Raw genomic sequence first — 144,179 nt, forward strand, 5'->3', positions numbered from 1 at the left:
CTCACGTAGAGTCCTTGGGGGTCCCCTGCAGGGGAAGGGCACACTTGAGCCAAATACAAGGAAAGTGAGGAAATGAGCCAAAACATCTGAGAGGAGATCACTCCAGGCAGAGTGTGCAAAAATGTAGCCCCTGAGGAAGGGGTATTCTCATGTCAAGGGAAAGAGTAGACATAGGGTTGGGGTCTTAACTCCATAGAAGAGCAACTTTTATGTTCCTTCTTCAGCCCAGTCAAGACATGCATTTATGATGGGAGGGAAAAGAATAGTTGACGTGACCAATCTACTGCAGATTAACATGGGACTACAGATGGGGATCAGGAAATCTTAAAGAACCCGGAAAAAAGAAAAACTGCTGAGACAAGCAAGGTAAAATAGTGTGGCTTGCCATCTCTAGCTAAAGATGTAATTTAGTGAAAAGTTATTAAATACATGACTAACATGCATTTACATTTGAAAGCATTGGCCCAAGTTCTCTGCTTAATAAGTGGTGTATGCACTGTACAGAGTATCAGTCTTTGAGGAATTAAATAATTCTCAACTGACTTTGTGTTTTATTTACAAGTTTTATCAAAGATAGAAACTTTTAGAGACAAACATTCAATTATAAATATTTATTTATAAGTTTAAAATACTTATAGCTAGAACAAAATAAAACCTGTCAATAGTCTCTGATGCTGTTTTAAAGAATGTGCAATATTTTTATATATCCAATTTGGAATAACTCTCTTGATGTGGAGCCATACTCATTTATTTAACAAATATTTCATTTGTACCCATTATGTGCAAGGCTCTATTCTAGGTGCTAGGGATGTAACGGTGAACCACATTACATCCCTACCACATGTGCTAATGGACAAAGCAAGACATAGGTACTAAATACTGTAAAGAAAAAGCTGGGTAAGTGGATTGAGGGTTTCCATGGGAAAGTTCTTTGGGAAGGCATATGAATCAGAATACACTAAAGTAACAAATCCCCAACATTTAGTGGCTTTAAAAACATAGCTTTCCTGCTCATGTTATACATATATTGTGGTTTGGCACCAGGTTCTGTTTACTGAAATCATTTCATGATCCAGGCTGAAGAATCAGATACCATCTTGCATGTTTCTCATCATTGAGTTAAAGGGAAAAGAGTTCTGGAGAGACTTATACCAGAATGATGTAGTGTGATACTTCTCTCATTTAACTCATAGGCCAGAACCAATCTCATGACTCACCCAGCCACAGAGTAGCCAAAAAGTGAGAAGTCCTATCTTTGTTAAGTAGTACTAATGACCACCAAGAAGGAATGTCAGATAATGGACGTTTTGAGAAAATGACATTTGAACTGAACCTGAAGGAAATAAGGAAGTGAATACAAGTTATACAACATTCCTAGCAAAAAGGAGAGTAAGGAAGTTAAAGCCTATTTGGTTTGTTCAAAAAGGAGTTAAGCCTTCGTTGAAATAAAATACAAACTAATAAAATGTAATAAAATAGAAAGAGAGGCTACAGAATGTAAGAAAATAATTGCAGATTATACATCTAATAAAAGATATGTATCTAGTATATATAAAGAACACATATAAGTTAATAAAAATGCAACCCAATTTTTAAAAAATGGGCAACATATTTGGGATTCTTCACCAAAGAAGATATAGGAATGGCTAGTGAATACATAAAAGGACTTTAAACATAATTAGTCATTAAAAAATGCAAATTAAACTATAACAAGATATTATACACACAGACTGGCTGTAATAAAAATGACTGACAATACCAAGTATTGTGATGTGGTGGAGAAACCAAACATTTAAATATTGCTATGTCAGATATAACATGTCAGATGGTAGTAAGTGATGAACTTACTGGAGTTTATACATGCAGGAATGGAGAAGGGAGAAATAAAGAAATATCCCTAGGTAGATAGTAATGAACTACTGTTACATGCTACAACAAAGTTATACCTCAAAAACATTATGCTAAATGAATGAAGGCAGACACAAAGGATGATATATGATTCTATTTATACTCAGTGACCAGAAGGACCAAAACTATACATACAGAAAGCAAATCAATAGTGTCTTAGAACTGTGGGTAGGAGTAGGAATTGACTGGAAATGGGCAAAAGATAACTTTTGGGATGAAGAAAATGTTCTAAGACTAGGCTGTGTTGAAGGCTGCATAATAGTGTACATTTAATAAAACTTGTTAAGAGACCATTGTGTTTTAATTAAAGGGAAGAGAGTTTTATAAAGCAGGAAAAGAGCCGTAAGGGATGTGGTCAGAGATGTATAGCCAGTGGCCCTATGACATAATCATTGAAGCCTTGGTATTAGAGTTTGCACTTCTTTATAAGTTTATGGGATATCAATGGATATTTTGAGTATTACAGAGACTGGAATTAATTTGTTTATAAAATATGCTATATGTTGACTTTATGAGATAAGATTGAAGTAATATAACAAATTAAGATGTATTTACAGTATTTCAGGCAAGAAATTATGGACACTAGATCTAGAATGGTGCAGTAGGGCTGGTGAAATGTTTGGGGATATGTTTGAAAAGCAGAGCTTCCTAGTTAAGGAATCTGTTTGAACCACAAAATTTTTGGCATTTTTATTACCATGTAATGTGAGTAAATAACTTCCCATTCCTGATCCTTAGGCCAATGCTAAACACAACCCTAAATCAATATTTAAGTCTCAACTTTAAGACTCAGGGTTAAAGGAAGAGTCATGAATGGGAGCAGATCTGAGAAGTTTGATGCATATACATTTTAATGATTAAAAATAATAATTTGGGGATTTTACATGGCTATTTTTTTTTAAGCATCAGTAAAGCTGCATTGAAATTATATTTCCTTATTCACTCTTAAAATAATGTGTTCTTATTTGGGACTGCAAAATTTTATCCCATACCTTCATGATAACCATCCTAAACACTTGAGCAGAATCAGGAAAATGGTCCTCAATTTTTATAATATATGATGTATAATTTGGATAAATAGGTTAGTACTTAAATAAATAATACATAGTATAGAAATTCAAGGAAAATTTCTCTTCTCAAATTTGAGGTATGATGTTCTATTGCAATAAGGTATTTTATTTTTGAAAGACAAGTTCAGGGTAATTTTAAGTAATTAAAATATTGCATGGCAATTTTGAAAATTGTATGAAGGAAATAGTTATAGCTATTTGTCTTTGCTTTATATAGATTGAACTTAAGAAACTAAAATAAAATATTTAAATTTTGAGGGAACAAATAATTTAGGAAGAAACAAATTATAAAACTACTTCAAGTGGCGGGACGGCCCCTGGCTGAGTGGCACGGCGGGGTTTTGGCCAAATTGGGCGAGGGAACAAAGTAACCACTTACCCCTTCTCACCGAGGAAGAATGGGAGAAAGGCCTTCTTTGAATCCTGGGGGGAGCCAATCATCTGATGTGGTGCTTTTGAACCACTGGAAAGTGAGGAATTTTGAAGTACAATGTGGTGACATTGTGTCATTGGTAGACCAGAGGACACACGAAAACATCCAGACCACATCCACACTTGCGAGAACCCAGTGCATCGTGAAGGGGGTAAGATACAAGCCCTGGCCGGGCGGAACCCAAGCACCCCTCCCCCCAGCTCCTGGCGGGAGGAGAGGAGTCAGCAGGGAGGGAGAGGGAGCCCAGGACTGCTGAACACCTAGCACCAGCCACCCGGACCAGAGCGCAGACACAGTGTATGCGTGGGGTCCTGGATACTAGGAAAACAGGGCAGCAGGACCGGTGAGTGGGTGCCTGAGGCCGACGCTGCAGAACAAAGAAATGGGAGCGGCCATTTCTTTTTTTTTTGTGAGTGCTTTTTGGAAGTCTTAAAGGGACAGGGACCCCAATACTAGGGAAACAGGGCAGCAAGACTGGTGAGCGGGTGCCTAAGACCGGTGCCTGAGAACAAAGAAAATCGTGCGTCTTTCTTTTTTTTTTTAATTATTTATTTAATTACTATTTTTTATTTATTTATTGTTTTGTTGCTGTTGTTGTTTTAGATTGGTTTGGAGAGTGCTTTTTGGAAATCTTAAAGGGACAGAGCAGGACACTTAGTCCAGAGGCAGGGAATCTGGGGATCTCTGGACACTCTAACCCCCTGGGCAGCAGGGAGCATGGAGGCCCCTTACAGAGATAAATAGCCTCTAGGCTGCTCCCCCTCTAACGGGGCTCCACCATTTTGGAGCAGCAGCCTGAGCCAGGCCACGCCAATGGCAAAAGCGGAGATAAACTCCATAGCAGCAGGGCAGGAAGCAGAAGTCCTGTCTGCACACAGGTGCCCAGCACAAGCCACTAGAGGTCGCTATTCTCACAGGAGAGGAAGGACACAAACCAACAAGAAGGAAAGCTCTTCCAGCTGTCACTTGTACCAGCTCTGCAAACTATCTCTATCACCATGAAAAGGCAGAATTACAGGCACACAAAGATTACAGAGTCAACACCTGAGAAGGAGACAGACCTAACCAGTCTTCCTGAAAAAGAATTCAAAATAAAAATCATGAATATGCTGACGGAGATGCAGACAAAATGCAAGAGCAAAGGGATGAAGTCCAGAGGGAGATCACAGATATCAGGAAGGAGATCACAGAAGTGAAACAAACCCTGGAAGGATTTATAAGCAGAATGGATAAGATTCAAGAGGCCACTGAAGGAATAGAAACCAGAGAACAGGAACGTATAGAAGCTGACATAGAGAGAGATAAAAGGATCTCCAGGAATGAAAAAATACTAAGAGAACTATGTGACCAATCCAAAAGGAACAATATCCATATTATAGGGGTACCAGAAGAAGAAGAGAGAGGAAAAGGGATAGAAAGTGTCTTTGAAGAAATAATTACTGAAAACTTCCCCAAACTGGGGGAGAAAATAATCAAACAGACCATGGAAATACACAGAATGCCCAATAGAAAGGATCCAAGGAGGACAACACCAAGACACATAATAATTAAAATGGCAAGGATCAAGGACAAGGACAGAGTTTTAAAGGCAGCTAGAGAGAAAAAGGTCACCTATAAAGGAAAACCCATCAGGCTATCATCAGACTTCTCGACAGAAACCCTACAGGCCAGAAGAGAATGGCATGATATATTTAATACAATGAAACAGAAGGGCCTTGAACCAAGGATACTGTATCCAGCACAACTATCATTTAAATATGATGGTGGGATTAAACAATTCCCAGACAAGCAAAAGCTGAGGGAATTTGCTTCCCACAAACAACGTCTACAGGGCATCCAATAGGGACTGCTCTAGATGGGAGCACTCCTAAAAAGAGCACAGAACAAAACGCCCAACATATGAAGAATGGGGGAGGAGGAATAAGAAGGGAGAGAAGAAAAGAATCTCCAGACAGGGTATATAATAGCTCAATAAGTGAGCTAAGTTAGGCAGTAAGATACTAAAGAGGCTTACCTTGAACCTTGGGTAACCACAAATTTAAAGCCTGCAATGGCAATAAGTACATATCTCTCAATAGTCACCCTAAATGTAAATGGACTGAATGCACCAATCAAAAGACACAGAGTAATAGAATGGATAAAAAAGCAAGACCCATCTATATGCTGCTTACAAGAAACTCACCTCAAACCCAAAGACATGCACAGACTAAAAGTCAAGGGATGGAAAAACATATTTCAGGCAAACAACAGTGAGAAGAAAGCAGGGGTTGCAGTACTAATATCAGACAAAATAGAATTCAAAACAAAGAAAGTAACAAGAGATAAAGAAGGACACTACATAATGATAAAGGTCTCAGTCCAACAAGAGGATATAACCATTCTAAATATATATGCACCCAACACAGGAGCACCAGCATATGTGAAACAAATACTAACAGAACTAAAGGGGGAAATAGACTGCAATGCATTCATTTTAGGAGACTTCAACACACCACTCACCTCAAATGATAGATCCACTGGGCAGAAAATAAGTAAGGACACAGAGGCACTGAACGACACACTAGAACAGATGGACCTAATAGACATCTGTAGAACTCTACATCCAAAAGCAACAGGATATACATTCTTCGCAAGTGCACATGGAACATTCTCCAGAATAGAATACACAGTAGCCCACAAAAAGAGCCTCAGTAAATTCCAAAATATTGAAATTCTACCAACCAATTTTTCAGACCACAAAGGCATAAAACTAGAAATAAATTCTACAAAGAAAGCAAAAAGGTTCACAAACACATGGAGGCTTAACAACATGCTTCTAAATAATCAATGGATCAACGAACAAATCAAAATAGAGATCAAGGAATATATAGAAACAAATGACAACAACAACACAAAGTCCCAACTTCTGTGGAATGCAGAGAAAGCAGTCTTAAGAGGAAAGTATATAGCAATCCAATCACACTTGAAGAAGGAAGAAGAATCCCAAATGAATAGTCTAACATCACAATTATTGAAACTGGAAAAAGAAGAACAAATGAGGCCTAAAGTCAGCAGAAGGGGGGACATAATAAAGATCAGAGAAGATATAAACAAAATTGAGAAGAATAAAACAAGAGAAAAAAATCAAAGAAACCAAGAGCTGGTTCTTTGAGAAAATAAACAAAATAGATAAGCTTCTAGCCAAACTTATTAAGAGAAAAAGAGAATCAAAACAAATCAACAGAATCAGAAATGAGAATGGAAAAATCACGACAGACTCCACAGAAATACAAAGAATTATTAAAGACTACTATGAAAACCTATATGCCAACAAACTGGAAAACCTAGAAGAAATGGACAACTTCCTAGAGAAATACAACCTCCCAAGACTGACCAAGGAAGAAACACAAAAGTTAAACAAACCAATTTCGAGCAAAGAAATTGAAACAGTAATCAAAAAATTACCCAAGAAGAAAACCCCGGGGCCAGACAGATTTACCTCAGAATTTTATCAGACACACAGAGAAGACATAATACCCATTCTCCTTAAAGTGTTCCAAAAAATAAAAGAGGAGGAAATACTCCCAAACTCATTCTATGAAGCCAACATCACCCTAATACCAAAACCAGGCAAAGACCCTACCAAAAAAGAAAATTACAGATGATGAATGTAGATGCAAAAATACTCAATACAATGTTAGCAAACAGAATTCAAAAGCATATCAAAGGGATCATACACCATGACCAAGTGGGATTCATCCCAGGGATGCAAGGATGGTACAACATTCAAAAATCCATCAACATCATCCACCACATCAACAAAAAGAAAGACAAAAACCACATGATCATCTCCATAGATGCTGAAAAAGCACTTGACAAAATTCAACATCCATTCATGATAAAAACTCTCAGCAAAATGGGAATAGAGGGCAAGTACCTTAACATAATAAAGGCCATATATGATAAACCCACAGCCAACATTATACTGAACAGCGACTGAAAGCTATTCCTCTGAGATCGGGAACTAGACAGGTATGCCCACTTTCCCCACTGTTATTTAACATAGTACTAGAGGTCCCAGCCACGGCAATCAGACAAAACAAAGAAATACAAGGAATCCAGATTGGTAAAGAAGAAGTTAAACTGTCACTATTTGCAGATGATATGATACTGTACATAAAAAATCCTAAAAACTCCACCCCAAAACTACTAGAACTGATATCAGAATACAGCAAAGTTGCAGGATACAAAATTAACACACAGAAATCTGTAGCTTTCCTATACACTAACAATGAACCTATAGAAGGAGAAATCAGGAAAACAATTCCATTCACAATTGCATCAAAAATAATAAAATACCTAAGAATAAACCTAACCAAAGAAGTGAAAGACCTATACCCTGAAAACTACAAGTCACTCTTAAGAGAAATTAAAGGGTACACTAACAAATGGAAACTCATACCATGCTCATGGCTAGGAAGAATTAATATCATCAAAATGGCCATCCTGCCCAAAGCAATATACAGATTTGGTGCAATCCCTATCAAATTACCAGCAACATTCTTCAATGAACTGGAACAAATAATTCAAAAATTCATATGGAAACACCAAAGACCCCGAATAGCCAAAGCAATCCTGAGAAAGAAGAATGAAGTAGGGGGGATCTCACTCCCCAACTTCAAGCTTTACTACAAAGCCATAATAATCAAGACTATTTGGTACTGACACAAGAACAGAGCCACAGACCAGTGGAACAGATTAGAGACTCCAGACATTAACCCAAACATATATAGTCGATTAATATTTGATAAAGGAGCCATGGACATACAATCGCAAAATGACAGTCTCTTCAACAGATGGTGGTGGCAAAATTGGACAGCTACATGTAGGAGAATGAAACTGGACCATTGTCTAACCCCATACACAAAAGTAAATTCAAAATGGATCAAAGACCTGAATGTAAGTCATGAAACCATAAAACTCTTAGAAAAAAACTTAGGCAAAAACCTTTTAGACATAAACATGAGTGACCTCTTCTTGAACATATCTCCCTGGGCAAGGAAAACAACAGCAAAAATGAACAAGTGGGACTATATTAAGCTGAAAAACTTCTGTACAGCAAAAGACACCATCAATAGAACAAAAAGGAACCCAACAGTATGGGAGAATATATTTGTAAATGACAGATCTGATAAGGCTTGATGTCCAAAATATATAAAGAGCTCACATGCCTCAACAAACAAAAAACAAATAATCCAATTAAAAAATGGGCAGAGGAACTGAACAGACAGTTCTCCAAAAAAGAAATACAGATGGCCAACAGACACATGAAAAGATGCTCCACATCGCTAATTATCAGAGAAATGCAAATTAAAACTACAATGAGGTATCTACTCACACCAGTAAGGATGGCTGCCATCCAAAAGACAAACAACAACAAATGTTGGCGAGGCTGTGGAGAAAGGGGAACCCTTCTACACTGCTGGTGGGAAGGTAAACTAGTTCAACCATTGTGGATAACAGTATGGAGGTTCATCAAAATCCTCAAAACAGACTTACCAGGAATTCCACTCCTAGGAATTTACCCTAAGAACGCAGCAATCAAGTTTCAGAAAGACAGATGCCCCCCTATGTTTATCGCAGCACTATTTACAATAGCCAAGAAGTGGAAGCAACCTAAATGTCCATCGGTAGATGAATGGGAAAAGAAGATGTAGTACATATACACAATGGAATACTACTCAGCCATAAGAAGAGGGCAAATCCTACCATTTGCAGCAACATGGATGGAGCTGGAGGGTATTATGCTCAGTGAAATAAGCCAAGCGGAGAAAGAGAAATACCAAATGATTTCACTCATCTGTGGAGTATAAGAACAAAGGAAAAACTGAAGGATCAAAACAGCAGCAGAATTATAGAACCCAAAAATGGACTAACAGGTACCAAAGGGAAAGGGACTGGGGAGGATGGGTGGGTAGGGAGGGATACGGGGGGGAAGAAGAAAGGAGGTATTAAGATTTGCATGCATGTCAGGGGAGGGAGAAAGGGGAGGGCTGTGCAACACAGAGAGGACAAGTAGTGATTCTACAACATTTTGCTATGCTGATGGACAGTGACTGTAAAGTGGTTTATAGGGGGGACCTGGTGTAGGGGAGAGCCTAGTAAACATAATATTCTTCATCTAAGTGTAGATTAAAGATAAAAAAAAAGAGGAAAACAAGAAAAGGAGGATTACTCCTTGATAGGATAAAACTAACTGTAAATCAATGATTAATGTATGCTTTAAATATCCTTAATTTTGATCACTTAAAGGGTGTCAGATGATCATCTATGGAGGTACACTTTTCTGATAATATTCGTTTCTCTTAGAAAAAAAAAAAAAGCAGTTCCTGTGTGGTGACCTCCACTGAGTTCTACACAATGGTATAAAGGGCATATCAAAGTGTGGGCATAGGGTCTGTTTGTGTTTATACAGAGGATCAAAGCCTAATTTGGCTACCCAGAAAATGTACTAAGATACGATATGAAGAAGAACTTCCAACATCAGCACTCTCTGGAAGAGTCATACCAGAAGATGATCATCAAAAAACCTCAACAAAGATCCAGGCGATGCTGCAGTTGTAGCTGCATCCATCCCACCAGTTCCTTGACTTGCCATTGGAATGAAGAAGGAGATACCTAAGCTGGCCTGTGCTTTCAGTAAAACAACAAATTTGACTGGATCTATACTGTTGGACCTCAACCAAGAATTAGGAGAAGTGCAAGTTGTAGCACTCCAAAATCTTACAACTACAGACTATCTACTGTTAAAAGAACATATGGGATGTGAACAGTTCCCAGGAATGAGTTGTTTTAATTTGTCTGATTTCTCTCAGACTGTTCAAGTAGAGTTGGACAATATCCATCATATCATAGACAAATTTTCACAAATGCCTAGGGTGCCTACCTGGTTTTCTTGGCTTCACTGGAGATGGCTGGTAATTATAGGTCTGCTTTGGTTATGTAACTGTATTCCTATTATGTTAATGTGTGTGTGCAATTTAATTAGTAGTTTAAAGCCCATACATTCTTAAGTTACTCTACAAGAAGATATGTCAATGAAATAATCAATCCTCCCATGTTTTCTTCCGTCTGCCACCTCTATAGCTCTTCTTCTTCCTTCCTAATGACAACCCTTAAATAGAATTCATGCCTCATATCGAATTTACCGAGTATCATAATTCCTCCAAGTGGTAAGATACCTCAAGACAAATGCTGGGCATAGAAGCCACAGGGCATAAATCTGCAAAGAAGTAAAAAGCTAACCTTTTCAAATAATATGGCTTCTCTCTCACTTACCAACTTTACATCTCCCTGTATGGCCCCGGAAGATGACTGGTTAGCCAGAGACGGGTAAGATTCCTCAAGGGAGGAACAACCTAAGACAGGCACAGTCGCAGGGGGACCATCAGGTGAGAAATTGGGGATAAACAGTGGTGAGGCTTAGAACCTCACCCCCCCTGTTTTGAGAGAAATCTTCTGCATCCGTGGATGTTTTAATGCCCTTGTCTAGCTTGGATTAACACTTAGTCTACAGGCACACACCTGATCATCTACATTTGCTCTCTTACAACACTAAAGTATGTTTTCTACCTTTATCTTGCATCTACCTACCACTTCAGCATTTTATTAAAAATAAAAATATTAATAATAATAAAGGGAGAAATGTAGGATCCACATATAAATCAAGTATAAAAATCAAACGAATATTCATATTTGAGACCTGATTGTTTATAGCTCATAATGTGTGATCAAAACCAAAAGTTTCTGTGATGACTGCCCTTGTACTGTTCACCATGTAAGAACTCATTCACTATGTAAGAATTTGTTCACCATGTAAGAACTTGTTCGTTATGCTTCAGAAGATTGGAGACTGAAGAGAATTAGGCTTGGGGTGGATTAATTATTGTGCATTGAGCATTGATTCCCCTATACAGAATTTTATTGTTGTTAACAACCACTTGATCAGTAAATATGAGAAATGCCTTCTCAGAAAAAAAAAAGTTATATTCAATAAGAAAAAAAAACTACTTCAAGTGTTTTCACATTAGAATTTTTAGAATTTCTCCTATTCAGGACATTAAGGTAATATGAAAGTTTATATTACTATGAATTATTGCATGTGAGAAACCTTATTTTAAAAGTTTTTTTCCAAGAAGTTTCAATTATAAGCTTCATATCTAAATATATAATTATTTTTGTTCATACAGTGAATGCTAGGTGACACTTTTATGACTATCCAAGAGTCAGTTTTGATTTTGTCCTGTATTCATCAACTTTAGTTCTCATTAACTCATTAATTCTAATTGTGTGTGTGAATATGTATATTCCTTAGAAATTTCCATATACAAGATTTTGTTAGTTTCAATTAGAGATCATTTTACTTCTGTTTTTCCTATCTGAATGCATTTTATTTATTTTTCTTTTTGGTTAGACCCACCAGTGAAACGTTGACTAGAAGTGGTAAGAGCAGGCATCTTTTTTTCTGTCCCAATGTTAGACGAAGCTATTCAGCTGTTCACCATTAACTGTGATGTTAACTGTGGGTATTCCATAGATGACCTTTATTGAATTGGGTGCATTCCTTCTACTTTCAGATTCTTGAGAGTTTTCTTCCTATTCTTATATTTTAGTTATTTTGATTGGAGACATCAGAAAAGTTTTGTGAAAGGCACAGTTTGTTGAGCTCTAAAAGGAAGTTAAACTTTTGGTTCATTAAAAAAAAATATGTATGTTAATTTACAGTGCCGTGTGGATGAGCCACATTCCTATGATAATGCTCACTCCCCAGTTACTGTGCCAAATTGTGTTCTTAATTCAAAATGTCACAACGTGCTAAACACTGTACTGTTAAGAAAACATCGTGGTAATTAAGAATTATTAACTGATGGTTATCTAGGATACTTGTATGGGATGGGAATAGTGTAATTTATCCTTTAATTCTAAGAAGAAAATCATTAAACTTTGCTTAAATAACAGAAAACTGTAAGAGGTAAGATCAAAATTCAATCTAGATGCTTAGTTGACATCACATAACAATTTTAAAATGCTTGTTTTAAAAAAAGGTATTCTGCATGTCTTGTTCTGTATACCAATAGGAAAGAGTTGTGTATGATTAAGACAAAAGAATCTGGTATTTCACTAAGGATACTATACATCTAGTTTTCTACAAGAAATAATTTTAGAGTATCAATTGAGGTATACTTACACTTTATGATTAAATTATATCCAAATAAGTATTTAATAATTTAATAAATGTGTAAATATGTAACATTGGATCATTATGCTTTATGAATCTAAAGAATTAAGGTATTTCAACAACATTATTACTACTGCTTTCCATAGCACAGAGGCTTATCTGTGATCATCAGGAAGGATGGGGATACCAATATTTTTATCAGACTTGCCATCAGAAAAATATCTACTGTAAAACATCTACTATATATTAGGTAAATAAATAGGTTGAAAACTAGCTTATACATCATCATTCCACTAAAATTTGTAAATAAGTAATAACATTTTTAAATTAAAGTATCATTGATATACAATCTTATGATGGTTTCACATTAACGATACAGTGGTTTCAACATTCACCCATATTATCAAGTCCTCACGCCATCCACTGCAGTCACTGTCTATCAACATAATAGGATGTTATGGAGTCATTAATTGATTTCTCCATGCTGTGTTGCCTTCCTTGTGATGATAAAACTATATTATAATTCTGAATTATAGTGCCCATTGATGCCCTTTTCCCTCCCCATGCACCCTTCCTAAACCCTCCCCCTTAGGTAACCACCAGCTCCTTCTCAGTGCCCGTGAGCCTTTTGCTATTTTGTGTATTCTGTTTTGCTTTGTTCTTATACTCCACAAATGAATGAAATCATTCAGTATTTGTCTTTCTCTGCCTGGCTTTTTTCACTGAGCATAGTACCCTCTAGATCGATCCATGTTGTTGCAAATGGCTGGATTTCTTTTCTTTTAATGGCTGATAATATTCCATTGTGTATATGTACCACTTCTTCTTTATCCATTCATCTATTGATGGACACTTAGGCAGCTTCCATATCTTGGCTATTGTAAATAGTGCTCCAGTAAACATAGGGGTGCATATGTCTTTCTGAATCAGGGGTCTTGTTTCCTTCAGGTAAATTTCTAGGATTGGAACTATTGGGTCCAATAGTATTTCCATTTTTATTTTTTGAGGAACATTTGTATTGCTTTGCACAATGGTTGAACTAATTTACATTCCCACCAACAGTGTAGGAGGGTTCCCCTTTCTTCATATCCTCAGAAGCATTTTTTATTTCTTTTTTTGGATATTGGCCATCCTAACTGGTTTGAGGTGATATCTCATTGTGCTTTTAATTTGCATTTTCCTGATGATAAGCAATTTGGAGCATCGTTTCATGTGTTTCCTGGCCATCCATATTTCTTCTTTGGAAAAGTGTCTGTTCATATCTGCTGCCCACTTTTTAATCAGGTTACTTGCTTTTTGGGTGGTGAGGCATGTGAGTTCTTTATATATTTTGGATGTTAACCCCTTATTAGATATGTCATCTATGAATATATTCTTCCATACTGTAGGATGCCTTTTTGTTCTACTGATGGTGTTCTTTGCTGTACAGAAACTTCTTAGCTTGACGTAGTCCTATTTGCTCTTTTTGGTTTTTGTTTCCCTTGCCCAAGGAGATGCATTCAGGAAAAAGTTGCTCATGTTTGTTTTCAAGAGATTTTTGCCTATGTTTTTACCTAAGAGTTTTATGGTTTCATGACTTATATTCAGGTCTTTGATCCATTTCGAGTTTACTTTTATTTATGGAGTTAGACAATAATTCAGTTTCATTATCATACATGTAGCTGTCCATTTTTGCCAGCATCAGTTGTTGAAGAGACTGTCATTTCCCTATTGTAGATTCATGGCTTCTTTATCATATATTAATTGTCCATATACATGTGGATTTATATCTGCCACTCTCTATTCTGTCCCATGGATCTATAGATCTGTTCTTGTGCCAGTACCAAATTGTTTTGATTACTGTGGCTTTGTAGTAGAGCCTGAAGTTGGGGAGCATAATCCCCCCTGCTTTATTCTTCCTTCTCAGGATTGCTTTGGCTATTCAGGGTCTTTTGTGGTTCCATATTAATTTTAGAACTATTAGCTCTAGTTCATTGAAGAATGCTGTTGGTATTTTGATAGGGATTGCATTGAATCTGTAGATTGCTTTAGGCAGAATGGCCATTTTGATGATTGTAATTCTTCCTATCCATGAGCATGGGATTTATTTCTATTTATTGGTGCCTTTAATTTTTCTCATGAGTGCCTTGTAGTTTTCAGAGTATAGGTCTTTCACCTCCTTGGTTAGGCTTATTCCTAGGTATTATATTCTTTTTGATGCAGTTTTAAATTGAATTCTTTTCCTGATTTCTCTTTCTGCTAGTTCATTGTTAGTATATAGGAATACCACATACTTCTGTGTATTAATTTTGTATCCTCCAACTTTGCTGAATTCAGTTACTAGTTCTAGTAGTTTTGGGGTGGATTCTTTAGGGTTTTTTATGTACAATATTATGTCATCTACAAACAGTGACAGTTTAACTTCTTCCTTACCAATCTGGGTGCCTTTTATTTATTTGTGTTGTCTGATTGCCATGGCTAGGACCTCCAGTACTATGTTGAGTAAAAGTGGTGAGAGTGGACACCTTTGTCTTGTTCCCAATTGTAGAAGAAAAGCTTTCAGCTTCTCACTGTGAAGTATGATGTTGGCTGTGGGTTTGTCATATTTGGCCTTTATTATGTTGAGGTTCTTGCCCTCTATACCCATTTTGTTGAGAATTTTTATCATGAATGGATGTTAAATTTTGTCAAATGCTTTTTCAGTGTCTATTGAGATGATCATGTGATTTTTGTCCTTTTTGTTGATGTGGTGGATGATGTTGATGAGTTTTCAAATGTTTTACCATCCTTGCATTTCTGAAATAAACCCCACTTGGTCATGATGGATGATCTTTTTGACATATTTTAAAATTTGATTTGCTAATATTTTGTTGTGGATTTTAGCATCTATGTTCATCAGGTATATTGTTCTGTAATTTTCTTCTTTTGTGTTGTCTGGTTTGGTATTAGAGTGATGTTGCTCTTATAGAATGAGTTTGAAAGTATTCCTTCCTCTTCTACTTTTTGGAATACTATAAGAAGGATGGATATTAACTCTTTAAATGTTTCATATAAATTAGGCATTAAGCAATCTTAGCCAGGGCTTTTGTTCTTAAGAATTTTTTAAATACCAATTCAATTTCATTGCTGGTTATTGGTCTGTTCAGATTTTCTGTTTCTTCCTGGATCAGTCTTGGAAGGTTGATTTTTCTTCAAAGTTGTCTATTTCTTCTAGATTGTCCAATTTATTGGCATATAATTTTTCGTAGTATTCTCTAATAATTCTTTGTATTTCTATGATGATTGTTGTGATTATTCCTTTTTTGTTTCTGATTCTGTTTATGTGTGTAACCTATCTTTTTTTCTTGATATGTCTGCTTAGGGCTTTATTGGTTTTGTTTATTTTCTTGAACCATAGCCTGATTTCATTGGTTCTTTCTATTGTTTTATTCTTCTCTATTTTATTTATTTCTTCTCTGATCTTTATTGTGTCTCCCCTCCTACTGACTTTGGGCATCATTTGTTCTTCTCTTTCTAGTTTCTTTAATTGTGAGTTTAGACTCTTCATTTGGGATTGTTCTTCTTTCTTAATGTAGGCCTGTATTGCTGTGTATTTTCCTTTTAGAGCTACCTTTGCTGCATTGCACAGGTTTTGGGCTTTTGTGTGGTTGTTTACATTTGTCTCCATATATTGCTTGATGTCTGTTTTAATTTGATCATTGATTCACTGACTACTTCGGAGCAAGAAATAACTTATTTTTAAGATGGTATTATTTGATTTTATTTTATACTAGGAGGTAGGTGAAATAACTCTTTAAAAAAATAGACCTTGAAAATCTAAGCTTGATTTCATCTCTTATCTTCAGATACAACTTGTATATGTATTGGTTAGTGACAATAATTCATTAGAGTTCATTTGTTACAGGTGAAAAAATTTAAATATTTTTACCTTAAACAAATACAGTAAATTTACTGGTTCACATATTTGGAAAGTTTGTACCAATGATACTGGCTTTGGCATAGCTTTAGCAGAAGTTCATATAACAGGAATTTATCATTCAATGAATGAAGGTTTTGTTTTGACCAATGTAAGGCTTTATTTACCTCTTTGCTGATAATCATTCTTAGGTAGGCCTCATCAAGTGATAGCACTATATATTTATACACATAATCTATATTTTTATATCTATATCTGTCTATGTATAATTTTTTAAACTATTAATTCTGGTAGGAAAAGGAAGATCTTTCCCTCAGTTGCCTCAGTTTGGGTTATTTACCAATCTTTTAACCAAATGATATAGTCAGGGGATTGGAGAAATTTCATTAACCAAACTTGAACCACATAATTCCCATAGAAAATACATTCAGTCTTGACCTAAAAGGGGACTGAGAATAAGAGAGTAGTTCCCCAAAATAAATGTTCTAGCATAGAAGAAAAAAGTAAAGAATACATATAACCATCATTCTGTGGAAAGAAAGGAATCATTGCAATGTTTTTATTGTTTTTTTAAAGTCTTCAGATTCTGAAAATGGAGCACCATGTAATTCAATAGTAGTCTTATTGAGATCACCTAGAAAATTAGACCAAATAATGAAAAATGTTAAGTCCTGCTCTCAGAAATGACAAAGTAAACCCTTCTGGAAGACCTTCCTTTGCAGAAAACAGTAACCTAGACATAATATAAAAAGCAGCCAACTGAAAGTACTGGGAATGAAAAGAAGTTGTTGGGCTCTGGTGGGGAGTTTGCGCTAGTTTTGAAGAATTGACATAGGGAGTTGGTAAGAAAGAAAATCTGGTGATAGCCATCTGCACAATAAGAAATTCTAAAGGAAGTTCATCAGGATGAAAGAAATTATACTAGATGAAAAATTAGTTCTTCTAGGAAGAATGAAATACATCAGAAATAGAAAATATCTGGATCAAGACTAGGTTCATGGTCATGAGACCAATGTAGTTGCATAGAATCCTACTCTCAAAAGAGGGTCCTATGTTTGGGAGTTAATACTCTGTGGTCACCATGTTGAAATTCCTAATAATTTTATTTTCAGTTTTTTCTTTTGTAGGTAAAGTCCAAAGGGACTAAGCATTTCCTGGGGACTTGGAGCTTCAGCACTCACATGGTGCCACCTCTAACACCAACTGCAGAGGGGTTCTCAGCTGCTTGTTCCTATATGCACACCCAGAAACCACTGCTTGTCCTTTGCGCCCAGCATAGGCCTGGCTGGAGGGGCAGGTGTGTGTGCCCTGTGCACTAGGTTGTGTGGGAGCTGGGCATCTGTGAACCACCCCATGAATATCCCCAGAGAGAATATAACATTGAATAGCAAATGATTACAATATGACAGGTTAGGAGAAAGAGAGAGAGATTGTGGTAGAAAGGAAAAGTTTTTCCTACTTTTTGAAAAACATTATCCTGCACTTCCATTTTTCTGTGAACTTACAAATTAGGTAGTTGGTCCTGATCCAGGTAAATGCAAAAACCTATTCATAGTTGCTTTTATTCTCTCAATTTATTTGTAAAGCACAGAACTGTTGAAAAGCTAAAATGTAATATTATCTTGTGTAGCTTATGACATAAGCATGTAAGAAAAAGTTAAACTAGACCAGAGCTTTTGTCCTGCATACATGAGCACATGAACAAAGGCATGTGGGTGGGGAGTGCCCATTCACTTGGAGGAATTGAAGCAGGGCTGTTTTAAGTTCTCTTCCCAATATTAAACTGGCGATAATTGCATTCTTTACAACATGAAGAACAAGAGGGGTGGTGGGGGAGAGATGAGGGTGAGAGGCATACCTGAAAATCCTTGCTATATGTCTGTCTGGGAAATCAGGAGAGTAAAGTCACAAAACCATATATACTGAAGAGTATAGAAATTCCAGAATAGAATCCCCAAATCTATCTACATATCTGACTGACTCCCAAAATGTGCATGTGCAGAACAGACTCAAGCCCAATTTAAAAAGAAAAAAAAACATCAGAACAAAACCCAGAGCTGTTGCACACTAAGCAAAGTATTTCAGTTCAAGGTCAGCCAAGAAAATTATCTCTTAAAACAAACAAAAATACTCAGTGAGTAAAATAACAAAATCCTGAACCTTCACAATTTAATATTGATAATATCCAGGATAAAGTTCAAAATTATCTGACATAGGAATAAGCAAGAAAATGAAACACAATTTCCTTAAAAAAGGAAACCAATTGTTCTGGCTTTGAGATGAACTGTTTGAACTTGGAGACATAAATTTTAAAGAAGTTATTACTATCATCAATAGTATAGAGGTTAGAGCTGTCATCAGTGAAGTAGAAACAAAACATGTTTCCAATGCATGAGTATAATAGTAGAGAAATAGGTACAATAAAAATGAACCAAATGGAATTTTAGAACTAAAAAAATACAATACCCAGAATAGAAAATTCAGTTGGTGGACTTAATAACCAAAAGTGCATTATATTAAAATATTAATATAGAATCACTACACATTTTCAAGATGGAGAGCATTCAGAAAATAATATTTAAAAACTGAACAGCATTTCCTAAACCTGTTAGCTGATAATAGTAGCTGAATGTGTAATTGAACTATCAGAAAGAAGAGGGAAAATAGGGCAGAAAAAATGAGGATAGAGTGAATAAAAATTTTCCAGAGTTGATTAAAGTCAGATACTTGCAGATAGAAGATTCTAAACTAAGTGAACACTAAACAGAAAAAACTAAAAAAAAAAAAAAATTCCCATATTGAGGTACATCACAGTTAAACTCTTAAAAGCCAAAGATAAAGAGCAGTCTTCAAAGCAGCAGGAGAAAAAAATTCTGTATAGGGAAACAATGATCCAATTTATGGCTGCAACATCAGACAGTATGAACACCACCCCATCCCCAAATAAAAAGAATGGAAAACTAAGGTACTGAATGAAAAAGATCTGTTAAGCTCAGATTACTATCTGGCTAAAATTTCTTTCAAAATGCAGACAAATATTTTTTCAGATAAAATAAAATTTTGTTGCTAGCAGACCTGTATTGTAAGAACTGTTATGATTCTCTGAAGTTGAGGGGAAATGATAACAGGTGAAAACTTGGATCTTTAGGGAAATGAAGAAATGGGAAATAAATTACTATTTCTTTTTGTTTTTTTCTCCTAACTTTGTAATAAAACATATAGCTATTAACAAATGCAATTACAGCATTGCCTTATGGGATTTATAACATATATAATTGTATTATATAAAAACCAGAGTAAGAACTTGTTCGTTATGCTTCAGAAGATTGGAGACTGTTGAGAATTAAGCTTGGGGTTGATTAATGATTGTACATTGAGTCCCCTATGCAGAATTTTATTGTTGTTAACAACCATATGATCAATAAATATGAGAGATGCCCTCTCAAAAAAAATAAAAATAAAAAAAACTATAGCGTAAAGGAGGGAGTAGATACAGATATGTAAGTATAACATTATATTTTACATGTAGTAGACTTTGTTAAGGATCACATGTATATATGACAAACACTATGAAAATAATGTACAAAAGAATAGCCAAAAGTAGCAGGAAAATTAAAATGAAATAGAATTCTGAAAATATTTAAGTAATATTTTTAAAAGTTAGGAAAGATGAGGATAAAAAAATATGAGACAAGTAGAAAAAAAAAGCAAAATGGTGGACCTGTATTATATTAAATTTGGATTGACTAAACACTTCAGTTAGAAGACAGAGACTATCTAAATGGGGAAAAAACAAAAAACAAGATGCATCTGCATGCTGTTTCTATGAGAAAGATTTTAAATATAAAGACATAGAATGAAAGTAAATGGATGAGAAAAAGATAGCATGCAAATAGTTATCTTAAAAAGGCTGGAGACACTATATTAATATTATTAGAAAAAATAGACTTTAATGTAAAATTTATAAGCAGACATAGGGACATCTAATAATGACAAAAGTTCAATAGAACCAGAAGATATAAATCATAAATGTGTATATTTTCAGTAATAAAATGTCAAAATACATGGAACAATTTTGACAGAATTAAAGGGAGAAAGAAGTAATTCCACAATCATATTGCTTTCTCAGCAAGGTGAAGAACTAGTCAAAATATAAGGGAAGACTAAGAAGGTTTGAAGAGTGCTATCAAGCATATTGATTTAATTGATATTTATATTTAAAAATGCACTCTACAACAACAGAATGAAAACTGTCCTTAAGTGCATATTGTATGCTACCCAAGATATAAACATTAATTAATTCATTTCAATAAATTTCAAAAGCTTGAAATCATACCGAAAATGTTTACAACAATGGAATTTAACTAGAAATAATAATAAGAAAAGAAGAAGACCCTCAAGTATTTGGAAACTAACCACATACTTCTGACTATAGGGTCAACAAAGAAATCAGAACCTAAATTTAGAAATATCAGAAGTAGAAGGAGTAACTAGAGTATTATGAAATGAATAATAATGAAAATACAATATGTTAAAATTTGTGGGATACAGATAAAGCAGTGCTTTGAAAGAAGTTAATGCTTTTAAATGCCATTACTAGAAAGAACAACCTCAAATCAGTGATTTAATTTTCTACCTTAAGAAACTGGAAACAAAATAGCAAATGAAATCCTAATCAAACAGAGGAAAATAAATAATGAAAAAAAAAGCAAAAATCAAAGACATAGAAAACAGAAAACTACAGGAGAAAATCGATGAAACCATATTCTGCTTCTTTAAATAATCAATATAATCAATAAACCTCTTGTTACATTGATTAAATAAAAGAGAGAGAAGCCACAAATTACTAATACAGGAAAGAAAGAGGGGACATTACTACAGACTCTTCACACTTTAAAATGATAAGGGAATATTATTAACAGCTTTATGCCAATAAATTTGAAACTCTGTATTAAGTATAAATTTCTGGAAGGAAAAAAATTGAGAATACTGGCCTATGAATAAACAGAAAATTTGAACATTATTAAGTAAATGAAATAAATTGAGTTTGTAGCTAAAAATCAGCCCTGAAGACAACTCTAGAACAATATGGCTTCACTGGTGAATTCTATCCAAAATGTAAAGAAGAAATAAAACCAATTTCAAACTCTTTAATAAATTAGAGTAGGAAAGAACACATCTCAACTCATTTTATGAGGTCAGTATTACCCTCATTTCAAAATTGGACAGAGATAACACAATAAAAGAGAATAATAAACCAATATCCCTCAAAGCACAGATGCAAAAACCCTTAAACATATGTACAGATTGAATGCCACAGCAGTATTTTCAAAGGAAAATTCATCATCACCAAGTGGAATCTCTTCAAAAATGTCAAGTTTGGTTTAATATGTAAAAATTAATGACCAAACTCACCACATTAATAGAATAAAAGAGAAAACCATATGTTTATTTTGATAGATGCAAAAAATTGACCAAGTTCAAAACATTAATAATACAAACTCTAAGTACACTAGGGAAAAAAGTAGAATTCTTCACATGATTAAAAGCATCTATGAAAAACTTACAGTTAGTCTCATAGTCAACTGTGAAAGACTCGATGCTTTCTAATTGAGGTCAGGAACAAGACAAGAATTTCTGCTCTTACCACTTTAACTTAACATCGTTCTGGAGGTCAAATGCAGTGATAAAGGGCAAGAAAAAGAAATAAAAGGCATATAGATTAGAAAACATTCATGTAATGCTTAATCTAATATGTGGAAGACTCTAAAAGGAAATCAGAATAAAGCTATTAGAACTATTAAATGACTTTATCAAGGTTCCAAGACACAAGGTCAATATATAAAAGTCAATTCTATTTCTATGTTCTAGTAATGAAAACTGAAAAAAAATAAATAAAATTTTTCATTCATGATAGCATCAAAATATTACTTAAGAATAAAGATTGATACTTTGAAAATGATTAAACACTGAAAATGAAAAATTAAGTAGACTTAAATACACAGTGATGTGTTTATCATGGATTGAAAGACACAAAACTGTTAAAATGGTGGTTCTTTCCCAATTCATCTATGTATTCATGCAATTCCAATCAAAACCTGAAACTTTTTTAAAGAACTTGAAAAGCTGATTAAAATATATATGAGGTGGCAAAATGATTTAGACTAAATAAATCACTTTTGAAAAAGATGAACATATTTAGGAAACTTTTACTACCCAATTTAAAGATTTACAAATCCACACTAATCAAGAGAAGACATAAATATAGATTAATTAAACAGAATAGTTAGCCCAGTAATAGACACATACAGGGTCATTAATTTTAGACAAAAGTGACATATTAAATCAATGGGAAAAGGATAGTCTTTTCAACAAATGGTGCTACACAATTTGATATCTGTATACAAAACAATGAGCCTCAATCCTTACTTCACATGATATATTAGCTCAAAAAATAAAGTCATAGCCCTAGCTAGATTTAAAATAAAACTGTTAGAAGAAAATACCAGCAAAATACATATAGTATCGAATTAGGCAATGAATTTTTTAACAAGAAACAAAAAAGACCTATGAATATAAGAAAAGAAACAAAAGTATGTAAGATGTGGGACAAACTGTAATATGGTAGATTTAAACTCAAGTATATTAATCAAGTATGTCAGTAAGTATAACTCAAGTATATCAGCAAACACAGCATATGTTGCAGGTTATATCAGTGAGATTAAAATTATAAATATTTGAAACATACAAGTTCTGTGAATATTTAGATAATATGATTTTATATATAGAAACTCCAAAGGAATATATGGATAAATTATTGGAATGAATAACAGTTTTACAAGGCTGCTGGATACTAATACAATACACAAAAAACAACTATTCTATGAGCAGCAGAAAAGAGAAAATGAAATGTAAATATACCACCTAACAGCATAAACTATTGTACACCTGTAAATTATTCTAACCAAAGGTATTCAAGATCTCCATGTAGAAAAATTTTATTTTAATATAACTATATCATAGAGAATAATTAAATAAAAACCTTGCCAAATGAAGAGCTATATACCATATTTATAGATTTGAGTGATCAATCCTATAAGAAGTCACTTATTCCAAACTTGATCTAAGTTGCAAAGCAATCCTTATTGTTTTTGTGTGTAAATGTGCATGTGAGTTGTGTACATGTCTGTAGAACTGTATAAACTTGTGCTAAAATTCATATGAAAGTTCCAAAAATAAGCAAGACATGCTTAAAGGAACATAAACAGGAGGAAGAATTTGCTCTACCAGATTTCAGGATTTGTTTTAAAACTATAATAACAGTGTAGCACTGGTTCCAGACTAGACTAATAGAAGAACACAAGACAATATTGATTTTATATGCAGACCCAAAACACTTAGACACTTGATGTATGATAAAGAGGTTAAAGAATAGTCTTTTCAACAAATGACCTGTAGAAAATTGTAAAATTCATGTTTTAAAAAGTGAAATGTAACTTCTATATCATCTCATACACAAAAATCAATTTCAGATGGTATCAGAAAACATCTTCATGCCTTCAGGGCAACATAATATTTCCTCAACATGTGATAAAAAGAACTAATCATAAAGGAAGTGATTGGCAAAGTGAACTCTATATAACTTCTTTTGCTGAATCCCGCAAGGTAGGAGATGATTTCTGAAAAATGTGTAACGGAAGGCTGATATAAGGAATATATAAAGAACTCCTACAAATTATGAGAAAAAATATACAGACAACCTAATGAAGAAATGTGCAAGAGACTTGAACAGACACTTCATAAAAGACAATTTCCAAATGGAATACATGAAAATATATTCAACACAATGACAAATCAGGAAAATGGAAAATAAAACTACAATAAAATAGGTCAAGATATCCTCTAAAATGACCAACAGTAGACTGACAATACCAAAAGTGGGAAGCGATGTAAAACTATAATGAACCATACATTATTGGTAGGGGTGTAAATCTTTTGAACCACTTTGGAAAAGTTTGGTATCATACATTAAAAATGAAGAGATTATTCATATGTATAACCTAGAAATTTTATTACTGCGTATAGCACAGAAGAAATATATACAATTGGGCAGCAAGAGACACGTATAATAATTTTCATTGCAAAATTTTCCCTGCTAGCTACAAACTGGAAACAATCCAAATGTTCATTATCACTGAAATGGTTATATAAACTTTGTTATATTTATATAATGGAATTCTGTGTGGTGATGGATGAACCACTACACATAAATCATGATATTACAAAAGTAAAATTGAGCAAAGGATGCCAAATACACAAAAAATACATAATGCTTAATACCATTTGTAAAAACTCGAAAGACAGGTATAATAAAACAGTAGTGTTTAGAGATGTTAGGGTTGTATACTTGATAATTAAAGAAAATGAATAAAACATACAAGTTGTTAACATTTAAATCAGAATAATGCTTTACTTTGAAAGAAACAGGATAGTATTTGAGAGGAGGCAGAGGCAGGCTTTTTGGTGATGCTCAATTTCCTGGCCAGGGTGACAGTGCCACAATTAGGGTAATCCTTTGAGCTTATGTATATTTCAACAGTTTAAAAGTCTGTATTTTATTAGAGTTGGGAAATATGAATAATAATTCCTTAACTCTGCCAGGGTATGTGGCAGTGTGCCAGGAGGGTATTTGAAGTCCCGATAAATGTGAAATACCACTTTTACTTGAAGTCTGGATATGGAAAGGTAGAATTTTCACAAGAGAAACTGCATGGTTTTATATTGAAAATTACAGATATAGCACAGAATGTGAGGTTGCATGGCTTTTAAGACTAACCTTGATATCTGTATACAAAATACAGAATTATTAAATATTTTTCACTTTTAAGAAATTTCTTAGTTTCCATGTGTCACTTGAAGATATAGTCCCTCAGACCCACTAAAGTATCCCAGCCATACAAACACAAATACACACAAAAAAACAGAGTAGCCCAATCTGTCTTGGCTTGTCTGGAATATTCTTGGGTACACTGCTACAAATCACTGCTGAAAAAATCCTTCAATCCCTGACAAACTGAGAAGGTTGGTCAAAGGTACCTCAAGAGCAAAGTTTTAAAATCTCTTTTTTACACCACTGTTTAGTGTTTTGAGCAGAAAAATTACACAGCAAAGAAAGAAAATTATAATTAAAAAATATAGAATTGTGCTAACAAGGAAATATTTTGACCTTAAATTATGTTATTTGATAAAGTAAACTTGAGTATTTTCTGCCAAATGAAGTTTCCGCTCACACTCAGTAGTATTGGTGGACCTTACTCACCAGGTGTAATTTACCTCATCTTCGGTGAGAGAAGGCTGAGCTAATTTAGCCAGAGGTAATTCTGAAGCAGGTTTAGGAAATGACTGAGGTTTGAAAGGTATATAACCATAAAATAAGAGAGAACAAGATATCTAAGAAAGGATGATAGAATAAGTTATTAGAAGAATATGTGATTTACAGCCAAAACGTAAGGACTAGAATATATGGGAGGTAATAATTGTGGCATTAAAACTTTTAATACATAACATTTTTATATGAGATGAGATGAGAAGATAAGATGTTAATGCATTACATTTTGAATCACTGACTCATTTGAAGAGCTTTTATTCACCTTTATTTCTAGATACCTTAAAATTCATTTTTATTATTCTCATGTCTCTGTCTTAGATCCCTCTATATTTTGGCATGAGCCACTATGATCACTAAGAAAGTCATTCCGATTTGGAAATCGTAACTCTATTTCCTGCTTTTCTAATTTGAACACTCATAATTTAATGTCTCTTTTTTATTGTAGTGTAGCATAAAGAAATTAATTCCACAGAGACTGAAATGACTATGAAATTGGTAAGGCACAGAATATAGCCAAAAATGACTAATATTAAATTACTGTATAAGGAATCTGTATGTCCTGTAGATATTGATGAATTCCCATGGACTGTATGTCCTTGCAATTTACTTCTGTGTGCAAAGGTCAATTTGGCTTTTGGTGAAACAAAACCAAGTAAATGGAATTCTGTTTAATTGAGTGATACACTCCATTAAATCTGCCCTTAGGACTGTTAAAAAAGTTCATTTTAGGAACTGGCAGTGTGAAGGAGAGGTGGCCAGAGCCCCTACGGTATGCTTTAAAGTATACTTAAAATCTGTGAATACCTATTTTATCCCTTTACCTTTCCAAGAAACAATATTTCCATGAAGTGTTGAAGTTTCATGCCACTAAATCTTGCCTCTTTCTATAGTACAGCCTTCAACCCCATAGCTAAGAATGTCATTCTAGATAGTAAGGGTTTTCTGAGCCTTCCTGTGTGACTAACTTTGTTAGCTGCCAAAACAGACAATCCACCCTGTTTTCAACCCGATAAGGGCAGAAAGGTGGAAACATGTTTTATAACACTCTTAGCCCTTTTTAACTTGGAGGCATGTTGACTTTCTGGCCTTGTGCCCACAGAAAGAAACAAATGAGACCAAAGCCTGCTTTTCCTCCTGTTCCCAATGCTCCCCCATCTAAAATGACAAAAAAGTAAACTCTCCCGTTGGAAAAAGTCCCTACTTCCTTCACCAGGTCAGAAGTTTAAAGGAACATAATTGGACACAGTCCTTAAACTGAGCAATTTGCTTAAACAACTTGACTGCTATTGTTGGTTTATAATAAGGAAACAAAGAATTTGTGGAGAGTTTGACAAATTGAAGTAAAGAAAGGTACTTCTGAAAGAAATGTCCTATGGTTTACTTTCCTGTATCACCAATACATGATAGTACAAACAGTAAACCAAAGAGGAAAATGTTTTCACCCTATATTTGTTTAGAATATTTAGCATGGATCTCCCTGATTTCTGCTGGTCTCCAAAAAAATATTCTTCAGTTTCAAAAATTATAGGAAATTAGATACATGGCAGAGTGAGTGTTATGAAGTATGGAATGTGGAATAGGATGTCCTAAAACCAGGTTATATGAAAACATTTGTGAGAAGTTCTCCTTTTACTCTCTCAAAAGGAATGATCTTAGATTTCAAAATTGTCATGCACGATAGAAAAAGGTAAAGTCAGGTAGAAATGCTTAATTTATTGGTGCCTCTTCAGTAGAACCTACTTATGATCTTTCCAGAATTAATTTAATCTTGCACATTGGAGTAAAAGTTGGAGTGAACAGAGAGGGACTGTTCATGTTGGAGGAAGGAAACTAGTTTTTACTGGTTTATTCCCATTTGAAAGACTTCTGAATAATTTTTTTTTAATACTGAGATTTATTTTTTTTAAAGCAATTTAAGGTTCACAGCAAAATGAAAGGGAAGGTACAGAAATTTCCCATATAGACCCTACCACACATTCATAGTCCCCCCATTATTAACATTCCCCCAAGAATGGTACATTTATTAGAATTGATGGACCTATACTGACACAACATAATCACTGATGGTCCATAGTCTACATTACAGTTTACTCTTGGTTTTGTTCATTGTGTGGTTCTAGACAAAAGTATAATCTCTACCCCTATGTTTATTGCTGCACTATTTACAATAGCCAAGATATGGAAGTAACCTAAATGTCCATTAGTAGATGAATGGATAAAGAAGATGTGGTACTATACACAATGGAATATTACTCAACCATAAGAAAAAAACAAATCCTACCATTCACAAAAACATGGATGGAGCTAGAGGGTATTATGCTCAGTGAAATAAGCCAGGCGGAGAAAGAGAAGTACCAAATGATTTCACTCATATGTGGAGTATAAGAACAAAAGAAAACTGAGGGAACAAAACAGCAGCAGAAGCACAGAACCCAAGAATGGACTAATAGTTACCAAAAGGAAAGGGACTGGGGAGGACGGGTGGGAAGGGAGGGATAAGGGAGGGAAGAAAAGAAAGGGGGCATTACGATTAGCATGTATAGAGTGGGAAGGGCATGGGGAGGGCTGTGAAACACAGAGAAGACAAGTAGTGATTTTACAGCATCTTACTATGTTGATGGACAGTGACTGTGAAAAGAGATGTTGGGGGGACTTGGTGAAGGGGGAAGCCTAGTAAACATAATGTCCTTCATGTAATTGTAGATTAATGATACCAAAATAAAATTTAAAAAAAAAGTATAGTCTCTTTCTGTCATTATAGTATCATACAGAGTATTTTCATTGCCCTAAAAATTCTCTGTGTGCCACCTGTTTTCATCCCCACACCACCTCTAACTGCAATAGGCTCTTTTTTAAGAGCTAATTTTGATTTTGTTAGAAGAGACTAAAAAAATCTCTAGGAAACTACTGACTCTCCACAACAGGCAGAGCTGTGTGGGTCTCCAAAAGTATAAAACAACCTCAGTATGACTTGGCTTAGATGGTAGTCTTTCTGCACACTCCCAAGTAAAGAGACCTTTCATTCATTCAGTCTCCACTATGCTTGTGACTCCCAATGATCCATCTCCCATCTCTTCTGGAATTTTTCACTTGAACATCAAATATATTATGCCTAAACTCACTTCCTTTTTTAGCTTGTTGGAAAAAGGCAGTGATGATCTATATATAATATTAAGTAATTTTTGGAATTCCGTAATGATATTACTTCATTCAGGGGAATAAATGTTGCAAAAGTTTCAGAAAATTTGATTATGAAAGTACATTTTTGAAATGTAATTTATAAGAAGATGAAATGCATACTTTTTAATATCACCTTTCAGTTTTGTTATTATGATTTTATTAGTTTGATATTAGTTTGATATCTACAAATGCAGTTCATATGCTCAGAACACTTATATAATAGTGTTGATTAATAAATTCACTTAAATTTTGAATAATTAAAAATGGAAAAATAAATTCTTGGAAGATTTGTCCCCTTCCATTGATTTTGTGGAGATGAAATCAAATAGTTCAAGAAACGAAAATCATCTACATCTCTCTATACCAAGGAGGAAGAAGGAGTGAGACTTTGTCATTTTTGCCTTACAAATGTATTTACTTGCTAAAATAATTATTCTAGATATTTTGACATAATTAGCTGGTTACTGGTTTTCTTTTTCTTTTTCTTTGTGGGAGAGCTTAAATTGAAGTATCATTAATATATAGTCTTGCATTGGTTTCAAATACACAACACAGTGGTTCAGCAGTTACCCATATCATTAAATCATCACCCCTAGTAGTGTGGTTACTATTTGCAACATAGGAAAATGTTACAGATTCATTGGTTACATTCTCCATGTTGTACTACTATCCCTGTGACTGACTTATATTATGATTGAGAATTTTGTGCCCTTTTATCCCCCTCACCCACTACTCCTCTACCTCAAACCCTCCCCCTTGGTAACTACCAGTTACCTCTCAGTGTCTATGAGTCTACTGCTATTATGTTCATTTTGTTTTGCTTTGTTTTTAAATTCCCAAAATAAGTGAAATCATGTAGTATTTTTCTTTCTCCACCTGGCTTATTTCACTGAGTGTAATACCCTCTAGGTCCATGCATGTTGTCACAAATGGCAGGATTTCTGTCTTTTTTATAGCAGAATAATATTCCATTGTGTATATGTGCCACCTCTTCTTTATCCATTCATCTATTGATGGATACTCTGGTTGCTTCCACATCTTGGCTATTGTAAATAAAGTGGCAATAAACATAGGGGTGCATATATCTTTTCAAATCAGGGATTTTGTTTTCTTCAGCTAAATTCCTAAAAGTAGGATTACTGGGTGGAATGGTATTTCTTTTTTTTGAAGAACCTCCATTATTGCTTTTCACAGTGGCTGCACCAATTTATATTCCCACGAACAGTGTAGGAGGGTTCCCTTGTTATTTCTTGTTTTCTGGATAGTGGCCATTCTGTCTGTTTTGAGGTGATATCTCATTGGGCTTTTGATTTGTATTTCCCTGATGATTAGCAATGTGGAGCATCTTTTCATGTGCCTGTTGGCCTGTATTTCTTCTTTGGAATAATGTCTGTTCTGGTCATCTGCACATTTTTTAATCAGGTTATTTGTTTTTTGGTGTTGAGGCTTATGAGTTCTTCATGTATTTTGGATGTTTAACCCTTATCAGATAAATTATTTATGAATATATTCTCCCATACTATAGTTAGCCTTTTTGTTCTGCTGATGGTGTCCTTTGTTGTACAGATGACTGGTTATCTTATAAGAGTGATTGCCTACTGAGCCTGTGGTATAACTACTGACCGTGGATCCCAGAGTAGAGTTTATAGAATGATGCTATAACTCTACTGGCAACAGCAAGGATTAATTTAGCTACATACAATTACTTAATATTACTAAAACAAATTATTACTAAATGACACTTTTAAGCTTGAAATCACAAGAGAAAGAATGACAATATAATAAGCAATTATTTTATGTCTTCAGCTCAAACACAACATGGTCTGTGAAACAGAAATGATCTTTGTTAGGAAGTTTTAAATAACTTCTGCATTTTATATTTTCAAATGTAAATACTTTTGCTGAATAATACTTTTTAAGCATTGTGCCCTATAGTTGCTATTTATTTTAACATTAAAAAATAATCATCTGGTTTAATAACATGATTGTATTTTATTTACTACATCAGTAAGGGTCTAGATGAATTGAAACAGAATGACATAATAGTTAAGAATGTGCTTTATTGAAGTATAATTGATAAATTTTAAAAAGCTGGAAAAATAGTTAAGAATATGAATCTGGAGTCAGACTAACTGAATGTCAGTCCTGGCTCCATCACTTCTACCTGTGTGCACTGGGAAGTTTTACATGACCTCTGAGACCCAGTTGCTATCTGTGAAGAATGGCTAATAATCTGTACTTCACAGAGGTATGTATAATGCTGAAAGCCAGGAACCACACCTGAGTCATCAGAATTACTACATAAATGTTTAACTAATAAAATCTAAAAAAATTGGAGTTTTCATAAGTAAAATCAACAGAGAGAAAATTGACATTCATTGAGAATTATAAGAATTTTGCCATAATATAGATGACTTGACTTCATTTATATAATAATGTACAATTACTATTGCATTGCTAATGATTTAGTAAGTCATTTGAAGTTTTTATTTGCATTGTGGCCTTTTAAAAGTTGTATTCTTCTATTTTAAGTATCTGTGTTAGTATTCAAATATCAAATAAATCAGCAAGTTTACTTTGCTCTTGAAATTCTGATAGGTTAAATGATGAAAAATGATGAACTGTAAGCCTTTTCTCTAATCAGCAACCAAAGACCAGAGCTGTGATATCACTTATCAAGAAGCTTTATCAATGAGCTTTCAAATATGGAACATGTTTAGAATAGTTCTTACAAATTTGATTGTGATAAAAATATCCAAATAGATATTCTTCAATCATTTTTATCACTCAGACATGTCAACAAAAAATTTTGGTTTTCAATATGGTGTACAATATTACAAATACTAAAATGAGAAAAATATGAACCCTGCCTTACATAGATTAGGGAATGTTGTAGGTGTGTTAACAGTTACTTGACAATATGGCAAAGACTATCATAAAGGTTTGTAGGATATGTTATAGGAATTCACTGGAAGGAAGACTTAAATAATGTTCATATTACATAGAAGGCAGGGAAACAAAAAAGAGGTGCAAAGGGTTGAGTGACAAAGGCATTCTACACAGAAGGAGCAATATTTTGAACTGGATGATTTATTTGGAGCTTAACTGATTTGATATGACCATAATATAGTGTGATGGGATTAGAAAAATTGAATGAAGGGAAATAAAGAAGGGTCTTATATATTTTATTATGGAACGTATTTTTAGTTTACCTTGCAGGCTATGGTGAAAAGTGAATAATATTTGTGTTTAAAATATGAACTACTTCACCAATTAATTGGAATTCTGTGATATACTGGAAGTAGTTCATGTAGACAGTGGATCAGATTCTTGTTGGAAATCATGTTTTCGCTATACTTTTTAATTTTTATTTGTACGTTCTATTTTATTTTGTTTTGCCTCAATTTCTCTCATGTTACATAGTTCCTGATCCCTCTTTTTCTCTGTTCATGTGTGTCCGGGTTTAACCTCACATGGAAAGAACACTCTATATATATATATATAAATATAGAGATATATATATAAAGATATATATATATCTCTCTTTCTCAGACAGATATCATACACATCACTCTTTCAGGTACCGATATTCTTGGTAAAGGCTGTACTTAGAATCTCAGAGCTGTACTGATCCGTGGACCTTGCTCCCTGGACCACCACATTCTTGCATGACCTGATGACCCATGTGATTCTCCTCAGTTTTTTTTGGTCCAATTTTACATGGTCACAATGCCTATCTTTGTTACTCTAGATTTGGATCTGTGAAACTATAAAGACTTCCTTATTTTATAGTAGTGACAGAGTGAGAGGTTAAGGTGAAAGAGAACCAGTCACCAAATAAATGATTCATTTATGTTTGTTATCTTACTGAACTTCCCTCAGTTTATTCAAATCCTTAGCTTGGTGTTTTCTAGGGGAAGAAGTGGCTGCCACCTTGATGAGAACATTCCCTGGGGTTGGACTGAGGTGAATAGTGGTAAAAGGAGCTGTTCCAGAAACTTTGTTTGCTTTGTTAGGTAAAAAGTGCATAGCAAACAGAGAACATCAGTTATAAACTATGCGCTTTTTAAAAAAGTGCTAATCATAAAAGAGGGGGAAGGGAGAGCTGAACAGAATAGTAACTGACAATGAGGCCAGTGTGGTTTTGATAAGGATTATTGTATTATAAACACATTTATATCCAATGAAATATGCTTTGGTAAGAAGATTGCTTTGTTTTGTGGGGAGATAAATGTTCTTCATGTTTGAATTATGAGTATTAAATATGACTTCTGAGACTGCTGAGCTCTACAGTTTGGACAACTTAAACTCAACAAGTAAGTTTTTTTTTTTTTTCAAGAAAAAAAATAGATAAAATATGTCCCCAAATGTAAACCCCCCAAAATGTGTGGATAGCAACTGAGAACATAAATAATCTAACTTCAAAAGTAAATTCCTTTTCACTCAGGATATTATTATTAATAATTGAAACTATGCATCTCCCCTGTGGGTATTATTATAACTTACTTAGAAAGTACATGTGAAATAGATGTTTGCACTTTACAAGTAAGAAGCAATAACTAAGATTAAAGACTACATTGTGCCTGATGGGGCCAATGGGCAATGTATCCACTTCTGAAAGGCAGTGAACAACAAAAAATGATACAAATGAGAAAAGGTTTTGTTTTTTATTCCCCTGGCTCATAAATGATTACAAAAAATATCCTGGAAAGGCAGAGGGTTTAACTTTTAACAACCTGTACCTAGAACAGAGCATTTAAGGATCCACTGACCTGATAGAATTACAGGGATAATATTTTCTCAAGAACAAGTTTCAGTAGAACAAAGTAGCTGACACAAGTAGATGCTTCAGGAGGCTGTAACTGTGCTCTTGAGCAGAAATGCTTGCATGTAGTCAGTTTGTGGAAACACACTCAGCTGGTATTCAAATTTTTTTTTTACTTGTCAGAAATGTCCAAGGAGATACACAGAGTATAGGATCTTGTTTCTCTCCTGCTGAGCTTATTTGATACATGGGGAAATACTTTCAACGCTCCAATGTGGGTGGCGGTTAGGAGTGACCTCCTTCATAGCCGCCTTTCAGAATTAGAAAGAAAAGAGACTTTAGCTTTGATGTCAAAAAGCATTTGTTTTATCATAGTAGTTTACAGGAAAAAGAGCAGGGTATACATATGCTGCAAAGAAGGAAAATCACTTTGTTTCTTGAATTTTAAACAAAAACCGTATTTACTGTAAAATCAAACAAAGGTAACCTGACCCAACTACTTAACTTTTGCTGGAATTCCAAGCATTCTGAACCACTATTACACCTCTAGTTAAAATTAACATTTAAGTCTTAAGTTTGGAGCTACTTGTAAACAGTTAAAAAAAAAAAAATATATATATATATATATATATATATTAATGTGTTTTTCTCTTACATTTGCAAAAGCATGATTATCATAATGAGGAAAAGCTTAGAAAAATGAAAAATATAGACAAATCACCCATGATTCCACTACCCTCACCCAACAATCTTCATAGACTTCATAGTTAAATCCTCAATTTATCTTTTATATCTTAAGGACTTCAATCACTGATTTATTTTTATTTTTACCTTGTCTCAAAGGCTCTTACATTGACATGAAAACACACACACAGATATTTTTAATGAAACTCGACTTTCTTAGCTTCAAAAACATTTCTACATTCTCTATGTATAAAGTTGGCATTGTGCATCTTGTTTTAGAAATACAGATCTTTAATAAGAATTTTAAAAGCAGAATTAGTTCTTCATTTGCTAAAGTAAGTCAATTACTTTATCTGTGAAATTCTCCACTTAACTAAATAAAATAAATTATCATGCTAGAGGAACCCCTTTCCAAAACGAAGAATGAAAGTAAAATTCTAATTCTCTGTATACAGAATAATGACACTAAACTTAATGAATGTGCAATGTGACATAATTACCTCTAATTCATTCAAAGGGCAATGTTATCCTACGAAAGCTATAAACATCGATGTAATTTTTCCTTTCTAATTTATCAAAATTATAAATGTGTTTCCAATAGTTTTGTTGCTTTAAAAATTACATGAGAGAATTTACTGTCTAGGATATGTAAGACATTTAAAAATAAATTGCAAAACATTTTGAATGTCATGTTAACCAAGAGCAAAGTGCACAGAATGAGGAAAACAGAACATCTGTTGATTTTTTAAATGTTTAAAACAATACACAAAATGTTCCTGAAGCGTGACTGTTTCAAGCAGCCACACAATCTAAAGCATCTTTAACAACTATAATGCAATCACAATCCAGTTTTGGAAGTACGTTTAATGAGGCCAATAGACATCTCAAAACAAGAAGGGCTTCATTTGTGGTGTTTCTCATATTCTAAGATATTCACAGAGAGACTGATGTCTGTTTTATTTTGTATGATATTATTATTACCTTTTTCCTCTTCATTTTCATCATCCTCTACTTCATGAGTGGCTTTTGGTTGCTCTCTTAGGATATTTCAAATTTTCTTTAGACTTCAGTTGCAACACCTTTCACACTATTCTCAATTTCCTACCTTACTATTTACAGACTGCTTCTGAATTTCACTCAGATTGCTCCAAATTTAAGCACATTTCTCCTTCTCCTAATAGATATGCCTGGATGGGTAGATTTGCTGTGAGGCAGAGATTATGAACCCAATAGGAAGAATCGAAGATAGTTTCAGGCATGAGATCCCTTTTCTTCAGCAATCTTTCAGCTGGTTCATAATTCTTCATATTTTGTCTCTTTAAAGCTTATCAGCCTTTGACATTTTAGCAAAATGGGGATTCTCCTCCCTCTTTTTTTTCCTTGATAAAGTCTACCTTATTTCTGGAAACCTCTTATAAATTTTTGCATAGCTCTTAAGAACCCTCAGATCCCTTTTCATTTTCCTCATGTTACTATCTCTACAATGAAGGTGTTTGCATTCATCTTGTTAGGTCTTTTTTATAATACATTTTGACATGAGTTCCCTACGTTTATATTTATAGATGTAGTTCTGTTTATTTCCTGAGTTTCTATTTGGTCTGTATATTCTTTTAAAACAAGTAGTTTGTGTATATTAACTTTCTGTATGTGTGTTTGTATCTGTTTCTTTGTTCCTTTCTTCCCCCCACCACACACACCCCTCCTTCCCATTAACATCCAATTCTTTTAGTGATGTGGGGAAATAGAACACTTGATGACATCAATGTATTTATTTATTTTTAAGGAAAGTGATATTGGACTTTGTAGGAGGGCATTAAAAGAACAGAGTGCATCATTTTCACCATTCTATTTTGTATAACTGTTGCCTGAATCATTTTTAGTGGTAAAATTTATGTTTTATCATCTTCTTACACTCCCATCTTGTAATGGAATATAGGCAAACTAATTAACATTTAAATTTTTCTATCTATTTTTCACATATACATTTTTGTTATTTGCTGGTCGATAACAATAACATGCGATTTGATCATTTTGAAGCCAGCATGACTGTTATTCATGAGAAGATTCACATTATTTCTTTCTTTAAAAATTGCAGATCGACTCTACTTATATTGCATTTTTAACCTCATTGCATCAAGAAAAAATATAGCTTAAACCTATTGTCTGGCTTGTGGTGGATACCTATCATTTCTTAAAATTTTCACAAAATTGTTCATCAGAATTGAATGAAGCTTCTATATAACATTAATTAAATAACCAATATATTAGAATCAGAATTAAAGCAGATGAGAGTGTGATGAAAACTATGAGAATATTCTCATTTTTAGGTTATGATAAACCATGTATGCTTTTGACAGTGCTAATTAACAGATATAAATTAAATACTGGAGATCAACTTAGGACTCTCTTTTTATGAATTAAAAATCACTGTATTATTTTAGATCCTTTATCATTTACACGATGCCCTTCCTCTTCCCTTCCCTCCCTCCTTTTCTAGCAAAACCAAACCTCATTATTAAATTTCCTGATGTAGTGATAAAATAAGTCATAAACATCAACATAAAATTTTTTTCTAAATATTTACCCTATATCTCTCATTTAATTAAGAATAGATGTCAATCAGCACTTTTAAAAAAAAAGTTAAATTCTTTTTTTATGATTAAATTGTTATAAATGATTAAATATGCTTTAACTAATAAGTATGTCCAATACTAAAAATGTAATATCTGTTAATATTTTCACTGATTTAATTATTATAACAGTTTTATGTGTTATAAAATTAAACTGATAACATATTTCAAAGTATCAGTGATGCTAGTCAATGCTAGTGCCATTAGAATTGCAAATTTGTAATAGAGTCCTTCGGATTTTCTGCTTGGTCTAAGATATTTGGTAATTCACTTAACATAGATATATAACTTATATTCATAAAAATATAGTGACTAGTACCTTTTCCAGTGAGTCTCTTTTTGAAACCAACTTTATCATTTAAGGCAATGATGCATTTTATATGTGACTCAGGAATTACGCTTTCAGAATTTGTTGATCATTCAGATACTACTACTTAGGCTTATTATGAAGTTTTCAACATACTTAAGTTTTGCAGTAAAATCTTGCAAATGCTATTAATTTTAAGTCACTTAATAGAAGGATTCATAGCTCTTTGGTGTGACCCTGGCATCTCTTGCTAAGGCATCTTTTATTTTTCCTTGCTAACTCTTTTTTTGCTCTCCTCTGCCTATCTTCATCATAAATCTCTCTTGTAGTTAACACATTTGTTAAAGTTAGTTTATGATGCCAGAAATTTAGTTTTTCACATGACTCTATATATTGACTCTGAAGAATGGGTTTGAGCACATATCGTCATCTCCTCTCATTTACTGCTGCCCTTTCATTCCTGCGAGGGGCTTGAGGATGGAACTCTTTGCAGATCTGCCTCCATCTGCCTTCTCCATTTGTCTTTTGAGAGTCTGCAACTTGAGAACTTTTGAACATTTGGTTGTATCATCTCTTGTAACAAGAATTGTTGGAGATAAGAAGGAAGAATCCTAAAAACTCAGTAGTATTGAGTTGAGTGTATTTATACTTCACTGCTACCAACAAGCATTTGAAGCCAAGCCCTCAAAGAAGCTTCTCTCTGAAGAGCTAATTCCCAAAATTGGAGGAACAAACATCTCTGTGTTCAGAGATGAATGATGGAGAGATCTATTTAGGTGACTCTGAGAAAACAAATTTGTACAAGAAACATGACTTAGGGAGAAGTATATAAAAGATAAAATGCATATGCTAGTTTCATAAAATTGAGCCTGAATGAGTTAGTGAAGAATTTCTTCAAAACTCTATTAAAATTGAATGGAAAGGGATTACTAAAATTGGCTATTGTAATACCAGTCAATCCCGATCTTCTCATTTTCTGAAATATAGAACTTTGGCAGATTTTTTTTGTCTATTATGCATTGGGGAAAAAACACTAAATCATAATATTGAACACATGTGACCTGAATTATTGTCTTGGATTTTCACCAGTGTGGACCCTGGTTGAACTATAGATATCTATGGGAGACACAGAACGTGGAATGATTACAATCTCTGATAAATAAATTTAGCAGAGGAACTAGCTGGTTCCTCAACATATGACTGTGGAACATATACAGTTTAATACAGGGTGGTCACTTGGGCTATACCTGGAGCCAAGACATGGCTGCATCTGGCACAAGAATCTGGAGAGTATGCACACCAACAGAAAGGAGGCTTGTGGCAGGGGAATTTGGTCACTGAGTCCTGGCATTTGAACTTCCTCTTACTGCTATATATGCTTCTTCATCACAGCTGTCACCACTGTTATTATCTTGCATTTGCATCATTACTGAGAATCCTTACTTGTTATTCGGGTCCTAGTCTTACTTCCTTCCAAAACCCCATCTCTGACATTTCCAGAATGCTCTTTCTAAAACACAGATCTTATTACACATAACATGTGAGTTTTTTAGTTTGGCAGAGAATCTTCATAGTCCAGCCTCTCCCCCCTACTCTGTCTTGCCAATCTTTGCTTCAGTTACTTGAGATTCTTCAAACAGAATGTCCTCCTTGCTGCCTCTATGCCTTTGTACATGGTAGTACATGGTTGCCTGTATTACTTACTCTTCCTACCCTTTTCTACTTTATGAACAGTTTACTAATTCTTGCAGTCACAGCCAAATTCTCTTTTTGAGGATTTCTTGGATTCACCAAAACAGAATAATCACTTTGCTTTTTTCTTTATCTGATACATACCTCTATTGGTTTGCCTTGATGGCTATTCCTTGATGGCAGAGCTTATGCCATATTTGTCTTAACATCCCTGGTTCTTTGCATTATATGGGGCATAGAGTGGAGACTCAATAAATCTTTGCCTAATACTAAATAATTAGGTTCTGAAACTAGTCTTTAACTTTCAATGATTAGAAAACTTATAATTCTTAGTTTAATGCTGAGGAATCATTGATTAGGAACTTAAATTCCTCACTTAATCACTTTTTTAAATCAATTGATCTTTAAAATATGATTAAAAATTCAGACACTCTAGTATATTCATAAGGTTCTGAAGTTGGCCATTCAAACAACTGTTATATCCGTCCAACTGTGTGCCATAGACTGGATTCCATGGGAAACCAACTCTGAGGTAGGAATTTGTAGACAGAATATTTATTGGAGAATGCTACTGGAACAATTCCTGGGAGGAATGAGAGGAGCAGGACTATGTAGAGAGAGAATTTGAATTTCCACTCAATAGCATCAAAGGCTTTACCAAGTCGCCAGGGAAGTTCTAGAGCTTGTATGAACATTCAAAGATGTCTCAACTTGAGGCAAGGGAGCTAAGCCTCCACAAAGACCAGTCCTTTATATGCAATGTTCTAGAGAAAGGATGTAATCCTGGTGAGACAGCACCCTTACTCTAAAGGCAATTCCTAGAAAGGTCTCAGTTGTGACCTCTCAGCAGCCAACACTCCCAGCAGCTGGAGAAATTGGGTGCTTTGATTGTGGAGGTGAGTCTGTATAGTAAACCACAGTGTCCCCTACTCTAATTAATGAATTAGACCTAATGAATGAATGTTTAGGCTAGCCCATTATGTGGGCCTCAGGTTCTGATGACGTTGATGGTTTGGTAGGTGGAAAAGCTCTTTTCATTTCCCCCTACAATGTAATTCTATGTTTTTCTTAATGTACCCTTCAGCTCTTCGCTGCTGTAGCCACTGGCTTTTATCTTATTTTTATGAGCAGCAGCTCCACAAAAATAATTGGAAAAGGTAATCATTTAGAACCACCCTAAAACAGATAGCTCACAAATAAGTACAATTAAGCTATTGTGTTTATTTACAGGGCTGCTGTTAAGATAATTAAAGAGAGAAAGTAATATTGTGTTTAGACAGAAACAGTGGGAGGAAGAAGTTGGGCTTGTAGAACAAATTAAGACACAAGAATATGCTTTTCTGAAAAATATGACTCTTATGAACATATGTTTTCACTTAACTGCACTGTCTAAAGCAATTGTCAGTGATGGTGACTTTTTCTGGCTCTTCATATCCATCATCATCTTGTTCTCACTGCAGCATTCTTAACCAGCAGATTCTGCTGGATGATGACTTTAGGAAAGCGTCCTGTGGAAGCCAAGGCAAACAACAAACTGAGGTGAAGAAAATCATCCCAAAGTGACTAAAATTATGAGTTTTGGATTATAATTTATTGTAAATGGTACATTCGGGGCCTCAGGAGTTTTTCACATGAAGGGTCAAATTGGTAGCCAGAGAGACATAAAAGAGAAAATTTCCCATATGAATACTCCCCTCTTTCAAGAGGAGAAATAAGATTAAAGGCAAGTTTTATGATATTGTCATAGGAGCTGGGGTTTTTTATGATTTAGTTTATTTATTTTGCTCAAGGCAGTATTTGTTCCATTTAACCCTTCTGTTTCATTAAAAACACTACTATAGCAGCCCCGGACTTTTCGGTACTGAACTCTGACTGGAGTATAAGAGACCTCAGTGGACTTAAGATGTATTGTGCGTAAAGTTGCTTTTTAAATGTAAGTCAGTTTTTGCCCCCATGACATAACTTTCCACTGTTAACAAACTTTGTATGTAATTGTGTATGAGTATATGCAGTAACATAATTGAGGTATCTCTGCAGATATATCTCTCTGTTTATCTCATCTGTACTGCTTCATGACCTATCTTAGCAGTGTCATCTATAAAAGAAAATGCAAGTCAAACATTAAAAATAAAAGGCTTGAAAGGAGAAATATGTCTTACATGAAAGAGAAAAAAATAGGGAAATGTTTTGCATGACATAGTAAGATATCCTACTTTCTCCCTTCTCATCTATGTCCCTAGGACCTTGTCACTGGAGCTGCTTCTCAAGTAAATGTCAATCCCCCTTTTCCAATGTCTCCCATTCTAGTCCCTCCTGGCTCCCCTGTCTCTTCCCATTCTTCCCTCGTAAGTGTGCATTCTCTTCTGTTCTGACATACACATGCCACGTAGTCCAACTTGGCCTCTCTCTTCTTGTTGTAACTCTTTCCATCAAACAGTACCATAAAAGGCAAAGAAGCCTGCTAATGAAGTCCACAGTCCACCACAAAGGCCGTGCACAGGATAGGGTTTTGAATACCCAGATTCCATCCTGTCGATGTCTGTTACACATACTTTTGCCTATCATTAGCATCACAATTTTACATTAACTAGGCATCCAGGATAAAGGCCAAAAAGGAGGTTGATACTTCCAAAATATCTGCTAGAAGAAAGATGATGTGTGAAGACACCTTATTGTTTGGCTACAGGGGATAATACTACATTTCCGGTAGGCACCATGTTAAGGAGGATTTCTAAGAGTACATCTGGATGGTTGAGTTAATGTAGAAGAGAGGGACACAGTGCTTCCCCATCTGCAAAGATGGTCCTCCTAATGTATTCTGCTTCCTCTAGAACTGGCTTTATTGGCTGACTAGTTAGATGTATATGTTTAAAACTCACAAAATCCTCACAAAAACTTGTATAATTACTTTGACAATACTGGAATAGACTTCTGCATTTTTTAAATCTTAACTGATGACATCTGTCCTATTTAAATATGCCTCTTCTCTCTGTCATAAAAATCATTTAATTTTTGTCTGTCTCAGTGGTCCTTGAACTGTTATCCCATCTCATAGATGAGAACAATGAGGCTGAAAAAAGCTAAGGGACACATTGAAGAATACACATTAGGCTAGCTGAACAAGGTTGTTAAATCCCTTCCTTTATCTGCAAATTTAATGCTGCATTCATTATGTCCCAGAATCCCACTCAAAAATACATAACTGGGACATATGCTATGAGAATAGGCTGTGGCTAAATGTTCTACACAAAGAAAGTATAGCAGCTGATGGACTAGATAAGAGAGGTGGAGATGCTGCATTAAGAGCCCTATCTAACTAACAAACAACATATATTACATCCCTGCAGCAGGGATGGTCTTTGAGGTGTGGACTGCCTTTAACATAAAAACAAAAGAAAGTTTATGTAACAGACTTTTTTCTAATGCATCAAATATGGGTTTGAGAACAGATGGGTGGAGGGAGAGAGCTCATTGAATCCAGTACTGTTTGTCCAGTTATCACTGTGAAGCAGATATGGTCTCATATTTCCTGCTTTGAGAACTGTGTCTCATTCTATTGTAGGAGTTTTGGAGCCGTATACATATACTATCACATGATTTTTGTATCTCAAAATATTTTATACCCCATGTTCTCTAAAATTTTGTATCTGCTTATAGCTAGGAAATATATTCCAAGAAGTATCTCTCTCTATTCCATCCCAGTCCCTCAGTTCTCTGTCATTAATTCTCCACTTCCTTCCATGGTGCTTTTCTATGACATAGGATCAAAAGCCTTTTCCTTTATTGTTCCTGGCATCTGGAAGAAACTTCTTGCATTTCTCCACATCATTGACTATATCTCTTCTTCTTTTCATATAGTTCTTGAAAGTCTCTTCTCTCTTGCCTAAAGCTCTCTTAATTTTATTTTCTCTTTGAGGTTATTTAACTGTGTAATTATATTATTTAACTTCATAAATCATTTTGAGACTCTGTGTAAGTCATGGTGTAAATAAAGTACTCCTTGAATTGGGTGAGTTCCATGGAAAGTTCTGCTTAGACAGCAGTTGCAATCTGTTGGATTTCTTTCCTGATCTTCACTGTTTGCAATTTAAACTGATATAATACAGGAAAGGAAAAATTGCTCCTACACTATCAACTTTAGCTTCTTTCCTTTGCAGATATAACTGATTCTTCATCAAATATGTCAACCACTCCCCTCCCAGTTTTTGGGAGTTCTCTGAAAACTATAATACATTTTTTGTTATTTGGAAACTGGTTATTATTTTATTACCTAAGTAGGAAAGATAATATTTTCAAGTTTCAAACTTACTGAGTCATATGTATTCCATAGTAACAATGATACATAATCTTATTGCTTATTTTGTTTTTGCTTTTAGGTTACTCTTCTATTTTAGAGATGCTACTAGTTACCTACCCATTATCTGTTTTCTCTGGTTTCCCGACTGACACAACCTCGATTTGTGTGAGGGAACAAGGCAACCGGCTGTTCCCTAGGCTTTCTGGCAGTGACGTGCGCCACAGGAACTTCTGGTTAATGAGAAAGAACCAGAAATTGCTTGGGAGAGATGCTTGGAAAACATTTTAAAGAGGACAGAACCATTAGAATTCTGCCTGTTACAGTTTTCCCTTTGACCTTTCCAATTCTTAATCTCTTATTCTTCCTGTGGAGAAAGAAAACCAATGCCTAAAAATTCAGCAATTATGTAGTGATCCTGAGGAATACAGTCACATACCAAGGATGGTAGAGTGACATGGAGAAAAGAAGCTAAATCACCAGTGACATTCTGGGTCTGCCACACCAGCTTTGGACTCCCTGACAACTTCTTGAGAGATGAGAAGAAATATCCCCTTGTTCTTTTAAGCTAACATAGTTGGGTTTCAGTTACATATATTTGCATGTAAAATTTCACCGTTACATTATTGGAACTGGGGTGGGTTAAGTGCTGCATTCCAGCTGGGTGTGGTGACAGACAGATAATACTACCTACTGGAGATGGCTGTCCTGACGCCTCCTCTTAGCATCTCCATGACCTGTGAGGTCTGGGTTGAATGCTCTCCCTATGCTTTAGGGGAAGTATTTATTGTCATATCTTTTATTGTACAGATTTGTAGTTGCTTGTTTGACTTTCACCATTTTTTAGGTCAGATTGCCCAGGAAAAAAACACTGACACAATGATTTTCTTGGAGAATGTTTGCTGTGATATGCCCTCCAGACCAGCACTTACCGGGGGGACTAAAGGAAGAGGGAATAAGGAGAGGGAAGATTTAGTCTGAGAGTGTCACAGAAATGTTCTCAGACAATTCCCAGAGGGCTTTGCTGTTTAGGTACTGTTTCACAGTAGGTACTTCTGAGGCACAAAGACTGGACTATTATTGCATCCCTTCCCCCAGAGACAAAAGCTCAGTCTTTGGATATGAGTTTTACCTAGTGAGGAAGCATGAATCTGGGTGAGGAGGCTTTCTTTGGTGGAGGGCAGTTCTCAAAGGGACTCTCAGCTGAACGCCATCAGTGCGCAGTCCTTGAAGGGGGGGGAATGAGCGCCACAGCCCTGAAGAGGAGGTGTGCGCTGTGGCAGAAGATGTGGAGAAGCTCTGCTTAGTGTCCCCTTTAAGGAAGGACTTGCTGTCCAGCTGCTGGGAATGTAGTCAGCAGATAGTCATCATTAATCATCCTCTTCGGGGACTGCCTCAGCTGCAAAGAGCTGCCTACGCCAAATTCTAAGGGGCCCTACCCAGTAACTGATTAAGGTGAGATACAAAGTCCTGTCCATTTTGACCCAAAGCATGAGAACTCCTGTAGGATACTTCAGCTGCAGAGATCCCCCTGGAGTAGACTGAGCCACCCAGGCCTACATCACAACTTGACTCCTGCACTTGCCCATATCTGCTTCCTCCTTCTGCCTTCCACTACTTTTGATCCTCGGGATACTCTCTAATAAACATCCTACCGTTCTAAACTCAGTTTCAGAGTGTACTCTCTGGAGAGCAAAACCTGCAAACTCAATTGACTTCCAAGCTGAAAATCATTTTTTTACATTTCTTCCCAACCCCATGCCTGGTGATAACACTTAGGTAGCTCTAAATTAGCCACGGTGAGAGTATTTACATTATAACATCTATAACAGTCCAATATTTGTGCAGGTTGGATCCACTTGCTCTATGTAAAGAGTTATGGAAATAACTTCTCTAGAATTCTAGCAATCACTTTTATTGGAGAAACTTAACAACAAAAAAATTTTAGTGGGATAGCAGCAGCCTCATTGCTGCATTTGATTTTGAGGCTGCAACTGATTCTTACCTTCTGTCTGATCACCTACACATTCTAGTCTCCTTTCACCCAACAATCAATTCTGCTGGCTTAGGCAGCTTACCTGCTAGGTGACCCAGACCCACGTGTGCTAGCAAACTGGCTCTCTAAATCCATAAATAAATACTCTGATGTCTAGCATTTGCCACCTTCTGTGGTATAAATATTATTATCGTGGCTCCTTTCAAGGTACCAATGTAATACCACTGAGCATGGGGTTGGGAAAAGAAGTAAAAAAATGATTCTCAGCTTGAAAGTCGACATGAACTGGCCCCAGTGCACCACTGATATGGACCCTTACCCCTGGGTAGTCTGAGAACCTGACAGTCAGGCTTTTCTTTGGCCACAGCTGTTTCACTCTCCCATTTATCTTCAAAATTAAGAAAGCAAATACTGAAAGTCATTTCAGTGAACCAGGAAGTTGTAAACATTCTTCCTGCCCTTTCTGTGTAACAGTAGCCCAACTTTCTGCAGGTGACTAGAGTTCAGTTACCATTACCCAGGACGGTGGCTCCTTTCTTTGACTGTTTCCTGATATAAGTCCAAAGAGATTGGGTGGCAGGTGTACCTGAAAATTTAAAGGAACTCTTGCCTTGTGGGTATAATTGTTTTCCATTTGTTAATCAGGTCTCTTAACTGGCAGAACTAAAAGTCATGGGGATGGGAAGTGCATAACCTACACCATCACTGGATAATAAGCAGATCCATTTCCATACCCTCTCTTGGTTCCTTAATTCATGCGTTCTCCCTGTTGTACATAGCTCTACATCGCAGTTACTGGTTTGATTTAAGAGATATACTACTTCCAGGATGATGTTGCTCTGTTCTTACAGAGTATCATCTTTAGCTAGTGCCTCTTTGCAGTTTTAAAGTGCCATTCCATTTTTGTGGTGGCTTCTGGGTGGGACAGTATGTGATAGAACCAGTGGATCCCATAGTCATACGGGCCCTCTGATATACCTTCTTTGCTCTATGGTGAGTTCTTGATGCTTTGTTACGTGGCATTACATGTCAGCAGCTCCAATCACTCATGAGCACTTAGGGAGTGGCACTGGCCAGGACCTTGTCAGCAGAAAAGGCCTCAGACCTGAAATACAGATCAGTTTGAATTAAGATGAATTGCTGCCCCTTCCAGTATAACAGGGGCTCACTGTAACCGGCTTGACCCCAAATAGCTGTTGGATGTGCTTTAGGAAGAACGCCTTATCGTGTGCTCAGTGTTCGTCTCCATTGCTGGATGGTTAGACAATTGATGGAGTCATTAGTAATAGTTACGTTGGCCCTGGTTTTTGCATCCCATGTACTTGGGCCCACATAACTTTTCATACTGTTTGTATGGCCTTATTTGGCTAACACTGGGCTAGATGGTGAGTCAAGCTTGATGGTGCCAGTGAGCTGAGTCACTCTGCCTACTTGATAGTCTGTTGCCTCTCCATGGTGGATGCTCTCTAGTATTCACTAACTTGCAATATGATTGGTACCCTTTGTTCTTACTCTGAAAGATCCATTGATATTCCTCTTCCCTAGTAGTCTCAGTTGTATAATCTTTCTATATATATATAGAGAGAGAGAGAGAGAGAAATATACATTTCTATAAATATATATAATACTACATATACTATATATACTAAAGTATATTTTTTCTTCCTTTAAGCCATTTTATTACATTAAAAAAATGCATGAGCAGGTGTATTGCCTGTCCATTGGGACGTGTTCCTTCATGTATGTCTTTCACAAATCTCAGTGAGAATATAATATTTTAAAAAAGAGTACATTATATTTTGGGGTCACACTTACATACTGAGCCAGTCTTCTTATGAACCAAGTTTGACTATGTTTGTTCTCCATCAGCATGACATAAAATTCTCCCCTTCCCACTATGACTATAGCTGTGAGTTGAGAAAGAGATCTCAATAAAACAGAAATGGATGATACAGGGGATCAGGTCATTTAGTTATGCAATTTACTTGGGACCTCCAGTGTACCACTTTCATCAGACACTGGATTGCTCTTGAACTTGACTTCATGTATCTACAGACCTTGGCTCTAAATGGGCAGTTCTGGTCACATCTCTCATGATGAGGTGTTTTATTACCAGGGCACAGTAGCAGAGCATCTGCTCTGTATGGCATGGCTTTGATCCAGAACCATAGGAGTATAAATAGGCTGTGGTTTTCCTATTGCAGTTTGTCATAAACTCTACACAGCACTGTCTCCATCTCCAGAACCCCTGTACCCTTGGCTCTGTAGCAGCGAGGCTGTTTGCCTTGTACCCTGAACCTGCTGCAGAGACTTTTTCTCCAGACCATACTCAAAACTGGCAGCCTTTTGTGTCACTTAGTAATTGGGCTGGAGCAATACATTCCCAAATTGGAATACACTGCCTACAGAACCCAAAGAGGCCTAAGAGTCATTACGTCCTTTTTTTAGTAATGGAAGGGGCAAATGGCAGTAATTTATCTTTTCCCTTTGTCCTGTCATATGCAGGAGTGCTGAACTCCTAAAAATTATACTCTTCTCCTTCAATCAGTGAATCATGGGTCTGAAAATTGGTTCACTATCAGAAACTGGGCAAGAGATATGGCTTTTTGGGGAGTGGCTACCTTTAACTTCCTAATCATATGTTCTTCATTTCTTTGATTTTATACATTGTCCTTTTACCTATCTCCACAGTTTTCTTGGATCTGAGCTCCTATATGTGCCTGTCCAGAGAGTTTAAGGTATTCTAGGGCTCCTGTGCTTTGAATGCCTTATGCTAGGCACACTCAATTGCAGATTTCAGGGCCCACCTCCTCGCCCTGATCTTAGCATAGCATACATGCCAGGGCAGGGATTTCAGCTTTCACAAGCTCTGCAACTCTTGCGATTAAATCCTGGGCCCAACCCTCAGCTTTTTTAGCCTTTAGTTGCAGGAGATAAGAGTTGCATTATACTGCCAAAGAGGTTCTCTGATTTTCACACTTTACCTTTACTTGGTGATTCAATAACCTAAACCCTTCAGTCTTTCTCAGTGTACCCAGGTCACTCAACAAGGGCTACCAGGTTCCTATGACCTCTTTAATTAATATTTTGTGTACCTTCTTAAAAGCCCAAGATATTATATTTTCCCTTTTTCCATTGCATTCCCTTTTACCAGTATCCCATTGATGCCGGGTCTTGTTCACAAAACCGAAGAATGAACTTCACAAACACTCAAGGTAGGAGAGCAAGGTATAGGCTTTTATTTAGAAATAAAGTGAGAGGAAAAGAGCTCCTGGCTCATGCCAGTAGGGGACAAGAGAGCCCCTAGTGGTGTGTTGTCTAGGGGGTTTATAGGCAGTTGAGGATTTTTGAGAATTGAGGGCTTAGGGTGTGGACTTGTACCACCTCCCCTGCCCTCAAGGTGGACTGGATTGTTGTCTGTCTGCTCGGGCTGTTTACAGTGGAGTCACAGGTTATGCTGAGATACCCTTGCAGAACACTCAAACATTCCAGGCCAAGTTGCTCCTGGCCTTTTGACCTTTAACTGATCTCACTAAAGATGTTTATATTCCTAGTCTAGTATCTTTACCCTAGAGAATTAGTGTGACCTTGACTTTGCATAATGCTGAACACAGTTTCCATATGGACTTTACATTGATTGTTACATTGTTTGGACTGTAAATAACTTGCCTTGCTTTTTCCGGAGGCCCTCACCCTGCTCTGTCTAAGCCAGTGGTCCCTGTCTCACCATCCCAGTTTACCATTCATGAAACCTGATGACTGCTCTCCTATAGCATTTCAAGGGCAATTAGCTCTCCACTTAACATTAGTGGTGGCATCTTCATTACCCTACAGCTGGCTCCAAATCCCATTTTTCTCAGACCTGACAAACTCCTGGCATCAACTCTTTTAGTTTATGTTTTCCACAAAACAGATTCAGATGGAGATTTTTGTGCAGAAATTTACCCAAGAAGCCCTAGGAAGCAGCACCCACAGCAGAATAGGGTGTACGGGTTTTGGCAAAGGGAGGAGTCGCAGGGCAAAACCAGCTGCAACACAGGCTTCCACCAAATCCGCAGGCATCTCTGAACTTCCTCGGGTGGCACTGCATGGCTGTTCTCCATAAGTCAAGGGAGCCAGGATTTTATTCGCTCACAGAAACTGGTCATTGGATCTGGATTGCCTCTGGGAAAGGTATTAGATATAAAGCTGTGATAGTAAAGCAAACAGGTCTCTTCAACTAAGGGAATCACTAGAGAGGGACACAGTTAAGAGTATCAGTCATTAACCTTCCCTGCTGCAGGAATGAGCGACTGGTGCATGAAGGACAGATCTGGGCAAGGCGTTCCTTGTACTCAGCCTGGACTCTGAGTCTAAGTCAGAGAACATGATTTATTCATCTTTGCACCTTCAGAGCCTAAAATAATGCCTGGAATTTTGTAGATCAACAACTTCCCACTGAATAAATAAAATACTAGCATTTATTAACAGACTAGTACATTGTTAATCAAAGATTTGAAACAATTATTTACCATTTTTACTTAAATAGCTGAAAACAGGAAATTTTTCCTTTAAGTTTGAGTTTATTTTTACTAAAGCCTATCCACTCCCTCATTATTCATTTATCTCAACACACAGTTGCTGAGGGCTGTAACATGTGGTAGGCATTATGTAACACATTAGGGCAATTTATTTCTCTTAATGGCACATACATTTTAGCCTTCTCACTTTGTTAAGGAAAAAAACAACTAGCCATCCCTTTTCTTTTTTTTTAAAGCTTTGCTTGAAAAGGCAAAATGGAATTTGATGTTATCTCCATGACCTTTGGGGTTTCCACTAGCCATTGTAATGATAATCTATTCTGCTCTTGAATGGCTAACATTTCACTGTGTAGGGAAAATAATGATAATAAGAGCCACTCCCCTTACATCAGTGTGTTAACAGCCTTCTTTCTTTTTGGAGTAGAACACAGACTAGAGATAAGAACAACAGCAATCTAAAATAGACAATCATTTAAATTCAGACTTTTCAATTAGAAATCCTCAGCTATGGCATTTGCTGACATAAGTATGTAAACAGTGTGCTTCTTCACAGAAATGAGAACTCCTTTTCATAACCCTTTTTCTAGAAGTAACAACCAAACTATTGCAGTAGAGGCTACCTGTTCACCTGTGCCTGCTGCAGAGCTCAGTGGCACAACAATGTCCTGACAGCTGGCTAGAAATATCACTTTCATTAGTCACCTTGTATTTCTCATTCAGACTATCTAGATTTAAAAATATGCCATGCAGCTACTCAAATATACAAATTGTATAAAATGTACTCTTTTCCACAAATGGTTATAGCTTCAGTAAACAGATAGTAGGTGTTTTCTAAAGTAAATTCAAGTAAATACAAACAAAGCTGTGACCATCTTAACACATCTCTTTCACCAAATACCCATCCTTCTCAAACATGTGAAAAGAATTACCACTTGGACCCATCACAAATACCCCCATCAAATCAAAGATAAATAGTGTAACTCCTGGAGAATATCCCAAGGCAAAACACCTTTGAAACCAAAATCAGTCAAAGGGGGAAATAAAGTGCGAGAAGCCCATTCATTGGTAACTGAAGGGCCCCCACCAGTAAGATGGCAAACTTCTGGCTTCTCTTTGGGGTCCTCGGTTCCCGCCGGCGCCACCTGAAGCCCAATCACCTCTCGCTCCCCTCCCAATCCCAGCACCTAGCCAACAGCCACCAGCCCCGTAGAAGTGACACCTCAATCAATTCATGCCCCTTCCTATATAACCCAGCACCTTTCCCTAATAAAGCGGAACTCTCCGGTGAATTGCTGCTATGTGTCGCTCCTTTCCTTTCATTGGTGCCGAAACCTGGGAGACGGGACACCCCAACTGGGCCCCGTCTTCCCCCGACACCAGCAGCAGCTTGCCCTCGTCCTCTTTTTCTGGCGCTGGCTCATCACACTCACCACTCCTCTCTGGCCTTTAGGTAAGTTTTCCCCCCGGAGTGGGCCACTCTTCCCCGAGCTATCGCAGTGCCATTGACCGTGATCATCTGGCAAGGCCCTGACGCTCGGGGATGAGGAGGGAACTCTCCCTGCCTCAGGCCTTCACGGCTGTGGCGGACCCTCAGGCCCCTCATCCAACAGCCATAAATCCCTGCCTCAAGCCTTTACGGCTGCGGCGGACGCTCAGGCCCCTCGTCCGACAGCCATAAATGCATTCACTGTCCCTTCCATCAGTGCTGAAACTTTTTAAGCAAAATTTCCCCAGGGTGGGCCACTCTTCTCCGAGCTATCGCAGTGCTATTGACCGTGATCGTCCGGCAAGGCCCTGATGCTTGGGGATGAGGAGGGAACTCTCCCCGCCTCAGGCCTTCACGGCTGCGGCGGACCCTCAGGCCCCTCCTCCGAAAGCCATAAATCCCCGCCTCAGGCCTTCACGGCTGCGGCAGACTCTCAGGCACCCCCTCCAACAGCCATAAACGAGGTGACTCCTTTGTGGATGAGAACGCTCCCTTTTCCCCCCCTCCTCCTTCTGCTCCGTCCGCCGAAAACTCCTAGCGCTAGGTACCTCGAGACTCCAGCAAACTGCCTTCTTAGGGAAGTCTGGGTGACGACCCACACTTCCTAAGAAATTCCGACTCGTATACGAGTTTCCGCAGACCACCAAGGATCATCGGGGACGCCCTTTGTCTCCTTGTAGTCTGCTTCCAGTCCGAGGATCTCTGTTCGTCTTCCCCTGTTTGTCTCCTTCTCTGTCCTTTAGCCATGGGAGCCTCCTCATCTCTCCCTGAAAGTTCACTCTTGAATGCCTGCTTAAGCATCTGGCTGCCCTCTCCCTGACGCCTGATATAAAACCAAAACTTCTCCGTAAATATTGCTCCCAAGATTGGCCGACATACCCCCTAGACAATCACAACCAATGGCCCGCAGGGGGAACTCTTGATCCTAACATCACTCGCGATCTTTTTAACTACTGCCAGCACCTGAAAAAATGGAAGGATATTCCCTATATCGAAGCTTTCCGCCTCCTCCTACCCCCCACCCCCTCCCAAGTTCTCCTAGCCTGCAAACCGCTGCCCCCACAGAAGCCTCCCGTTCACTCCCTTCCCCTTCTTCTCCTGCAACAGCCTTTCTCCCTTCCTTCCCCACTATATCCTCCCCCATCTCACCTCCTCCGCCTTCGTCCCCCGCAGATTAAGCCTGAGCCTTTCAGCCCCCCCTTTAACTAGGTCCCAGGGGCCTCCTCCATCTTTGCCCTCATCACCTGTTTCTCCCCTGTTAGGGACCGCCTTTGTCTTCTCTCATGTTTGTAGGGAGAATGGGAAAGCACCTTCCCCCATGTCTGAATGCAGCATGGGAAAGCACAAGCTAGAGAACAACCGGTGCAGTCCTTAGAAGTCATCTGTCCACAAAAACATATCTTGTCCTTGAAGATGAGCCAAGACTTCTCACTCTGAAAATAGAGAGACCTTGAAGATGTGTAGAAACACCGCCCCTGCTTCTAGCTATGCCCTTCCCCCACTTGCCATGTGGCAGGAATGGAGAACAAAGAACATTCTGTTTACGCATTCCATAAGCAATTAACTAGAGCCCTGCTGTAGCTCAGTTAGTAGAGCATGGGACTCTTAACTCAGAGTTGTGAGTTCAAGCCCAACTAGAGTGGCAAAGGCAAGCAGCTGGGCTGCTAGCTGGTGACACGTGGGTCTGATTCTATCTTTATTTTCTTTGCCCCCTTCTGCACTTCAGGACATGCTTGAATAGGCGCAGCTAGACCACGTCACTCCCCCATAGACTGAGCCAGAACCCTTCAGTCCCTCTCAGACTTAGTCCCGAGAACCTCCCAAAATTATCGCCCCCCTCCTGGAGGTAGCAGGATCCAAAGGCATTTAAGAGATGTAGCCCAACTAGAGAAATGCCTAAGTTCCTTTTCCACTAATCCCACGACATACATCAGGGAGTTTCAATGGACCCTCCAGTTTTACAGCCTCATGCATCATGACATTTTCATGCTCCTGGCCAATACTCTCCTCCCTGAAGAGCGTAGACGAGTTTGAGACTTTGCCCAAACGCAGGCTACCGAAACCCACAAGACTGACCCCACCTATCCCCCTGGCCCCACTGCTCTCCCCGAACAAGACCCACACTGAGATTATAACACCGCCATGAGTCTCTGCTCTTGAAATATTTTTGCCTCATGCTTAATAGCAGGTCTGAAAAAGGCAGCTCGTAAAGTAGTCAATTTTCAAAAGCTCCAAGACATAATTCAAAAGAGAGATGAAACCCCCTCCGAGTTCTTAGACAGACTCACTCAAGCCCTATTACAGTATACCAGCCTAGACCCAGAAACACCTAAAAGAAGACATGTCCTTATGACATACTTCCTAGCTCAAAGCTACCCCGACATTAAAGCTAAACTCAAAAAGTTAGAACAGGGCCCCGCTACCCCACAGACTGAGATCCTAACAGTAGCCTTTAAAGTCTTCCATAACCGGGAGGAAGAGAAAGAACGCGGTAAACAAAAGGCTGATCAGGCCAATTTCCAGATGTTGGCCCAGCTGATAAAACCACAACCTGGGCGCCCCTCTACAAACAAGCCCCCCCACCAGGAGCTTGTTTCAAGTGCAGAAAAGAGGGACATTGGTCAAGGGCATGCCCCTCCCCCAAATCTCCTACCACCCCATGCCCCAGATGCCACAAAAAGGGCCACTGGGGGTCTGATTGCCCAACTACCTGAAGGGGAGGCTGGACGAACAACCCCCATCCTAAGCCCGCCGTAGTGGGGCTGGCAGAAGAAGATTAACAGGGCCCGGGGGCTTCTCGCCCGACCATTTCCATCACCAAACAGGAGCCAAGGGTTAATTTAACAGTAGACGGTCGCCCCATCTCCTTCCTCCTAGACACAAGAGCCACCTTTTCAGTCTTGCGAGAATACCGGGGCCCTACCACGCCAGCCATTACTCCTATAGTCAGGGTAGGAGGTAAACAGATTTTCCCATTAAACCCCCCACCCACCCTTTTATGCACAATCCAAGACAATCCCATACCTTTCTCCCACTCTTCCTGGTTATGCCCCAGTGTCCCATCCCTTTACTAGGACGGGACATCCTTTCTTTCCTCCATGTTTCCATAACTATATCCACTCCCACAGCCCCCAGTGCTCCCTTGACACTGCCTCCCTACTTAACCTTCTAGCTTCCAGAAGTTACCGAGTATCCCCCGTCAAAGCTCAAATCTCTTCCCCTCCTATCACTTACCTCAGATTCCTTCTATCTCAACAAAGAAAGTCCATTACCTTAGACAGAAAATAGCTCCTCTCTGACCTGCCCATTCCCAAAACCAAGACAGAAATCCTTTCCTTTCTAAGCCTGGCTAGATATTTTAGAGCGTGGATCCCTAACTTCTCCCTGCACCCTGTTGGCAAGACCCCTATACAACCTCAGCAAAAGCCCCCCTAAAAAACCATTATCCTCCTCACCCCGACACTCCTTCATTAAGCTCCGTCAAGCCCTTGTGGAAGCCCCAGCTCTCCATCTTCCTGATTTGTCGAAGCCCTTCTCATTATACATTCATGAGAGGTCCAGTCAAGCTCTAGGAGTCCTAGGCCAATATTATGGCCCATCCTTTGCCCCAGTAGCTTATCTCTCCAAGCAATTAGACCCCACAGTTCGGGGATGGGCCCCCTGCCTACGAGCATTAGCTACTAGACAGCTCTTGGAGAAGGCAGCTCATAAACTGATATTCAGGGCGCCCCTTACCATTCTGTCCCCACATCACCTAAAAGATCTCTTAACCTACAAAAGTTTATAGACTCTCCCTCCCTCCAGACTCCTGACCTTACTGTCCTCTTTCCTCCAAAATCCTGTTCACCCCCTTTGCCATCCATACCCAAATCATGACTTTTTCCTCCTTTACTGCTCTCTTGCTTTTTTCCTCATTCTTATTGTCTTCCCCGCCACCCCAGCCTCCTTTGTATGGCGATTCAAAGTCAGACAGACTTACACACAACATCAAACAAAAGTTACTGCCCTCATTGCCACACCAGACTGCCCTCTGAAAAGCTGCTCTGAGCCTTTATACCTCCACTTTCCTCCCTCCACTGAAGTGTTCACTAGCAGCTACCCTTATTCTCCCTACCTCTGCTTCCTCTATGACCAAAAACAAGCCTATTGCAGGTGATGGCCAGACACCTACAGGAGATGTCCCTACTAGTCTTGCGCCATTCACTACATGAGTAACTTCCAGTACCCACAGTATTACTCCTCCAACCGTTTCATGAAATATCCCAACGGCTCATTCTCCTTATCAATCCCAGATCCCTGGGACTCTCGATGGGCCACCAGAGTCACAGCCTCAGTTTACTACAGGGGGTCCTCGACCCCCCACGGTACCCTTCATATCTCTCGAAAGTATGTTCCCTCTCATTCCCAGATCTCTCAAGTTGCATCAGATAGCAGACATTCCGAAAAAGTCATTATCCAAACTCTTGACGGTGCCTCTTCATCTTCTTATCCCCACCCCTGTTCCCATTTCTCCTACTCTTCGTTACAGCTCATTCAGGACACCACCATCTTTCTCAACCACACCCTTAACACCGCCAATTGTTTCTTGTGTGCATCACTACAGCGCCCACTGCTGGCCGCCTTGCCCCTTAATATTTCCAACTACTCCTTCCATGCAGAAAGACAACCCCTCTGCCCCCTGGCAGACATACCCCTATGAGAACCAGAATACGCAGATAATCTCACCATCCACCACTGTGTAGGCCCAACTCCACCCCCCTCCAGTGCACTTCACTGCCTCTCTATCTACACCCCTACCTCCGGCTCTAAGACTTTTACGCAACCGGGACACTTCTTTTAGTGTAATGGCAGTCTTTTCAACTCACTGCCTCTCAAGTCCGATACACCCTGCATTCTCGTCACCCTAATCCCACAGTTAACACTTTATAGCATGGCAGAATTTCTTGAGCTCCAACCTCCCTTGCCCTCGCGCACAAAAAGAGCTGCTTTCCTTCCCATCATGGTCAGTAGCTCTTTGATCACCTCAGCCATTGGGGCAGGGTTTTCGAGAGAAGCCTTGGGTCACTCTCTATAGGCAGTTAGAGATCTCAACGCCAAACTTGAGGGAGCCCTGACATCCACTGCCGATTCCTTAGCCTCTCTCCAAAGACAGGTCACTTCGCTAGCTAAAGTCACCCTTCAAAACCGGCGGGCCCTAGATCTGCTTACAGCCGAGAAGGGCGGCACCTGCGTCTTCCTCTGGGAAGAGTGCTGCTATTACATCAACGAATCCGGCATTGTAGAAACTGACATTACCAAACTCACCGACCTTGCCTCCAGCCTCCACTCTGCTTCCAATTCCAACCCATTCTCTTCAATACTAACAAACCCCCTCCTCACCTGGCTCTGGCCCATTGCAGGCCCCATAATAATCATTCTTCTCGCCTGTCTCTTCTTACCCTGTATAATAAAGTTCATCAAATCCCAAGTCAGAAAAATCTCTAATCAAGCTTTCAACCAGCTTTTACTCAGGAACTACCAGCTTCTGGCCACAGAAGATCCCTCACCCTCAGGTGACCTCCTCACCACACGCTGAGATGGACCTCTCTCTCCACTGGAAACTGTTCCTGGAAACAATGGCCGCAGACGCCTGGCTCCTGACACCCATATCCTCTTGGCACCATTGGAATCAACAAGTCCTCAACCTAGAGTTACAGGGAACCTTCATTGATTTCCAACCTGAAGAAGTCCACATCTACTCATCCTTACTGTGGGGAGTCCTATCAACCTTTTCCTCCCAATCCTCAAACCCTCACTCCCTTCTACGCCCCTGTTCAGCAAGAAGCAGTCAGAGAGAAAGCAATGTCCACAAACCCATAGAGGAGAAAGGGGGGAATGAAGGGCCCCCACCAGTAAGATGGCAAACTTCCGGCTTCTCTTCGGGGTCCTCGGTTCCCGCCAGCGCCACCTGAAGCCCAATCACCTCTCGCTCCCCTCCCAATCCCAGCACCTAGCCAACAGCCACCAGCCCCATAGAGGTGACACCTCAATCAATTCATGCCCCTTCCTATATAACCCAGCACCTTTCCCTAATAAAGTGGAACTCTCCGGTGAATTGCTGCTATGTGTCGCTCCTTTCCTTTCAGTAACGAGCAGTCATCCGCTTCTGTTTGCCTGTGTCTCTCTTGACCTGGGTGCACAAGAGGGTCCCAACCTCTACAGTCCAGATATGCCCTGCTCACCCTTGTAATCACCTATTGATATGGAGATGGCTACTTCTCTCCACCCCTAGGAAACACCTATTGATATGGAGATGCACTAAAGCCAGGTGAGAGATTCTGGACATACTGCAATTTTACCCACATGTAGATAGATAGATATATACATAAGCATATATATAAAGAATATAAATATATACTTTAGGTGACATCAGTGTGGCAGAGAGCAAAATGAGTAGGCCTTTGATTAATGTGTCCCAGGTTTGTGTTGATAAAACAACTCAAGGCAGCATGTGTTTCAGGAATGTGGAGTATTCAAGCCTATAGTATACTTCATTTATGAGATGATGACATACAAATTTATTACTTTCTGATAATAAGAATTTTGAATGATTAATTTTCAAAAATGTTTTTCTTGCATTTCAGTTTCTTGCAAAATTTCTTCCTAATTTGCACCCATAATCTTATCTTGGAGTTGCTGTGTTTCATTCTTTCAGTAATTTAAAATATCACAGTATTTCTGGGAATCTATAAAACACTTGACTATTAAAATACAAAAATTCTTATGTTATTAAGACAGATAATGCTGCTTTGGAGAAGGCTTGAGCATTAGTTTTGTCTCAATTAATAACAAAAGCAGCTATTTTTAAAAACCATTAAAAATGAGTCAAATCTATTTGTATGTGTTACCCAGGTTTAGCTGTCCCTTTATCATTGTATTTTTTTTTCACAGAAAATTGGCAATAAAAGACAGTATTATTGTACGTAAAGTACTTTTCCATTGGTATCTATATAAATTACTGATCTAGTTCAGTGATTTTCCAACATTAATATGCATGGGAATCACCTAGGGATCTTGTTAATTTGCAGATTCTGGTTTGAGAGGTTTGGCATAGGGCCTGAGAATCTCCCTTTCTAGCAAGTTTCCAGATGATGTCAATGCTACCAATCTATGGATCATACTTTCGTAGCAAAGGTTATCTGTTTTTATGTTCTAGTTTATATATTCTCCCACTGAAGAATTATAATTATAGAAATATAAACAACTGTGTGTGGAATATTAAACCATTAATAAACATCATTCATGCCTAAAAGAGTAAAGAAAAAAAAACTAGGAAAACTGAAAAGTAAAATAAAAAGGAAACTAGGAAAACTGTCTCAGAAGATTGGATAAAAAATATATTTGAGTAAATGTATAGATTGGAAGGAAAATATGAGGGTAAGTAACTCCAAGAGAAGATAAAAGTTCCAACAAAAGTTCTAGCATATGGACATACAATGGGGAAATGACAGCCTCTTCAACAGCTGGTGTTGGCTAAACTGGACAGCTACATGCAAGAGAATGAAACTGGATCATTGTCTAACACCATACACAAAAGTAAATTTGAAATGGATCAAAGACCTGGATGTAAGCCATGAAACCAAAAAATTCTTAGAGAAAAACATAGGCAAAAATCTCTTGGACATTAACATGAGTAACTTCTTCATGAACATATCTCCCTGGGCAAGGGAAACAAAAGCAAAAATGAAAAGTGGGACTACATCAAACTGAAAAGGGCACCACCAATAGAACAAAAAGGCATCCTACAGTATGGGAGAATATATTTATAAATGACAGATCCGATAAAGGGTTGACATTCAAAATATATAAAGAACCCATGCACCTCAACAAACAAAAAGCAAATAATCCAATCAAAAAATGGGCAGAGGAGTTGAACAGTTCTCCAAAGAAGAAATTTAGATGGCCAACAGACACATGAAAAGATGCTCCACATCACAAGTCATAAGAGAAATGCAAATTAAAACCACAATGACATATCACCTCACACCAGTAAGGATCATCACCATTCAAAAGACAAACAACAACAAATGTTGGCAAGGCTGTGGAGAAAGGGGAACCCTTCTACACTGCTGGTGGGAATGTAAATTAGTTCAACCATTGTGGAAAGCAGTATGGAAGTTCCTCAAAAAACTAAAAATAGAAATACCATTTGACCCAGGAATTCCACTCCTAGGAATCTACCCTAAGAATGCAGTAGCCCAGTTTGTAAAAGACAGATGCACCCCTATGTTTATCGCAGCACTATTCACAATAGCCAAGAAATGGAAGCAACCTAAGTGTCCATCAGTAGCTGAATGTATAAAGAAGATGTGGTACATATACACAATGGAATATTATTCAGCCATAAGAGGTAAACAAATCCTACCATTTGCAACAACATGGGTGGAGCTAAGAGGGTATTATGCTCAGTGAGATAAGCCAGGTGGAGAAAGACAAGTATCAAATGATTTCACTCATATATGGAGTATAAGAACAAAGAAAAAACTGAAGGAACAAAACATCAGCAGAATCACAGAACCCAAGAATGGACTAACAGTTACCAAAGGGAAAGAGACTGGGGAGAATGGGTGGGAAGGGAGGGATAAGGGTGGGGAAAAAGAAAGGGGGCCTTACAATTAGCATGTATAATGTGGTTGGGGGCACGGGGAGGGCTGTACAACACAGAGAAGACAAGTAGTATTTCTATAACATCTTACTACACTGATGGACAGTGACTATAATGGGGTATGTGGGGGAAACTTCGTGATGGGGGAGTCTAGTAAACATATGTTCCTCATGTAATTGTAGATTAATGATACCAGAAAAAAAAAGTTCTAGCATATGGTAAAACATCTTCAGACTCTTCCAATCTCTTTTCAAACTCTGAAGTTACATTTTCATTCTCTAAAAAAATAACCAATTCTTTTATCTATCTTTTTCCTTCCAACATCACCCACCTAATGAATCCCAAATTGCTTATTCTGACATGCTCAGCTAGATGTTAACACTTCAGGTCAACCTTAATTCAAACTTCTCAAGTTCAGTTCTGAACTACTAGAGATAATCATGAACCACAGAATTAAACAATCAGGATAATGAATATTTTAATTTGAAACAAATGAAACAAAGATAGTTATAGTGATAATCTAAGATAAATTAAAAGTACCGATATAATTGAAAATTTCTAAACTCCATTACAAACTGATAAATTAAGAAACCTTACAAAATGATGATTCAGTTCACACAGACACACAAAAAGTACTTTCTGGTTAATGCTTTAAAAATACATAATTTATGTATTGTAAATATAATTGAATCTTAAAAGACTGGTTTATAACTGAAGTTTCAGAAACACATACAAAGTAAAGCAACATTTGTGTAATAAAAGAGAAATTCTCTTCCTGAGAGGTATAGACAAATAATGGAAACTGGAATTAATGGAAGATACACACAAGGGAATATATTTAAGTTTGGCAGTTAGGGAACAAAATGATCAAGCATGACACTGGTGCTAATGTTATATAATAATCAGCTCTCAAATAGGCTGATCAGTGAGTTAAAATTTTACTGTAAGTTTTAATTTTTAAAAACACAGAATAAAACTAATACTCAATGCATTGAGATGATTATAATAGGCTATAAATCCTACCCAAGACATCATTTAAATTTATACTTGATAAAGTTAATACTGATACACAATTATGCTATGCTCATAGTAAATTTTCTTATTCATGATGTATAAACTTTTACATTTCAGAAGGGAACTGGATTGTCTTTCAAAAACTATTTAGGTGTTTAAAAAATAAGGTGAAACAGAAAAATGTGAGTTATGTAAAGAAAGGGGTAATATATAGAAACCACCTAAATGTCTGTCAGTGCTGAATGGATAAAGAAAATACTACACACACACACACACACACACACACACACACACAGACACACACATAGTGCACACAGTGGAATATTATTCAGTCTTAGAAAGAAGGAAATTCTGTCATTTGTGACAATTTTGATGAACTGAGAGGCATTGTACTAAGTGAAATAAGCTGAAAAGAGAAAGGTACCTATTGAAAGGTATTACTTATATATGGAATGCAAAAAAAAAAAAACGAAAAAGAAAAAACAACCTCACACTTACAGAGAATAGAAAAGTGGGGTTGTGAGGAGCCTGGTAGTGGGGAAATAGGAGAGACTGATAAAAGGGTACTAATTTTGAGTTAGGAGATAAATAAGGTCTGGAGATCTAATATGTAACATGGTGACTACAGTTAATAACACTATATAGTTTTATTGAAATTTGGTAAGAGAGTAGAACTTAATTTTTCTCACCAAAAGGAAAAAAAAGAAGGTAAAGACATGAGATGATGGATGTTTTAATTAACTTAATGGGGAAAATTCTTTCACAATGTATATGTATATCAAATCTTTACATATCTTACAATTTTGTATGTCAATTCTACTTCAGTAAAGCTGAAAAAAACACGGAAAAATGTTTCTAAAATAAATACAAGACAAAGAGGCTATTTTTAAAATTGGCAATGATTGAAGGACAACCCAGAAGAAAAATTAAAGGCATTAATTACACAAGAGATAAAGAACAAACAGACCTTGTTTAAAGCATAGCATAAAACAGTCTTGTTAGCCAGAGAATAAATATATTTTTATTCCATTAAAAGAATAAAAGAAGGGGTGACATTAAACAGTGATTAAGAAATGAAATAATTGTGCAATAGCTTTCTGGCAACACACAAGTAAGACCAAACAGATTGCAAACACTCCTCTGATCACAGGAAGCATACCTATGCTTCAGGAGAAATAGACCTTCATGACAATGACAGATTGGGAATTCATCATATAGTTTTTTTCTACGATAATTATTGAGTAACATAGTGGAATGTTCTAGCAACCTATAAAATGTCTTTCTTATAACTGTTTCTTACACTCATAACAAATTCAAAATCAATGGCAAAAAAATTTAACTTAATTTTTGGGAAGGTGGTAGAATTGGAAGCACCAGAAATCTATCTCCCACATATACAACAACTGTACTGGCAAAATCTGTCTGATGTAGCAAAATCTCTGGTCTATTAAAGGCTTGTGACTCCCAGGAAAAGCCTTGAGTGATGAAGTTGTGCTTAGTTTCAGTTAGTTTCAGCTGTCAGCACAGTAGTAGCTACCCATCTTCTGCCCATCAGCCTCATGGCAAGAATCTGTGCAAGTGTTCCTGAAGCAGTTTATGCATAGTTTATGGGAGCCAGGGTAGCCATATAGGACCCTGTTTACCAAATATCAAGTTTCTATACTCTGATCATTGATTGCTGCTTCTGATCAGAGAGGTACAGACAAAGAGGCATCAACATCTCCCATTATTGCAAGTCCCTCTCCCTATGCTGAAGTGACTTCCGGGGGGATTTAAAGAACGAGTTTCTTTTTATTCCCTTTCATTTTTCTCTTTTCCTTTGTGGGAACCAGACATTGAAGGCTAGACCATTTAAAGGCAACTGCATATACAGGAAAAATTACTCCTGCATACCCAGGGGAAGGTGCAGATTCATTAAAGAACTGAGAAGACCTTATGTTTACACCCCAGGCACAGAGGCAGTGTACAGTCTAAAAAATAACAACAAACTCTGAGGAAGGGGGAGAATCTACTTTCCAAAGTCACCACATTATTAGGTTCAAATATACACTTTTCAACAACAACAAAAAAAACACAAGGAATACAAGGAAACAGTGAAGCATGGCTCATTCAAAGGAAGAAAAATTAGCAAAAATCATCTGAAAATGACCTGATTGTATATTTTCTAGACAGGACCTTTTTATAAAACATTTTAAGTATGTGATTAAATAACTAAAGGAAGACAGAGAGAAAGTGAAGAAAATGATGTATAAAAAATTGGAAGAGGAGAGTGGGGCGGAAGCCGCAGGAAAAAAAAAATTGGAATATCAACAGAGACAAAAATTTAAAAAAACATTAAAAATAAATTCTAGAGCTAAAAGATATAATAACTGAAACGAAAATCTCCCTACAGTGATTCAAAGGCAAATTTGAGCAGGAAGAAAGAATTAGTAAACATGAAGGTAGGACATTGGAAATTATGAAATCTGAGAAACAGAAAGAATTAAAACAATGATGAAAAATGAACAGAGCTTAAGGCATCTGTGGGATAGCACCAGTATACACATTGTGGGAATTCCAGGAGAAGAAAGAATACTTGAAGAAATAATAGCCAAAAACTTTCTAAAGTTGATGAAAAAAACTAAATGTAAGTATGCCAAAAGCTCAAGAAAACCCAGAGGATGAACTCAAAGAAACTGACACCAAGACACATTATAAGCAAACTGTTTAGAGATAAGACAAAGAGAGGATTTTGAAAGCAGCAGGAAGGCACATACAAGTGATCCTCAATAACGTAATCAACAGATTTTCCAACAGAAACTTTGGAGGCAAGAAGTAGGCTGATGTATTCAAAGTGCTAATGATTGGGGAAACCCAATCAACTGAGAATCCTGTGTACAGCAAAATCAAGACATTCCCAATAAACAATAGTTGATGGAGTTCATTATCTCTAGTGTTGCTTGAAATAAATGCTAAAAGGACTCCTGAATGTAGAAGTGAAAGGATATTAAACAGTAACTTGACACAGTAGAAAGAAATAAAGATCTCAGTGAAGGTAAATACATGACAATTACAAAAGTTCATATACTGTAACAATAGAGTGTAAACCCACTTTTTGTCTTCTACATGATTTAGGAAACTAATTCATCAACAATTTAATAATTGTTTAATAGTCTAAAAGCTAGGGTTGTAACTTTGGCTTATATAGTACATTTTGTTTTTTATATAATTTAAAAGACTAATGCATTAAAGTGATTAATTTATGTGTTTGGATATAATATTTAAAGATGTAATTGTGTAACATCAACAACAGAAAGGGAAGGGGTTAGAGCTGGTAAAGGAGCAGAGATTTTTATATGTTATTGAAGTTAAGCTGGTATAATTTCAAATTATAGCATTATATCTTTAGGATGTTTAATGTAATCCCCATGGTAACCACAATGGAAAAAGCTGAAGAATAAACACAATACGAAATAAGAAAGGAATTGAAATGTTTCACTACAGAAGAAAAAGCAACTAATTACAAAAGAAGGTCGTAATGCAGGAAGTGAGAGACAAAAAAGCTTAAGGCATATAAAAAATAGCAAAAAGACAAAAGTAAGTCCCCCTCATCAATAATGACTTTAAATGTAAATGGACTAATTTCTCCAATAAAAAGACTGAGATTGGCAAAATGAATTTTTTAAAAACCATGATCCCAATATATGCTGTTTAGAAGAGATTCACTTTAGATCCAAAGGCACAAATAACGTGAAAAAAAAGTGGTGGGGAAAGAAATTCCGTGCAAATAGTAACCAAAAGAGAGCAGGGAGGCTACACTAATAACAGAGAAAATATATTTTAAATAAAATAAAGTTTACAAGTGACAAAGAACAACATTATATATTAATAAAATATTCAATACAGCAAGAAGATACAATGACTGTAAACATTTACACAAATAACAGACCATCAAAATATATGGAGTAAAACTGGTACAGTTGAGGGAAGAGATAATTCTGTAATAATAGTTGGAGACTTCAGTACCCCACTATCAATAATGAGTAGAATAATCAGGCAGAAGATAAGGAAGGAAATAGCAGACTAGAACAGCACAATAAACCAATTAAAAATAATAGATACTCTGTACAGAACACTGTACTCAACAACAATGGAGAGAACTAGTGAGCATGAACAGAACACCAGTCCAAATTTGTGGGCCAGGAAAAGACTATAAACTTGAGCTTTAGCTCTGCCTTTGTGAAAACAAAAGGGAGGCTGTCAGTTTTTGGCCTGATGTGTTGCAGGATCAAAGGCATTCAAGCTTAAAAATTTTCCACAAGAGGAAACAAGAGCATGGAGGAGACATATCCATAGAAAGTCTGATGAAGCCTCAGAATCCCTAGTAGGGTTGACAGAAGGAGTTTCTCTCCCAAATTCGCTTAGTAAACTGGACAAGGTAACTTACTTCAAATGCAAGGACAAAAGCTTGGCAAGACTTCAGTGAACATGAAAACTCAAGGAAAGATGACGTCTCCTAAGGATTGCAATAATCTTCCACTAACCACCCCAAAGATAGGGAGTTCTATGAATTTACCCAGTAAATAAATTCAAACCAGCTGTTTTAAGAAAATTCAATAAGCTATGCAAAAAGAAAAGACAATTCAATGAAATCAGGAAAACAATACATAAAGTACGTTTAAAAGATAGAAATCATGAAAAAGAAGCAAATAAATTCTGAAGTTGGATACAATGAATAAAAGGAAAAATGCAATAGAGAGCAGAAACAACAGAACAAATGAAGCAGAATAAAGAATCTGAATTACAAGACAGGATCTTAGTAATTTTGATAGAGAAGAACAGAGAAAAAAATAATGAAACATGTGAACAAAGCTTATGTGACCTATGGGATACCATTGAAAGAACAATCTTCTGTTACCAGAATCCCAAAAGGAGAAGACAGGAAGAACAGAGCAAAAAGCTTATTTAAAGAAATAATATCAGAGAACTTCTCAAATCTGGGGAGATAATTATTCAAGTTCATGAAGCTTATAGATCATCAAACAAACTCAACTTAAAAAGATATTCTCCGAGACTCATTATAAAATTGCCAAAAATCAAAGACAAAGTGAGAATCTTAAAAGCAAGAAGGAAAAATGAAGCTTGTAAATTACAAGGGAACTCACTTAAGGCTATCATTGGATTTCTCAGCTGACTTTTTGCAGGCTAGGAGAGATGGAATGATATATTCAAAACTCTGAAAGAAAAAAAAAACCTGCCAACACAGATTAACTCAAAATGGATGCATGATCTAAATCTGTAAAACTTTTAGAAGAAAACATTGTGAAAATCTTTGTATTATTGTATCTGGCAATAATTTCTTTGTATATGACTCTAAAGGCATGGGCAACAAAAGAAAAAATAGACAAATAGGACTTCATAAAAATTTTTAAATATTGTGCATCAAAAAGACACTATCAATAGAGTAAAAAGGCAATCCACAGACTAGAAGAAAATATTCGCAATCATATCTGACAAGCAATTAATATCTAGTGTGTATATATACATATATATAATGCACAAACCCCAACAACAGAAAAACAAACCACCTGCTTAAAAAATGATCAAAGGATTTGAATAGATATTTCTCTAAAGAAAATATACAAATGGCCAACAAGCATATGAAAAGTTGCTAAACATCACTAGTCACTAGGGAAATGCAAATTAAAACTACAAAGAGATACCCCGGCATACCTATGCAGATGACTAGTCTCAAAAAAAAAAAAAAACACAAAATAACTAGTGTTGACAAGGATATGGAGAAATTTGGAACATTGTGCACTGCTGGTGAGAATGTAAAATGGTAAAGCTGCTGAGGAAAACAGCATTCCTGAAAAAATTAAAAATAGAATTACCATTTAATCCAGCAACTGGACTTCTGGGTATACACATAAAAGAACTGAACGGGTCTCAAAGGGGTACTATAACCATGTTCATAAGTAGCATTATTCACCTGCTGTTCATAGTATTCTTTATTCATATTTGATTCTTGGATGACATCTGAGATGACAGCAAGCCTTATAGAGAATCCCTAGGCTTATCTAAGCATGAAATGACTCCAAAAACACTCTGACATCTCCAGTACTTTATTGCAAAATGAAAAAGCATCTGCATGTTCTCATGAACCTTGAAATAGAATGTAGAAGTTGCTGGCACAGAGATAACGGTTTGAAGATTATTCCACTGAGTAAACCCTGGCGTTCAGAACTAGCTCTAGAAAAGAAAGGGAGAATAAACCATAAAGTCACCAAGTTTTAAATCTGAGTGAGATAACTGATAAATCATTGACTTGACAGAGTTTTCTGTAAGCAACTAGATTAACTTTTTTGTATCACACAGAATGGAGGCCATTTTAGTCCAGTTATATAAAATAAGGAAAGTGAAGTTTTAGCACATTCAAGACTGGTCCTGTAAGTATGTGCCCACTCCAAGGACATAATGTGAAATGCAACACTACAAAGGTAAAAGTAGTAATCTTGCCTGTTACTTTCTGAATTTGTTTGCTTGACATCCTTTGGCATTAGTTCAAAAAGCATACCAAATAGAAATGTGCCCTATCATCAGGAGATATCCAGGCTATAAATAAATTATACTGGTCTTCTCCATTTGACGTGCTTTGCTGTGATAATACCACAGAAGGGATAATACTATATCTAATTCTATTGCACATTTCCTTCAACTTTCTGACAGAAGAAGGCAGTCAGACATTTGTTCTACACAATGCTGTAGCTGGAGATGTTGAGGCATAGAGCTACCAACGACTCTCTCCTGACACCTATACATGTAACCCTGAGCCTGTACAACGAATTGAATGATTTGTCCTGTCAAATTCTGCTTTCCATTTTATTATTCTCTAGTTAAAAAAATGATTCTGGTCATTATCAGGCCAATACTGGAATTTTATTGGGAGTTATCCATGGAATTGTAGAAAAAAACACCCATGTCTTACGATCAAAGAACAGAGCCAGACCTAAGTAAGGTTTTGGTACCCCAAAACTTATCTTTGGCAACTTTCTACCTCCACTTTAGCTTATCAAGAAAGAAATCTCATTATTCAGAGTGGCATTTAAAGATGGTAGAAGTTACTGTCCTGGTCTCTCTAGGTTAGGGAAAATTTGTCAGTTAAATTCCCAGTCACATAACTGTCTTCAATATGTCTGAAATGTTGTTTAATGTAGTTTTTTCATAAGGAAAACACACTTTATTGAGAATATCTTAACCTACACTACTGTGTGAAACTATGTAGATTATACTGAACGATGAACTGAATTTGCCTATATAACACACTACAAACAGCTCTAAGAATTGGGCTGTTCTGAGTTAATTCCTCTACAGCAATCAATTGAAACTTTTAACTGCTGATGCTGAGGGCAATGTCTTTGTCATCATAACACCACGTTCTCTTCTTTGCCTGATCATCTTTAGTTTCTCCAATTAATGGCTTCCTATATATCCATGTTCATACCTACTATAGAAATTGTGAGACTTTAGCACTACAACTGATCCAAATTCACACTTCACTATACTTGTAATTGTATAATTCTAATTCATCATTTCTGTATGTTAGGTCCTAATTTGTCATTGTTGGAGAGATTTGCTTTTTTCCAGTGTTTTCTCACAGAAATGCTTGCTATAACTTCTCATGGTCTTAAGAAGGCAAACATCCAGCAATCTTGTTCCCTAGGCTCTGTGGGTAATGCTACCCACCCAGATATGCAACCTGAAACTTACCAGTCATTCCAGGATGCTTCCCTCTTCCCCTCCACCCAATTAATTTTTGAATCTTGTTGGTTCCACTTTCTAAATATTTCCTATATCTCTTTGTTGTTTTCTGTCTTCTGCCCTAATTCAGGTTCTCCTCACTGCTTGGTTGATATTTTTTAATATTCTTTTGACTCTAGAGTGTCACCCTAGTCACCTTTCCAACAAACAAATCAAATAGTGTTACTGCCCTACCCTGAATAATTTGTGCTTCTCCATTGCCTCTTGGTTAATATTATGTCCCTCTTGCTTTTTAGACTGTAGCCATATTAAATCCCTTGATGGCTCCATGTTCTCTCGTACCTTCTTGCCTTTGCATGATGTTTTCATTGCCTGAAATTCATGTTCAAATTTACACACTTAGCAAATTCCTACACGTGATTTAGATCTTGGTGCAATTTTCCTCTTCTGATAAGGCTTCTCTAACTCCCCTAGGCAAAATAAGCTGCTGCTGCTTCTATGCTACCCCTTCTGTACCCATCAAAGCATCCCATCATTTTATCTATTATGGGTTTGTTTCCTTTCTGACTCTCTCTTGGGATATAGAAATATGCCAAGTTTATGTTGACAATCAGCAAGGTAAGTAATTTGCCCAAGGCCACCTAACTTGGTAATAAGAGAGCAAAATTGGAATCCACTCAAAAATCAGGGTTAATCTGCTAGTTATACCAACTACTGTTACTCATTATGGAAATGATTGGTTTTTGAATGCCATCTGATTTTCTCTGTCAGGGCAGGTAGGCTAAAGCTTTTTCTCACCTTTCATGAAATAAGATTTTGGACTGAAAAAGGCTTTTCCCTAGGCTGAAATTATCTGTCTATTTTAAGGATATTTCCCAAGTTTTCCCTAATTCATCTCTCTGACCAAAACATGTTGGGCTTTTTCTGTTTGACACTGGATGGCCTCCATGTTCAGACTACATTAATGATCTCAAAACTCTTTTTCTCTCCTAAAGATCTCCCCTAACTCTTTCCCTAACTCAAAAATTATTCTGAGCTTCATTTCCATCAACCCTACTCAAACGAGGCTGCCAACTAATTGTGAAAAGAATTTAGTGAACCTCAAGTGTCAGTTATGCACAATTTGCCTTCTCATAGAAAATTTTTGAAAATAAAAACTTTTAAGATCCAGAAAGAACTATGGGTCTCTTGTGGAATGACAGGTAGAGCTTTTGAAGAGATCACACTGTCAAGTACTTGTTCCCAATCACAATGACTAGATAAATTTCTCCCTTAATGATGCTTGCTGGTCCTGCTTAGAAATCACCTTTTAACCTTGGAAAGCTACCCAAGGTATAGCAATGAAAATGTGAGGCTTTCTTCCATTGCTTTATTCCTCCTAAATAGAGCTCCTCAGTGTATGAGTGGCTCCCATTTTTAAGTCTACTAGTATAAGGTGCTTCTACTTCCAAGGCCAGAAGAAGCAAAAAGAAGACACTGTAGATCCCAAGTACATAAAAATAGCTCCCCAATTCACTTCACCTCTTTACTGTTATATCACTTCATTTCATTTTTTAAAAATTATCTGCTATGATCTCATCCTCCATTAAGCTCCATTAATGAAAAATTAGTCATGTGCTGCCTTTTTTGCATCTCTTGTAAAATTCAAGACCGTATATAATCTAGTAGTTATTTGTAAACCCAAAATTTAATACAATATTCTTTTAATCTTTTGATAGGAAAGATTTATTTCATTTGCCCATTAAACAGATTTAAGATAGTAAAACAAAGAGAAGAAAAATGATCTCTTTGTACCACTCGGACATCTAGTACTATAGAGAGGGACATAATACAACGTCTTCCCAAACCATGAAGCATGCATAACATTTTGCAACAAAAGTTAAACATTCTGTAGCTATAAAATGTTTCTTGTTCATCATGGTTTATGAGAGCATCAATGTCAACGCTAATGACATTCTAGTCATTTTTAATCTTTCACTTGTGAAAATGTAAAATATTATGAGTAAACTTTTTTTAAGATGTAAAAGTAGAAAGCTAAACAATGTAAGTCATTGTTGGTAGGTCACATAGAGTTTAAGGACATTGTATTGTTTGATCTTAGGTCATATGGAGCTGAGAATATGTAGATGAGTAAGACAAGATACAGAGAATAAAAGTATAGTTACAATATCAAGCCTCTTCCTCTATGGGCTACTTGAAATTGGTTGAAATTTTCTGTGTAATATTTGCTATACTTATTAAGTTGATACAATAACCTCCCTCTGAGAGGTCAAAGGATAAAGCCAAACTGGCCATATTTCACACTGCATACACTGACCTAGGAGAGGAGATGTAACAGAAGAGACTGAGATTTCTCTTCAAGTAAATATTAGGACTGAGAAATCAGACTGTTACTGGAAGACTAGTGTTAATGCCATCAGGAGACTATATGCAACTACTTTATTTGCATACAACTACTCATTTTTACTCAAGTACACACCACAGTCTTATATCATTTTACAGTTGTGATTTTCCCTCTCTCTAGGGTGTAATGCCCCAACCATCTTCTTTAATTAATCCTCCTCTATTCATCCTTTAAAATTCTGATTAAAAAACACATCTGCAAAAATCTCTATTATTATGTTTCTTATTACATTGTGCATGTTGTTTCCTCTATATAATAAAGTATATATTATTTGAAGGTTATGACTTGTTTTTCCATCTTTGTGTCAAGAATATGTTCTATAAATATTTATCTAATGAATACATTCAAGTGCTTGAATGTATTGTTGGATCACTGGAAATTAGTTTTACCACTTCTAACAAAATGTTCAGGTACCTGAATGTGACTTTGACCTAAGTAATCTAAATAAGTTCTCTTATGGTATGTATTCTATATTTATTTAAATGCTATTTAATTTAAAGTTTCCTGTTTCTTTTCTTATTTCCATTTTCTTTTTTCTGTTTAAATATATTAGCAAATAACCTCCTTAATTCAAACAGATAATCAAAACCCTTTTATATATTACTAGAATATTTGTTTTTGTCAACTTCGGATCATTCCGGAAGTTAAAATCTTATAAAACTAGTCTTTATTACATAGGAAGAAGGATGTGTGTATTTTGTCTATGCTTTGTTTTTTAGTCAATACTCACAGCTGTTTCTGGCTTTCTAAAAGCTACACTAATTTTTATTTTATAATTTGAAAGCTATCTGTTGAAGTTCAGCCATGATTCCTATGTGCATAAGTAAAACCATCTATTCTGTTCAATAAAACCTTTCCTGAAATATTTATTCTATGTTTGTTGGGCTATTGAAGTATCTAATGAGAGAGAGACAGACTGAGATCTTGAGGATAAAAGTGATAGATACACTAAACTTCTTTATCAGCCTCCATAGTTCTTGAATGCTGGTGACTACTGGGTGAGAAACTCAAATCTTAAATTTAGTAGTTAGATGCTACAAGAGAATGTGTTCACTTATTTATGAACCTAGTGCTCTGAAGTGGTTTTATGTCTACAAAGAGGCAATAAATATAGATAAATTAAAAATGGAACACATTACCTTCATTTAGAGACCATTTAATATATGCCTAGCTTGGTAATATACATAGCCATCTACTATCACCAGGCATTAGTCCAATATATTCATCCCAACAAAAAGATGATCCATCTAGAACCTGTCTGAAGAGTTGATATTTACAATAATGGTAGCACCCACTTCCAAAGAGTGGGATACCCTTGATGATTATAGATTTTCTGTTTTGAGATTGTTTTAGGTTCTTTGATCGCTCAGTTGGTTGAATGAAAGCATAAAAAGGTTCGGGGTTCCATACTGGAGCTTCTGAGGCAGCTGGTGTGACTTTGCTTTTGCTTTTAAGGTCTAATTCATAAAGGTCAGTAAGTTCTGTCGGGGTACAGATCATATCCTTATCTAAACAAACCTTTTTTTGTATCTCTTTATCCCCTTCACCTATTTTTCCTGAGATTGTATCTTTATTAGTCAACATTATTTTAGCCTTTAGCCATAATATCTAAAAAGTTGAAAAAATGAAGACAGGAAAATACTACAATAATCAATTTCTTTTGTTTAATTAAATAATTTCCTTAAGTGAGGAAAAGTTGTAAATTTTCCTTTGTCTAATTTAATGCTTGGAACAATTCCATAAGTTAGATTTTATTATTCTTGTATAATAGATGAGCATAATAAGTTTACAGAGATTGCACAATTGTCTAATGTTACACTGAAAGTAACTGTCACATAAAGGTGTTGAATCCAGATCTGCTTAACTTCAAAGGCCAGGCTATTGAACCAGTTTACTATAGTATCTCCCTCAGTGTTTTCACTAACTCTGGAAGTTGTTATGCCAAAGGTGATGGACTTTCCTTTTCTCTTTCTTTTCTACTGCCGCTTCCCTTTTTCCACTCAATTTTATGTGCTTTTTCTTCTTTCTTTTAAGTTGAGGTATAATTGACTTATAACATTATATTAGTTTCAAGAGTACCATGTAATGATTCAATATATTTTGTGAAATGACCACCACAGTAAGTCTCATTAACACACATTGCCACACATAATCACAAGTATATTTTTCTTGTAATGACAATTTTTAAGATCTACTCTCTTAGAAATTTTCAAATATATAATACACATATTGATATAGATAGCTTTGTTAATTTATTTTAAAAGCTGTATAGAATTCCAGTATAGCATATACCACAGTTTACTGTCAGGGTGTCATATTGATGAATATTTAGATTGTTTACATTTTGTTTTGCTAATAAAAATTAATGTTTCAGTGAATGATCTTGTGCACATTTTCTTGCGTGAAATGTAAAATTTTTGATCTTATGCATGTATACCTACTAGATATTCCTATATTATTCTCCAAAGGGATTGAAGTATTTTATATTCTAACTAGTGGTGCTTGAAAGTTCACATTCTTTCTATTCTTTGTCAATATCTGAAATTATTAGATATTAGTTATTTTGCCAGTTTGGTAAGGGCTAAACAGTATTTCCTGCCTGTTTTAATTAACATTTCTTTAGGGAAGGTTGAGCATACTTTCATGTGTTTATTGGTCACTAGAGTTTCCTTTTTTGTTAATTGTAAATTTGCCATTTTTTCTATTTGTTAATTTTTAAAAAATCTAAACTCTATTTTCGATATAATCTGGGTACTAATTCTTTTCCTGTTGCATATTGTTGAAGTTTTCTCTTCCAGCCTATATCTTGGATTTTCAGTTTTTTATTGGAAACTTCTGTGTTTGTGTGTGTGTGTGTGTGTGTATATATACACATATATGTATATATATATAATAGTTACACTTACATTTTATTTTATGATCTTTGAAATTTTTTTTTGACTTAAGAAATCCCTTTTTACCCCAAGGCCCTAAATATCTGCTATGTTTTGTTGTAAAACTTTTTAAATTCATCTTTTCACTTTCAGGTTTTTTATACAATTGTAATTTATTTTTATGGTTGCAATGAGGTGAATACCTGATTTCTTTTCTCATATATGAGTACCCAGTGGGCTCACTCAACTTTCTAAACTAAATAAGCACTTGGCAGTGATAAAACTAGACTTGTTTCAAGTGCCTCTGTCTCCTTCTTTCCTCTGCCATGCCAACTTCTCCAATTCACATGAGGAACATGGCATTCAGACCCATACTTCAAGACAAGGTTTCTCTAGACTAATAATGACATTTCTAAAATGGATAGTTTTCTTATTTTAGCCATGGACAAAGAACTATAGGCCCTGAAGAGAGGGTGTCAGACCTCCAGTCTGACTATAGTTTCCCCTACATCAAAAGTAAAATCACTGCATCTCTCTAAAGGTCAGTTCCTTAACCCTTTAAATGTGGCAGCTGAAGTGGTTGAGCTTTACTTTCTATTTGCTCCTACAAAAGCTTGGTATATCAGATCGAGTATCCAAAGAGACTGGAATCTTTGCTTTATAGAATCATCATCTAATGGAAAGTTGCCAAAACCACACATGATTTCTGAAACCCTGTAAAAGTTAGTAGATGTGGTGTCCAAAATCTCTTTCCTCATTTTACTCCCTAGTTATTTTTAGGGCATTTCTCCCTTTACAGCAATAGTAGTTCTTAGCCATGGCTGGAGCAAAATCACCTGGAGAGCTTTTCAAACTTTCTATTGCCTGGGCTCCCCCTACCCAAATTAAACTTAAACTACAGGGTAAGTGGAGGAGGGGTATAAAGTTTAGCCTCTAAAAAAAAAAAATTTAGCCAGCTAATTCTAAAGCACAGAGAAAATTGAAAAGCATTGATTTACAAGGTCCTGATTTTTTTTATGTGCTCTATGTTGGCTTTCTGAAAAATTGAAAACATAAAAATGCTGAGCCAATTTGTAGCATCAATCTTCTTTTTTCCCTAGAGTGATTCACAGTTTATGAATTGTCATATTTGGCTCAAAAACTGCCCTTTTCCTTGCATTTACACTAACTAAAGCAAATTTTATGTTTCTAATCCCTCTGCTTCTCCTTGCGATTATCTTCCATGTTTCCTGTTACATCAGGATAGCAGTTTCTCTTCATTTCTAAAAAAAACTCATCATTTATGAGCCAGAAGCCTCAGCAGAATGAGGAAAGAATGGAGGAGAGGTAAATTCTTCCCCATATCCAATGACAATAAGTGCTCCATTTTTAAATAGTACTTTTTTAGTCACCACACAAATATTTGAATGTTTCCTTCTTATAGGGGAGGAAAAATAATAATCTTTTTATCCTTCTGAAGTTCTTAGCTGAGACCCTTGTAATGAAAGACAGATTAATAAGAGAAAAATAAGCCAAAGTTTATTAACATGTATGTCTCATGTATATGTAGGAGATAGTCAGGAAAAAATGGCTTAGGATCCAGAATTAAATAACATCTTAATAGGGAAAGGTGAGGAGGGGCATGGAGACCTCTTCAGGAAGAGCCCTTAATTTTTGGTAAGGATGAGTGGGCCCTTAGAAGAACAGGTGGGAGGTAAGATAGATTGTGACAAAGTTTGTTTGCATTTGGTGTCAATTTCTAATCTCTCCTGTGATAAGAGTCAATCTTCCCTAAGGAAGAAGCCTCCTGGGGAGGGGATTTAAATAATCAAGTTCCTTTTAAAGGATCTATCTAGGCAGATAAGGGAACTTCAAAGAAAGCCTCTTCCAGCATTTGCAGCTTTTCAAAAGCATATTGCTCAAAGTAATGAATATAACAAAGAACCATATTTCGGGGTGGCATATTCTGCTCCTCTTCAATACTAATCACCAATATACCTCCAGCTCACACTTTTGAAATACCACTTCTTAACATGCTAAACTTCTACACTCACACTCTTCCATTTTATGAAATATCCCACAGAAATATGAGGTTCTTTCCCTATTAAAAAATGTCAAGTGATGTTTAGTTTACTTAATTTGAGGAATAGTATGAGGAATTAGTTATTTTCAAAAATCTGGTCTGGCATTATTAGAGAAGAGTGACTGGAATGGAAAGGAGACCACTTGTTTTTCTCTTCATTAGCTTTCTGCCACAGCATTAAAATTATGGTTCAACAGGCCATCCTCCCAAGAGGGAGAAAGAGTTTATTTTGTGGAATAATTAAGCATCAGAAGAATCTGAGCGTTAAGGTCATGAGTGTTTCTGACATCATGAAAGTGGAGAATATGCCCAGGACAGAGCTGAACTAACAGTCCCAGCAGAATGACGAAAGGATGGGGAAGAGGTAAATTCTTCCCCATATCCGATGACAATAAATGCCTCATTTTAAAACAGTACTTCTTCAGATCAGAGGGAAACCTCATGGTACATGGCCTGTCATGTTTGTTATCTGGCTCTTACTGGTAAGTGTAGTGAAGCATGAAATGATTTTCTGACTCCTGCTCTTTAATCCTGATTCTTCATTCATCAATGGCTCTTTTTTTCCTGTCTTTTGTTTAAAATTGACCAAAAGCAATGCACAAGGGAAAATCCAAATGCAAAAGGGCAGTTTATAGGTTGGAAGTGGTGTCCTCTGTGAGTCCGCCTCTCCTTCCTACCACGGCTCCTCCACCAAACCCTCGGTGGGCACTCAGGAGCTCCTCCTCTCGTGCTCTGCCTCTGTTCGGCTCTTCCTTCTGCTCAGACATACCAGCAGAGACAATGGCCTAACAGATGCTGATATTCAGCCTGGATCAGCCTATGTTGATTTTATGCTTATTAGTTTGAGCTAGTCACAGCCAGCTGGTTGCTGTTTGCCTTGACTGAGCAGTAGAGATACACACAACTGCCAGGGCCCCTTGTGTACACGTGTACCCAGGTGCTGGCTGCCATAATAATGCTTCTTATTGCAAGGAGTGTTTTTGGATTATTTAACATATTGTTTAGGTTTCTTTCTTCCTTTTTTTTTTGTTTCATTTTTTCATCTTGGGACAACCCCAGAGAGGGAATAGTAAGGACCCAGCTTCTAAGACAGATATGTTAAAAAAGAGTCTTAGTATATGTGTGGTAACTGGAGAAAGACGCTGAAGTTTAGCTTTGTTTGCTTATTGGTTTCCTCCTAATAGCGGTGAGAAGCCAGTAGGGATTTTTTTAAGACCCATAAGCAAAGTGCCTTGGAGGCATAGCAGATGAAATGTTTCCTGGGCAGCCAGGTGGCATGCTGGCTAATGCTTCAATATTCACAACTTACTCCTTTATTGGTCCCAGGAGTAAAATGTTTTGAACTGGCCAGTAAGAACTGGGGGCTTGCTGTGACCTGCTCCACTTCAGAGCTAGAAACTGCATGAATGCTTTAGGCATTGTCCTACCTCACAGTGAAGAAAAAGGGCAAGTCCTTTTCAGGGTGGCAGTTAAGTTTTTTTGGTCTTCCTGATGTTCTTGCCTTGGTTTATAAAATACTTAAACAAAGTTTTTTTTTAATTTAAGCTTTATGTAGTCTATGTGGCCTAAAATGTATCTTCCTTGTCTCCTTATTGCTATTGGCCATTAGCAATTTTTTCCTACGTAATCCCTCCCCAAACTGCTTACCCATCTTTTCTTTTACCCCTTTATATTGAATAAACAATAGTATTTTCTAAGTAAGTATATGTAATTATTCTCCTCACACTCATATTTCCATGAAATCATATTAAAAAGTAAATTGGAGTGTCTGAACATATGACTTGTTTATTAACCTGTTACTAGATAGCTATTAGATATTCCCTAGGTAGTGGGATAATATTTGCTCTCAGTTCTGGTTTAGGAAAATGTGAGATGGATATTATTAAAGTATTAAAATTATCCTTGTTCTACATCTTAATGAATGATTTGGATATAGTTGAGCTTATCAAATTTGTATATTATCCTATAGAGAACAGCAGATACATTTCATGTCAGAATCAAGATTCGAGAATAGGTCAACAGACCAGCATGATGGGCTCAAAATGGTAATTAATAACTTGATCAACAAAAAATGTGAAATTTCTCACTTGGATTCAGAAAATTCAATTGCTTAATTTCAGTATTGGAACAATCTGGAATAAGAGGACTTCAAAAATAACAAATACATGGTAACAGTGTACCTCTTCCCATTCCTTTGTCCGAGGCAGGCATTTCTAATAACACTCTTTCCCTTGGAGCCAGGATACAATTTTAGATCCTGATCAATAGGATAACTAACAACTGATTGGAGTTGGTGTTGGAGTTAAAACACTGACCTATAGGTTTTGAATTTGGGGCCTGTTCCTGGTTCCACCATGACCAGAAAATAAGCCATGTGACTTTCGTAAAATTATGACCATTCTCAAGCATTCAGTAATTTCCTCATTTGTAAGATTGGGATTTGGGCTATTTGATATCTAAAGTCTTTCCTAACTCTGATACTCTATTATTGTATCATTTTATGGGTAAATTAAAATACAAAAATATGATGCTCTAGATTTATGATAATCAAATCAATTTTAAATCAAACTAGATCAAAGGAAACAAGATTCCTAGTATGAAATGATGATAAACATGTGTATAACTGGATTTTCACTTAATTTCACAAATGTTATGTTTGAAGAATGATAATGAAGTGAGTGAAAGTTATACAGAGGAGGGAAGCTAGGTGGTAAAGAATCTGAAAAAATGATATGTGAAGAAACTGGGTATGTTTCATTCCACCACAAAAAAAAAAAAGGGGTGGGTGGAGTGAATATGAACTCTGCTTCCTAATTATAAATAAGTATGAAGTAAAATAAACACTACATTTCTTCCTTTGAAAATATAAATGGAACCAAAGTCACAGGCAGGCAGGTTTGTTTAAATATAGTTATTCAACAAAGGATTGTGCAATTTTGGGGGCTCGTGAGGTACACTCCTAATAATGGCTAGTTTTTGGCTACTCAACCATAATTCAGACACAGACAAGTTCTTTACTCATGGAATGCCCTTATTGACCCAATGAGACAGGTACTATTATGATCTCTGTTTTTAAAATGAGGAAATGGGAGGCCAGAGAAATTGAGTAATTTGTGTAATATGGCAAAAGTTGATTCAGTAAGCTGTCCAAGGTGATCCAAGTTGCCAAAGGCAGGACTTGATACAAAACCTCGGTCCAGAACCTACATTGTTAACCACTCTCCTATACTGTCTATGCTAAAGTATATATCTGCTTAATGCACATCTTCTAGAGATATGGAAGAAGAAAATGGGAGACTGAAATGTACAATATCTAAGGCGCATTCCCACTCACTCGTACAATTGTACTGAATTGGAATTGCCCATATTTTACCCTTTGAGTTTATGCATGTACAGATATTTGAAAGACTATTTAAAATTATAGTTTTTTTATTCTACTTCCCTAATGTTCATTTAGTTACATTTTACAGTTTTTGAAAATAGCTCAAAAAAAATAGAAATAGTGGTAATGTTAATATTATATGGGCAAAATTATCAAATTTTTATACATACTTTCTTCTGTTTGATAACTTTCAGTAAGCTTAACTAGAAAATTCAAGTTTAGGAAGGTAAAATTTTTTAAATGTCACTAAATTGTTGAAGAAGTCCACTATGTAATATTTCTTTCCATAAGAAATGCATCTGCATTGCTCAGTGGCACTTATACCAGTCACCTATAGTAGCTAAGGCACCTATGAATACCCATAAAGCTTATGGGACATCAGACTAATGAAGACATGATGATTCTAGAGAAAATACAAGGTCCAGGCCTGCTGTTTTTTCATGTAAAAGTACATCCCATCACTCTCTAGATATATAGTCATTTACTCATTCCTCTGAACTTTCTGGGACATTAGTGATCAAACAATTCAAGGCTTAGGAAAGCTGCATGGGAGCTTCTAGCTTTCATACAGCCTCTGTTTAAGGAAACAAAATCATATTTACTGACTCCTCCACTACATCTTTCAAAATTATATGTATTTAATTTTATTTGGTTATTTTTTCTTTTATATACAATTAAATTAATAGCTCAGTGAGATTAAGGAAGATCATTATAGCCACAATTCAGTAAGTAATCCAGAGAAATACAGAGACTTAGATTCTGCAATCAGACTGAGTCTGTCACTACTTGTGCTGTAATTCTTTTTTCCAAACCTTTTACCCCTCCCTAATCATTAATAAGCCTCAGTGACCTCTGTGGATGAAATTATGGCCTCAAATATCATTCGTCAAGCTGCTTCATCTGTTGCTACTCAGAGGCACAAGAGTGGTTCTCTGGCATCTTTCCAATAGAAGTCAGACCTGTGCTATGCTGTTATTTATTTATTTATTTTTAAGATATTACCTTCATGGTTGTCTCTTAATCTTTGTTTTCTAACTTCTCATGGGCTCGATATCTCTTGATTTTTATATCTATCTTTATCTATCTCTCTATCTTATATATTTCTTTATTTTACATGCTCATCCAAGTGTCTCTTGCTCACAAATTAAAATGTATTATTTATTATTTTTATTATGTACACTTTACCAGCATTTCCTCTCTTAACAATTGATCAATAAAAGGTGAAGGATATGTGGTTTCTTCTCAGTCAAAATAACATTAAGCTTGGTTGATATATGAGTTTTGAGATAACATTGGCCTGCAAGAGAAATGAGTGGTGGAAACAATACAGAAGAATGTTGTCTGAGTGGAAGTAGTATCATTACTTCCGTTGTTTATAAAGAAATAATTTTATTACTGGAAAAAAAGCTAAAATGATTGTGTTTTCTCTGAGAGACTCACAGTTTATATACTAAAATTAGTTCAATACTGAAATCCTTGAAGTCAAGGATCATGTTATTTGCATTTGGATCCCCCCATAACATTCATAGTTACTGCTGCCTAGAAAGTGCTCATTATTTCAGTGGAATAGATAAATAAATGACTGTATGAGTGTACAATAAAGTATAAGAAGTCATAGTATGGCTATTATTATACCCAGCTTGTATGCTACATTAATTATTGTTCCTGAGCAATAATAGAGGCAGTCAGGTGTGTGATCAGAAGTTCCATCCCAACTTGCCCAGTTGGGAGAGTTGTGATGAGACACGGAGTTTAATTGGGTCTTACCTACAGGGAGTCCAGGAGTGGCTGGCTGAACAAGGTTTCTTACCAGTATCGTGGACAGGGAGGGAACTGCTTATATGGGGTGAGGAGAAAAGGACCATAATGTTTGCCAGGGGACAAGGGGACAAAGACTACGTGCTGTGCTAGAAGAGATCATTCCTGAGTGACCAGCAAGCACCCCAAGGAACAAAACCTTGGTCAGGGTTCTGCTTCCCAGCAAGATGTTTCCATAGACAAGGCTAGGCCTAGATTTGGTCAGCCCTAGGCCATCAATTTAGCATAATCCCCCAAAGGAGGGGCCATGTGGATACATGGTTATTTTGGGACAAAAGGTCATAAGTGGGCTGTGCTTGTCCCCTCATCAGGAAAAACAACTATTATGTGATTTTAATCAGTTTTTCTGATGCCATACTATAAATATATTTAACTATGTTTTAAAATAAAAATGTCTCTGTTCATCATAGTTTTTAGACAAGTATATTTACACATCAAAAAAATGGAAAAGAAAGAATTACCATGTACCCTTAGTTGGGTATATAGTCTGATTTACTACTACTCATTCTCATTCTTAAGTGTCTCATAAATGTCATGGAATACACTAGACTAGATAGTTTTTAATTTGATTTGAGCATTAAATATTTGGTAATTCTATGGTGTAAGTTTTTTCCGGTGGAAAGGTCAAAAGCAACGTTAATGAAAGACTTGAGAATCCCAGTCATATTGAATCATGTAATTCAGATCTTCATTGGATCTCAGCGTCTACCACGTCCAAACACTTCAATTGCTAGGTGAGTAAAGTGTGGTTTCTGTGTATTCAGTACAATGCTGGAGAGCTACAGCGTGAGACAGTAGTAGAATTTTGTTTTCTTAGGTTGGAATTGTTATTACTATTTTTAATTAGCTTTGTTTTTCCTTCAGAAATTCCACTTATTCTTACAAATCCATTTCAAAAGACTGTCCTAGGTTCCGTTTTTTGGTTTGTTTTCTTTTATACCAGCCAGGAAGACCTTGCATTTGTCCAAAGTAGCCAGTAAATTGAGTTTAGTAACTCCTAATTTGGGTGATAGACAGTAACATGTCCAGACTGTGGTGTAGTAAATCTTCTAAGGCTTTGCATATCTTCTGTTTCTTCAAAGTACCTTTTACTAGCTAACATTTTCTTGCTAACATCGTGGGTTAACCCCTAATACAAGTTTATATGAAAATGCTAATTGCTCTCTATATATCAAGCCAGTATGATACTGAATTTTCAGCTACTAATTGAGAAATGTTAGAATAAAAGCTAATTTGTGACCCTTGACTAGCAGGCATCTTAATTGCCCATTAGCTATCTTTTTTTCACCCTTTCAACTCAATTGGGCAACCAAAAATGGCCACTAATACCTGCTCTAAATTCAGTCTGGAGGTTTCAGCGTCCTAGGCAAAAGTGAAAATGATTAGTTGCTTGCAAAGAAAAGATGTTTTGCTAACTTATTTCCCTAGTGTGTGAAAGAATGAAAGCTTAAGTACATTATATCTCTTTACCCCCATTATTCTCTTAAATTTTCTTGGGTTGTAATTCTCAGCTACTTAAAATCATCCTGCTTCTTTTTATGCTTTTAAATATTTGTGTCTTTTCAGTTTTTTGGTGTATTTGTTTGCTTCTTTGTTTTTGCCAATCAATCTCATTTTGTAAACAAATTTCTTCTCAATTTTAGTATTATTTCTATTATTTTATCTTTAATTTTTCTATTTTCAGTTCTTTGATAGGGCAGTTTTGACATACTTCTCCTTTTATTATGTATCCATTTTAATTTTGCAATTGATACCTAACATTTCTTGATACCACATCCTCTAGGATAAAAGATCTAGAATTTCAACATCAGGATCTAATTTGGAATCTGTTCCATAAGTGCAGGAGACCGTTGGAGTTGCCAAACTTTTATACAAGCCAAAATAGGTAATATTTTTATTTTTGTCTGGAAAAAAATATTTTCTTCAGGTTTGCAGGAGTACTCTTCAGTTTGCGTTCACTGAGAAATTAGGAGTGTTTGTGAAGGTGAAACCAAAATGTTTCTATGGAGTTTGTGTTTGAGGAAAATAATTGAAGCCTAGCAACTAGAAAGTACACACACACACACACACACACACACACACACACACACACACACACACACACTCTGCTGGCTTCAAAAGATTTCCCAGGTTGTTTTCTTTTTTGCACCTATTTCAGTTTGTTTCCTTTTACGCTTCTGTTATAGTTCTATTCTAGTTCGATTCTTGTCTTCACCTAATCCCAGGTATCTGAGAGTAATATCACCTTCATAGTGGTTGAAGGAAAGAGAAAGCATAAAATGTTTTGAAAAATATATTCTAGGCTGCTGGAAATTTTATCAGGGACTAAGGACACAAATTCAACTGGAAAACTTGGAGCTGGTGGGAAATTTCTTTTAAAAAGTAGAGTCAAAGAATACTGGAAAAAAGGAAAAAATTACAGGAAAGATGAAGACTTATGTAATTGTTGAGGAGATCATTATCAAGTAAGTCAGAAATCAATTCAGTTTACACTCAGAATTCTGTGAAGTGTAGGTTAGTCATATGTTAATTAAGTCTTGTGCAAATAGTATATTTATTGTGTAGAAACTTTACTTAAAGACCTTAGAGGAAAAAAATTGAAAACCACACACCACCAGTAAAGTCAGTACATTTTCACTAATTAATAATACTTCATGATAAATTTGGATGCTATCAAGGTGAATCCTACATCAAATGAAAACAGTGAGAAAATAAACATGATTTTTCTGTCTTTGGGACTTGAGGTGTGTGGGATTCATCAGGTGCACTGAAACAGGTTTCACCACACATGCTTCTCTAATTAGCCAAACCATTGAAACCACTGCAAGAGTGTTTCTCACTGTTTCTTGTTTCTTTTATTTGGTTTTTACTCCTCCCAGCCTGTTTATATCAGTCCAGTGTACTTTAGCTTTCACTTCTCATTCTGAAATATTTTGGATAATCTGAGAGAAGTCCTGGAATGAAGGTTGAAAGCAAAACAAAAATATTTTGGTATATATGAAGAATGGTATTCATGAGCCAGATGTTGATTTTATCAGTCTTGTTCTGTGAACTTCAAGGAATTATTCCATCTCCTCATTCCTCTCTATTTGTACAAAAGTTTGGAAATGCACTTAATATGCCAGTAATAGCTGTTGTATATATACATAATGCATATATGTATATTGTTATATAAATGTGCTATATGTGCTTAATTTTTCTTCAGGTCACTTCATTACTTATAGATATATTCCTTTATATTTTGCTTACATTTCCCAAGTATTATAATATTACTTGCTTTTGCCTGATCTTACCCAGTTTGAGAAGCTATACATTTTATAACTTTATCATTACTTTCTTTCTCATTCCCTGAGCCTAGCCATTTTTGCTACATTATCTCAGTGCCTTTATTAATTTAAATATATAGTCCTATTGGAATGCATTTTATTATCAGGAGTCTTCATGTCATGGATCTGCATAGATGAACCCATTACTGGAATTTGTGATGCTAAAAGTGCTAAAGAAGCAGACCAGATGCTACCTATTTGGTGTGCTTTGAAAAGTGCTAGAAAAATCCAGTTGTCTTTCAAAATATAACTCAGTGCATGCATTACTGTAGTCAAAAAAAGTTTAAAGCCTCTGAGAATCTCATCTAAATTTACAAAAATAAATTTAAACCCTATAGAAAACAAGTAGAAAAATATATCATACATTTAAAAGTAGATACTGTTTTAAATACAAAGTGCATATTTAGAGTTATGATAACATCAAGATACCAGTAGGTAAGTAGGCTTATAACAAGAGTAGATAATTAATTTCAAAAAATTCCAGGTGGAAAATAAACATCTGGTAACATGAATAAGTTCTCTAGAAATTAAAGACTTGCAAATTAAAACAATGAGAAGGTACATTTAAAACCTATTAAACCAACAAACATAATACTTAATGCTAATGAGGTTGGGGTAAAATTGGTACATTTGAACATTAACTGGTACCACTGTAAAATGGTATAAACTTCCAAAAACAGTTTCACCATTTTGAAGACCTTGAAAACTGTTTCTACACATCGATTTCTTAAACCCATGTTTTAATTAATTTAAAAAATACAAAAGCAAAGCAAAGTTTTCATCACTACGATGTTTCCAGCATTTTAAAAAATTGCCAAAACAGTGAAAAATGATTTAGTGACTCAAAATCTTACAATTTAATATTAAGTAAGAAATAAAAAACAATGTCCCAAATTACATGAACATTATGTTTGTAATGGTCAAAGACTAAAGGGTAGCACAAATTAAAAAAGCAACTGTTGGCCTATTGTGTTGGCATTATTAATTAGCTGGATTTATTTTCAAATTTCCTTTTTACTATATTGTTTTAATAAAATTTGTGTAAAGAGACAAATTTTTTTCTAACATAAAATCTTATTAAAATTGCAACTCTCCTAGGAAATATAATACATTTATCAGGGATATGTTGATAACAAACTAGAATCCAGTTAGCTGGTGTTTAGGATGCAGAAGAAAAGAGTTTGGGAAAAGAATATATTTCAGAAAGCAAAAAAAAAGCTACTGAAAGAAAACTTGGTGAGCCAGATTCAGACTTTTCCTACTTTGAGACTTGACCTAGGACTGAGTAAAGCCAAAGTACTAAGGGTCTTCATTGTAGTTTTAAAATGAGTGAAAATCACCTTGTTGGTAGTTATCAACTTAGTTATATTTCACCTACAAAGTATTGATGTTTTCTTATATGTCCTGTTTTATCTGTTTATGTTTATACCTTTTTCCTTCAAGTTACTCTTTTAGGTTATTTCAAAATCAAAGAATGAAAATATGAATTTTAAATACATAAGTACCATATACAAATCCTTTAAGTGTGCTAGTTTGTATTCTAAATATTCCTGTATGGCTTTATATACATTTAAAAAATGTCTTCACTTACTGAATAGCCTGTGATACATCTATTTTAGTTTCCATTTGCATTTCTAGTCTTCCTTTTCAATGTGAATTAGATTTTCTTTCCACTTATCCCTCCATATTATTTTAAATCATGAAAGAAATTAACCAAGGTGACAAGTTGGATGAGCTCCAGATGTTTCAGGAAGTGCATGGTCCTTCTTTTTGTCAATATCTTAAATACACAAAATGTTTTTGGTATTTTTTAATCCTTAAATTATGATTAGCCTATATAATAATGTGAAAACTCAATCTCACATTCTTATCTGAAATAAAGGTCTAAGAATCTACTCATGGAAGGTAGAAGTCCTTCTTTCATAGTTTTTACCCTTGCAGTCATCATCACAATTTTTACGAACATACCTGTGAGGTAGCCTCCATGCAAATGCAGCCTTTATCTGATGGTTTCTGAGCATAAAATATTTTTAGGCATTAATCTGTATTTTCTATGTATGTGCTTGAAAACTATCTCCACAACAGCAAATATTTCAGGGTCATGAATGAAAGTACAAATTTGCTTATTTTCAAACACATCTTTTTACAATAAATACTATTTATAAAATCCTGGTGAAGCTGGAACAGGTTATTTCTCTTGGGACAAGGGAGCTAAGCATTATTAGAGACTAGGTTTTATCCATTATTTAAATATGGCAGAATGGGCTAGTCTAAATAATATTTGAACATTTAAATATATTAATTTCATGTTAGTAACTCAGCAAAATTTAAGTGATTTAACAAAAGAAGGAAAGAAATATGCCCTAGGATTTCACAATCCGTATAAAACTTCATCTAATTCTTAAGAAATTCCAAATTTGGTAAATGAACATGCTATTTACCTATAAGAAGGCTAGACAATAAACACCGTTTAATATAATTTTAAAAGAAACTGGAACCCTCCACAATGGCCAGTGCACAAAACCTCTCAGGAAAACAGATAATCCCATTCCATCCTTCTCCCACCGAAAAAAACTGTGTGCAATAACTATATGTTAAAATCAGTATCAACCTCTCTGTGTGTCTCTTTGTCTCTCTGTCTCTCTGTCTCTCTCTCTCTGCCTCTTTCTCTCTGTGTGCTTGCATATACACACCAAATGTCAGTTTTCAAATCTGCTTTATTATTGGAAAAATCAAAAGCCATGTATTCTCTCTCCCTTTCTGTTTTCATGTTCATCTCAGAATGTTACTTCCCATACATATAAAAATCAGTTCCTGGTATTTTCAGTGTCAAAGAGAATTTCCACTGGTTATTTGTTTAAAACAGCTAATCAGGTTTTATTTGAGCTATTGCAGTAGGGGAAAGAGACTTCAATATAGAACTGAGCTCAACTTCTCATACAGCACTAACAGCTGGTGATTTATAGTCAATGTACAATGTGAAAGAAGCAGTGGTTGGAAAAATCTTGGAAGGAACTTGATAGATGTCAAGGTAGGGAGGAGGAGGAACTCGATTAGATATCAAGAATGGGAGTTTCTGTATAAACTGAGCTCAGCTGGCCAAGTACATGGTCCAGTGAAGAAGAGAGCTCAAAAAACCCTGACTAAAATTTTGTCAATAAGGGAGTCCTTGTCATCAGTTACCCATCATCATATTCTTTGTGTTTTACACCACAATCTTAACATTAGATACTCATTGGCTGTTAGAGCTAGAAAGGGTCTCAAAGACCAACTCTTACTGTACAGATGAGAAAACTGAGACCCACAGAGGTTGAGTCCTCTGTCCCAGGTCACATGCTAGTAGGTGTAGGGAGCTCCACCGACGCCAGTCCCCTGAGCCGAAGCCAAGGAAGCTGTTCTGTGAATATTCTTTCTTACTGATTATGGTAAGAACTTCTCCATTTTCCTATTTTAACAACCAATAGACTTTCCCTCTCATCAAAATGTTTCACTGGTAGAGTTATGGATGCTATCTAAAACCAGTAATTTGTTCATTTCCTGACTACCCCATAATTACATTGCTGCTCACACTTCTAAGCACACAGTGTTAAATGAATTAAAGGAACAAATGGGTGAAGGATTTCTCCCAAACTATTCCAAGACATAAAAAATATACATTACTCTGTAATGAGTTATTTTTTAGTCCATACATATCTCTTCATAATCCTGGAAGAAATTCACTTTTAACCTGATTATAATCCCTATATTGTAAAATGTAATGCCTGTTATCATTTTAAATAAGATCACTCTTCTCCAAAGATTCCATTTTCCAAAGATATTGTTGTTTTACCCAGGTGAAATTTGTTAACCCTACATATTTCTGGATTTTTCATGTCTTAAATCCTTATATGTGTTTTTCTTGAAATTTTCCATTTAGAAAACACTGCTCTCTCATTGAATACCTTTTATCTCATGGTCTTCCAGCCCTGATCTGTTTATGATTTAGCTGCTTCCTCCTTCTTGCCACCACAAGCCTGATAAGACAGAGGCTTCATACAGGCACACACACACACACACACACACACACACACACACACACACACACCACATAAATTTATTTTTGATAACTCACCCATTGCTTTACGTTTAAGACCATGGCATCTGAATTTCAGTTCAAAGCTTGGCCTACCTGTCTTCATTAAACAGATTAACATTTCTGTGCTGCAGTTACTCATATTAAAATGGAGATAATAGATTTTATCTCATAGAATTTTGGAGAGGATAAAGTGAGTAATTTCATGAGAAGTGCTTAGATTAGAGCCTGGCACACAGTAAATTACTCAAGAAGTGGTATGTTTGTATTGAACTTTTAGTAAATTATCTATTCAGAGATTGGAGATTATGTTCAATTGTACTTGCATAATTACTTTACAAAATTAGTTCCAGTAAAACTTTTTCACTAAATACTGTTTAAAGCAATATTTTTTCCACCTCAGATTCATACTGTTCTATCCTTTATTGCAGCTCAGAAACCACCTGTCTGTCTCCTGTGGACTTACTATCATAGTTCTCACAGTGACTGTTCTAGTACTTTCTGAGACTTTTCACGTTATACAATCACACAACCATCTCCTTCCCTCCCAAAGCATGACCTTACTTCCCACATGACTGTGATTAAGTTTATCTTTCTCCGTGAATTGTTTTCTACATCAAAATTTTCTTGACCCATTTACTTTCCTCTTGCTTCATCGGCGACGTTTCATCTGCTCCTGCAAGTCTAACTACTCTGTGCACTGACCCTCTTTAACCTTTATTTTCCATCTTCTCTAGTTCTTGAAACATCTCTTATACTTGCTTGCATTTTTAAGCTCTCCCATCCTGACTGGATTTTTCTTGTTTATCCCCAAAGTTGCAGGTTCTTCTTGTCCTGAACTTGCCCTTTCTTCTACACTGCTCCTCTTTCTTCCTTCTTTCTCTCAGGTTTATCTTTTCTTACTTTCCTGCTTGACTAAAACTGTTCCTTCAGAACTAATGAGTGTCAGTTAACAAATCAGTTCTCAAGCTTCTTAATGTTAATACACAATATTTTGATCTTTTTTTAAATCCTTTATTCTTTTTTTTTCCTTCAAAAACCATTTGTTTGAAAAACAGCCAGGTACCAGCGTCTATAATCAGGAGGGTACAGATATCTATAACAAAAGATCCCTGCCACTGAAGAATTCCCAAACTAGCAGATGAGATATGTGATTAATTTCACTGTAATACAAGAGGAAAGTTGATAATTCCTTTGAAAAAGGTAAAAGTAAGATGATTAATTATAATCATTATTATTATTTCCTTGACGCAGGAAACTTTTTACATTTCTTAGGATTTTTATTTGGGAGCTATAATAGATGAATGAACTTTTCTTTTGGTAGCAGTTGCCATATGATGAAAGTATATTATGTTAGAATGTGTTGATCCACTCTGCACAATAATGACTGGTTATCTGCTGCTCTAAGGTGAAGGACACTTTTGAGAATCCACCTACTTGGATATATTCAAAGCTACAAAGATGCCTCAGGATTTATTTTTCCTTGTGTGTGTTAATAAGTGTTCACATAGGAAACATATATTTACATTTTAACACAAGGCAGGGGCAAGTATATTGGAAAGAACACTGGCTGGAGATTAAGGAGTTTGCATTTCTAATCCTGGCCCTGGAGATCATTAGCTGAACTAGAGGAAATCCCTTAATTAGTCCGAACTTCAATACACTCATCAAAATAAACTGCTTCAGTTCTTGAACATTTTATTTTCTTTGTTTACATTTGTGTCCTAGATGATCTCATCCAGTCATATGGCTTTAAATGTTAATTGCACTGACGACTTTCAAATGTATAATTCCACCGTGAACTTCCCCGCCTTGAAATCCACTTCTGTGTATTTAACCTGCTCCTAATTGTTGCTTCCAACTGAACATCTCTCAGAATTTCAAGCTGTTAGTAGCCAGAAGTGAATTCCTGATTACCCTGAAGTCTCCCCATCTTGGCAAATGACAATTCCAGATCATCTGAAGCAAACCCTGATTCATTCTTTAATTCAGAAAACCATTTATCTATCTCCTATAGTCTTTCTTTTACAGCAAATAGCAACTCCCATCTTTTCAGTTGTAGAGACTAAAAATCTTAGAATTATCCTAGATGCCTTATATTCTCTTATACTTCGTATCTGTTCTGGAAGCACATACTCCTGGATCTATTTTAAAAATAAATCCAGGATCTGACTGCTTGTTACCACTTGCTAAAACCAAAGACCAAGCCACCTTCATCTCTTGCTGGAACTCTTAGAGTAAAATTCTAACTCACTTCCCTAATTCAGCTTTTGCCCTCCTCACCAACCACATTGTTTATACAAAACAATTTCAGTGATCCTTTAAAAATTTAGGTATGATCATGTCATTCTGCCACAATTCAGAATTCAGTTGCATTCAGAATAAAACCATAAATCCCTTTCCTAGCTTACAAAACTAAGTAATCTGAATCTTGACTACCTCTTCAATTTATCTTCAAGCATTCTTGTTCTCATTCACTCTCACTGGCCTCCTTGCTGTCTCTCATACCTGCCAAATCTATTCCCTGCCTGCTGAAAGATGTTTGCCTTTTTTTCCACTCTAGCATATTCTTCCCCAGCTTATTACTTGGTTTTCTCCAATCTTCCCTAAGGCCCATCCTCAAATACCATTGAGAATACTTCCCTTATACCCTGTGGAACTATAGTTCCTCATTCCACTCTGTTTTCCCTTACAATACTTATCACCAAATATACACATGCATACGTATATATGATATGCCCATAAACTTTTTTATTAAACTATTTAAATACACACTGACATGTGAACACTATGGGAATGAGAACATTTTCTGCTTTGTTACTTGCCAGGCCAGGAACATAGAAGCACTCAACATTAGTAAGTATTTTTTAAACTCACTACCCAAGGAAATGAGAAAAGCCTTCACAAGGAAGGTGGTCTTAGATATAAACATAGTGTTTACAAGATAAAAAGTGGGAGGAACAATATAAAAGGAAGGAATAGCAGGAAATAGTAATACTTCTATTTAGTTCCATATTTAATTTTGAATAAGAACAAAGAATGAAATATTGTGTCAACAAATACATAGACAAAAAAACATACTTTACTACTGATTTCTGTTAACTGCTCTGGAGGCAAGAGCCACAGGAGGAATGCCCTGGGTTTAAGTATAATATCGCTTCACAGACTTTCTTAATTTTTTTTTTACTCTAAATGATAACCAAGACAATCTTCCTCCAGAAAACAGTCCCTTTTTATCATAAAAGTGAGACTGACTAGTAAAGTTTTAAGGGAGATGTGTAAACATGTGGTGAGATAGAGTAGTCACACTTAGCTACTTTACCATGTCAAATATCCATTAATTAGACAACTGTCAGTAATGAGCAATATGATATCTTACATTTGTACAGCACCCTGTAGTTGTCAAAATGTATGCACAATCGTTATCTCATTTTATATTCCAACAGTCTTTTACTGAGCATCATAGGTGGTACCACTATCACTAGACTGGCTAAGGGGCAGCACTGTGCATGTGTATATGTGCGTTTCAGGGGAAAGTAGTGGATAAATGAATTCATTAATGAGAGGTAAGAAATATGTGAAGGGATTTATGAGATACTGTTAGAGAGCAGATGGACCAAAGGCATTAGGCTGACCTAATCCTAGAGAAGGTTAAAAGGATGCTTAACCAGAATTGCCTTCGAAGATATTTGCTTAGCAGGGCTATCTGGCTGAGATGAGAAATGGGTAGGAAATTCATATTGTCTATCATGGTTGACATTTTATAATGTTTAAGAATTCTGAGGGAACATTTTTTACCCAAATAAATGAGAACATAAGCATTACTCTGATATATCTAATCAGTAGTCTCAGGGACATTGGGCTCTCATGTTAATGCTTCGAGGGAAGTGTGGCATATTATACAGTCTACTCTAGTGCTCAGCAAGATTGTGTCACAGGATATTTAAATGTTGATTATAAAATGGTCAAAGATATGAGGTAAATCAATTTTATTTAGTTATTGGCAATAAACATTACAGCAGGTAAAATCTTCCAAGCATTTACTATGTACCAGACAGTATGCTAAGAATATTGTGAACATTTTCTTACTTAATTCTAACAACCAACCTATCAAATAAGCACTATTATTTTCCCATTAAAAGGGAACTTAGATTTAAAAGCTCACCCAAGATCATGGAAATGTTTTGTTTCCAAATTGGAATGCAAACAAAGGTCAGTATAAGTAGAAAATCCAAACGCTTAACTATGACATTATTGAGCATCTTGATGGGCTATGTGGTAGGTAGAATAATGACCCTGCCTCTCCAAAGATTTCCACATCCTGATCTCTAGAATATTCATTTTCTTACAGGTCTGAAGGCTAGAAGTCCAAGATCAAGGTGTCAACAGGTTTGGGTTCTCCGGAGGCTTCTCCTTTGCTTCCAGATAGCTGCCTTTCCCCTGTTCCATAGGGTGCACACCCTAACGTCTCTGTGTATCCCAAATTCTTCTTACAAGGATGCCACTCAGATTGGATCAGACCCACTCTAATGGCTCATTTTAACTTAGTCAGCTTTTCAAAGGCTCTTTCTCCAAATACAGTCACATTCTGAGATGTTAGGGATTAAAGCTTCAACATAGGTATTCAGCCCATAACAAACTCCCAGTCCAGGAGAGTGAGATAAGATGTAACCTTCCTCTCCAGGTAAGTGAGAGGGACTTCTGCAGAACTACTCTGCATGTTTGAAATGTGCTCTCTGAAGCTGGAAGACAGACACAGAGGGCTTATAGCTGACTCATGACTGAGAGAACCATGTGACCTTTGCAGTTAAGATATAAACATGGCTACATGCCTATCAGCCTGGACTTTAAAAATTTATCTGGGAAAGGGAGGTATGCCTATTTCCTATGAATAGACAAAGGGCCACACAGGAGAGAGAAACAGTATGAAGTCATTTGGGGTCCTATTCAAGAGAGCACCTATGGGATAGAAGAACTCTCATAGCAGAATGCTGGAGGTGAATTTTGAGATGTCTAAAGGCTCTGGAGGAAGCTGAAAATGACTTTTGAGAAATAAACACTGCTCTCATTAGCTCAAAGCAGAAGAACTGAAGGAGAGACACGATCATCAACAGGAATATGCAACAAAAATCTGACCAGACAAGAAACTTAAAATATTTATAGGAAAAAAGGTCAGTTTAAACTCAGATAGTGCAAAACTAGCAGAAAATAGGAAATGTTTCTTTCGTTATGTTCCTTATTCACAGACAGACAGTTGAAAGCCATTGGTACCTAGAGAAGTAAGAGCTGAGAAAGAGAGAAACTGTTCCAACTTCCAAGCCCCTTCCCATGAGATATGTCTAGTCTAGAAAAAGGCTGGACTTTGGGGAGGGAGGAGTATTTATTGTTAATTCAAGTTTTGAGTTTTGATTATTTTCTTCAACTGGTCATTCTACTTTATAAGTATGTTACTTCAAGTGACATTAAGGGAAAGGGTATGCATTTGTAAGCCTTTATAATTCCATCTGAAAGTATTTGTCTTTTCAAATATGTACTTGGTACAGAATAAGGGAGGAGAAATATGTTTAACATTAGGTTGTTTTATATACCTTTGACAATATTAAAAGAAATAATAAAAAGATTTTCTGTTTTTCAAAGGTATTTCAGAGCTGTTAAGAGAGACTTAACAGCGTGGAATTCTACACTTAAGATGAAAATTAGGCCACAGAGTATTTTTTAGGTCTTGACTAATCTTCCCCTATTTTGACTGTGTATATTAATGCAATAATTTTATTAATGGTTGTGGGTAAAATTGAGATATTTCCAGAATCTCTCATCTGGTCTTAATGTATTTCCATATCAATAGGTGTTTCCAGCTGGTGGACAGAAGTAGTCCATCTCCATGCCAATAGGTGGATTACAAGGTGGGAGTAGAGAGGAAAGCACACAAGGTGACCAGAGATTTTTTTGGGGGGGTTGTTTCCCAGCCAGGATGGGGAGAGACATGGGCAAATGGGAGTAGATGACTTCTTGTAAGCAATAAACAGGTTTCTCCCACTTTATTTTTCCCTTTGATTTTGGCTTTGAAGGTTTATTTGCCTCTGGCTGGGAACATATTCCTCCCTCCCTCCCCTCCCCCCTTCCTCCCCCACTGAGTTACAAAGGTCAAAAGGAGAAAAAAAGTCAGACATTAAATTATTTAAAAGATTCTATTTTTTCCAAGACAAATTTGCTGATTTACTGTTATCAGTGATGCTAGAGAAGAGTTATGTGGTTAATGCATTTTGCAAAAACAATAACAGCAAATAATCTTAAATTGTGTTAGAAAAGTGCTCTTATTTTGCATTACCTACCTACCTTAAATTTTAGGTCTATAAAAGAAACATTTTAAAATTTTGAAATCTTTCTTTATGAAACATTTGTGCTCCTGAAATTTGTGTGCAAGCACATTTATTCACAAATATATTTTGGGGGTGGTTTGAGAGCAGGCATTGGAGCTGAGCATGACTAGGGTGGATTCCTGACTCGGCTATTATCAAGTCACTTAGCCTCTTCAAGCTTCCCTTTTAACATCTGGAAATGAGGACAGTGGTAATGATGGTATTCTGTTGTTGTCAGGATTAATGATACACAGGCATACTTTCGAGATACTGTGGGTTGGGTTCCAGACCACTGCAATAAAGCAAATATCACATGAAGTGAGTTAAATAAATTTTTTGGTTTCTCATTGCATATGAAAGTTACGTTTTTACTATACCATAATCTATTAAGTGTGTATTAGCATTCTGTCTTAAAAAATAATGTACAAACCTTCATTTAAAGATTTTTTATTGCTGAAAAATGCTAACCATCACCTGAGCTTTCAGTGAATCATAATCACTGGTCACATATTACCATGACAAATGTAATATTTAAAGAGTTTGAAATATTACAAGAATTACCAAAATGGACACAAAGTGACCAAGTGCTGTTAGTGAAATGGTACTCACAGACTTGCTTGATGCAATTTTTTTAAAAAACCTTTAATTTGTAAAATATAGTATCCATGAAGCTCAAGAAAGCAAGCCCAATAAAATGAGGTATGCCTGTATAAAATATGTAAAATGGAAGAATTATTATGTAGTAAGCACTAATTCCATAATAGCTACTATTACTCTTCCCACTTTTTTATTTTCTTCTCAATTACTTTAAAATAAAAGTTTATGTAAATTTTTGGCAAAAATGTTTGCATGATTTAATATGACATGAAAGAATGTGTGCTTCAAAGTACCCACTTAGAATTTAATAATTTTATATAACTAACTTCAAAAATTCGTTAAGAAATTATTTCACATTTCTCTTTAAAAACACTTTTATGTTTGAATTCAAGATCCCAAATTCTCCCTAACAGGCTTCCTCTAGTCTCGGTAAAAACTTGTCTTCCATCGCCCTTTATTGTTGTTGTGAGAAAGACTGTCTCTGTGGCAGAGAGTTCAGGGTAAACTCAAATCTTTATTTGTCAAAAGTAAAGGAAACATACTAGTGATCTTAAATCATGTAAAATGTGCATGGTGAGAAAAAAGAATTGTGAGATTATCTTCACATTTGGCACAAAGGTCAGTGGTAGGGCAAGAAGCTCCAGTTTATGCCCCACACCACTCCTCTCCTATGGCTTGTTGTGGAAGTTAATGGATTTTTAGATGTGAGCTGGACCTTCTGGACTGAAGGGAAGAGGAGACAGAGGAAGAGCAGAAGGACACATTAAAAATTCAGCATTTTTAAGTGGACAAATGGAACTTCATTTACTGTAAGAGAGAGATAAGATTCTGTAAAGTGATCCTAAAGGATCAGATTTTCTCCACGATTTTGACATTATATATAAATGAACCTTCTTTATATGTATAGTGCTGCTGAAAAGCACAAAGTTATTGTAAATGTAATTGTGGAGATTGATATTTAAATAACTCTTACTTTGCTTTTGGTAAATACATAAAATGTTTAAGGGTCAAATTTATACCCCTTTCTACATTTTTAAAACATGGATATGTGTTTTCTATATGAAACTTGATTTTTTTTTTTGTAATTGATCAAGCCTTTACTTTTTATATGTTGCTTTATAATGTTAACATTGCTTTAAATTTTGGTTAGTTACAATGATTTTTCTATTGTTTTTTCTGCCTAATTGTCCCTTCTTTTTCCAGGAGATGTTGGTCATTTGATATATGAGAAAATGGATATGAAGATTATATCTACAAAGTCATCTGACTGATTAGAGGAGAAACTCCAGGCCCTGTGTGTGGCTCTGTGGGCTGTTCTCTCACCCAGACCACTGGCAGGCTGAACGTCCGTGGTTTATTTTCTGCACAGTTCATAAATGACTAAGTATTTTTGCACCCACTTGAATCGGGATTTGGATCCCATGCTCTGAATAAGATGATTGCAGAGTGTTGATCTGCCAGTGAATAATTGCTGCTGAAAGTCCTTTGAGATTTGAAAGGATTTAGAAAATGTGCCTTTAAAATTAAGCTGAATGCTTTCAGACTTTAAAAGATGTGGACTATCAGTTATTGAATATTAGTAAGAGGAAGTTAAATGCTATCTAGGAAAAAGGGCACATCAAATTATAGATGATCCGAGTTTGTACTTGGAATCATATTTCAGCAGAATTTGGGGATCTGTTTTTAAAGAGAATCCTTTATTATGTATTTCTGAAGAATAAGAAATTTGTTAAAAAGGAAAAGTCAACTACAAGCAAAGCTACTTATTTTAAAATCATAAGATTATTATTCTTTTCTGCTTCTCCTTGAATTACAATTAAGGACCAAAGCTGAACACTGACGGCACTAAGTGCCCAATATTCTTTTTGGAGAGTCTGCAGCAGTTGGAGTCAAACACTTCATTTCCTTTTGGCCTTAAAAGGTGCCAGAAATGGCCCTACAACCTTCAACATCATCCCAAACCCTAATCAATATGAAAGGACACCTGGGAAGATAAGAGTGTCCAGCCTTTGAGGCATGCAGAATTCAAGGTGACAGAACAAGGAAGAATACCTCTAAAAATGTTACCTTTATAGTCAGCATACTTCTGATGTGCTCCTGTGTTAAACAGGAAGAGGACTAGTAAAAACCTAGCAGAGCCAAGAGTAAAGGAGCCTACATTCCTGCTCAAATTTGCCACTTAAAGTTGGACAGATAAGGAGTTTTCCTGAGTCAAACAAATACCACAGAAGACAGATGGGCTCTGTCTTAATGTCTAACTCAGGGATATCTACTGACTGAAGGCACCTCAGAAATAGGAGGTGGTAGAATCGGGAAACTAAAATGGGAAGGCCCTTTTTCATACTCTCCAAAGAATCCATGTATTCTAGAGAAGAGCTCGGACCTGGATGGCGGCCACACATAGCCATTTCTCTTTTGTGAGAATGTCCTGAAATGCGCTGCCAGTTCTGAAGAGTTACTTTCACACTGTGGTCTAAATTAGCACACTGTTAGTATTAACCAAAGAAACAGAATTATTAGTAGAGAGGATAGCTTACTCCTCATCACACTAAGAGATTGATCATCACACCAAAGAGCCCCGGGATAACAGCGGATTATAGCTGCAAGAGGTGCAGGAAGGAGAGGGGCTTAGAGAAATCCAAAATTAAAAGGGTATACAAAAGCAAGGACACTAGAGGAATTTGAAGACTTCAGTGCTCACAGCTAGAGCAAACATGAAACACAGTCCAACTCCTGGTCAGATTAACATAAAGGCTGATTTAGCTCAATTTCTATTACTGAAAACAAAATGTCTGTTTTTTAACAAAAATTACAAGATATTTATGAGTCTGGCTCCAGACCAAGATTGTGTGTGTGATTTTTGGGACCCAGCCATAGGGAATTACAAGCTTTAGCTGGCAGGTTTGTGAAAGAGGGAGAAGAAGAGGCTGCCGTCCTTATGCCAGACTCGGTGCACAGCCAGTGAACTGCATTTCTCTGGAAGGAGTTCCAGTCATGCACTTAGAAACCCCTCCCTGGGTCATATCTGCATTCTTAACCCAGGAGCTTCCATTCCTAGGGCCTCCCTTTTGGAGGCCTTCAATGATTCAGTTCCCAAGTGCCTTCTCTTATCACAGGATCTTGGCTGAGGCACTTTTTCCACTTTCTGAATCAGTATTTTTCCACATGTAGTCCTCCCCTTTCCGCTGCTCTCCTAGGACCATAAAAGCAGGTTGTTTGTTTGGGGCTCCTTGGAGTGAGATGATTCTCCCTACCTGAGGAGGATATTATCTTACCATCACTCAGCATTGTTTCATAGGGAAAATTGGAATATGAGGGAGGCAGCATCCATTTTTGCCTTTTGATTATACTATCACAGAAAGTGACTAAAGCTTTAATAATTTGAAAAGAACTGAGGTATGCTCTCAGATCACAATGGAATTAAACTAGATCACAACAACAGAAAGATAGCTGGAAGTTTTCCAAATATCTAGAAATTAAACAACCATTTCTACATAACATATGGGTCAGAGAAGTCTCATCTCAAAAATTAGTAAGTGTTTTGGATTAAATGAAAATTGAAAAACAACTTACCAAAATTTGTGGGATGCAACAAAAGCAGTGTTTAGAAGAAAGTTTATAGCATCAAATAGATACATAAGGAAAGAAAAAAGATAATAACCTAAGCTTCCACATCAGGAAACTAGCCATTTAAGTCTATTTAAAGGAAGCAGAAAAACAAAAAAAATAAAGAACAAAAATCAATGAGATACAAAATAGGAAAACAAATAGAAAAACAAACAGAACCACAGGCAAATTCTTTGAAAAGAAAATAAATTGAAGAATTTCTAGCCATGATAACCAAGAAAAAACAAATATAGAAGATACAAATAAATAAAATCAGAAATGAATGAGAGGTCATGACCACTGATCTCATCACTGGACATAAAAAAGTTGTTATAAAGTAATGCTATGAACAACTCTATGCACACCAATTTGATAACTTACATGATATGGATGGATCCCTTGAAAGGCACAAACAACTAAAACTCACGCAGGATTCTGTGACATCAGCATTACTCTTACAAGAGAACTAGGTAAAGACATTACAAGAAAGAATAACTACAGACCAATATCTCTAATGAACCTATATTAGCAAATCAAATCCTACAGTATATAAAAAGACCAAATGGGACTTATTCCAGGTATACAAAGCTGGTTCAACATTAGAAAATCAATCAGTGTAATCTCTCATATTGACAGGCTAAAGAAGAAAAATCATATGATCATATCAATTGATGCAGAAAAAGAATTTGGCAAAATTGACTATCCATTCATCATGAAATTCCCAAATAAACTAGGAATAGAGAGGCACTTCCTTAATTTATAAGGAATATCTACAAAAGCAATCTATACTTAACATTGTTTTTAGTTAATAAGGAGAAACTGGACACATTTTTCTGAGATCAGGAATAGGCAGTGATGTCCTGTCTCACCACTCCAGTTCAACCTTGCACTAGAAATCCTAGCTATTGTGCTAATGCATGGGAGCCAACTGAAAGAATTCCTAGTGGCCAACACTGAACAATTTGAGCAACAAAATAATATAGCGTTTTATAAAATAAATATTCATCAACCCAAACTGAAATAAATAAGTGACTGAATAAATAAATAAATGGGGGAGAATAAACAAAACTCCTGTGTAGAGGAACTTTTTAAAACTTATGTAGATACTCCATTCTAAAGGAGTTTAAGCTTACTTCTCACTTAAGAGTAGCACGTAGTGACTTCCTTCCAAAGAGTGCAAGATGTAAGGGGTACTAAAATGGACATTGTAAAGAGCAACTTTTCAGAGGATAAACCTGAGAAACATTACTACAGCCAAGTGGTTAACATTAACATTAAAAAGTAGTATTAAAAATATATCCTTTTCATATAATGTGATGAAAATGGCACTTCCTTTTTCTTCCTCCTAAAACACACAACCCCAGTTTAAGCATGAAAGAACTATTGATAAATCCCATTTGAGGGACATACTACAAAATATCTGAACAGTCCTTAAAATTGTGAAGGTAATCAAAAATAAAGGCTCTCACAGCCAAAAGGAAATAAGGAGACATAAGTAGTAAATGCAGTGTGGTATCTGGGGTGGAATCCTAGAAAACATAAAGAGCATTAGGTAAAAACTAAGGATATCTGAACAACAAATAATCTTTAGTTAATAATAATGTATCAATATTTAATTAACTGTAACAAACATACCATAATGATATAAGATACTAATAATAGTGGAAAGTGTGTGACTGTTTTTGGACTATCATCACTACTGTTCTAAGAAATTGAAAAAAATTTATTTAAAAAAAGGTAAAAAAAACAAAATCAGTAAGAAGATGAAGAAGAAAAACAGATATGGAGTATGTCATTTTCCCTTAATAGCATGAACTAGAAGTTGATCACATTATTTCAGCTCATACTGTATCTTCTGGATTTTTGTTGTTCAGCCTTACTGCCAGTTTAGGCCATGTGCCTGCTTGAAATTAAGGGTTCCATTACCGAAAAGGAAAAGGGAAAAGGGAAAGGGAAAGGGGAAGGGAAAGGGAAAGGAAGAAAAGGAAATAAAAAGGAGAAAAATGGATATTGGAGAAATTCAAAGTCTCAATTGCCTAATCCAATGAGATTATTTTTCTGCAGAAGAAATTCACGTAAGATGAAAAATCCACTCCAAAGGAGACTAGAATTTGGAGGATAGATAAGGGAACACTTTACAAAACTCATGAAGAAAATTCTCAGTAAGAGATATGATATTTAATTACCTAGATTAAAATCTAGGTAATCACTATTATCTTGAGAAAATAAGTCTAGGTGGTAAAACAGAATTATTTTAGAATCTGATTGGGAGTAATAGAAAATAGATGAGCTCCAAATAGCTCATCATATGGTAGGTACATTATTTCTGTGTGTGAGGTGTGGGAGAGAGTATGGAAATCAGCAGACCATGAACCACAGTCCTTAGTGTCAAGGTCAAGCAAAGCACCTGGAAAATTTGGAATTAATAACAAAGACTGTTCACTGCTTTAAACATACTTGAAGTAACCTGAATTAGGTAAAAGGTATAATTTCTCTTAATTATATTTAGACTGAATCTCATAATTCCCTTCGATTGTAATGTCTCCCTTCAAATACACACACACACACACACACACACACACACACACACACACACACACACACACACACACACACACACAGCATTCTTTTAAATTTTGGGGTGGTCATTGTGATGAGGAACTGGACTCTAAACCTAAACCACAGTAAAGGCAGATGACAGTTAAAGACCATGTTTATTAACTCGCACTTTGATTAGCCTAAAGAAGGTCAGGTGAGAACTGAGTTGAAGAATAGATTAAGAAGCCAAATTGGGCAAATGCAATGTAAATCAGGACAGTAGGTTGGTGTCAGGCACTGTGAAGACCTAAAGGTAAAGTCAAAGAAAATAGAGATAAGCAAGTGTTTCTCAGGTGAAATGGTAGGGTGGTAGTGGTTTAGAGTGTCAGGAATGAGGCTAAAGAAGATCAGTTCTTCCTATTTTTATTCAACAGAGCAGCTCTACTTCTTAATATGGAAGCTACCTGTAAGATTTCTCTTGGGGAAATAGGGTCAACTGCTTTTTGAAAGGTTAAAAAACAATAACAATTAGGGAAAGATGCAGACATAGGCAGTTCTCCAATTTCTGAGGAAATATGTTCTAATAATATTTTAATTCAATTTAATTAAATGCTTATTGATACCCTTTTTCAGAGTGTACTGGGGTTACAGTAATGACAGAAGCCCTGAAATGAGCTGGAAGCATGTTTTTGCACCATCCTGTGCTCATTCAGTTGGTTTCTGTAATATCTTCTCCTTACTTTTTGTTGTTGTTGTTTTCACTGATTTTATGGAATCAAAGATTCTTCCTCAGTTTTCCAATCAGACAAAACCAGAAGATGGGTCTTCTAGCCTGACTGTAAGTCTAGATTTCCTGGGACACAGTTGGCATATGTTTGAGTTTAAAACTTAGGGGAAGGTGAAGTGCAGCATGGCTCTTTCTTATCGTCATCATTAACCTAACTGCAAATTCAAAGGGTAATGCCCTTTGTGAATGACCTTAGCAAAAGACAATAGTGAGTGTTAGTATCAGAAAGGCATCCAAATTTCATTTTTTTTTGTTATTATCAGTATGCCAAATAAACAAAATATATCTGAGTATTAGATAAGACATGAATTCCCACTGTAGAAAATACACCCTTTGGAGAGTTTACTTACATTAGGCCAAGGACAAGAACATGCTTTGATGAAGATGCCTTATTGGAACATTTGAACAGATGCAGCCTGCACTGTAAGGAAGGTCATGGTAAATACGTTATCACAAGAGATGGTCGTAGAGAAGGAAAGGGTCCAGGTGTTGACTGCTCAGTAGTGTCAAAGCATCATGGCAATCAAAGGCCAGGATGTATTTTGTCACTGTATTTGTCCTAACGTAAGACCACGCAGGAGAGGCAGAAGGGGTGGTCAGGCCTAGGGAGTTTCAACAGCTTGTTATCAAAGTGGTGCTGGGATCCAGACACAGAATGAGTCCTGATTTATAGCACCATAAGTTGGGGATTGGCTATGGATCAAAATCAGGCTGATAATCTAAACTCAGGCTGACTCTCAGAGAAAGAAGAAGAGGAAATTTTGTCATTACATTGTGACTATTTAGGCAAAAAAATCAACAAGATCCTAACTGGAAAGGTAGGAGAACAGGTCAATAGGGAAGAATTTTAAGTGATAGGGCTGAGTACAGCCCTGATTTTGGCTGTTTTGGTCATTCTTCCCATACTCAGAGGCCCTAGAAGAACTCCCTATATTGCTTCAAAATCACGGAGCAAAATTATTGTTTGGAGACCCTGTTAGCCACTAGTCAGCTAAAGGCAGTGATATGCTACTAGTGCGTCTTCTGGCCTTCATTTGGTTGTGGTAAATTCCCACTATGATCACAAACAACCTTGCAGCTACCTATTGTCTTGGCAGAAAAAAGAGTGACAGCAAATGATGCAGGAAAACTTCTGGAATCTTCAAAACGGATTTTGTGAGGATGTAGTTGGAGTGGGAGGCATAGGTCAGGGGGTTGAAAATACATTTGTTTCAGGGCTGTCATTTCACAAATAATAACTTTATTTGGTCTTGGGTTAAGTATAAAATTCTGTCCCCTTACATAAATTTCCCGTCTAAGTGGGAATGCTACTTTTCTCTACTTCTGTGAAGTATAATGTAGAGCAGAATAACATCTGAAAAAGAAATTGGGCTCTATGGAAAAATAATCTTGATGCAAATCTAGTTTTTAATAGCAATAATATAATTGCTATTATTGGAAACACTATAACATTCAGTCAGATTATAAGGAGTGAATCTTTTATTGTAGTAGCAGCCTCTGAACTATTTAATATTTCTGGTCATTTTGAATTTTAACTTTTTCTAGAAATGATTGAGGGAATTGATTCTGATATACTTTTCTTGAGCTAAAAATGCAGCTATAACATTATTAATAAACATCATCAAATTATTATTATAAGACTTTGTATATTCCATTATAGTCTACTGCCATATGGACTTCTAAGATACACTCTATCCTCTAACCTCCATCCATTTCTCAGCAAAGATGAAACAACTTTTATTCAGTGTTTCTAAATATTTACTCATAAAATCTATGGCTGTGCTGTATGTACCTCTAACATGGCCTCAAATGATCTCCCCTTCTGCTATGCATGCCCTTGTGCAATATGCTCCCTTTAAATGTAGGCTATACTTACTTGCTCACTTCTACCCAACAAATATGGCATATATGATGGGAGTTCGCTTCCAAGAATAAGTTGAAAAAGACTGCAGATCCTACTGGGTGCTTTCTCTAGCTCTTTCAAAGAATGCTTCTCTCCACTTGTTCACTCAGCTAAGCCAGCAGCCTTGAACTGATGCATCTATGTAGAGAGCACCACATGAATGACCTTCAAAACAGATGAGACCTGCCAAGAGCTAAATGATTGAATTTAGGGAGGGAATTTCCCTGGTTGAGCCTTCAGATTATTACAGACACCTTGATCATGGATTTGTGAGAGACCCTGGACCAGAACAATCCAGCTGAGTCACTTTTGGATTTCTGACACACAGAAACAGTGAAAAAATACATTGTTATTTTAGCCACTAACTTTTAGAGTGTATTAGTTTCCTATGGCTGATATAACAGATTATCATGTACTTGGTAGTTTAAAACAATTAAGATGTATTCTTGTACAATTCTGGAGTTTAGAAATCTGAAAACAATTTCATTGGGTCAAAATTATGTTACCAAACAAGCCACAGTTTCTCTGGAGGCTTTAGGAGAGAACCTTGCCTCTTCTAGCTTCTGGTGGTTTCTACATTCATTGGCTTGCAGTCGCATCCCTCCAGTCTCTGGCTCCATCTTCACATTGATGTACTCCCCAGTGTCTAATTTCCCTCTGCCTCTCTTACGGGAACACTTGTGATGGGAGTTGGGGTGTACCTGGTAATCCAAATAATCTCTTTTATCTCAAAATCCTTCACTTAATCACATCTGCAAAACTTTCTAACATAAAGTAACATTCATGGTTCCACAGATTAAGATTTGGTATCTCTGGGTCTACTACATAGGGCAATCTGTTACTCAATAATAGATAACTAATAAATTGACCTTTATTACAGCATTGAATCTACATAGGTCTTTGACTTTCAAAAATCCCTCATAGACTTAGGTCTTACTTCTTGAGGGTTACACAACTGACTTTTCAGATTCTTCTCTGATACTCTTTAAAACATATATTTCATTTTATTTCAGTTGGAAAAAATGAAAATTTCTTACCTGAATTCATACCTATCTTGTGATACCTTACCAAAAATAGGTATGATATATACTATTATACCGACTCTCTTATATTCTTGTATTGTGTGCTTACAAGTTTAGAATTTTAATCCCACCCCTATGAACATTTTATTAATACAGATAAGTATGTCTAGAGTAAAATTTTGTCCTAAATTTTACTTTTCTTCGTGTATTAATATACCTACATCAATTTTCTATTGGTTTATATTTTTCTGGTATATCTTTTTCTTTTACTTATCCTCATTTTGTATTTTTATATACCGCATATAAGTAGGTCTTTTTAAATACACACAGGTAATTTTTACCTTTAAGTACAACTATTTTTTACATTTAATAATATCATAGATAGATTTAGATTTATGTTTATTATTCATCTTATTTTGTCCCTTTTATTTGTTGTGTATTATATGAATCTTTTTTCTCTGTCATTGCCTTATTTTACAGTGATTGAGTTTGTTGTCCCTTATACCTACCCTAGTCCTTTTTAATCTGTCCTCTAGTTTGGAAATTACATATTCCAATATTTTCTTTCCTTTTCTTACTCTCCCAAGAATTTACTGTAATTATTTAGTTTATCAAAGATTAATATTTACTCTTCTCCTAAGCAAGGATTTTAAAATGTTCTAACTGTAATTATCCCCTTCCCAGTTCATAATGTTATCTATGATTTCAGTTTTATCTGGCTTTATTCTTCACAGTAAGATAATCGTCTTTAATTACTTTTATATTTTAATATTTACACATAATTTTACTATTATCTTTGCACATCATTCCTTCTTCAATTATATTCTTTAGAACTTGCTGTCTAATACATAGTCATAAGCCATAAGTGGCTATTAAATTTAAATAAATTAAAATTATTATAAATTCAGTTCCTAAGTCACAGTAGCCACATCTCAAGTGCTCAAAGTCACATGTGGCTTCTGGTTACCATACTGGACAGAATAAAGGTAGAATAATTATTGCAGAAAGTTGTTTTGGATAGCACTGCCATATAAATTCTTTTAGTGATACTTTTTGATAGTGAATTTTGAAAATGTGTTTATTTTTACCTCTTTCTGGAAAGATAATTCAATGGATATGGAATCCTAATTTCATGGTTATTTTCTCTAATTACTATGAATATGTTGTCCACTGTATTTGTATTTCCATTTTGATGTTGAAAAGGTAGCTGTTAGACTAATTGTCATCTTGCTGGGGGTAATCCATCTTATTTGTAACTGCTTATAAAATTTTCTCTTTCTCTTTAATGGTCTACATACTCCATTCTGAGGGCAATTTTTCTTGTTTTCCTTGGACTTTATTTAGCTATCTGAATCTGTGGTTATATGTTTTCTCAGTTCTGGAAAATTATTATGCTATTTCTCTTTGATAATTATCTCTCTCCAATTTTCTCTTGTATAATTCAAGAAATTTATTTCCAGTCTGTCTATTTCTGCCTGATCTCTTAATTTTTCTTTTATATTTTTTCTCTAGATCTGTGTATTCCATATTTTATATAATTGCTTTGCATATACATTTTCCACTTTACTAAATCCCTTTTCATTTGAGCCCAATCTGCAATTTGATCTGATCATTGTTTTTTTTACAAGTTTTAATTATTGTATTTGTGATTTATAAAAATTGTATTTGGTTTTATCCTCAAATACGCTTGGTGATTTTTTTTCTACTTAAGTATTTGCTCTATTTTAATGTAGGTTTATTAACATATAAAATACATTTATTTTTTATTTTTATAGTTCATAACTTCAATATGTGAGATCTTGAAGGACTTAATTCTCCAGCTGGTGTAGTTTTTCATTCTATTCACTCTTATTTATGGTGGTGACTTTCTCCATGTGTTTGTTGAATTTGTTTTTAAATTGTGAATTGTTGTTCCTCTGATCTTTCTTTGTGAGAATTATTTAAGGAATGTATAAAAAGCACTATTCTAGCAATTATTTATGCCTGCTTCAGTCAGTTGACTGAAGTTTTGCCTAACTCATCGCCCTTTAAATTTTTGACTCCGGGCTTACTAACTCACTGAGTACTCACTTTCCAGCATTTACTGGTAATCAGTTGTTTCCCCCACCACAGCTTTGCTGTCCCCTATAAAAAAGTTAGTATGCTGATGTCATTTCCATTTTATAAATTTTATATTTTTCAGTTTCATGAACTTATTTGAAAAACTTTAATATGTTCAGCTTTGTTATTTTTGTTTTCTGGAATTATTTCATATTGAATTACATTTTCAAGATCAAATGTAAAATGCATTTTAAATTTCAAGGTATTATATACTGTCTTAGGTTTATTCCTCAAGTTGCATGTAATGTATAAATACCACAATAATTAGCAATATCCATATTTTCCATAAGACAGAAGTTTTTAAACTGGACTCATAGGCAGTGAATCATGAAGTGAGGTAGTAGGAACAAAAGCCTTCTCATTCTATCCTGCCTCAATGAAAGTAGCTCAAGTTTTTCCTATTTTACATACTGGAATTCCAAGCAATATTTAATTAAAGGGCTGTATAAGTGGTTGTAAAATTTATAAATGGTCGTAAAATTCCTGCTGGAACTCTTCATATTTCCTTTTAATGTTTTGGGCACTGACTCAACTGAAGAAGGGGGCCATGAATCTCCTGCTTGAGAAAGCTTTGATTTGTATGGAGAATTTGATTCCTTCTAGAATAATATTTATTCATTCATCTATCTTGATAGCAGGTAGTTAGGTACTAATTCAAAGACTATGATATAATTTATTCTATAAAATATATAACAACTATAAATATATATATGTATAAAACAAATGTATACTAACTATAAAGATATGTGCATATATCTATAATGTATTACAAGGTTTATTGGTAAGGAAGTGTGTTACACACTTGTTCCCATTATAAGACCCAGACAGTCTTGAATGTAGAATTGAACTGTAGGTAGTTCTAGGATGCAGGAAAATCACTACAATACTCATAACATAAAATGTGTATGGAAATTTTGACTCCCTGCTAGCTTGTATATATAGTGTGCAATGCTTATATATAAGTTTAAGAAACAAACAGAGGGAAAGAGCAGGAAGGTGGATGGAAAAGTGATAGAATTTGAAATAAGATTGAATATTTTGGATGTTGACTAAATTAGCATAAGATAATAATGGAACTTAAAGCAGAAATCAGTTTAAAATATGGTTATCAAGTAACTCTTAGGATAATTTACAACTACATTACATGGCTAATTCATGACACCATGTTAGACATCTCTGGAAGAAAGGCAGAGACATGCTTGGAAAGGGGATGGCATCCTGACACAGATCATGGGGAGGGGACATTTCTTAAAAATTTATAAAATTGCTACCAAAAAGACAAAATTAAACCATTTTTCTGCAAATATTTATTTTGACCACTGAAATGCACTAGAATTTCACAAACTATATTTCCCACCTTCTGCAGATGGCAAAAAGTGTTTAGTTGCCAAAGGGATAATCTCTTGAGAGGGTTGAAAAATAAATAATCTATTCTAAAATGACAGAGACCTGTTTTCTTACCAGCTGACCAGTTCAGATATAGAATTCTAGGAAGAATTTCCACAAGTAGTTTTTCATCTGTTACAAAGTTTTTAGAAAGGGGCATGATATGTCTTAATGGTCATTTCCTAAGACAATGGTCAATAGTAATTTTGTCAGAATCTGATCAATTAAAAATTAAGTGCTTGATTCTTTGTACAAAGAGCTGACTGACTCCAGATTTGCAGTTATCTTTTTAAAACAAGATACCTTTGCAGATATAAGGATATTTTATACATATATGCTGAAAGGGCAGGCTCCCAGATTCTATTTCAGCCAATTGGGTCCTGGATCCTATTTCAGCCAATTGGGACCTGGATCCTATTTCACGCAATTGGAGCTTAGTCCCTCTCTCCCCTCCAGTCAGCAAGAACACCCACCACCCCTGGACCCTGCCAACTGACCAAAGCCATGACTCATCACCCCCCAACTATCCCCAGGCCCAGCCAATCAGCCAGGGCCATGGCCATCACCCCCCCAAACCACCCTGGAAACCCATAAAACCTTTGTTCTGGGGAAAATGTGCTCTATTTCTCTGGCATCTTGCCACTGCGTTGGTGTAGATGAGAGATTGAGCTTGAGCTAGCTCGAATAAAGGCTCTTTGCTTTTGCATCGGTGTTGGCTCCTTGGTGGTCTTCTGGGATTCGTGACTTTAGGCACAACATTTGGGGGCTCTTACGGGATCCCAGAGACCCCCAGGACTCCCGACCCGGAGGGCCCTGTGCCGGCTGGTGAGTGCACTCAGTTATCTGTCTGTCCTTGTTTACCTGTGTCTCACTCTGTCTTTATCTGTGTCTCACTGTTTTTGTTCACGAACAAGCCTGTATAAGCCTGTAGGAGCTCCAATCTGTATCTGGGTCGGCATTGACTTAGGTGGACGCACTGGCGGGTCGCCGACCAGGGGTCTTGGGAGACGTCCCTTGCCCCCGTCTGGAGGACGAGGTCCTCATCTGTGAGGAAGGTCGGCTGCCGATGCAGCCTGACAGGCCTTCAACTTACTTTCAGTTTTGCCTCCGCGGCCGCGGCAGATTCTTCTCTGTAGGCGCCTGTTGTTTGTCGTGTTTGTCTTAGTCTTGTTGACAGAAGAAATGGGACAGACTCAGATGATCCCCTTGTCTCTCATGACAGACTATTTTTCTCAGACGTTAGGGAGAGAGCTCAGAATTTGAGCACAGACGTCAGGAAAAGAAAATTTCGTGTTTTCTGCACCGCCAAGTGGCCGTCCTTTAATGTTGGCTGGCTGCTGGAGGGAACATTTAATCCAACCACTCTTTTACAGGTTAAATATATTAGGGGAAGAGCTAACAACCTTAGTGTGGAAGTCCAGAAGGGTCGGTGGCAGACTTTTTGTTCTTGTGAGTAGCCAGTTTTCAATGTCGGATGGCTGCCAAAGGGAACCTTATCATTATGTCTCAGTCTGTATGTTTGTGTGTCTAAGTGTGTAAATGAAAATATCTTTCTACCTCCAGAAGGTATTAATGAAATTGATTTAAAGCAAGCACTTGTGAAAGTTAGGCATTCTAAAACTTCCAGGAAATCTGATAAAAAATGTTAAGCATTAATGCTAATTTGAGTTTGGCTGAGGCCCGCATGTCCTTGTAGTTATCAGCTGCCTAAGTTTACCTAAGGTCATTTAAGTCGATGTTATCTGCTAAATCTTTAAAAATAAAATGCTTAAAGGCTTGGCTTTGTCTAATATTCAGTAAAGGTCTTGTAAGTAATCTAGCATAGTTGTTACGAATGAGTGAACTAAATGAGTGTGGCAAGTGAACACCTTTTTAATTGTGTGTTACAGTGTGTATACCTACCTACAGCCTGAGAATCTTTGTGGTAACCTAAAACCTTAACGTTTTGCTAAGTTAAGAAGATATACTTTATGTTTAGTGAGAGATTGTGCTGTAAAGCTCATAGTTACAGAAATGATAAAATGTTCATAAATTTGTCAATCTAAAGAATGCTAGTGTTACCGTTTATAATAGCCTACTTCTCAGTGTTCACTGAAAATTAAAGTTTCTAATGGTTTTAAGTTCTAATTAAAACTACTTAAAGTAATAAAGAAAACATTTCTGTATGCTAAAAGATGTATGTGTTAATAAGAGAAAGTATAAGTAATGGAAATTCATTCTACATGCTAAAGAATGTGTCTTTTGATTAAAGAAAGTAACTTTGTTCTGAAGTAGAGCTGTTTATTTAAAGAGGGAGAACTGAATGTAAAAGGAAGTTGTAGAAAGTTTGTGAAAGAATTAATATGGTCATGCTGTATAAAATTAAAGCAAATGAGTCTCAGTATCAAGTACACAGCAAAATCAGAATTTTGTTTTCAGTTAAAAAGACTAGGTTTTCTTAACTGTTAATCTGCTCTTTCTGTTGAAAGATTACAAAGAGTTCTCTAATTGTTTTATCAAAGCAGTTTCTCATGCTTAAAGTCTCAATGAGTTGTCCGAGTATTTAAGAAAATGAGATCTTAATATTAAAAAGACTAAAAGCTAAACTATGCTAACAACTGTGTAACCTTCTTTATTTGCCTTTGAGGTATTTTGTTGTCATTCTGGTTAAATGGGTAAGTATTGCTTCATAGCAACCTATAATACTATTTAAGCAAGTGCCAAATAAACTTTCTTCTGACAACTTCCCAAAATCAAATTCAAAAAGGTACTTTCACCTCTAGTTAACTGATATTTTCCAGAGGGCCCCTGGAACATGTCATAGGAATTTTTTTCTCATTGAAGAAAGTTTTTGACTAATTTGGCTTATTTATCTGATATATACTTACCTGCTTAATTACCTGGAAAGCACTGTCAAAGGGAATGATGCTAAACTTTGTTACTGAATGATTTTTTGTTACAGAAATATCCGAATTTCCTTATGTCAACTGTCTTGCAGTAAGCTCTCATCTTATCTTTAGCCATTGTCATTTGTAAGTCTTTTGTCATTTATAGTCACTGTTTTATTACTCCTAAATTAGTAGAGAACTAAATTTCAGCAGAACAAGTTATTAGTTACATAGGGTTAAGTAAACTAAAGAAGATGATTTTATGGCTTTTTGTTTCAGATATTGCTGATAAAGTGCTTTAAGCTTTTTCTCTTAAGCTGACAACAGTTTATTAAATAACTATCTTTATAAGCAGAATTGAAACTTTATCTTTCTCTCTACCTGATCCCTCCAGAATTTAAAAACTCTCAGTGACTATTTTTTATATTTCATGGCAGTATGTTTATTTGCATAAGTTCAATAAGAACTTGCTTTCCTTATAAGAGGACCAATTAAAAACACAGGTTATACCACCAAGGCTTTGACTAGAATGTTGTACCTGAGAGACACATGCATAAACTCAGGTATGATCAGCTTTAAGGAACTAAGGTCGACTTTATAAAGCCAACAAAGCCCCAACGAAGCCCCTTGGAAGAACTGGCCTGGTACCTTGCTTACGAAGTTCCCAGCAGCCTTACCAGGTAAGTAAAGGAAGTCACTTCCTGGCAGGTGCAGGAATCTCAGGATGTCTCAGAGACCTCGAGAAGAGAAGAATTCATCCAAATTTACAGTTATTGCAGGCAAAACCTGATGGCAAGTCTCGCTTGGCTGTCTGGCCTCAAGAGGCCTTTAAAAGTTCAATCTGAAATTCCTTACAGAAAGTTCCAGGAAAGCATATTTAAAAGAGCCTGTGTAATCAATTGCTCTTCTTGCTGCACTTACGCAAATGATCAAGCCAGCTGTTAATTATTTTCTTAACCTGGTTACTTCTAATAAAAATGAGAGTGATTTTAGAGAAAAGTATTGTTTCAATAATGCAGCCTTATCCATACTAAATCCTAATACTAGTCATTGAGACATAAACTAGATCCAGAATTCTAGCTTCTTCAAATATCTAGCTATGATTTCCCAGATGTTTTAGTTTTCTCCTACCATTGCAATTAAAGTTTTACTATTTCTAGTTCTCATATTCAACCATTCATTCTTAATCTCAAGTTTGTCCTTCCAGAATGGAAAATCCAACTCCTGATGTTGCTACATAACCTAATAATACAATTTGTTTTATCTTGCCTAGAAGCCACAAAACTGCAAATAGTAATAGAAATGAAACCCAGAATAGAAGTGCCAACCTTCTGAGGCCCTCTCAACTGACCAGTGATGGAGAACTAGCTGAACCCTTTACTGTGCCCCCTTCTCAGCAGGAAGCAGCCAGAGCGGTCATCGCCCCTTTTCCCTAGCAGCAGCAGCTAGAGTCTCTATCTGTAGAGGGGAGAATGAGACAAGGACCATAGGCTTAGACAGAATAAAGTGAGAGCCTCTGGAGAAAGCAAGGCAGGATATTTGCAATCAGGGCAATGTAACTACATGCTAGAACCCCCCCCCCCCCTACTAAAACTATGTTGAACATTAAGCTCTAGAATCATTCTTCGTGAGATCAGTTAATGTTCCCCAGATAAAGAAGAGTAGCACATGTTTTATTATGCTAATCATTTGTAATCGTGTATAAGATTCACTTTAGCATGCTAAAAGGCCCAGGCCTATGTGCTGTCTTTCCTCTTTCTGATCTGACTAGGTAATTTTGCAAGCTGAGCAACTGACTTAGCATGCAGACCCAGCTGTAGATGGCATAGTAAAAGGCAGGATTCTTTAGCAAATAGACAATATCTCAGCCCACCTTAGAGGCTGGGCACACAGTCTTTTGATGTGCGCCCGAACCAAGGTGCCAGTGTCCCAGAGAGAAATCAAGGCAAGAAATTATCTTTAATATTCAAAGACCCCTTGCCATCCTACTCCTTTTACTAACCCGTGAGCCCTGTATCATCAATAGGCTGGTCCAGATTGTCAGAGACCACGTGAGGGCTGTCTAACTGATAGTCCTCCATGCTCAATACAAGCCCCTAGTAATCTTGATACTCCTGCTTACCTTTAGACCATGTATCCTCAAGAAACTGATAACTTTTATTAAAGATAGAATTAATACAGTCCAGCTAATGGTGCTAAGACAACAGAATCAGCCTTTATCTCCTTACAACTGCAAAACCTTATTAGACCCATGATTAGGTCCCTTCTTAGGATCCAGAGAAAGGGGGGAATGAAAGGGCAAGCTCCCAGATTCTATTTCAGCCAATTGGGTCCTGGATCCTATTTCAGCCAATTGGGACCTGGATCCTATTTCACACAATTGGAGTTTAGTCCCTCTCTCTCCTCCAGTCAGCAAGAACACCCACCATCCCTGGACCCTGCCAACTGACCAAAGCCACGACTCATCACCCCCAACTCCCCCCAGGCCCAACCAATCAGCCAGGGGCATGGCCATCACCACCCCCCCAAACCGCCCTGGAAACCCATAAAACCTTTGTTCTGGGGAAAACACGCTCTCTTTCTCTGGCATCTTGCCACTGGGTTGGTGTAGATGAGAGATTGAGCTCGAGCTAGCTCGAATAAAGGCTCTTTGCTTTTGCATCGGTGTTGGCTCCTTGGTGGTCTTCTGCGATTCGTGACTTTGGGCACAATGCGTGAAGACAGGAGAGACTATTTCCATCATTTTATAGATTTGACAAATCTAGTTTTATAATTAGATCATAATTTATGTCATCATCTTGGAAATTTTAGACAATTAAGATCATATTTTTTACTTCCTTTAAATTTACCTGAAAATGTTATTTGGGAGAATTAAAATCTTTTTGCTCACTAATGGAAAAATACAGATTATAGCAGATCTCATTTGTCACTGACAAATCATCAGAAAATATACTAATGAGAAATTATTATTCAGAATCTGTTATTTGATTAAATGTTTTTTTAGCCAATGTATTCCATTTTTAAAATGTACATTATAGATTATTTGCCATTAAATCAGCAAGAATTTCCTCTTGTGTGTTTGTATTAACCTTTTTTTCCTCTTAAACTCATTTTGTTACATATTTCAAGCTCCTGAGGGTAAAGTAGGACATATCTCCTTCAACCCTTCTCTGTAATTATAGAAATTACTTAGAAATGGTGTTAGTTGATGTAGCTCTGGGGGTAAGGGGGTTCCCCTCCTGTGACAAATTCCCAGTGAATCCAATGAAACTGAAGGAGGACAAAAGGGCAGGTTGAGAGAAATGCTTTTATTTTTTACAGCCACTAGCCAAGCCCGGCTCCATCTGTCCCCTCCAGCTGTGGCTCCTGGGCTCTCCTTTACAGTCCACCCCTTCCAGCAGGACCTCCGTGGTGTGGCCATGGTGACTGACTGGCACCAGACCAGTTAGGTACAAAGAACAGAGGAGAGGGGAGAGTGGACATTTCCTCTCCACCCCTTGCCCTGGATTACTGGGAGGCTGTGATAAACCCCTATTGATATGTAAATGGCCTAAGGCTAGGTGGGAGATTCTGGAAATTCTGCCATTTAGTCTACACTTGATAATTATAAAGTTATTTCAACTATAATAGTGTTACAGTATATGAAAGTTTGCTGTGGGAGATTCTGAGTGACTCAGAAATACTGATAGCAGATGAATGTGAGTAGGGAAGCAATCAGAACAAAGGAAATAATGAGTTGCTATAGCAAGTGAGACTCTTCTCAAGGAAGCCACAGTGAACTCTTAGTCAAAAATTATCCAAGCCATCTGTGAAGACTGATAGGGAGGGGAAATATCAGATTAATTCATTAAAGGACTATATTTTTTTTAAATTAAGGTATCATTGATGTACAGTCTTATGAAGGTTTCACATGAGCAATATTGTGGTTTCAAACTTCACCCATATTATCAAGCAACCCCTACCCCATTGCAATCATTGTCCATCAGCATAACAAGATGTTACAGGGTCATTACATGTCTTCTCCATGCTGTACTGCCCTCCCTGTGACCTACCTATATTGTGAATGCTAATTATAATACCTTTTAACCCCCTTCTCCCTCCAGCCCCACCCATCCTCCCCAACCCTTTTCTCTTTGGTAACCGCTAGTCCATTCTTGGAGTCTGTAAGTCTGCTGCTGTTTTGTTCCTTCAGTTTTGATTTATTGTTATACTCCACAAATGAATGAAATCATTTGGTACTTCTCTTTCTCTTCCTGGCTTTTTTCACTGACCAAGATGCCCTCTAGCTCCATCCATGTGGTTGCAATTGATAGGATTTATTTTCTTCTTATGGCTGAATAATATTCCATTGTGTATATTACATCTTCTTTATCCATTCATCTATTGATATATACTTAGTTTGCTTCCATATCTTGGCTATTGTAAATAGTGCTGCAATTAACAGGGGTACTTATGTCTTTGAATCAGGAATCTTGTTTTCTTTAGGTAAATTCCTAGGAGTGGAATTACTGGGTAAAATAGAATTTGTATTTTTAGTTTTTTAAGGAACCTCCATATTGTTTTCCACAATGGCTGAACTAATTTACATTCCCACCAACAATGTAGGAGGGTTCCCCTTTCTCTGCATCCTCATCAGCATGTTGGCCATCCTACTGGTGTGAGGTGTTATCTCATTGTGTTTTGAATTTGCATTTCCCTGATAATTAGTGATGTGGATAATCTTTTCATGTGCCTGTGGTGATCTGAATTTCTTCTTGGGAGAAGCATCTGTTCAGATCCTCTGTGCATTTTTTAATCAGGCTATTTGTTTTTTGGGTGTTGAGACTTGTGAGCTCTTTATATACTTTGAATGTCAACCCCTTGTCAGATCTGTCATTTATGAATATATTCTCCCATACTGTGGATGCCTTTCTGTTCTACTGATGGTGTCTTTTGCTGTACAGAAGCTTTTTAGCATGATGTAGTTCCATTTGCTCATTTTTGCTTTTGTTTCCCTTGCCCGAGGAGATGTGTTCAGCTAAAATTGTTCTTGTTTATATTTAAGAGAGTTTTGCTTATTTTTTTTCTAAGTTTTATGGTTTAATGACTTACATTCAAGTCTTTGATCCATTTTGAGTTTACCTTTGTGTATGGAGTTAGACAATAATTCAGTTTCATTCTCTTATATGTAGCTGTCCAGTTTTGTTGAAGAGGCTGTCATTTCCCCATTTTATATCCATAGCTCCTTTATTGTATATTAATTGACCATATGTGTGTGGGTTTATATCTGAGCTCTCTATTCTGTTTCATTGATCTATGGGTCTGTTCTTGTGCCAGTACCAAATTGTTTTGATTACTTGGCTTTGTAATCAAATTTCAGTAGAGCCTGAAGTTAGGGAACGTTATCCCTCAGCTTTATTCTTCTTTCTCAGGATTGCTTTGGCTTTTCTGGTGTTTTTTGGTTCCATGTGAATTTTAGAAGTATTTGTTCTAGTTCATTGAAGAATGCTGTTGGTATTTTGAGGGATTGCATTGAACCTGTAGATTGTTTTAGGCACAATGGGCATTTTGACAATATTAATTCTTTTTAGCCATGAGCACAGGATGTATTTCCATTTATTGGTATCTTCTTTAATTTCTCTCATGAGTCTTGTAGTTTTCAGGGTATAGGTCTTTCACTTCCTTGGTTAGGTTTATTCCTAGGTATTTTTTTTTTAGATGCAATTGTAAATGGAGTTGCTTTACTGATTTCTCTTTCTGTTAGTTCATCATTAGGAATGCAACAGAATTTATTTTATTTTGTCCTGCAACTTTGCTGAATTCAGTTATTAGTTCTATTAGTTTTGGGGTGGATTTTTTAGGGTTTTTTTATGTACAATATCATGTCATTTGTGAACAGTGACAGTTTAACTTCTTCCTTACCTATCTTGATGGCCTTTTATCTCTTTGTGTTATCTGATTGTCATGGCTAGTACCACTGTACTATGTTGAATAAAAATGGGGAGAGTAAGCATCCTTCTCTTATTCCTGATCTTAGAGGAAAAACTTTCAGCTTTTCATAGTTAAAAATGATATTGGCTGTGGGTTTGTCTTGTATGGCCTTTATTATGTTGAGGTACTTGCCCTTTATACTCATTTTGTTGAGAGTTTTTATCACGAATGGATTTGTCCAATGGTTTTTCAGCATCTATGGAGGTTATCATATGATTTTTGTCCTTGTTTTTGTTGATGTGGTATATGATGTTGATGGATTTTTGAATAGTATACTATCCTTGCATCCCTGGAATAAATCCCACTTGATCATGATGATGATCTTTTTGTTGTATTTTTAAATTCATTTTGCTAATATTTGTTGAGGATATTTGTGTCAAAGTTCGTCATGGATATCGGTCTGTAATTTTCTCTTTTTGTGGTGTCTTTATCTGGTTTTGGTATTAGAATGAAGCTGGCCTCATAGAATGAGTTTGGAAATATTTTCTCCTGTTCTACTTTTGGAGAACTCATTAAAGGACTATATTAAAAGAACTTGGCTGTTGGGCCAACTTTTGTTTTAATCTCTGAAAATAGAGCAGCAACTCTTGCCCATGGCACAAATCTTGAGAACTATTGTTAAATGCATTGATAGATATATATTTAGAGGAAATTAGAAAGTGTGTTTGTTCCTAATAGAGTAGTGAACAGAGTGAGGCATAGACTGAACCTCTTTGACAGAAAAGGAGGAAAAAAATATCTGGTGAGACACAGGAGACAGTTTGGCAGAGCAATAAAATAAGCTGAATTGCTTCACCTTCCCTGAGCTAAGCCCCATGTATTTAGCAGTCAGAGTCTGTTCGCTTTGCCTGCTTTCCTCCTATATTCCCACCTGTGAACTCTGCCCATTGAAATAGCAGCTCCAGTTATAAACAAATAGTTCACATTTCCATTCAAGAGAGAACTTTAGTGTGGAAAGCATCTCTGTAACCTAAAATTATTCTTGAGCAGCTACCTATTTTAACAATCCTTCATTAGTAAATACAACTGAACAACCAGGGACACATCCTCTTGAAAAATACTATTAGCATAAAAGAGAAGGCCCCAGATGAGCCAAGAGACTGAATCTGGGGGAAGAAGTAATCTGACTGTAAACAGAAAGCTACAGTCCAATTAGAATCCTCAGAAATATTCAATAGGTATTTCCCACATAAAACCCAAACTGTTTAACATAGCAAGAGGTGTGAGACACATGTGGAGGAGAGTCAAGGCTTCCTTCTGTTTGTGGTCATCCCTGTTGTTTCAGTTAAAGGCTATCTTAGATGAGATAAAACCCGGTCAAGCCCCAGACACATGTAACATATCAGAGGATTCAGACTAGATCAACAACGCAGCCTCCTCAACTTGCAGCTGATTGCAGACAGGTGAGTAAGTTTAGACAAGATAAGAATGAATCATCTAAACCATATTTTCATCAGCAATATTAAATGATCATTGTTTTAAGGTTTTGGGTTTAGAAGTGGTTTATTAGGCAGCATTAGTAGAGCAATTGATAAACTAATAATGTGGTTTTAATAGCAAATTAATACAGTTGACTTAAATGACTTTTCTTTGACCAGCTACATTTATTAAATGACATCAATTTCACCAGTTAAGTTTAAAAAACCTTATTTATCAGCTAGAATTATGATTGAATTATAGTATGTTCAAACTATGACATACACTGTAGCTTTTGGAGAAATTCACATCATGAAACAATTTCTAAGATATATGATTAGAAAAAATGAAGTTATAGAAAGTTAAATATAGCCATTTGAGTTTTATAAAAGACTTTTCCTATTCACAAATACCTATATCTGTATGTACATGTGCTTGTATGTGTACATAAAATTTCCAGGGGTATATTCAAGAACGTGTGAGCAATTGTAACTTCAGAAGGGATGAAGGGAACTTGGAAGACAGGGAGAGGATTGTTGTACTTTACATAAATTTTGTTTTTAATACATTGAATTTTTATTACTACATCAGCATGTATTTTTTTGTCAATTAAAAAGTAACATAATTGGTATTCATAGAGTTTTTAATTAACTGTAATTGAATAAATAAGCATAAATGTAACATATAAGTGAATTTAATAACCTCTTGAATTGCTCCTGTGTAAAAGCAACATGTGTGGGACTGCTTGGGTTACAAGTAAAAGGACAGTAGAATTAGGTAGAGGCAGCACCCAAGGCTCAGTTCCCTTATTTGAAAATGAATCCAGTAGATTATATACACTGTTGTAAACTTTTTAATGCAGTGGAACACTTTCTACGAATACAATTTATGGATAATTCCAAACATAAAAAGCATAAAAGCAGTTCAAAACACTGGGGCGATGAGGTCTCTTACAGCTGAATGACCTTGGTCTCACCCTTGGTCACCTCCCGCCCTGACCCTTTCTTCTCAAGGACCGAAAGGATTCTTGGCCTCTTTTGAAATAGCTATTAGCCCAAATGTCTTTCTCACTCTTACAAATCCCTCTGTTCTTTATAACTTTTTCTTATCAGGCTATTCACAGTGTCACTCTATTTACAAAACAACCCATTTACACGTTTAAAAACAAATTCTCCTGCTTTGGAAAAGGAAATGTGACTGTGTATAAATCAATAAAGAAGAAGAATTCTTTGAAACATGAAATGAATGGTTAATATGCTGGTTGCATCCTCATCTATACCACGAGGTACTCTAATTCTCAGCCATAACTCTCTCCACAGGATAAAGTATTCACAAGAGTGAGTTAATCATCTATTCCAAGTCCCAATTAATGCTCCAGCAGCAGTGGGAAAAGAAATCTGCTGGCAGCAAGTTTTGACCTACTCCAACATATTTATTTAGAAATTGTCCCTTTTTCCTCCTCTTACTACATAGCTTCATTGAGAATATGTCACGTAACAGGCAGTCATAATTATAGTTTTCATATTAAAACTGATTATATGGGTAGTGAATGCACTGTAAAACAATCCAAACTACACAAACTTTCTTTACACAAAGGCAAACGTACAAGATTCTCAGTTTTTCATGTACCTTCCTGAATCTGATTCCTCTCCCAAGATAGAGCCACTATGAATATGCGAGACATTGTGTATACAAATACACACTTTGAATCTGTTCAGATCACTGGGTGTGTGAGTGCATATCTGTATATCTATAGCCACATGTGATATATATAAGCATATATTTGTGTGTGTTTCTCGGATTTTTTTTCATTTATCAATATATGTGGACATGCTGAGTAAGAAAATACACATAACTGAAAAACAAATGTTTTTATGAATCTATTGAAATAAAGGAATGGATTTGCTTCCTTATCTGTTGAAAGGGGGAACTATATTGACTGATTTCAGAAAGTTGGACCAGCCCTGCATTCCTAGGATTAGTTCCATTTGATCATATTTATCTTTTTATGTACATGGCTAGAATAGCTTTGTTAATGCTTTATTCAGGACTTGGCATGTTTGTTCAGTAGGGATTTTGAACTATTGTTGTCTTGCAGTGTTTTGTTTTGTAGGGATTTTTGGATTTCTTTTTTTTTTCTGGTTTGATACCAGGGAATTTCTGCTTCATTACATGAGTTAGGGTATGTTCTCTTTAAAGGTGGAAGAGTTTGTGTGAAACTGGTATTATTTCTTGAACTATTTGTTAGAATTTGTCAGAGAAGGCATATGAGCCTAGAATTTTGTTGTTGTAAGGTTTTATTTCTTTTTTCTTAAATTAAGGTATCATTGATATACAATCTTATGCTCATGAGCAACATTGTGGTTACCACATTCCCCTCTATTATCAAGTCCCCACCACATACCCTATTACAGTCACTGTCCATCAGCATATTAAGATGGTATAGAGTCACTACTTGTCTTCTGTGCTACACTGCCTTCCCCGTGCCCCCCCCTATATTATGTGTGTTAATCATAATATCCCTTAATCCCCTTCTCCCTCCATCCCCACCTACCCTTCCCCACCTCTTTCCCTTTGGTAACCGCTAGTCCCTTCTTGGAGTATGTGAGTCTGCTGCTGTTTTGTTCCTTCAGTTTTTTCTTTGTTGTTATACTCCACAGATGAGTGAAATCATTTAGTACTTGTCTTTCTCTGCTTGGTTTATTTCACTGAGCATAAAACCCTCTAGCTCAATCCATGTTGTCGCAAATGGTAGGATTTGTTTTCTTCCTATGGCTGAATAATCTATTGTGTATATGTACCAGATATTCTTTACCCATTCATCTATTGATGGACCCTTAGGTTGCTTCCATGTCTTGGCTATTGTAAATAATGCTGTGATAAACATAGGGATTCATATGCCTTTTTGAATCTGTGATCTTGTTTTCTTCAGGTAAATTCCTAAGAGTGAGATTCCTGGGTCATACGTTATTTTTATTTTTAGTTTTTTGAGGAACCTCCTTACTGCCTTCCACAATGGTTGAACTGTTGTAAGGTTTTTAACTGTAAATGTGATATCTTTAAATGTATAGAACTATGGAGGTTATACACCCCCACACACATACATATAAGTTCATTTCATCTCTGCTGTCATATTTATGAACATAACTTTGTCATGACATTACCTTGTTAAATGTTGTAAAATTCCTTTATTCAGTTTAATGTCTATGGATCTTCAGTTATGTCAGCTCTTTCATGACTGACATTAGTAATTTGTGTCTTCTCTCTTTTTCTTGGTTATCCTGGCTAGAGTTCTTTTGTTTCTCTGTGGCTTTTTCTTTGCCTTTAGTGCTAACACAGGAGTTGTTTTAGATGCATTTTTTTGACAGAGTATTTATTCTCCTACATTCTTTGAGTTTCTTAGGTCTGTGGTTTTAATATTTTTCATTACTTTTGTACATTTTTTGTCCTTTTTCTCTTCAAATGTTTCTTCTGCCTCATTCTCTTTCCTTCTTATGGATTCCCATTTATATGTACGTGAGCTCATTTGATATTGTCCCACATGTCTTGAATATTCTGTTCCTTATTTTAACTTACTTTTCCTTGTGTTTCAGTTGGATAATTTCTGTTGATCTATCTTGAACTTCACTGTCTCTTTCTTTAATTCTTATGAGTCACCAATGAACCAGTTTAAAGGTCCCTTTCTCTCCTTCACACACATTTCCATTCAATTATTTTTTTATAGTTTCTATCTTTCTGCTGAAATTCCTCCTTTGTCTATGTGTGTTGCCCATCTTCTCCATATGGTCATAGTTCTTTTTAAATCCCTGACTGTTAATTCAAATATCTGGGTTGTATCTGAGTGTTTGCAGCTCCTGGCAGTTCTATACTCTCAATGCTACATGACACTAAACTTTCAGAAACTTAATAAATTGTGCTAAAATCATCTTGTCACTTTGATGACAGTCCTCTATTTGTCCATTGCTCTGCTTCAGGTAGCCTGACATGTGTGTCCACATCTCTCTCCTTTATGGTTTTTAGATTTCTGGCTAGCTAGTTGCTCTGTGATGTCAGTTCTCTGATAAGCTCAAGCAAAGATAAGGTGATGTAAATTGCCCTGCTTTTTTTCTAGTTACTAAGATAAGAGCAGCAATCCAATCTTTTCTGTTTTCTACATCCTTTAAACAAGATAGAACTCTTGATTATCAATTTTTAACTAAAACAATTTTATATATATTTTGGGTGACAACTTCAGGTAGTAACAGGAAATATTTGTTGAGCAAATGAATCTCTTTACACTGTATTTTACTTCTTCTAACCCCTCCATACCTACTTTCTTGATTTATACATTGTAGACATTTTCTACTTCTTAGTATAAATGTTGAGAATTTAGAGCACTTTCAGTCTCTCATGAATTCTAGGTTTGTAATACTCTCTTTTTAACTGAGATATAATTTAACATATAACATTGTATTAGTTTCAGGTGTACAGCATAATTATTAGATATATGTATATGTTACAAAATGGTTATCACAAAGTAACATCCATTACCACACATAGTCACAAATTTTTTTTTTGTAATGAGAATTTATAAGATCTACTCCCTTAGCAGATTTCAAATATACAATAAGTTACCATGCTGTACATTACATCCCCAGGACTTATTTGTAACTGAAAATTTGCACCTTTTGACCAACTTTACCCATTTTACCTCCTCCCCCACCCCTATCTCTGGCAATCTTTTCCCTGTTTCTATAGTTTTGTTTTGGTTTTTTAGATTCCACATATAAAAGAGCTCAGATGGTATTTGTCTCTCTCTGACTTCTTTCACTTAGCATAATGTGTTCAAGGCCCATTCATATTGTTACAAATGGCAGAATTTCCTTCTTTTTTTGTGATGGAATAATATTTCACATTTTCTTTATCCATTCATCCATCAATGGACACTTAGGTTATTTCCATGTCCTGGCTATTACAAATAATACTGCAATAAACATGGGCGATCAGATTATCTTTTCAAGATAGTGATTTTGTTTCCCTCAGATAAGTGCCCAGAAGTGGGATTGTTGGATCATATATCAGTTCTGTTTTTAATTTTTTGAGGAACTTCCATACTGTTTTCCATAGTTGCTGTACCAATTTACATTCCCATCAATGTAATAGTCTAATTTTTGTTTTTATGAGTAGTTATCTTGATGGTTCTAAAAAATTGTAGGACCTTTGAATCCACAAAGTTGTGAAAGATACAAATCATTATGTGTTTATTATTTATTTCTTCTCCCTCCTCCAAAATACTGGTAGTTACTTTTAAAGTTGTAAGCTTTTTAATAATAATGCTCAATTTGTCCATGTTTTTCTGAAGATAGTTCCTAAATATGTAATCTAATGAATAGAGTTTACAATAGTAATTTTTAATACCACTGAACCAAGAAGCAATACTATGCCTCATTTGTGCATTCCTGATTGTATACACAGTGATAAAGATGTGCACAGAGACTAAACTGTTTAGGTTTTAGACTACCAAATGGAAGTTTCACCTGAGTGTCTATTTTCACACATCCATGTTAGTCTAAATTGCAGTTAAGGGAAAAACTACTCAATCACATATAAAACACCAAGTATTTAAAGAATTCTCAAGAATTTGATATGTATAATCCTTAGTTCTTTTCTCTGTCTAGCCAGCTATTGCTGAAAATTGCTACTCAATGATGTAGCTCAATGGCTCTTATATTTTTGGGAATATATGTGAGTCAAACAGTTCTATCTGAAATAATACTACATATTAGTGTTTGTAATTATTAGCATTAGTTTCTTATGTCATAAAGAGCCTGAGCATCTGATGTTTGTAAATTCATTTTATTTTGCTTTATGTTGCAAATTATTTTTATTTTTACTTTGGTTTAAAATGATACAATTTATTATGTTACAGTTCTGGAGATGGACATGGTTCCTTTTTAATTTAAGTATAGTTGATATATAATCTTATATTGGTTTCAAGTATATAGCACAGTAGTTCACCAGTTACCCATATTATTAAATCCTCTCTTCCACTAGTGCAGTTACTATCTGTCAATATAGACGGATGTTACAGAATCATTGGTCATGCTGACTTCTATACCTGTGACCAATTTATGTTGTAATTGTGAATTTTTATGCCCTTTTATCCCCCTCACCCTTCCCACCAATACACCCCAACACTCTCCTATGGTAACCACCAGTCACTTCTCAGTGCCTATGAGTCTACTGCTATTTTGTTCATTTTGTTTTGTTTTCATATTCCACAAATAAGTGAAATCATATGGCTGCAAATTATTTTAGTTCAGTTTTATGACTTGTATGAATCCAGTTTAAGTTCTTATGGCTATTTAGACATAAAGATACACAAATTTCCCAGACAATGCCTCTGTGTTCACTCATTGCAGATTTGATTGAAAATGCTTTGTGAAAGATCCAATCTATAGCTTTAAAATTCTTAGAAACAAATAGTATATTTTATACCTAAAATTCAAAGTCCAAAAGAAATTGCAGTATCTAAACTGACACTAAAAATTGAGTAGCCTTGGGGAAATGGAGATTGCTATCGCTTCATAGCTAGTGAGTAGATACACATTTTGGGGAAGTTAATAATTTGTCAAGTTAGCCATGCAGAAAATTGGTCTTGTGATGAACAGCTATAGGTGAATTGATTTTCTGCAAATTGACCTAGGGCCATTTAGTTCACCACCCCAAAATGATGATCCAAGAAGACATTCTCACCATGTGGACAAACTATTGAAGGTATGTGCAAGGATGTAGAGATACTGATACAGATAATCTTGAGAAACACCGTGTCGTACCTATAGGTTTGCATTGCTGCTATGTAGACTATTTTCAAAAAATTTAACAATGAATATAGAACACTTTTGGAAATATGTCAACTAAATAAATGGCAAGCATATAAATTATTAACTTATTTACAATAATAAGTTTGATTTCAAATAACTTTCTCCTGGGTCACTTTCAGCCTAGTCATCTTTTTTTCCTTTTGCTTATACTTCTGTTTTGAATCACCTCCCAATTCACATGTCTTATAAAGGTGTATGGAAATCACCTATTCTAAGAAATTTTGACTTTTACATTAATTGAGATAATATATAATTGTAAAAAGATACTAATTATGATAGTCATGAGATATTCATTCTAATAGATTCACATTGTGGGACCACTTTAATTGAAATAGTTATAAAATGCCATTTTCCCTTTATTATGCTTGTGTTTCCCTTTACCAACCACTGTGAAGAACTCCAAAATTAGTTTGTTCTTTTAGAGTATTTTCTTTTTCATATGAATTCACCTGGTATTGATATATTTTTTTTTTTCCCAGGGAATCATAAACTGCATTTTTGTGCTTTCTTTCTGCTTATTCTGGATGAGTGCCATGATCCTACTTTAAGAACTGCTTGACTCATTACTGTATGATTGTATAGTTTTTTCAGACTTCTTTTACCTTCAGCTCTTCAAGTGGGGCTATTTTCTGTTACCTGATTTCTAAATTACGTTTTTTATCCTGTACCAGAAACTTGGCTTCCCTCTACATTTGACTACCATCTCATTTTCTGTGGACTTACCCTCCATTTGTTGCTATTAATGTCTCCCTTTTCCATTTCCTGTTCCTCCTCATATTTAGACTTCACACAAAGCTGTGTGCTCAAAAATAAACATGCTCTCTCACTTACTCTGCAAGAGCTGCCTTCCTCCCACTGTTTTCTTGTGTATCTCTTGTTTATCCCCTGCTATGTTGCATTGTGCCTCTCATCTTTTCTCATCACAACATGAAATCCATCTTCTTTATTTTTCACATCTATTCTTAAAACCTCTTATTTCCTTTGTCTTTCAGAGACCCAGAGGATTCCCCTGCAGCTGATATGAGCTGATAAATCATTTATTTATTTATTTATTTATTTATTTACTTATTTATTTATTTATACTTCAGTTGGTTGAAACTGGTCACACTTGGGCTGCTCAGCTTTATTAAGGAATATTCTAGGAAAGTTTGAATAACTATATTCTTTTCATCACTGAGGTCATACCCATATCCAATTTTGGAGGAAAAAGAATGAAGAGTTAGTTTACATACGTATTAAGAACATTGTCTTTGGATCAAACTTCATTTGTACTTCTAATTTTACCACTTGATTTTGGTTCTTAGGGAAATTCATTTATCCTTTCTCAGCTTGTGTTTTTCCATTTGTAGTAATATTAGTACAATGATGATTCATGTATTTGTATTTGTGAATTAAATGTTATTTATAACACTTTGCCAATGGCCTGTCATTTTATTAACACTTAATAAATAAATGATTTAAATAATAATCATATTTTTAAGACATAATTGTTCTTTATATCCTATATTCTTTCTGATTAAATGTTATCTTAAATGATGTCATAGGCCTCATACTGAGCATTATTTGGGCAAAATTGTGTTAATTATTAGTCTCTCTCCTCATGCAGTACAAAGTTGACCTGTAAAGTAGATAATTTATCCTTGCCATGCCATAGCTCTGTGTTATAATTATACTACCTAGTCCGAGTCCCAAGACTGTGTGCTAATTTAACCGTAACCGTTAATTTATCCAAATTTGCCTTAACTAGTTCATTACCTGTCCTGTGTTGAATGTTTCTTCATAAAAGAGAAACAATTTTTGGTTTTGACCTATGAAATTGAGTCTCATCAATATTGAATTGGGCCTTTCTTCAGTGATAAAATATTTTGATTTTTGTTGTTGCCTAATATGAATCTTTCATTAAGCCCCTAAGCAAGTGAATTATTTGAGTAGCAAATTCAGATTCATTAAAATTGAATGTTTATGACCCAGCACGTTGTTTCTTTCTGGGAAGTTGTGCTAGTATTTGTAAAAATGACCTTGACAACTTCCTCCTGCACAAGCAATCTTTCTGCTCTTCTTCTCCCAGCAGAGAGTTACTGTTTACTTTTTTTTTGTTTCTCTTTGCATACCTCATCCCCAGGCCTTTAGAAAAAAACTTGACAAATGAAAACACTTTTTTTTTTCTCTTTCTCCTTACTCTGTAATGTTTTTTCCTCTCCAGTCTACTTCCCATCCTTTTTCCATTCTCCATTATTTTGATTTCTTTCCTCTTCCCAGTTGGAGATAACTGGTGATCCTTTTTGGACTCCACATATCTTGTCTATGTTGATCTCCTGAACCTCACGGAGTATGCGTACAGCATGACTTCGCCGCCATACCTTCAGATATTGGCTGGTCTCTCACCCCCATCACCCTTCTTGGCTTGTCTCAGGATCTATGACTCTGACAGGGGACATCACTGAAGATTCACAACATTTTTTTTTTTTTTTGAAGATATTTGACTGTATGAAAGGTAAACCCCCTCCCCAAAGTGACATTTAGAAAAGCTGTCTTTTAAAGGGAATTTATAATAACTTGATTTATGCTTGTATATAATTATACTTTCCATCCTTATACTTTAACTTACTCTTTCAAAAATATATATAGAATATATTCCATGTGACCTTACATTCCTTGTAGTTAATGGAAGCGGTTGCAATGTCACCAAGACATGGTCTGCTAAATGAGGTTTAGTCAGCTTATTATTTACCACATTCCCTTCAAGTAAAGTAAAACATTGAGCTCCTTCCCTGGTATGAGCAGGTTTAGTGCTTCTACAACAGATACAAGGAACAGGTGGCTGGTTGTCTTGACTGGGATTGTGAGAATAAATGAGAGGGACAATCTTAGATTTTCATGTTTTAAAAATCTTATTTTATAGCATTACAAGTGTTAAAGGTTAAAGCTTGTACTTTAATCTTTTCAACTCAGTAACCCAGACTGCAAAGAATACTTGTGCCTATTAGTTTCACACATGGCTAGCATTGCAACAAAGAAAATCTCCATAGTCCTTCTTTCCCTGGATTTAAAGGGTGATCATATTCTTCCATAAGGCTTTCTCTAAACACATTGCACACTGTCTCTGAGGATGTGACTGGCAACAAAGTTTTCAGTAGTGCACATGTGATATCACCACACACACACACACACACACACACACACACACTCACACACAAAGCAGACAGTTGAGAACCCATTCACAGAACAGCAGGAGAAAGCACAAGCCTTTCAAGAAGTCACAGTGCATTTTGCAATGTGGCAAATTGCAATCTACAGGAGCTGATGGCAGCCAAAGGAGAAACTCTCCTTCACAAGATTCAGGAAAGAAAGTCAAGGGCTTTACGACGCAGAATCATTTTTTTTCTCTTCACAGTAAAGAAACGCTATAATGAGTGTTTCCACAGTTATTGCTGAGACATGGTTGAAAGAACCAGTTTGGCAGGTTTAAGGTGTATTTTACTTTCTGCAAATCCCAGTAAGATCCTTTTTCCCTGAGTTTTTCACCTCATTGCCTTTACTAGATGCCAGTTACAGAGGCTATGTGGTGACATCCACATGATACAGCGTATCTATGAAAGGCTATATATTTAATCCACATGTCAATGAGCATTAAACACTTGAACAATAAACTCGTTGAAGACAGCAAACAGTTAAGGTGGAGCCCCAGCAACTATTTTCCTGGAACAAAGTTGGAGTTTCCTGATAACCAAAGCAGGAAGCACCAAAAAGGGAAGGGAGGATTAGAAATAGACGTGGTCGTTACGAGTAATATTTAATATCTGAGATGGTATTTTCCCTCCAAAAATAAAGGGGGTGAATGAAACCATTCCCACCCCAGAAGCAGTCTGCCAAGAGCACTTTGGAGAAGGCATTCCACTGAAAAAGGCTTCTGAGAAGGCATTATTATACTCTCTCCCTACGTTTGCCATTTCACAGTATAATATAAATTCCCTTAGGCACATCTAGGAGAAGAGAAATGATTGTTGGAATCTGTGCAATCAACTACTTCTGCTTTGAAGACTGATAGTTAAGCCAAGTCAGACAGAGAGAGATAAATTTTCTTAATTAATATATATATTAATATAGGACAGAAATATATGTATTTATTTAATTAATATATTAAATATTTCTTTAATTAATATATTTAAATATTTAAATAATGTATTTCTCTGAATAGAGAAAGCAAGCAGTCTGCTGTTGTCCAGCATGAATCAATGTGTACAAAAGCAGATGAAACATAGTCATGACAATAAGGGAAGAAAAATGTCTTTGCAGGGTAAGAATGGATATTTTTTTCAGACAATCATGACTAATGGTTTCCACTGAAGTCCAAAGAAGAGTGATTTGTAGTTAGCATAAGAATTGTACTGTATTAATATTATTATTTTTACTTTTTTTGATATATTTAGGTTTATGTCCAACATTTATAACACACTGCTCATTCCTCAGTACGTTTTGTTATTTAGAACTAAAGTTACAATTATTTTTATATATTTGTGAGTCAAAAATAATGTTGAGACAGTAACAATGAGAGTTACCTAAACAAGAAGAATCTGATGCCTGAATTCAATACATTTTTGGGGACAGATTATGTGAAAACTAGAGAATACTCTCAGTTTCACTGTTGGAAGTTGTTTGAAAATATAATTTCTGTTTCCATGGGCCAACCAATAGGCATTATGTTTCCAGAGACCTTGTGTTCGAGAGTTAGGCTTGACTTTATAACTGTATTTTATTAATTTTTTTTAAATGTCAGTAAGCACAACTGCCTGACAACCATTTGCCTGGATGATCTTGGGTCTTCCTATGATTTTTTTCTACAAATCAACATGTAGTTCATTTGTGTTTTTTTTTGTATCATTGATCTACATTTACATGAGGAACATTATGTTTAGTAGACTCCCTCCATCACCAAATCCCTCTCACATGCCCTATTACAGTCTCTGTCCATCAGCGTAGTATGATGCTATAGAGTCACTACTTGTCGTCTGTGTTGTACAGCCCTCCCTGTGCCCCCCAACATGTTATACATGCTAATCATAATGCCCCTTTTCTTTTTCTCCCCCCCTTATCCCTCCCTTCCCACCCATCCTTCCCAGTCCCTTTCTATTTGGTAACTGTTAGTCCATTCTTGGGTTCTGTGAGTCTGCTGCTGTTTTGCTCCTTCAGTTTTTTTCTTTCTTCTTATATGCCACAGATGACTGAAATCATTTGATACTTGTCTTTCTCCGCCTGGCTTATTTCACTGAGCATAATACCCTCTAGCTCCATCCATGTTGTTGCAAATGGTAGGATTTGTTTTCTTCTTATGGTTGAATAATATTCCATTGTGTATATGTACCACATCTTCTTTATCCATTCATCTACTGATGGACACTTAGGTTGCTTCCATTTCTTGGCTATTGTAAATAGTGCTGCGATAAACATAGGGGTGCATCTGTCTTTTTCAAACTGGGCTGCTGCATTCTTGCGGTAAATTCCTAGAAGTGGAATTCCTGGGTCAAATGGTATTTCTATTTTGAGCATTTTGAGGAACCTCCATACTGCCTTCCACAATGGTTGAACTAATGTACATTCCCACCAGCAGTGTAGGAGGGTTCCCCTTTCTCCACAACCTCGCCAACATTTGTTGTTGTTTGTCTTTTGGATGGTGTCTATTCTTACTGGTGTGAGGTGATATCTCATTGTGGTTTTAATTTGCATCTCTCTGATGATTAGTGATGTGCAGCATCTTTTCATGTGTTTATTGGCCATCTGAATTTCTTCTTTAGAGAACTGTCTATTTAGCTCCTCTGCCCATTTTTTAATTGGATTATTTGCTTTTTGTTTGTTGAAGTATGTGAGCTCTTTATATATTTTGGATGTCAAGCCTTTATCGGATCTGTCATTTATGAATATATTCTCCCATACTGTAGGATGCCTTTTTGTTCTGTTGGTGGTGACCATTGCTGTACAGAAGCTTTTCAACTTGATATAGTCTCATTTGTTTATTTTTGCTTTGTTTCCCTTGCCTGTGGAGATATTTTCATGAAGAAGTTGTACATGTTTATGTCTAAGAGATTTTTGCTTATGTTTTTTTCTAAGAGTTTTATGGTTTCATGATTTACATTCAGGTCTTTGATCCATTTGGAGTTTACTTTTGTGTATGGGGTTAGACAATGATCCAGTTACATTCTCTTACATGTAGCTGTCTAGTTTTGCCAGCACCATCTGTTGAAGAGACTGTCATTTCCTCATTGTATGTCCATGGCTCCTTTATAGTATATTAATTGACCATATATGTTTGGGTTAATATCTGGACTCTTTGTCCTGTTCCACTGGTCTGCGGGTCTGTTTTTGTGCCAGTACCAAATTGTCTTGATTACTGTGGCTTTGTAATAGAGTTTGAAGTTGGGAAGCAAGATCCCCCCTGCTTTGTTCTTCCTTCTCAGGATTGCTTTGACTATTTGGGGTCTTTTGTGGTTCCATATGAATTTTAAAACTATTTGTTCCAGTTTGTTGAAGGATGCTGTTGGTATTTTGATAGGCCTTGCATTGAATCTGTAGATTGCTTTAGGCAGAATGGCCATTTTGACAATATTAATTCTTCCTAGCCAAGAGTATGAGGTGAGTTTCCATTTGTTAGTGTCCTTTCTAATTTCTCTTAAGAGTGTCTTGTGTTTTTCAGGGTATAGGTTTTTCACTTCCTTGGTTAGGTTTATTCCTAGGTATTTTATTCTTTTTCATGCAATTGTGAATGGAATTTTTTCCTGATTTCTCTTTCTGCTAGTTCATCATTAGTGTATAGGAAAGCAACAGATTTCTGTGTATTAATTTTGTATCCTGCAACTTTGCTGAATTCAGATATTTCTTCTAGTAGTTTTGGAGTGGAGTCTTTAGGTCTTTTTATGTACAATATCATGTCATCTGCAAATAGTGAAAGTTTGACTTCTCCTTTACTAATCTGGATAACTTGTATTTCTTTGTTTTGTCTGATTGCTGTGGCTAGGACCTCCAGTACTATGTTGGATAACAGTGGGGAGAGTGGGCATCCCTGTCTTGTTCCCGATCTCAGAGGAAAAGCTTCCAGCTTCTTGCTGTTCAGTATGATGTTGGCTGTGGGTTTATCATATATGGCCTTTATTATGTTGAGGTACTTGCCCTCTATACACATTTTGTTGAGAGTTTTTATCATGAATGGATGTTGAATTTTGTTGAAAGATTTTTCAGCATCTATGGAGATGATCATGCATTTTTTGTCTTTCTTTTTTGATGTGGTAGATGAGGTTGACAGATTTTTGAATGTTGTACCATCCTTGCATCCCTGGGATGAATCCCACTTGATCATGGTGTATGGTCTTCTTGATGTATTTTTGAATTCGGTTTGCTAATATTTTGTTGAGTATTTTTGCATCTATGATCATCAGGGATATTGGTCTCTAATTTTCTTTATTGGTGGGGTCTTGGCCTGGTTTTGGTATTTGAGTGATGCTGGCTTCAAAGAATGAGCTTGAAAGTATTCCCTGCTCTTCTATTTTTTGGAAAACTTTAAAGAGAATGGGTATTATATCTTCTCTATGTGTCGATAAAATTCAGCAGTAAATCCATCTGTCCCGGGGGTTTTGTTCTTGGGTAGTTTTTTGATCACTGATTCAATTTTGTTGCTGGTAATTGGTCTGCTTAGATTTTCTGTTTCTTCCTGGGTCAGTCTTGGAAGGTTGTCTTTTTTAGGAAGTTGTCCATTTCTTCTAGGTTTTCCAGCTTGTTGGCATATAGTTTTTTGTAGTATTCTCTAATATTTCTTTGTTTTTCTGTGGGGTCTGTCATGATTTTTTCTTTCTCATTTCTGATTCTGTTTACGTGTGTAGATTCTCTTTTTTCTCTTAATAAGTCTGGATAGGGGTTTATCTATTTTGTTTATTTTCTCAAGGAACCAGCTCTTGGTTTCATTGATTTTTTCCTACTGTTTTATTCTTCTCAATTTTATTTATTTCTTCTCTGATTTTTATTATTCCCTCCTTCTGCCTCATTTGTTCTTCTTTTCCAATCTCAATAATTGTGTCTTTAGACTCTTAATTTGGTATTGTTTTTCCACTTTAAATGGCCTAGATTGCTATATACTTTCCTCTTAGAACTGCCTTCGCTGCATCCCACAGAAGTTGGCGCTTTGTGCTCTTGTTGTCATTTGTCTCCACATTTTGCTTGATCTCTGTTTTAATTTGGTCATTAATTCATTGATTATTTAGGAGCACGTTGTTAAGCCGCCATGTGCTTGTGAGACTTTTTGTTTTCTTTGCACAATTCATTTCTAGTTTTATACCTTTGTAGTCTGAGAAGTTGGGTGGTAGAATTTCAATCTTTTTGAATTTACTGAGGCTCTTTTTGTGGCCTAGTATGTGGTCTATTATGGAAACTGTTCCATGTGCAATTGAGAAGAATGTGTATCCTGCTGCTTTTGGGTGTTGAGTTCTGTAGACATCTATGAGGTCCATTTGTTCTAGTGTGTTGTTCAGTGCCTCTGTGTCCTTACTTATTTTCTGTTTGGTGGATCTGTCCTTTGGAATGAGTGGTGTGTTGAAGTCTCCTAGAACGAATGCATTGCATTGTATTTCCTCCTTTAATTCTGTTAGAATTTGTGTCACATAGGTTGGTGCTCCTGTATTGGGTGCATGTATATTTATAATGGTTATATCCTCTTGTTGGACTGACCCCTTTATCATTATGTAATGTCCTTCTTTATCTCTTGTTATTTTCTTTGTTTTGAAGTCTATTTTGTCTGACACAACTACTGCAACATCTGCTTTTTTCTCCCTATTGTTTGCATAAAGAATCTTTTTCCATTCCTTGACTTTTAGTCTGTGTGTGTCTTTGGGTTTTAGGTGAGTCTCTTGTAAGCAACATATAGATGGGTCTTGCTTTTTTACCCATTCTGTTACTCTGAGTCTTTTGATTGGTGCATTCAGTCCATTTACATTTAGGGTGATTATTGAAAGATATGTACTTATTGCCATTATAGGCTTTAGATTTGTGGTTACCAAAGGTTCAAGGGTAGCTTCTTTACTATATAATCATCTCACTTAACTTGCTTATTAAGCTATTATAAACACAGTATGATGATTATTTCTCTCCCTTCTTATTCCTCCTCTTCCATTCTTTATGTTAGGTGTTTTAATCTGTACTTTTTGTGTTTCCTTTGACTGCTTTTGTGCATAGTTGATTTTATTTTTTGCCTTTAGTTAGTGTTTGGTTGGTCTTCTTTGTTTGTTGTGATTTTATTTTCTCTGCTGACATCTATTTAGCCTTAGGAGTGCTTCCATCTAGACTAGTCCCTTTAAAATATCCTGTGGAGGTGGTTTGTAGGAGGCAAATACCCTCAAATTTTGCTTGTCTGAGAATTGTTTAATCCCTCCTTCACATTTAAATGGTAATCATGCTGGATACAGTATTCTTGGTTCAAGGCCCTTCTGTTTCATTGCATTAAATATATCATGCCATTCTTCTCTGGTCTGTAAGGTTTCTGTTGAGAAGTCTGATGATAGCCTGATGGGTTTTCCTTTGTAGGTGACCTCTTTTTCTCTTTCTGGCTGCCTTTAATACTCTGTCCTTGTCTTTGATCTTTGCCATTTTAATTATTGTATGTCTTGGTGTTGTCCTCCTTAGGTCCCTTGTGTTGGGAGATATGTGGGCTTCCATAGTCTGAGAAACTATTTCCTTCGCTAGTTTGGGGAAGTTTTCAGCAATTATTTCTTCAAAGACACTTTCTATCCCTTTCTTTCTCTCTTCTTCTTCTGATGCCCCAATAATGTGAATATTGTTTCATTTGGAGTGGTCACACAGTTCTCTTAATATTCTTTCATTCCTGGAGATCCTTTTATCTCTCTCTGCCTCAGCTTCTCTGTATTTCTGTTCTCTGATTTATATTCCATTAATGGCCTCTTGCATCTTATCCATTCTGCTCTTAAGTCCTTCCAGAGATTTTTTATTTCTGTGTTCTCCCTCCCAACTTGATCCTTTAGCTCTTGCATATTTGTCTGCTGGTCCATCAGCATGGTTATGACCTTTATTTTGAACTCTTTTTCAGGAAGATTGGTTAATCTATCTTTCCAGGCCCTCTCTCAGGGATTGTCTGGGTGTTTCTGGACTGGACCAAATTCTTCTGCCTTTTCATGGCGATAGAGGTAGTCATAGGCAGGTAGTGCATGTGTTAGCTTGGAGAACAAAGTCCCTTCCTGCTTGCTGGTCACCTTGCCCTTCTCCACTGCCTGTGCTGGTTACCCGCACACCAGGAGCAGGCTCCATGTTAATTTCCTGAGCCGTGGCAGGCAGAGCAGCCCAGAGCCCTGCAGGGAGAGGCAGGCATGCCCTGTGTGCTGTCCTGCGAGAACAGTGCCCCTTCATGCCTCACCCCAACTTCCTCTGCCTTCACCGGGCACCTGGTCACTGTCAGCAGCTTTTGGATCTGGCCTGGGTGGCTGTGTGCTGGGAGAGGCTCTGGGCATCTGCTGTGGGTGCAGCCACTCCCAGGCTGCTCTGCTGGGGCCACATGGAAGAGCTAATGTTGCTGTTTATTGCCCTGAGGGGCTTCAGAGCTGCATTTCCACCTAGGGGGTTAGGGCACCTGACGTTCCCCGGGATTCCCAGCTGCTTGGTGGTGTGTGCTTGGATGATTCTGTCCAGCTGTGAAGCCCCTGTCCCTTTAAGACTTTCAAAAAGCATTTGCTGTTCTTTTTTCCCAGGGGAGCCAGCTGTGGGGACCCGCTCGCAGATTTTACTTTTCTGTTTCCCTAATATCCAGCACACCACGCAATGCATGTTTGTGGCTCCTGTTGTGGATGACTAGGGCTGGTTATTTAGCAGTCCTGGGCTTCCACTCCCTCCCCACTCTGACTCCTTTCCTCCTGCCTGTGAGCTGGGATGGGGGAGTGCTCACGTCCTACTGGGTTGTGGCTTGTATCTTACCCCCTTCATGGAAAGCTGTGTTCTCTCAGATGTAGATGTAGCCTGGCTGTTGTACTGTATCCTCTGGTCTCTCTGTTAGGTGTAGTTTTATTTTCAAAAATATATATGGTTTTGGGAGGAGATTTCCACTGCCCTACTCATGCCACCATTTTTCCAAAAAACACCTCTGTGTTATATTTTTTCATGTGTTCCATTTTAACTGTTATTAAACAACAGTTAGGATTTGGGCAGATTTTTAAAAACTCTGTCACTGTCAGAAACATAGTTATCAAAACATCGCTAATAATTCTTTAACTTGTATTCCTTTTCCAGCTGCCACAGAACTAGACCACACTTGCAGTTGCTGTATGCACAGAGGTGGGTCACTCGTGTGTGAGTGGTAGTAATGCTTGTCCTTTCCAGGTCTGGCCCCTGAGGCCTTTGTACAATCGTCCCTGTTCTCTGTTTTCCCTTATCTTCCAGCTGGATGCAGACACTGTAGTTGAGGATACCCACACATACTAACACCAAGCAATTCTTAAACACCAGCAGGGTTTTGGGGAAGTCAACTCAATTCTGATGCTATCTGCCTGGAGATAGCACCAGATTCCCAAGTTAAGGGCTCTGTCCCATAGGGCTGCCCTCTACCTCCCCTCCACCACTTCCATCTCCACCCCCACTGCTCCAGATATGGGTCACAAGCCAAGGAAGTTACCTGTGCTTATGACCTACTGGCTGTAGATTGGAGGTTTGAACTTCCCCTTAGGTTTGATTAATTTGCTAGAGCAGCTCACAGAACTCAGGAAAACACTTAACATGTACCAGTTTAATAAAGGATACAAGTTAACAGCCAAATGAAGGGATACAGAGGGCAAAGCCCCAAATAAAGAAGCTTTTATCCTCATGGAGCTTGGGGCCTGGGTCGGTGGTGTTCTGGTTCCCCAAGCAGAGAAGCCTCTCTGACTAAGAAGCAAGATCCAATTGAGCCAAGAAAAGTGGAGCAAAGAGAGAGGAAGAGTGAGCAAAAAGCTCTTTTCAGGGGGTTTTGTGAGGGCTTCACTGCATAGTCATGATTGACTAAATTATTGGCTATTGTCTGATTCAGCCTCCAACCCCTGCTCTTAGATGGGGGTCCAAAAGTCTCTCATTAACATGACAAAACACCTGTTTCACCTTTAAGACTCTGCAGTGTTTTCAGGAACTGTGTATGAAGACCAAATATACCTGGGAAATATATATTTGGTCATATGAATGACCAAATATGTATTTCTTATAACTCATTATATTACAGTAGTTCAACAGTTACCCATATTATTAAGTCCTCATACCCACTAATGCCATTAATATCTGTCAACACAGAAAGATGTTACAGAATCATTGGCTATATTTTCCAAACTGCACTTTCATCCCTGTGACCAATTTATATTATGATTGAGGTTTTGCACCCTTTTATTTCCCAGTTCCCCCCCTACTCTGCCATGGTAACCATCAGTCATTTCTCTATGTCTATAAGTCTATTCCTATTTTGTTCATTTTGTTTTGCTTTGTTTTTATGTTCCACATATAAGTGAGATCATAGAGTATTTGTCCTTCTCTGACTTGCTTATTTCACTTAGCATAATATCTTCTAGGTCCATCCATGTTATTGAAAATGGAAGCAATTTTTTTTTTGTATGGCTAATATTCTGTTGAGGATTTTTGCACCTATGTTCATCAGTTATATTGGTCTAGAATTTTCATTTGGTTTTGGTATTAGAGTTATGCTGACCTCATAGAATATGTTTGGAGGTACTCCCTCCTCTTACGCTTTTTGGAATACTTTAAGGGTGGGTATTAGATCTTCTTTAAATGTTTGGTAGAATTCAGCTGTGAAGCCATCTGGTAATAGACATTTGTTTCTTGGGAGTGTTTTGATTACCAGTTCAATTTCATTGCTGGTAATTGGTCTGTTCAGATTTTCTGTTTCTTTCTTGGAAGGTTATATTTTTATAGGAACTTCTCTATTTCTTCTAGGTGATCCAATTTACTGGCATATAATTTTTCATAGTATTCTCTAGTAATTCTTTGTATTTCTGTGGTGTTCATAGTGATTTTTCCCATCTCATTTCTGATTCTGTTTATGTGAGTAGACTCTCTTTTTTTTTTTTGATAATTCTGGCTAGAGGTTTATCTATTTTGTTTATTGTTTCTAATAACCAGCTCTTGCTTTCATTGACTCTTTCTATTGTTTTATTCTCCTCAATTTTATTTATTTCTGCTCTAAATCTTTATTATGTTGCTCCTTGTACTGACTGTAGTCTGTTTGTTCTTCTTTTTCTAGTTTTGTTAATTGTGAGTATAGACTGTTCATATGGGATTGCTCTTCTTTCCTGAGGTAGGCCTGTATAGCAATATACTTTCCTCTCAGTACAGCCTTCACTGCATCCCACATTTTTTGGTATTGAATTATTGTTGTCATTTGCCTCCATATCTTGCTTGATCTCTGTTTTTATTTGGTCATTGATCCATTCATTATTTAGGAGCATGTTGTGAAGTCTCCATGTGTTTGTGGGATTTTTCATTTTCTTTGCATAATTTATTTCTAGTTTCATACCTTTATGGTCTGAGAAACTGGTTGGTACAATTTCAATCTCTTTTTATTTACCGAGACTCTTTGTGGCCTAGTATATGATCTATTCTTGAAAATGTTCCATGTGCACTTGAGAAGAATGTGTATTCTGCTGCTTTTGGATGTAGAGTTCTGTATGTCTGTTAGGTCCATCTTTTCTAATGTGTTGATCAGTGCCTCTGTCTCCTTACTTACTTTCTGTCTGGTTGATCTGTCCTTTGCAGTGAGTGGTGTGTTGAAATCTCCTAGAATGAATGCATTGCATTCTATTCCCCCTTTTAATTCTGTTAGTATTTCACATGTGTAGGTGCTCCTGTGTTTGGTGCATATATATTTATAACGGTTATACCTTCTTGTTGGATTGACCCTTTTTTTATTATGTAATGGCCTTCTTTGTCTCTTGTGACTTTCTTTGTTTTAAAGTCCATTTTGTCTGATACAAGTATTGCAACTCCTCCTTTTTTCTCCCTATTAGTTGCATGAAATATCTTTTTCCATTCATTCCCTTTTAGTCTGTGTATATCTTTTGGTTTAAAGTGAGTCTCTTGTAGGCAGCATATAAATGGGTCTTGTTTTTTTATCCATTCAGTGACTGTGTGTCTTTTGATTCATGCATTCAGTCCATTTACATTTAGGGTGATTATAGATAGGTATGTACTTGTTGCCATTTCAGGCTTTAGATTTGTGGTTACCAAAGGTTCAAGGTTAACTTCCTTACTATCTAAGAGTTTAACTTAACTCACTTAATATGCTATTACAAACAAAATCTAAAGGTTATTTTCTTTTTCTCCTCCTTTTTATTCTTCCTCCATTATTTATATATTAGGTATCATATTAGTACTCTTTGCCTATCCCTTGACTGACTTTAGGGATAGTTAATTTAATTTTTCATTTGCTTACTAATTAACTGTTCTACTTTCTTTACTATAGTTTTATTACCTCTGGTGACAGCTATTAAACCTTAGGAACACTTCCATCTATAGCAATACCTCCAATATAGACTGTTAGAGATGGTTTTTGGGAGTAAATTGTCTCAGCTTTTGCTTATCTAGAAATTGTTTAATCCCTCCTTCAAATTTAAGTGATAATCTTGCCAGATAAGGTAATCTTGGTTCGAGTTCCTTCTGCTTCATAACATTAAATGCTTCATGCCACTCCCTTCTGGCCTGTACTTCTGCTGAGAAGTCTGATGTTAGCCTGATGGTCTTTCCTTTGTATGTGATCTTATTTCACTCTCTGGCAGCTTTTAGTAGTCTGTCCTTATCCTTGATCCTTGCCGTTTTAATCACTATATGTTTTGGTACTGTCTTCCTTGGGTCCCTTGTGTTGTGAGATCTGTGCACCTCCATGGCCTGGCCTGAGAGACTATCTCCTTCCTCAGATTGGGGAAGTTTTCAGCAATTACCTCCTCAAAGACACTTTCTATCCCTTTTTCTCTCTCTTCTTCTTCTGGTACCCCTACAATGAGAATATGGTTCCATTTGGATTGGTCACACAGTTGTCTCAATATTCTTTCATTCTTAAAGATCCTTTTTTCTCTCTTTGCCTCAGTTTCTTTGTATTCCTCTTCTCTAGTTTCTATTTCATTTATCTTATCTTCCATCATATCTAATCTGCTTTAGTACCCTCTGATGTGGTCTTCAGTGATTGGATCTCCAACCAGAATTCATTCCTGAGTTCTTGAATATCTTTCTGTACCTCCATGAGGATGTTAATGATTTTTATTTTGAAGTCCCTTTCAGGAAGATTCATGAGGTTGATGTCATCTTTCTCAGGAGTTGTATTAATAATTTTACTTTATCCCGTTTCCTTTGGGATTTCATATTTATATATGGCATCTTCTAGTGTCCAGAAGCTCTACTCTCTGGAGCTGCTCAGCCCCTGAATCAATGTCAGGGATTGCAGGAGAGTGGTGTTGGTGCCTGGGGAAAGAGGCTTCCTGCTTCCCAGATGCTATGCTTGTCTCCACCACCTGAACCAGTTGGCTGTGCACACAGGTATAAGCCTGTATGCTTTGCATTTGTAGTTGTTGTAGACAGATCTTCCCTCTTGCTCACCTAATGCCAGGGTAGGGTTTGCTGGTTTGTGAGCCAGGTTTGGCTGGCTGGGAGAAAGGCACAGTAGGCTGTGTATCACAGAGGGGAGGGGGTCCTTGGAGCTGTGCAGCCAGCCAGGGAGTTGGAGCACCTGAAAATCGTGAAAGCTCCCAACCTGCTGGGCAGAGTGCACCCAGACAATTTTGTCTACCTGTCCTTCCTCCTGAGCAGTAAGCTCTGTACAATCCTTGCCCCTTTATCAGCCCTCTTGCTAAGAGCTTCCTTGCTAGGAAGTCTCTCAGACTGTCCACCTTTCTTTTGTCCCAGAGCAACTGGATATGGATCCCTGCTTTCCACAAGTGGCTGGGATCTCATTCTCTCCAGGAATTCTGTCTGTCTTAGCTTTCCACTCCCCTAATCACAAGAGTATCACAAAAGCACCATGAAATGTAGGTTTGTGCTCCCAGAGCAGATCTCCGGAGCTAGGTAATCAGCAGTCCTAGGCCTCCACTCCCTCCCTGCTCCATTTCTCTTCCTCCTGCTGGTGAGCTGGGGTGGGGGAAGGGCTTGGGTCCACCAGGCCACAACTTTGGTATGTTACTCTGTTCCATGAGGTCTACTCTCCTCTCCAGGTGTATGCAGTCTGGCACAGTTCTCTTTCCTGTTGCTCTTTAAGGATTAGTTTTATTAATTATATTTTCATATTATATGTGGTTTTAGGAGGAAGCCTCTGTCTCACCTCTCATGCTGCCATCTTTAATCCAGTCCCTCATGAATTTCTGAATAATATATATTCACTTAAGATTTTTAATGTATTTTATGAATGAAAATTATTTTTGTTATATATCTTTATTAGTCAGATTCTATCATGCTTAATAACATGACTTCACACAATTTTCTGGGGTTATTGCTGAGTGCCAAAACCGTCTATAAGCCAAGTTCAGTTAAATAAGGTGATATGACTGGTTCATCTTCTACTGTTTTATAGATGAAGGTGAGCCTTTGCAAGAGTTAGAAATCAGTCTAAACTCTCCCTCATCTCCATATAGTTAGCAAATCTGAGCTAATTTCATGAACTTTGGAAGGAATTTTCAAGATCCATGTCCTCAGAAAAAGACACCTTGTGTTTAAGTTAGGGATTCAAGTTTTAGACAATCTGAAGTCTCTGCATAGGGACTACTTTACATTATAACAAATTCAGGTTGCTGCTCTGATTTCATTTCACCTTGTAAGATGATTTAACTGTGGAATCAGACTGAATGCCTTACACATTGATCTTTTGGTTAAAACAGCTCACCTGCTTTGTTTAAATTCTCTCTTTTTCTGTGTATAAGTGTACTCATTTGTCCATTTTCTTTCCCAAGTTGGCATTTTTATACTGTGAGTACTGTGCTCTCTCTAAATTACAGATTTTTTTCTTTTCCTGCAATTAATGGAATGTATGCATTATGTAGAAGTCCTTATTTTTATCTGACCAGGAAACATTTTAGGCAACAACATGATTTGTTTCAACATTAAGTTTATTAGTGGACAAAGGCCAACACATTCCTCACAAACTCATATACTTGTTTGGCATTTTGTGAAACATTCAGTTTAAGTAAATAGAACTTTGAAAAAAGTTTAGGAAAACATCAAATCTTGGTGGTTCAGTTAGGAACTTAAGTTCAGTTAGGATTTACACACTCTGGGAAGCTACTTACTTTCTGAGTCTTCACCTAAGAAAAGTAGGGTGCTGATTCCAGAGACTGGGCAATCAATTAATCATAGTAATTTATTTATTTCATATCTTCTTTGCTTAACCACTCTGAAACATAAACCCACATTCTATCCTCTTGTCCTGGTGTGTATGTAAAATACATATCTCTGTTTCATTTCTCTGTCCCCACATCTTTTTTCCTGGGAAAAGGAGAGAACTAGGTTTTGAATCTCCTTTTAACTGCTAACTACTTCAGCAAACCTGATGAGATGATATCGGATGCATATTCCAACTGACCCATCTGACAGCCTGTACCCATCCGGTGAGTCAAAACAACCTTCAGTAAATTTCCGCTATTTGTGACAATACATAATATAGCTCTCCATATTAGAGAAAGCCAACTGCTTTACAAATTCAAGCATTTTCTCAATACATTCTTTTCTGGTATAGGAATTATTAAACTCCTTTATAAATAAGTTGTCAACTTCTTTATTTTTCTTATTTCTGGGATATAAATAGATATCACCAGATTGAGGTCTGTCTCATGGTGAGTTCTATTGGGTGAACTATTATAATAAAATTACACTGGATTATTATGCAGATGCATGCATATATTGATGTGTTTTGCCTTTCATTTTTAGATTGAAATCAATTCTACTTTAATGTCAGTACATTCTGGGTAGAAGG

The 144,179-nt window shown here is 36.3% G+C and overlaps 1 long non-coding RNA gene across 1 annotated transcript; it reads right to left on the bottom strand.

Moving 5' to 3' along the window:
- Nucleotides 1–37,249: 37,249 nt before the first annotated feature.
- LOC140848401 (uncharacterized) lies at nt 37,250–113,100 on the bottom strand. Its single transcript, XR_012129220.1, has 3 exons — nt 112,643–113,100; nt 46,438–46,564; nt 37,250–40,677 (listed from the first exon to the last, which is right to left on the bottom strand). It is a non-coding gene; the product is annotated as an uncharacterized lncRNA (long non-coding RNA).
- Nucleotides 113,101–144,179: the final 31,079 nt, after the last annotated feature.

The sequence above is a fragment of the Manis javanica genome, chromosome 3, assembly GCF_040802235.1.
Source record: "Manis javanica isolate MJ-LG chromosome 3, MJ_LKY, whole genome shotgun sequence".
Lineage (NCBI taxonomy): Eukaryota > Metazoa > Chordata > Mammalia > Pholidota > Manidae > Manis > Manis javanica.